This window comes from Vicia villosa, linkage group LG2 (genome assembly GCF_029867415.1).
Source record: "Vicia villosa cultivar HV-30 ecotype Madison, WI linkage group LG2, Vvil1.0, whole genome shotgun sequence".
NCBI classification, from domain to species: Eukaryota; Viridiplantae; Streptophyta; class Magnoliopsida; order Fabales; family Fabaceae; genus Vicia; species Vicia villosa.
Window position 1 is genome coordinate 197,081,721 of NC_081181.1, and position 144,179 is coordinate 197,225,899.

General features: G+C 33.6%; 8 protein-coding genes, 1 long non-coding RNA gene and 3 pseudogenes across 15 annotated transcripts; 2 read left to right on the forward strand and 10 right to left on the reverse strand.

Annotated features, from left to right (window-relative positions):
• The first annotated feature begins 1,830 nt into the window (after positions 1 to 1,830).
• Positions 1,831 to 5,371, forward strand: LOC131651028 (probable WRKY transcription factor 31; annotated as a pseudogene).
• A 17,352-nt stretch (positions 5,372 to 22,723) lies between these two features.
• LOC131647851 (mitogen-activated protein kinase kinase kinase 17-like) lies at positions 22,724 to 24,024 on the forward strand. Its single transcript, XM_058917669.1, has one exon. The coding sequence runs from the start codon at positions 22,795 to 22,797 to the stop codon at positions 23,962 to 23,964; it is 1,170 nt and encodes a 389-aa protein (XP_058773652.1). The 5' UTR covers positions 22,724 to 22,794; the 3' UTR covers positions 23,965 to 24,024.
• Positions 24,025 to 42,626: 18,602 nt separating this feature from the next.
• On the reverse strand, positions 42,627 to 43,675 carry LOC131647852 (uncharacterized). Of its 2 annotated transcripts, none has more exons than XM_058917671.1 (2): positions 43,265 to 43,675; positions 42,627 to 43,147 (listed from the first exon to the last, which is right to left on the reverse strand). In XM_058917671.1, exons 1-2 carry the CDS (start codon positions 43,548 to 43,550, stop codon positions 42,948 to 42,950), a joined length of 486 nt encoding a protein of 161 aa, XP_058773654.1. In that variant the 5' UTR covers positions 43,551 to 43,675; the 3' UTR covers positions 42,627 to 42,947. The 2 variants fall into 2 exon arrangements, with proteins under 2 accessions (XP_058773654.1, XP_058773653.1); XM_058917670.1 differs by having other exon boundaries at positions 42,627 to 43,177; positions 43,265 to 43,673.
• A 996-nt stretch (positions 43,676 to 44,671) lies between these two features.
• On the reverse strand, positions 44,672 to 49,248 carry LOC131647853 (ATP-dependent helicase rhp16-like). The gene is made up of 14 exons (XM_058917672.1): positions 49,081 to 49,248; positions 47,471 to 48,366; positions 47,249 to 47,371; positions 47,086 to 47,159; positions 46,903 to 46,963; positions 46,623 to 46,772; positions 46,455 to 46,540; positions 46,256 to 46,322; positions 45,795 to 46,049; positions 45,565 to 45,669; positions 45,337 to 45,489; positions 45,148 to 45,236; positions 44,996 to 45,076; positions 44,672 to 44,906 (listed from the first exon to the last, which is right to left on the reverse strand). Exons 2-14 carry the CDS (start codon positions 48,242 to 48,244, stop codon positions 44,834 to 44,836), a joined length of 2,091 nt encoding a protein of 696 aa, XP_058773655.1. The 5' UTR covers positions 48,245 to 48,366; positions 49,081 to 49,248; the 3' UTR covers positions 44,672 to 44,833.
• A 5,192-nt stretch (positions 49,249 to 54,440) lies between these two features.
• On the reverse strand, positions 54,441 to 58,945 carry LOC131653504 (ATP-dependent helicase rhp16-like). Its single transcript, XM_058923666.1, has 14 exons — positions 58,621 to 58,945; positions 57,555 to 58,417; positions 57,337 to 57,459; positions 57,175 to 57,248; positions 56,938 to 56,998; positions 56,657 to 56,806; positions 56,487 to 56,572; positions 56,277 to 56,358; positions 55,641 to 55,895; positions 55,417 to 55,521; positions 55,186 to 55,338; positions 54,997 to 55,085; positions 54,764 to 54,844; positions 54,441 to 54,673 (listed from the first exon to the last, which is right to left on the reverse strand). The coding sequence occupies exons 1-14, from the start codon at positions 58,664 to 58,666 to the stop codon at positions 54,601 to 54,603; spliced, it is 2,241 nt and encodes a 746-aa protein (XP_058779649.1). The 5' UTR covers positions 58,667 to 58,945; the 3' UTR covers positions 54,441 to 54,600.
• A 7,253-nt stretch (positions 58,946 to 66,198) lies between these two features.
• Positions 66,199 to 70,944, reverse strand: LOC131653505 (ATP-dependent helicase rhp16-like; annotated as a pseudogene).
• Positions 70,945 to 74,303: 3,359 nt separating this feature from the next.
• Positions 74,304 to 74,946, reverse strand: LOC131651029 (L-ascorbate oxidase homolog; annotated as a pseudogene).
• A 3,290-nt stretch (positions 74,947 to 78,236) lies between these two features.
• On the reverse strand, positions 78,237 to 83,054 carry LOC131653502 (ATP-dependent helicase rhp16-like). Of its 4 annotated transcripts, none has more exons than XM_058923662.1 (14): positions 82,506 to 83,053; positions 81,426 to 82,297; positions 81,199 to 81,321; positions 80,956 to 81,110; positions 80,799 to 80,859; positions 80,521 to 80,670; positions 80,354 to 80,439; positions 80,120 to 80,189; positions 79,419 to 79,661; positions 79,201 to 79,305; positions 78,972 to 79,124; positions 78,783 to 78,871; positions 78,536 to 78,616; positions 78,237 to 78,447 (listed from the first exon to the last, which is right to left on the reverse strand). In XM_058923662.1, exons 1-14 carry the CDS (start codon positions 82,549 to 82,551, stop codon positions 78,375 to 78,377), a joined length of 2,307 nt encoding a protein of 768 aa, XP_058779645.1. In that variant the 5' UTR covers positions 82,552 to 83,053; the 3' UTR covers positions 78,237 to 78,374. The 4 variants fall into 4 exon arrangements, with proteins under 4 accessions (XP_058779645.1, XP_058779648.1, XP_058779646.1 ...); XM_058923665.1 differs by having other exon boundaries at positions 81,037 to 81,110; positions 82,506 to 83,052; XM_058923663.1 differs by lacking the exon at positions 80,521 to 80,670 and having other exon boundaries at positions 82,506 to 83,054.
• An 11,976-nt stretch (positions 83,055 to 95,030) lies between these two features.
• Positions 95,031 to 100,865, reverse strand: LOC131651031 (ATP-dependent helicase rhp16-like). Its single transcript, XM_058920714.1, has 14 exons — positions 100,700 to 100,865; positions 98,277 to 99,136; positions 98,050 to 98,172; positions 97,884 to 97,957; positions 97,647 to 97,707; positions 97,365 to 97,514; positions 97,197 to 97,282; positions 96,963 to 97,032; positions 96,255 to 96,509; positions 96,037 to 96,141; positions 95,808 to 95,960; positions 95,632 to 95,720; positions 95,387 to 95,467; positions 95,031 to 95,298 (listed from the first exon to the last, which is right to left on the reverse strand). Exons 1-14 carry the CDS (start codon positions 100,863 to 100,865, stop codon positions 95,202 to 95,204), a joined length of 2,370 nt encoding a protein of 789 aa, XP_058776697.1. The 3' UTR covers positions 95,031 to 95,201.
• A 1,050-nt stretch (positions 100,866 to 101,915) lies between these two features.
• Positions 101,916 to 104,807, reverse strand: LOC131647854 (L-ascorbate oxidase homolog). The gene is made up of 7 exons (XM_058917673.1): positions 104,474 to 104,807; positions 104,264 to 104,373; positions 103,671 to 103,941; positions 103,463 to 103,565; positions 102,983 to 103,328; positions 102,538 to 102,903; positions 101,916 to 102,447 (listed from the first exon to the last, which is right to left on the reverse strand). The coding sequence occupies exons 1-7, from the start codon at positions 104,618 to 104,620 to the stop codon at positions 102,171 to 102,173; spliced, it is 1,620 nt and encodes a 539-aa protein (XP_058773656.1). The 5' UTR covers positions 104,621 to 104,807; the 3' UTR covers positions 101,916 to 102,170.
• Positions 104,808 to 115,367: 10,560 nt separating this feature from the next.
• LOC131653506 (uncharacterized) lies at positions 115,368 to 120,322 on the reverse strand. Of its 2 annotated transcripts, none has more exons than XR_009299095.1 (4): positions 120,174 to 120,322; positions 119,874 to 119,976; positions 116,001 to 116,204; positions 115,368 to 115,782 (listed from the first exon to the last, which is right to left on the reverse strand). It is a non-coding gene; the product is annotated as an uncharacterized LOC131653506 (long non-coding RNA). The 2 variants fall into 2 exon arrangements; XR_009299096.1 differs by having other exon boundaries at positions 116,001 to 116,207.
• Positions 120,323 to 137,014: 16,692 nt separating this feature from the next.
• LOC131653507 (arogenate dehydratase/prephenate dehydratase 1, chloroplastic-like) lies at positions 137,015 to 140,419 on the reverse strand. Of its 2 annotated transcripts, none has more exons than XM_058923668.1 (11): positions 139,945 to 140,419; positions 138,966 to 139,039; positions 138,791 to 138,883; positions 138,484 to 138,684; positions 138,323 to 138,403; positions 138,149 to 138,244; positions 137,939 to 138,016; positions 137,762 to 137,851; positions 137,621 to 137,688; positions 137,448 to 137,529; positions 137,015 to 137,313 (listed from the first exon to the last, which is right to left on the reverse strand). In XM_058923668.1, exons 1-11 carry the CDS (start codon positions 140,219 to 140,221, stop codon positions 137,257 to 137,259), a joined length of 1,197 nt encoding a protein of 398 aa, XP_058779651.1. In that variant the 5' UTR covers positions 140,222 to 140,419; the 3' UTR covers positions 137,015 to 137,256. The 2 variants fall into 2 exon arrangements, with proteins under 2 accessions (XP_058779651.1, XP_058779652.1); XM_058923669.1 differs by having other exon boundaries at positions 139,999 to 140,417.
• Between the last annotated feature and the right edge of the window lie 3,760 nt (positions 140,420 to 144,179).

Genomic DNA, 144,179 nt, shown 5'->3' on the forward strand with positions numbered 1-144,179 from the left:
AAAAAAATAATTTAAAAAAAATGCCTAATTAAAAGAAATGAAAAATAATAATTAAAAATCTAAAAAAAATAAGCCTTAATCTCTTTTATTGACTTTTGACTAAAAATACAATAAAAAGGACAATAGTGGGGTTCGAACCCCTGAGCTTGAATTTGGCACTCCTGGACATTGACCAACTAAGATAACTTACATATTCAAAATGAAATGCTCTTTAAAACAAGATAGTGTTAATAACCCAGACAAATACGGAGTATGCCAATACGCACTTTGGATGCGACTTCATGAGCTGTCTTGAGAATCTCCTGAACCTCTTTAGCTTCAGTACATATGTTAATTAGGCTGAACATGTTTTTGTCAACACCATTGAATATGACATTCAAGGCTTTTTCATTTGCAAGAGCTCCATCATCTTCATCTTTGGACCAATTATCTTCAGCCTTTAAACTTGTTGTACCATTTTGAGAAGTATTCTCATGATGATTCCAACCTTTAATCACAATCTTCCATTTTTTTCTATGGATTTAAGAAAGGAAACCATCTTAGCTTTTCAATAATCAAAATTGGTGCCATCCAAAACAGGTGGTCTATTGACAGATCCTCTATCCTTAGTGTTATCTATTAGAACATAAAATATCTTTCTTAGAGCTCACCCAAATAGAACATGATGCCTAATCTGATGCTAATTGAAATTTTATTCCTTAGGGGATAAATGTTAGACCATATGTCTGGGAAAACTTGTCCAACCCATATATGACAGTTTAGCTTATCCAAGATGATGAAGCGGAAAAATCATTAAACAACACAATAATTATTAACCTAGTTCACTGCAAACCGGACCTACATCTGGGAGAGCATCCAACCTAAGAAAGGAATCCACTTTTCTATAGAATTATTACAAAGTGTCTCAGATGAATAATCCATTTGTTCAATGTCTCTCTTTTTAATTCTACCCTAGTGTCTTTCTATTTAGGACTCCCCCTAAATATGATAACTCCCTTTTACTTTCTCCTCAATCACTATAACCATAACATAAAGATTTAATCCTAGCGCACACACTTAAACATGAGGTGTGAGTCTCCTTAAATAGCAATGTCATTCTAGGTTTTTTCTTCTTGGATATTAGATCTGATCTCGTCCAAAATAATAACAAATATTATTGGATTTGATCTGTTCCAAAAGAGTCTCCAACTAAAGATATGATTTGTTTTTAATTCAAATTCAAGTTTAAATATCCATTTAAATTGATTTGATCTTCAAATAGCTATTAAAAAAATCACACAAACATTGCTAAATAATCAGCGACAAATCCGCAACAAATCTAATTGAAACAATCGGAAAATAATGCACAGAGCACCTTCCACATTGGCTTGCTGATAAGGGCCAGATGTGACACATATGCTGGGACATCTGTTCTCACACGTGTCCTTCTTCACAAAAACATCTTGAATAGACCATGTTGTTTTACATAATATAGCCAATCCAAAAGGAACAACAATTGAGATTCAAGTGTGAGTGGTTAAGTCTCACATCGACTAGAAATAGAGGAATTGTTAAGTATATAAGAGAGGTGACGTATACCACAATTTTCTTTAAGTTTTAGGTGAATATTTGTTATCAAGGTTTCTTGAATCCTAAATACTTAATCCATTGACACTTTAATTTCGACGCTTCTCGGGCTCTCCAAATAGTGATATCAGAGTATGGCTAGCCTTAGTGGGAGATCGGAAGTGGGCCTCGTATGGATCAAAGTTTGTGATGTGAGTGGCTCAATTTTGTGGGGAAGATTGTTGAGATTCAAATATGAGTGGTTAAGTCTCACATCAAATAGAAATGGAGGAAATATCAGGTATATAAGAGAGCCGACTATCATACCCTTATTGTCTTAAGATTTTGGGGATATATGATGTCAAAGTCTTTTGAATCATGAACGTTTATCTCATTGCACTTCCGGTGTTCCACAAACTCCCCAACACCTACAAATTTTTTAAATATTCCAAATTGTTCCTAAGAATTTTCAAAAATTACAAATTAATCCTTTAGAATTTTCAAAAATTACTACTTGTCTCTATTTTTAAAATTTAAATTTAACTCAAATTATAAAAAATAGTCCCATAAATTTTACAAGAATATTTTTTTTATAATTTAAAAATAATTAAAAAATAAAGAGAATTAAACTGAAGAAGTATTTAAAATTTTCAATATTTCCAATTAAATCTTACAAAGACACACTTAGTTTTTTCCTTAGTCTTTAGTGTAGAAGAAGACTCTATTCGTGTAAAGTTTTAATCAATAAAATAAAAAATCAAATGTGGAATGTAACAATATTCAACTCAAAACCTAAAGAATACTTTAGTTGTCATTTGGAATTGTTTTCAATGACTCAGTTTTCCTCTTTTATTGCCGAGTTCAGTTGCACCATTGACTCTCTCTCTCTCTCTCTCTCTCTCTCTCTCTCTCTCTCTCTCTCTACAATTTGTTTCATTGAAATCTATATGGCTACAAGAGTTGGACTCTTCATTGATTTCAGATCCATTTTTCATCTTCTCTTATAAAATAAAATTCTCAACTCTTTTCCTCAACACATCAACAAAAACCCTACGTAGAAACTTTGTCTAAAAAAATGGATCCCAACAACAATAACAACAAAAACATCAACATGAACATGTCTCCTTCCAAAACAATCCCTTTTCAAGTCAACCTTACCTCTGATCATCAAAACAGACCCATCATTCGTGAACTGGATTTTTTCTCTCTAAATAACAACGACCATGCCTCTACTTCTACTCCTCCCAATCCTTATGTACATGATCATTATACCCCTTCTTCTCCCTTTGAGATGATCAATGTAAACGTGAGTCACCCCTATTCCATTATTATCTCTCACTATTATTGCATATAAACCATGGTTTTGATTCTTGTTTCCATAACCTACCTTGATATTGTTATAAAATGCAATCACAATATATTTCAATTTCTTTGCTATTGTGAATACACCTAAAAAAAACTATGGTATAAACTATTATGTGAGTTTATTACCCTTCAATATTCCATATATATTATATCACTATCAAGGGTTTTAAACAACAATTGCATCTCGATGCAATCACATAAAGGCTTTAGGGATCGTCGCAGGATTAATTAATCACTTATCGTATAAACGGTGAATAAGGGTATTGACACCTTTCGATAACTACTAAAGACATTAGAGGTAAAAAAATATTTCTTGAAAATTAGCAAAGAAATAAATTGTCATTATTAATTTCTTCATTACTAAATTTAGTAAGAGAGACTGATTTTGTATTTTTAGTCTCTAATTTTTTGTGACAATTTTTTTTTCTTTCTAATAGTGTGATATTAATAGTATGCATCTATATATTTATGATATTGGTCATGTGCTTAAGAAAATGTGATGTTTGAATAGACAAGTTTGAATCTTCTTACCACAAACACAAGCAGTGATCAATCAGTGGTGGAAGCTGACATACCAAGTAGTTCAGAAGACACAAGAACTAAGCATGAGGTAGACAAAAAAAATTATTATGTAACAACAAATTCATTGATTTGGTGAAATTTAATTAGTACTTTTTTAATCATTGAGTGGTTCATTTATACAATCTAATTATTTTTCAGCTGGCTGTTCTTCAAGCTGAGCTTGAGAGAAAGAAGGTGGAGAATCACCAGCTGAGGAACATGTTTGATGAGGCTAAGATGAATTACAACACGCTGAATATGCATTTCATGAGTTTGATGCAAAAGGAGAAGGTAGAGGATTGTAATGAAGAACAGCTAGAAGAAGAGAAACCAAATGGGAATGGTGGAGTTTTGGTTCCAAGACAATTTATTGATCTTGGATTGGCTGCTAATGAATCTCATGTTGTTGATGAACCAAGAAGTCAAGATCAGTCAAAATCAGTTGTGAATAATAATGAAGAAGGTTTTAAGGATGAAGAGCTTGTGCTTGATCATGAGAAGAATGAATCCGAACGGGGAAATGATCGAAATGATAGTCCTTCGAATCAAGTTTTAGCTGCTAATAGTAGTCCTCAAACTAGTGTTGAACAAGCTGAGGCAACCATGAGGAAGGCTAGGGTTTCTGTTCGGGCTCGATCGGAAGCTAATATGGTAATTCTATTTCACATTTTGGTTAGAAGAATGAAATGTCCTTTTTGGATATTATTTGATGCAAAAATTTATCATTCTTGTCTCAGATCAGTGATGGGTGTCAGTGGAGAAAATACGGACAGAAAATGGCGAAAGGAAACCCGTGTCCTCGAGCTTATTATCGATGCACCATGGCCATAGGTTGTCCAGTGAGAAAACAGGTTTGTTAATTTATGTCAAGTCCATTCTTAAACCAAAAAAAAACATAATGTCAAACTCGAACCCTAGGTCGCGAATCGCGATCATGAATCGTATCAGTCTATGACATGCGCCGTATTTATGACACAGGTACAAAGGTGTGCTGAGGACAGATCAATATTGGTAACAACATACGAAGGAAATCACAATCATGCATTGCCACCAGCAGCTATGGAAATGGTGCAACAAACATCATCAGCGGCAAAAATGTTACTAACGGGACCGATGACAAGTCCTGACGGACTAATGAATCCGAATTTTCTGACAAGAACAATGTTTCCTTCTTCTTCAAGCATCGCAACAATCTCGGCCTCAGCTCCATTTCCAACCATTACATTGGACTTAACTCAGTCGCCGAATAATCCATTACAGTTCCCTAACCCTAACCTCTCAAACCAGTTCCCATTTCCTTTCCCTCAGACACTGTTCAATCAGTCAAGATTTTCAGGACTTCAAATGTCTCAAGATATTGCAGAAACTTCTACGTCTCGACAGATATCGCAGAATCTTGTTGACAAAGTTACTGCTATTGCAAGAGATCCTAACTTCAGTTCAGCTTTGGCAGCTGCTCTAACTTCCATTATTGAGGCTGCATGGCCAAACAATGATAATGGCCCGGTTGATAATGGTGGAAATACGACAGCCAATAACAGTAATGCAAATGTTACATCAAGTAACACTTCCAATGAAAGCAATAAAACCAACAATCCCAGTTCTTCAGAAAACTAGCTAGCTGGCTCACATAGAGATAGTTCTATATTAGTCTTTCATTATTCTTTCCATTTATTTTTGATTCAGTTTGGTCTACTGGTCTAGTGACATGAATTTCATTCTTAAAAGCGAATAAGGAGAGGCTTGCGAATTCAACCGCGTCTCTACAATCAGATGTCTCTGCAACTATTGACTGAGCTGTCTGAACGGAATTGCTTTATTTATTTATTTTTTCTTTCATCAATTGGGTTCGAATAAATGAACTAGAAACATCAGACACATTGAAGACATGTCCTACACATTTGGGCAACAGCACAACACACATTATTGTTTTGAAGTTGTAAGTCTTATAGACGAATTTAAATCACCGGCAATTATGTGAGTGATTCAGAATTTAAAAAAAAAAGTTGAGCTGAATTTTTCTCATTTATTCAACTCAGGAAATTTTGCTATCCGATCAATATATAGTTGAATATTTTGGTAATTATTTATGTCTCATTATTATGCTCAGGTTATAATGTATGTCTAATGCAAGTAAATATTTTACTCCCTCTGTATCTACTCTCTACTCATATCATATCTCTTTTATTTCAAATATTTTATTAGTTTCTTTTTGTCTTTGGGCTTAGGCCCTCCTTTTTCAATTTTTTTTTTATTAAATCAAATCATTTATAATATTATAATTATCATGCAATATTTTGTTTTCAACACCGTATGCAATATCTGAATTGTTACAAAAAATAGATTTGAAGTTGGTTTGTAATAAGTCCATTTTAAACGGTTATGAAACAAAATTATGTGATATGGTTTTAGTATGTGAGCACTTTTGCAGCCGTCTTGTTGAAGTATCGTGTTTTATATATCGGCTGAAATTATAATCGATTTAAAATTTTGATAATGCTCGTAATGAATTTTTTTTTAAGGATAAATGTAAGATATTGAGATCAACCGTGTGACAACGGTACTATGGAGATTGTTTTATATTATAGAGAAATTAATAGTTCATTACATGTTATAGTTGATGTGAGACTTAAATACAAATATAAATACATATTCTATTAACAAATAAATATATATTCTATCACACCCCCGCAATCGAAGCTGGAGGTTGACGGACGCTTAGAGTGTTTCGAAAATCATCAAAGAGAACTTTAGTGAGTCCATATCGGCAATTTGGCGTCGGGAAGAAACATGAAGAACGCGCACTAGACCACGAGCAACCTTCTCCCAAACAAAGTGAATGTCCATCTCAATGTGTTTTGTGCGTTGACGCTGGATAGGATTACCGAATAGGTAGATAGAACTAACATTGTCACAGTACATAAGAGTAGCTTGGGAAATAAGAAAATGAAGCTCTAGAAGAAGGCTGCAGAGCCATCATGATTCTGAAACCGCATTAGCAACACCCTGGTACTCAGCCTCTACACTGGAACAGAAAAGTGTGGGTTCTCGCATGGAAAACCATGAAATTAAATTAACACAAAAAACACAATAACTCGAAGTAGATCGACAAGTGTCGGGACATCCACCCCAATCAGAATCTGTGTAGGAAACAAGTTTTTCGATGGAAGAAGGATAGAGATACAAACCAAATTGTAAGGTTCCCTGAACGTAACGCGAGATGTGTTTCAATGCAAGCATATGCTCAGTGTAGGGAGCCTGCATGTGAAGACACACATGTTAAACAACATATGAGATGTCAGGACTGGTAAATGTGAGATATTGCAAAGCACCAACAAGACTCTGATATAATGTAGGATCATCATATAGAGTTCCGACAGAGGTATTGAGCTTCTGCTTTGTGTCAACTGGAATAGAGGATGGTTTGCATGAGGCCATGCCTGCTCGAGCAATAATGTCGCTGGCGTAGGTACTCTAACTAAGAAATAATCCTTCTACATGTTTGGTCACTAAAATACCTAGAAAATAACCCAACAGTCCCAAATCCTTCATAGCAAACTCAGAGGAAAGGAGTGTCATTATAGATTTACGCATGTCATGAGAGGAGGTGATGAGAATGATGTCATCAACATAAAGTAAGATGTAAGCCATGTTAGAGCCACGACGGTAGATGAAGAGTGAGTGATCAGAGGTGTTGTGCTGAAATCTAATGGTGTTGACAAAGTCAGTTAAGTGCTGGTACTAGGTAAGAGGCGCTTGCTTAAGACCATAGAGTGGTTTTTGCAAGCGGCACACATAATCTAGGTGATAAGGATTGATCAGTGCATTTTCATGTATATTCTTCACTATTATGTCATGACAATTCTAGAGTGTTTTGTTATTTCTACTATTTTAGTGTGTTTTCTAAGCTTAGTCCATTTTACCTTTATTTTAATTTCGTATTTTATTTTCAGCTTTTTGTAGAAGCCATAACTTGGGCTACGGGATGTCGTTTGATGCATTCTAGTATGCGTTGGAAAGTTGAGAAGATAAGCTACAAGTTTTGTGTTGAATTCAAAACCTAATTCGGAGTGTAGAAGGGTATATTAGTTTGTTTTATCTCCAGACATAATAAAATACTAATTTTGGGCTGGTTTTATGTTTTTCAGGTCGAATGCTATTAGGGCCCAAATCCCCTTGTAATATTTAATCTAAAATCGAAACTTATGTTATCCATTCTGATTTTCACAACAAAAAAAACTTTGTACTAATTTTATGGCGAACTAACGTCATAGGGATTAATCTGTTGTAACCGGTCTCCATGCACTTTGAGGTTTTTCTTATAATTTCCAAAGCAATTTAAATTCCTTTTTCTTTTTGTAAATTCGATTGCTTAATTTGGTTGTCATTGTTTGATTAATTCAATTGCTGCTTGTAGATTAGAATTGATTTATTTCGATTGATGTATGTTCTGTCGCAACTTATGTTATTCATTCTGATTTTCACAACAAAAAAATAACTTTGTACTAATTTTATGGCGAACTAACGTCATAGGGATTGATCTGTTGTAACCGGTCTCCATCCACTTTGAGTTTTTTCTTATAATTTCCAAAACAATTTAAATTCCTTTTTAATTCTTTCTGTAAATTCGATTGCCTAATTTGGTTGTCATTGTTTAATTAATTCAATTGCTGCTTATAGATTAGAATTGATTTATTTCGATTGATGTATGTTCCGTAATAGCGTTTGCTTAATACGCGTATGCTTAATCTGTTTGCTTAATTTGGAATTTGTTTGCTTAATTCAGAAATTAGGAACACATATCATATATTAGTTCCAATGCACTTATTATTGTTGTTGTAGTTGAAAAGGGAATTAAAATCGTTAGGGCTTTGGAATTACATTAATCGATGATAAGTTGAAGAATGAACAGTAGATTAACTTGTCAGTATTTATCGTAATCAAATTCTATTAATAGTGATCTTAATCGAAACCTAAACCCCCTATTACTTCTTTCAGTTGGTAAAAATATCCAAGAGTCCTTACGATACGACTCCCGAGTGTCGCTTCTCTACACTACAATTTTTATTTACTCTTATTTGACCCGTGTGCGACAACTGGTCAAAATTGGCGCCGTTGCCGGGGACTCTTTATTGATTTTAGCCCATTATATAAACCTACTTTTGAGTCTTGTTAGCATTTTTTTGTTTGTTGATTTTTCAGTGTTGCAGTATAGTGGTAAGTATCCCAGCCTATTAGATGACTTCTTAAGCTATTGTTTCAAATTGATCCAAATATTTTCCATAAAATTTGAAAAAATTCAACAAGCAGTACTCTCTTTAGAGAAACTTCTAATGGATTTCATGCCTCAAAATCGCAAATTCCTCTTTTTTCTATTTTTTATGATTTATTTTTTGTTTTCATATTTAAAAAAATCAAAAAAAAATTGTAGGAGCTTTATTTTACTTTAATTGATTTTTAGTCATATTTTTTATATTTTATTTTAATCGTTTTCCTATTTTTCCACTTATTTTTCTCAAAAGGGTCATTGTTGGCATTATCGTAATTGTTGATTCATGATGCATTACTACTAGTTATTCTGATTCTGTATTTTTTCATAATTTGTTTATTCTGAGTTTGAGTTTAATTGTCATAACATGGCTTAACAAAGAACTTTAAGAGAACTTTCTTCACCGAATGTGAATTATAATGCATTATGTATTGAATATCCTGATGTTGTATATTTTGAGTTGAAAGCTGGTTTAATACACTTGCTGCCAAGGTTTAGTGGTCTTGCAGGTGAGGAGCCGCATATGCATCTAAAAGAATTCCAAGTTGTGTGTTCTACACCATTGAGGCCTCAAGGAATCACCGAAGATCATGTAAAGCTCAGAGCATTTCCATTATCAATACAAGGTGCTGCAAAAGATTGATGAAAGATGGAGTAAATAGGAACACCATATTAGCTACTAGACATTCAAGTGGCATATTTCTCTCTCAACACAAATATGCCGAAGAGATAATCTAGCGAGCTACCATGTCATCTTGCAAACCTATTTCTACCCTGGTGGACATTAAAGCAAAGCTTAATGGACTCTATGGTAATCCATATCACGATCCCTCTGAATATTGAAGCCTTGCAAGTGCATTGCAATATTTAACTTCCATAAGGACCGACATAGTTTATGTCATCCAATAAGTATGTCTCTTCATGCATGATCCACGAGCACAACACATGACTTCCTTCAAGCAAATTATTAGGTACATTAAAGGTACAATTAACCACAATCTGCACATCTCTCATTTCCTAGTTCATATACTCACCACATATATTGATGCTGATTGGGGAGTGGTCAGTGCATTTTGATGCACAATCTTCCATGTTTGTACTTAGGCATTTTCATAATTTGTTTTGCTTATTTTTCACTTTTATTGTGTTTTCATATTTTAGTTTATTTTTGCATTTATTTAACTTTTGTATTTTATATTCATCATTTGCAGCTTTCAATGAAAAATTCATAACTGGAGCTACGAGAATTAAATTGACGCGTTCTAATATTCGTTGTAAATATGAGAGAAATAGCTACAACTTTCATGTTGGAGTCAAAGGCTAATTTGGAGTGCATAATTCCCTGAAATTCGTTGAAGTTTCTGACTTTAGAAATATTTAGTTTCAGGTCGATTTTGGGTCGGGTTTTTCGACCCAGTTGGATTATGATCTGAATTCCTTGTTTCACTTATACTTAGGCAGCCTCGGTACTGTTCACTTACATAAACTCTGAAATTGTTATAATATTTACAATTTGATTTTGATTCCTTTCAATTATGTTATAAGATTTTTGTTTGCTTAATTTGATTATCATACAATATTGTTGATTTAATTGGATTGATATATGTTCCCAATTTTAATCGTTGTTGACTCTATTTAATTGTTAATTTGCGCTATCTATAACTGTATGCTTTATTCGGCAAAAGGAACATGTTTCTCATAGTGTCAATCACGCTTGTTGACTGATATTGTAGTCAAATAGGATAGAAAATCCGCTTAGGAGATTGTAATATTAGCAATCGATGATAAGTAAGAACCGAGTTAGAGGATTCGTTTGCTGTAATCACTTATTTTATAACAGCTTATTTTATAATCATTTTTTATAAATCAATTCTAAACCATAAAACCCCTAAATCAATTTTTATTGGTAAACTCATACAAGAATCCTTGAGAACAGTATTCGAGCCATTATCGCTATCTACGGTCTCTAAATTTACTCGTTTTTGATTCGCGCGCGATAGTGGATCAGGGAGCGCGACAGTGGATCAGGGAGGCTGTCCAGATGCTAGAAGATCCATGTACAGATATTGTATCCATCTTAGGGATAATTTGGTCTCTTGATCAACAAAACGACAACCAACCTTATCCCACTTTAGTGTTGAATTAGAGTATCTTGGTGTTGCTAATGTTGTAGCTAAATCATGTTGGTTTCGAAACTTATTGTTAGAACTATAGTGCTCACACACGAAAGCCACTTTAGTATACTGTGACAATGTTAGTGTTGTCTACTTTTCAGGTAATCATATCCAACATCAACGCATAAAACATATCGAAATGGATATCCACTTTGTGTGTGAAAAGGTTGCTAAAGGTCAAGTACGCTTTCTGCATGTTTTGTCTCATTTCCAAGTAGTTGATATTTTCACAAAGGGCCTTCTGTTGCAGTTATTTGGTGACTTCAGAAATAGCCTTAACATTCGTCAACCTCCAATTTCGACTATGAGGCATATTATAATATAAAACATTTACTGTATCAATTATTAGCATCTTCTATATTGATTATGCATTGATGTATATTGATTAGAAAATTATCTTCATGAGTCAACCATGACTTAACATCATTGTATTTATACTCATTAGTGTATAATGAAAGATCACGAATTAAAATTCTATTAATTGATACCGCAACTTGTATGACCTAAGTCGGAGGACAAGAATCATAGTCTTGGACTCTTAATTTTATTATTAAGAAAATCCATATTTTTTCCCGTTCGCACAAAAAACCCAATTATTACATAGTCTTATATAAACATCAATACGATATAAAATGGTCCTTGATTATTGGTCTATGAGGACGATAACTTTTTTTAACTACTACGATATTGTCATACACTAACAGCGTATCAGATGCAAACGAGGACGACTCACAAAACTAGTATAAATTTCGGCGTACAATCTCTCTTACTCTTTCTCTTTATTTTCTTTTTAGATCTTGTATGGTATTTTTATTGTTTTCTTAGTCTCTCTTACTCTTTCTCTTTATTTTCTTTTTAGATCTTGCATGATATTTTTATTGTTTTCTCAGTCTCTCTTACTCTTTCTCTTTATTTTCTTTTTAGATCTTGCATGATATTTTTATTGTTTTCTTAGTTTGTGTTTTGTTAAGTTTATCTCCTTTTCATATAGATTTATTGTTAAAGTGTAGGTTTGTTTAAATTTAGTCTTGTAAATTTTTCTTTTAGTTGATTATTCTGAATTTTTTTAACTCTAGAATGTTTAATTAGTTAATCCAATTAATTATATTCAAAGTTTCCTGTTTGAATATAAGAAGGTTAAATTGTACATTGTTATTAGTTAAATTCATCATTGATTTTTTTTTCTTTAGTTGTTCCTTTATTTTTTGTTGTTCTATTTTTTCTTTATTTGCTGCCTTCTAACACTTCTTGTACTTATAGATTTTTTTATGTACTTCTTGTAATTTCTTAAGATTTTTTAATGTACATTTATCCGGACGCATAATCTCTATTATTGTTTTTCAAAGTTTGGACCCGCTCCTAAAATCTAATTTTGAAAATATTTGTAAGAAGGGAAATGTATATTTAACCTCCCTTCTAGACCATTCTTCGCTTATATTCGACCAACAAATTCATCTCAAATTACACAGTATTAAAACCTTCTTTGTGAATAATAATTTTAACAAATGACCTCAACAACATGGCTAAATTTTTACTAGTACAAACACTTGGTATTTTCATCTAGTAGTGGCAGACAGACATGCTAGCCCCATTTAAGTCCACTCCACAAATACCCGCAAGAAAATAAGATGGGGCAGGACAAACATAATAGAGAGTGCTGGCATAAAACCTTGATTTTCTCCACCAAAAAATGATGCGTCAGGAAAAATGTCTGGAAACAACCCTATCAGATTGAGACTCGACCATGAAACCAAGCACGTGTCCGCTCGACGTGAGATACATATAAGAAATAATGTTGTTTAAATAGCTTAAAATGCACTCAGATGTGTTTTTAGATATGCATCTCCGAATACACCCGATAAAATTTTCGCAAATGCAATTCCGGACGAATTTTTGATAAAAATGGAGTGATTGATTGATTTTTGAAGGACGAGTTGATTTAATATGTATCCAGATATGCATATTCGAAAACACTTGAATACAATTTCATATTTTTAACGGTGTGAGTCACACCCTAAAAATGAGAAAAGAAATTCCCAAAATTTATATTAATGATTGTGCTCGCTTAAGTCCGGAAAAATTATTCAGACAAACATAATAGAACACTAGAATTTGTGTCTAAAAGCTTAACCCATTTTAAAAATAGACAAAACATATCTATTTTACCACCCTATTATCATCATCCATAAATTCAAACATATTTTTAAAAACTTTCAATATTTATACTTTAATTTTACTATTTATGTTACTTCATGAACCACCTTGTTGGCCAAGCTCCATAATTTTCTATTAAAAAATGATTGTAAGTAAAAGGGCGGCAATGGTGAGTATAATTTGTACTCTTTCTTAATGATTCCCCTTTACTTTGTGTGCGTGTGTAAGAATAAAGAAAGAGGAAAACATGATTACCACTTTGAAGGTCCCTAGCCATTGAGGAAGGGACAAAAGGCTATGAGCTTTTTTCCGATCTTGTTCAAAAATCAAAAGCCATAGCCGCACTTACATACCATAACGGAACGTCAAAGCAAACATGAAACGTCATTCTATTCTTCTACTACACATTTGCATTTGTCGGCTCATATACTCATTGTTATTGGACCATATCAAACTATCATAGTATTCTCTTTTTCTACCTTTTTCTTGTTTTCACTAACGAAGCAACAATATGGTTAATAGATGAATCAAACAATATCATTATCTATGTGTTTTCTTTTATGTTGCATTTTTTACTTACTTTGTTTGGATTGATATAATTGGATGAGCAAGTGATATCAGATGCAAAACGAACATGTTCAATGAGTCGGACCCGTTTTGTCACCTCTAATCTTATTCTTTCTTAAAAGTTTTAAACAACGGAATAAAATCTTCATTTCACTCTGCTCCTTCCGCTTTAGCTATATTAGAATATCATAAAATAAACGGATCAGAATAAAATAAAATATAGCGTAACAACGATTTTATACAACCACGTTCCATTTCACTCCATCCAATTTTAACTTATTCAAACAATACATTTATATTTCATTTCATATCACTTTGTTCCTTCGAATTTCATGAATTCAAAAATCTCAAAGTTATCTAATTCTTTTTCACTTTAAGTTGGGAAGTGATGTTTAATCCTAGGAAAATGTTTATTAATAAGAAAGTGGAAAAACAAGAAATGGAAGAATAGATCTCAACCATCCATTATCACCACAACCCCATGATCCCTATTAAAAAGGAAGTTAAATTTAAAATTAATTTAAAATTTACCACTAAAATAGTGACACATACTCATTCTTACATTTCTTCTTCAAATTGCTTCGTACTAAATAGCACTAGTCCTAATCCTATTAACTTGTTTGTTTTCTTCTATTATTAAAGCAACTTACACCATCCCTTCCTTAAAATTGAAAAGTACCATATGAAGAGTGTTTCATAGAACTTGCTAGTTGCACCATAAACAATAAACATGGTACTTTCATTGATGTAAAATTGGAACTTTCATTGATGTAACTGTAACTGTACCTTCACTCCTCACTTAGTCCACACATATAAAACGTGATTTTATATTTTATAGTCTCTTTACTCGCACGTGTTTCCACCTATGTGTATTATTTACCTTGCCCTCACTTTTCTTTTCTTCTTTTCTCTTAGCTACGCGAAAATCGTTTTCATAGATGGAAAATATAGAAGAAAATAGGACCACGTGACTTGCGTGTGATCTAAGCTTCATAAACTCACTATAACACCATTCTACCTTCCAACTCACGTCATTTTAAATTACTTAATCAAGTATATCTTTTAATTCTTAAATCAACAATAAACTAGTGATTTAACCGTCTAACATATTGAGAAGAAATTATCTCATGAACAAATATTAAATAATTCTCTTGTTAAACTAGTTTGATAGATAGTTGTGCATAAATATTGAAATTTTTTTTATCAACCCCCATGTCTTTTTGGTCACCTCTGGTGAAAAATCTAAACTACCCCTAACTTTGGAAATGCATTTCCGAAATGCAAGAAAAATGTGTTTTCGGAGATGCATCTCCGAAAGCGCTTTTTTTTTTTTTGAAAAAATTGCCTTATTTCGGAAGTTCATTTCCGAAAACAGCATTTCGAAAGTTCATTTCCGAAATACTGCGCGTTTTGCAGATTAAGCAAAACAACCCCCTACCCCTAATCATTTACCCTAACTCAAACTCTCTGCAAAAATTCTGCAAAAGCAAGTGTGAAGTAGCCAAACTCTTCTTCCAAACTCAACCAAACTCTTCATCAAACACTAATTGGTAAGTTTCTCATTGTTTTTTCAAGTTTTAGATCCATTTGAATAAACTCTATTAGGGTGTTTAGAAACTGAAAAAATCACATTAAGATAGGTTATTACTGATATTAGGATGTTTAGTAGGCATAAAAATAGTTTTGGTTTAGGTTTTTAAGGTCTGCCATTGGAGGTTGCAGAGAAGTTCTGCGCAAGGGTGTTTCGGAAGTTCATTTCCGAAAACACCTCCATCCCAGTTTTCGGAAATGAACTTCCGAACTGTATCAGAAGTGCATTTTTTTTTGTTTTTTCATTTGTCTCGCATATTAATCGATTTCGATTGTTTACAGGAACATGTCAGGCAACCAACCATCACGCATCAGACAGGGTAGGGAGACCCAGACTGCGTCGGCTAGACGCGAGCGGGCGGCGGCGCAGCTGGCATCGACACAGGGACGGGGGCAGGGTTGGGGACGACGTGTGCGAGTTCCCGTGGGCGACGGAGAGGGTACATCTGCTTCAGGATCTAGGAGTCGGCTGGCTCGGGTATCTTCTTCCCGCCAGCGAGAGGAGGAGGAGGAGGAAAATGAGGAGGAGGTGGCGGCAGTGCCCTACCACGAGCCAGAGGGGGTACCGAATGTTGACCCTCCGGCCGGGGAGGAGGATGAGCACGAGGACAGCTATCTGGGAGGGCCCATTGACACTTCCGTGCTAATTCACTACCACGATCACGTCGCTCGGCGTATTTAGGAGGGAGAGGTATTTTTTATAAATTAACCGTTTATTTGTCACCATTTTTTATAATTTAACCGTTTATTTGTCGCTTATTTAATATATGTCGCTTATTTGTTTTTTTTTGTAACAGGAGAGAGAGCCGTTGAAAATGGTGAACCACGCCCGGAAGATTTTCAGTCTGTTTAAACCAGCAGCTGAGTGGTTTAACGACCACGTGCGAGGTCCAGGGCTTAGCGGGCTCTGCATGACGGGGTACACCACCATCAGCACCGGCATGCAGGGGGCATTTGTGGAGCGCTGGCACAAGGAGACATCCTCTTTCCACTTGCCGGTTGGGGAGATGACGATCACCTTGCATGACGTGCAGTGTCTTCTCCACCTGCCGATTAGGGGGCCGCTGTTGCACCACTCCCGGATCCAGAGGGTCGAGGCCATTGAGTGGATGACGCTCTATTTGGGCATGGAGAACGAGGTTGCTCACTTTGAGTGCGTCACGACATCTGGGCCTCATATCCGGTTCACCACACTGAGCGCTTATTTTGAGCACCACCTGGACGCGGCGGCCGATGCCGAGCAGGAGGGTGACGAGCTATTCACACAGTATCACCGCGGCTGCGCTCTCCGGTGCTGGTACATTCATGTGGTAGGCGCTGCATGCTTTGTGGACAAGAGTGCAAGGTACGTCGATGTGACCTACCTCCGCTACTTCATGGACCTGGATACCGTTCACCAGTGGAACTAGGGGGCAGCTACTCTGGCATACCTCTACCAGAAGCTGAATGAGGCCTCCAACTGGAGGACGAGGCAGTTGGTCGGATCCTGCACATTACTTACGGTACGTTTTATTTTAATATATTATCGTATTTATTTATTTATTTATGTTTCGTATTTATTTTTAATACATTATCGTGTTTCTGTTTTAGAGCTGGATCATCTCCTACTTCTCCCGCATCCACGGCTTTCACATCGATCCTGCGTACGTGGACGCCATGCCTAGGGCCGCCAGATACGTTCTCCAGAGGGGGAACGATGCGATGGGACCATACCGTGGATACCTGGACCGCACGATGCACGACGACGTCACTTGGAGGTCGTTCAGCGACTACGCTCAGATTGACCCTTTGACGGCATTGCTCTATATTCAGGCTGGCTGGCATGCGGGACTACCATCATGGTCCGGTATCTCCCTGAGCGGTGCATGCGTCAGTTCAGATTCGTGCAGCGGATACCCAGGTCACCCTTTGAGGCTGCTCCCGACACAGTGACCCGAGTGCAGCTCACTGTCATATGGGAGGACTGGCAGCATCATGTGGTACCGCAGGAGTACCATCTCACTCGAGTCACACAGGACTGGCACAGTGAGGAGGGATACGTCACATCGTTCTATCGGGTGTCACATCCTCTGCTGAGAGCCGACGTTCCCGGCGCTCCTAGGCCAGCACACGAGGAGATCCTGGAGAACCAGCAGGCCGAGGATGACCACGCCATTGATCTCATGCCGATCTGCCAGCGTATAGAGATGCTTGGGCGGGACGCGTTGGATCGAGGTGTCGTTCAGCAGGGCGGTCCAGAGGCTGTGGCTGTGATGGAGATGATCGTCACTGATGCGGGCCGTGCGGCGGGGTATAGGCGGCAGAGGAGGGCCCAGGGTGAGAGGGTTAGGCACACCCAATAGTGGTCGGATTTATTTATTTTTTGATTTCGGATTGTATCTTTCGCACAGTATTATTATTATTTTCGGCTTGTATATATTATTTGGATTTGATTTATCATATTAGTATTTTCAGTTTATCTGTTGCCTATTTTATTTGGCGTTTGCGTTTAATTAAAATGCGAGACTGTTAAGATAAAACATAAAAAAAAACACAGTTTCTGCATAATTCGGAAGTTCATTTCCGAAGACACCCCCCATGAGGTGTTTTCGGAAGTTCATCTCCGAAGACACCCCCCATGAGGTGTTTTCAGAGATGCACTTCCGAATTGTGGAAATTTAAAAAAAAAATGCTTCGGAAGTTCATTTCCGAAGCAAGGGTATTTTGGGATTTCCGCTAGGAGTGACCCCCATAGGGAGGTGGCTAAAGAAATTATCTAAATATTAGATTAAAAATGTCTGAGTTTAAACTTGCGACATTAATATATATATATATATATATATATATATATATATATATATATATATATATAGTGAGAGATTTTTAAATGAGAGGATGAGAGGAATAAATATCAACCTTTAGATTCATCAAGAGAGAGAAATTAATAGCCACATTAATGTATTAACATTCTGTCTCTTGATGAATCTAAAGGTTGATATTTATTCCTCTCATCTCTCATTTAAAAATGCTCTCACTTGATATGCTCCATATATATATATATATATATATATATATATATATATATATATATATATATATATATATATATATATATATATATATAAGTGTAAGTGATTAAAGAAGAAAATTTAGATACAACTTTTTAGGTATAAAGTTTACTATTTTTTAATGAAAATATAAGCATGCAGTTTTCTTCTATTTCACTTCCTAAACAATATTTAAGTAGATTTGTCAAATTTTTGTTGAAAAATATTAAAAATCACATTTAAGGAATTTTATCTAAGTTTTCTCTATTATTAAATTTGACATCGAATAGAGAAATGTTCCACCCATTCATTTCTTTAAAATTTTGGGTGAATATGTTGTCGAGATATACTTGGTCATGAATGTTTAGTCCACTCGTATTTCTGGCGATCTCCGGACTCCCCAACAAGTAATATCAAAACCTGGTTAGTCTTAGTTAAGGAGCGAATTGACATCCGAGCGTGGATCAATGCTAATGCTGATGTGGGTGACTCACACTTGTGCTGGAGATTGTTGGAATTCAAATGTGAGTGATTAAGTCCCTTATCGATTAAAAATGAATTTTTTTTGGATATATAAGATAAATGACCTATACATTCATCCTCTTAAATCTTGGATGAATACAAACTATCAAGATCCTTTAGATCCTAAAAGTTTATCTAAGTAACACTTTCGAGATTCTCAAACTCTCCGATAAATAGTTCATTTAAGTCAACGAGTGACTTTATCTAATTTCACTTGAATTTTGTATCATCAAAATTTAACCATAAATTTTAAGATTGTTTAAGAATTGAATTTTGGACTTTAAAATGTGTGGGATTTTAATAATTATTATTAATTATTTGTCAATAAAAAAAATCTACTACACAATGAGAAGTTACTCTTCTCTTTAACTCAACCATTTACGAATGCTAATTTCTTTTGTATATAAAAATAATTTCATTATATATAGTCCCTTAGTTTACAAATAAGAATTTATAAACTACTCCATCCGTCCTAAATTATAAGAGAAAAAATAAAATCACGTTTATTAAGAAAAATAAAAACACAATCATTTGACTTATGATTTTTTTGAAATAAAGTGTTTTAGTAGATGTAAAAAAAAATTTAATTGGTTGTTGTTTATACAAATGATGAGAGAGAATGCAAGTTAAATGCAATTTGAAAGAAATGAAAGATGATTTTTTCTCTTATATTTTGGAACAACAAAAATGTATATTTTTTTTCTTATATTTTAGAACGGAGCGAGTATTTTGATTTGATTTTTTTTATTATTTGAATACTTTCTAGTAATTAAAGAGGTTGTACTGTTTAAAAAATTTATTGAGCTAAATAAAGAGGTTTTTACAAATACCAAACCAAATTTTTATGAAGAATTTATTGAGCTAAATAGTCAATTTAAAGAGGTTGTACTGTTTCAACTAACTGATGTAATTTGACAGAACTAAACTAGGTGGACAGTTATTGGGTAGTAGTAGTAATTGCATACAAATTATTATTATAATTAATTTAGCTTTATGCCTTTGCTGCTTAATTAAATAACACATAACTGCATCACCACTCCTCACTCCTAATCTCAATTCCAACCTTCTACTCCTACCTGCTTTTTGATTACTAGTTTCAACCTTTAAGCACTTTTTTAGATACTTCCATTCCACCCTTTAGCTTCTACATCACACCAATAAATTAAAAAAACTCATTTTAATTATGTGTGTTGATTAAATATTAATTACTTTTTTTTGTATGGTTATGCAAGGTGAGTTGAGTTGGGGTTAACCTTTATTTCACGCTTAAGGTTGGACACCTGTTTTTCCAAACCATGAAAGCTAACTCACGTAATCATATTGGTTTCGTGAAGTTGAAGCGTGTTAATCAATGTCAAAAGAAATGCCCACCAATTGCAAATTAGTTTAGATTTTGATTAAATTAACGGAGCAAAATCTTATACAATTGTTTGGTCTCGTGTGTCATAAAAATTTAAATGTTGACTAAAAATTTGTATAAATTAGTTTAAATGTTGACTAAAAATTTGATTAACAGAGCAAAATCTTATACAAACTAGTTTAAATGTTGACTAAAAATTTGTACTATTTACTTCCACTTAAGTAGGTGGGATACAGATGGTCACAATAAAACTACATAAGTGGAAACTATACTTTATAGTATAAATATGGGTTAATAGTAGTTTATCCTCTGTAATATGAGCGTGTTTTGGTTTACCTCCTACCGTTGCTAAAGGCAGGTTTTACCAACGGTTTTTTTGAAAAAACCGTTGCCAAAAGGTAGGGAGAGGAAAAAGCAAAATTAGCTAACATTACAGGGTGAATTACTATTAACCCTATAAATAATGAGGCACATCTGGACTTTGAGCTCTACTACGACACCATAAGTTAACATTTTTGTCAAAAATTGACAGTAGAAACCAAATAGTATAACAAAAGTGAAGTTAAGAGACTAACTTTTAGTTAAATAATCAAAGTAGAATATTAAATTAAGTTTAGAAATTAAAATGTGTATTAAGTCTAATCTGATATATTTAATCTTGATTTATAAATATTAAATTTAAATTTTTTAAATTTTATTTAATTAAATAAATTACACTTAAGTAGTTAAAAAACTATGAAATTCATATTTATTAGAAAACAAATATAGTCTACTTAAAAAATAAATAAAATAGACTATTTAAAATCTTTAATATGAAACATATTTTTAAATAAATTTTCAGATTATATTAGACATTTTAAAAAGTCAGATTAAGAAAATGTTTATGATACACTATAGACTAAATTCAATCTTTAAAGTTTTTATCGTAAGCCTATCTCAAATCTTCTAAAATTCAATTTAATCTTAACTTTTTTTATCTCCAAAAAATAATTTTGTTGTCCTGTGATCCTCTTGGACTCCCGAGAATAAAAATATGCATAGGGGATTTATATATATGTATCACTCGTGTGACACATTATATAAATAGTTATTATTAAAGGTTACTTAGACAATACTAATAACCACTCATTAAAGGACAATTCATGGTTTAACTAATCCACATTTTAATTAAGCTTCTAGAAGTAGACATGATATGACAGTTGGAACTTTTGGTGTTAAATTTTCTAGATACTTACCACAAAGCTTGATAAAGTTTTCAACAACTTATTGTATTGAAGTACGTTTCACTTTTCCATGAGCAAGATATCATGACCAATAAATGAAATCCAAATGCTAGTATTAATTTCACAAATTCATGAGAGTTGTAGCATTACATCAACTTGACCAATACAAATTCCTTATAGTACTCTCTCACCTATCAATGAGTTTTATTCCCCACAAAAAGGGTCTCAAATTAGGACCATAAAATTTAATTATTTACAATTAAACATTAATTTATTCACACTTAGGGTCAACTAATCCCTTATTAATTTTCCTTATATGATTAAAATAAATTATATATTTTTATTTATTTATGTCCATCTAGCAAAAGAGTTATTGCTATTTTGTAAAAGAAAAATTGTAATAAAACTTTTTATGAGGGAACCAAATTAAACACACAAATTATATGAAACAAACAAAGATGTAAATTTTCTCTAACAGAACACATGCACTTGTTGACTAGTACTATTCCTCACCTGCACATTTCAAGAATATTATTCCAATGTTTGGAGTTTATTATATGTCTCTATTACCTTATATAAATCATACATGAAACATGTTATAAAATAACAACAAAGATGCTAATCTCCAACCACATTGGTGGTTGAACCCACCCCACCCCAATTCACACTCCCTTGCCACTAAAACCCATCAAGTTCTATTTTTCAAAGTCTTGCTAAGAGTATGATACAAAACAAGGAATTAATCCAATCTTAATTACCCTTTGATCTATACCTAACCTAGACTCTTAAACATCTATTAACTTTCACTTTCACCAATATAAGTCAACATCAAAACATTTTCTTTATTCTATATTATTACGATAAAATATCCATTGAATTTTACTAAAGACTAATCTTCAAAAAAAATATTCGAGCGATCTACAAAATAGCAGAGGATCTAATAGACCTCTAATAGTAGATATTTGATAACACATAACAGAAATTTCATATCAGATTGTCTGACCGATCATTAACATAATTCTGATATTTATTGAAATTTTGAGATTAACCAAACTCGTTCAAACAAAACCGATTTATAAGAGAATGATTATTTTTCCTCATAAATACGCACGCAGACCCCGTATATTGTTTGAAGTGAGACTCTTATAAAAATTTTCTAAAAGAAACTTATATATTAAATTTTCCACTTGGCACAAAGTAATCAATAGCCAACTAAGCAGCAAAAGCACCACCCAAAATTGAACACGTCCTAAACTCCCCTTTGAAGTAACACTCACTCTCCTCAAAAAGAAAATAGCTTCAACTAATTAAGTAAACCAACCAATAAAATTAACTCTTTCAAAACTAAATTCAAAGTGTGCCCATTTTTTCTTCTATTATATAAAGGCCGCAATATCAAACCAAAACCTCAAAACAAAAAAACAGAACAGAAACCAAAATGGAGATGGAGTGGACAAGAGGCAACATCATCGGACAAGGCTCATCCGCCACTGTCTACCTTGCCATCTCTCCCCTCTCCTCCGATGTCTCCGCTGTTAAATCAGCGGAAACATCGACTTCAACATCGGTTTCAAACTCCAAACAACTCCAGAGAGAACAGAGAATTTTGTCTTCTCTGTCCTCTCCCTACATAGTTACATACAAAGGTTGCAATTTCACAAAGGAGAATCACAAGAGTTGGTTCAACCTCTTCATGGAGTATATGCCGTTTGGAAATCTCTCCGAGGAGACGCGACGAAACGGCGGCCGGCTTAACGAGCCGATGATGGCACACTACACAAGACAGATTGTGGAAGGACTAGAGTACTTGCATTCAAAAGGTGTTGTGCATTGTGATATCAAAGGTAGTAACATATTGGTTGGTGAAAAAGGAGTTAAAATCGGAGACTTTGGTTGCGCAAAGATGGTTGATGAAATTGGGCTGATCGCCGGAACTCCGATGTATATGTCGCCGGAAGCAGCGCGAGGTGAAGAACAAGGGTATCCTTGTGATGTTTGGTCGCTTGGTTGTACTGTTATTGAAATGGCAACTGGTTTTTCACCTTGGTCCAATGTGGATGACCCTGTTAATGTTCTGTTTCGTGTTGCGTATTCCGATGAAGTTCCGACGATTCCGTGTTTTCTTTCGGAACAAGCAAAGGATTTCTTGAGAAAGTGTTTTGTAAGGGATCCTAAGGAGAGATGGAGTTGTGGTCAGTTGTTGAAGCATCCGTTTCTTGAGAAAATTCAAGAGTTTGATTCGTGTTCGCCGACTAGTATTCTCGAACAAGGCTTTTGGAATTGCGAAGAGGATTCGGAAAGTTTGGTTTTTGATGATTTGGGTAAGATTGGTTTTGAGAATTGTGCTGTTGATAGGATCAAAAAGCTTGCTTTGTGTTCAAGGGATCCATGTTGGAAATTGGGTGATGAAAATTGGATTATAGCTAGAGGAAATGATGCAGATGAGTCTTCAATTAGTGATGTTAATGATAGGATTAGTAGTGATTATTTTTGTGAGGATTATACTAATTGTTTGATTAGTGATGTTAGTTTTGTAGTTAATAGTTTTGATTTTGAGAGAGGCATTGGGAAGTTACTGATGCCAAATTCATCATTAGATTGGTTATAATTCAGTTATTGAAGATTTTTTTTTTGTATGATTTGGAATTTTTATATGACAAACTTGCAATTAGAATTTATGTTGCAGTTAATGTTTTATCACTTTATGGTTTTTTTTGGTCACAAGCCTAACTAAATTTATGTTTGGTGGGTTTTGATATTGTATGTTGGGTTTAATTGCATTGACAGATTGCAAAAATTGAAAATTTTAAAGGCTGAAAAATGTAAAATTAAAAAATGCAACCAAAAGGGAGAGTGAAATTTAGAACATGCAAGGCTGGACTGGCCCTAGCTGCTACCTGAGTTTTTAACTGCTAACTTCTCTTCTGTTTTTTATCTGTCATTGGTTGGCTTTGGTGGACAAGAAGCTAAGACACACCAAGGTTAATATAATGTCTCTCATTTTCTTATGTGTCTTTTGGTGGGTCCGCAATATGAAACACGGACATAGACACAGACAGAACACAGACAGACACCGTATATGTGATTGTGTCATTTGATGTGGCAAGTAATATGAAACTAACATACACTAGATACAGGGGCGGTTCCATGGTTCAGCTAGTCCGGATATGCGTCCGGGCTCAACCCCTATTTTTTTTGTATTCCCCTCAATTTAATAGCCGATTTTTAGACAAAACCAGAGACAAAATTAATACAAACAGAATGTGAAAATTAAAACAGATGAATAATCAATGATGTAAAGTTTTTGTTCGGACTATCTAAAATTTCTGAATCCGCTACTAATTATATATGTGATTGTGTCTGACAAATGTCTAGTTAAACCCTGAACACGCCCTCAATATAAAATGTATGTGCTACATAATTACTGTCACTATTTTGTTTTTGTTATTGTTCATGGGTGCCTGATAGATGAAGTTGGACCATCTTGTAACAAACAAGTATTGATAAAACGTGTAGATGTTTAGCAAATAAGCAACAAATTTTGGGCTTTGTGGATTTCTGTCGAATTCCATATATATGCATTGAGATCAATACTAGTAGTAGTAACATCAATAATTAAGAAAAGACATGTGGGTTCAGACTACAAAGATCGGTACTAACGGATTAAAGTATATTCTATTGTCTAAATGGTAAGAGATTGGATTTCAGAAACGTATTGATTAGATTTTCTTGGATACTAACTAGAAAATAAATATAATAAAACTTTGATCATTTTAAAGACATTGTAAAAATTTACACTTCGATCCAATGAAATGGGTATTCCTAAAGTTTTTTTCGGATCTAACCCAAAAAAAGAGAGTGTATATATGAACTTTTTTGAGAAATACAATAAAAGGTACATGAAATTGGGCTATGCAACTCACAAGAAGAACGCATCAAGACTTAGCAACAAGTTCGGTGAAGAATGGCGTGCGAAGAATGGTGAGAGGACCAACTATAACCTCACTCAAATATGGAACGTGTAATTCATATTTACTGTCAGCTTGTTATCATCAGATCTAATTAGATAATGTTGTATGTGAAATGCAAGAATAAGGGAAACAGTTTCAACCACCTCAGTTATATAAAATTCTGCATGAGCCGAGATCCGAGTATTCTATTCATTCTCAAACTTAAACTAATTCTTACTCATTCATTGACCTGAGCATCAGAGTGCTAATTTTGAAGATCCAGCTTGCTCAGCTGCATCGGAAGCACAATCCACCACATCTAAACCATATGTTACTCTATCATCAACTATTTATGATTCTTGAACGGAACAGTGACGTTTTTTATGAGAACTCGAAGTTCGCACAATGCTCCTTAACCTCAACTAGGGGGAACTGTTTCGGACAGACCAAAATAATCATACATTTCTTGGGAATCGAGGTTAAGGATAATTTATATGCAACACCAACACAATTCAACCGAACGAGACTCCTTTTCTCAAGGACAACGTTGTGAGGGTTCTCACACCCAAAATGGAAAATAACTCGTAGCCGTAGTGGTGTGAACTTTAGGTCGACTAGAAAAAATATCCCTCAAAGGAGACGCAATGATGCCCTCCCTACTGGGAGCATAGACTCTTGGAAGGAACTCCGTGACTCTTTTACTGATCAATTTAGTGTTTGAAAGTGGAGGCCCACTACGATAGTCGTACTCAGTGCGATTCAACAAAAGAAGTAAGAGACCATGCATGAGTACATTAATCAATTTACAAAAGTAGAGGTGGAAGTAGGGGACAAACAAATAATTAATGTGTTGGATATTCAAAAGGGATAAAGATCAGACTACATGTTCTGCGAGAAGCTAGGGCTATAAAGAGACTGTAGCTTATATGATCTCTTAACTAGGGTCTAGCCCTACGTTAATGATAAAGATTAAAAGAAATATATACAACAATGGGGAAATCACCCAAATCCCAACAAGAAAAGCATCATAGAAAAGGGAGTAGACAAGCAAAACCCCAACCTTGTTGTCTCAAAAATGGAAAGCTAACCCAACTTCCCTGGTTGATTTCCTAGCCTTTTCACTCCAAAAATTGCTTTTGATGAAGTTAGAATTTAAAAGACCCCAAAACGCTAACCTAAAAATGTGTTCTAAAACTCTATATACAAGTTTCTGCCCAGATAAATTTGGCCGACGCTTACCAAATTCGCCCGGCAAATTTTCACTTTATTCCCAAAATGCAACACAAAAGCAGGAAAAATTGCCCCGAGTTCGCCCAGCGACAAAGGGGTGCTCAAATCGCTCCGAGCTCGTCTGGAGAATTTGACAGCAATGAGAAAAATAATTTCTTGCTTTCACCATAACTCGAGAACCGTAAATCTGATTTATGCATTCAAAAGCGTTGGAAAGCTTATTCAATTTTCAATCTAACAATGACTAAATACCGACTAAATTGTTGATTTTCCTCTTCTTTTATTTGAGTCTTATTCTTGATGAATTGCTCAAAATCACATCTTTGAAGTTGTGCCTTTGGCTCTTATTGCTCAATGCTTCAACCATGCATGAATACCTACAAAATAGATGAAAAACTATAAAACAATACAATATTTACACGAAGACACGATTATACGCAATATATACTTATTTACATACAAGTTGAGGTTTATTCGAAGGATTTCAACAAAATAAGTTGATAAGTGCACAAAACTACACACAAATTTAACTACAATTTGGCACTTATCATGTATCCAATATATAATAAACCCATTTATGAGATTCTTATATAGCTCAAACACCCCTACCCTCCGGATCTAGCCATTCCAAGGGTGTATGTGGTGGATCCTAGAGACATCCACCTCAATGCAAGCCAATCCTCAGGGGTAGGGACGAAGATTCTACCTTTGGTCGGAGAACGATCCTCTATGACGTGGAGCACAATACAAAAGTACTATCATATCATGTCGATTTCACCTATCTCAGACATCTCCCTGAGAAACACAAGCAAATCGCCAAACGTGATATTCACATCAATACAAGCAAATACAACAATAAAAAAATGATAGCTAACATTATTCAATTCGCTAAGTCACGAATCACGAAGCAGGAAATTTTTGGAGGCATATTTTCCATTTCATTACAATAAAATGAACTGTTCTCTTCATAAAGAAAGCACTTAAGGCTCTCACGCCCAAAATAGAAATCATGCTGTAGCCGATGAATGTTGGTAGTCCAGCTTAAACATTTAAACTTCGCGGGGTAAAAGGTCAAGCCCATAAGTTACAACAATTTGTAAACATGGAATTATGATAAAGCAAAGTCAGGCACAAAAGCTTTAAAAAGAGAATGAAACTTTAATTATCGAGGTAAATATTTCCATTATAAAATAAATATCATTACACCCAAGGCACAAAAATCCTGGGAAGAACCGCAAGAAATTAAAATAATACAAAGCAAAAGAAAATCAAGCCGAAGCATTTAAAGTCGAGGTACTTGAACCACCTGCGTGAGTCACCCTGGGAGTATACTTAAACGGATCCAATGCTTTGGAATAAATTACAGCATCATGGAAGAACCTCCTTGCTTGTTTTACAACTACTCATCGACTCCGAGCACGTCCTACATAGTTTGTTAAAGAGAGTCACTGAGTGCCCGCTTCAAACTTGCCACCTCATCCTAGAGAGCTTTCAAGGCCTCTACATGGGTCTCGGTTTCCTAAAGAAGAACTTTTCAATGCTCCTCCACCTGACGAGTCTTCTCCTTAACAGAAGTAGAAACAACCTTGTACCACTTCTTTACATCCTATGAAGAATCCTACAGATCAGTCACATGGGTGGCCAATAAAGGGTGAACCATTTATTTCTATCACCTCATGTAAAAGTTCGCGGTTTTAACTTCCTCATGTAACACAATAAGCTTCTTTTGGAAATTAATGTGCCTCAATTTCATAACTTCGACATCCCTTTCCAGGTATCCCTTTCTTGGGAGGGATTTCCCGAGGCCAAGAAATATCCCCGTTTAGCATAAACAATAAAGAAGATAGAAGTAGCTTTAAATATGTTGTGAGAAAGTTGAGAATCCATTCATCTTATCCTCCTGAAGGATATTTTAGAAGAAGGATGAATACGACATCAAATAATAATGGAAGCCTGTTCAAGAGTGCTGGGAAGCCGAGAATATAATACATCTAGTATCTTTATGAATGGAATTATCTCCTCTGAAGCAATGTCCTTAACAACCTGAGTCCATTTTGGAGAACCTTCAGTTAAGGGGGATTGTAGTTCCTCAACTTGGGCCCTCTTTATTGAAATTGGAGATGGGGTTGATTCTTCCACTGAAAAAGTGGTTGCAACATCCACAAGTTGATCCACCTCAAGAGCGGGAGTAGAAATCTCTACGGTCGGTTAGGAGAGGGGATCAAAATTGGATTAATGGTGGCCTGAGGAAGAGGTGTAGAAGTGATAGTCCCAATATTCACCACAACCCGAATACCTTAAGCATCAGCAAGGCTATAGAACATATTCAACTTTCTTACTTTGTCCATGCTATTTACAAAATCCAATTATGCATGTAAAAAAAAGCATGAAGACTCTGCTCTCACAAAAAATATTCCTCCTCTCCTCTTGGATAATTGTCCTCAAGATAACATTAGTATCAATTAGCCTTTTGTCACTTCGGTGGAGGACACCTCACTGGGTCCGAATCCATCCTCTTAGCCGAGACCTTGAAACCAAAATTGCATTTTCTCCTTCATTATCACCTTGGTACATTAGAAGCGAGCATTCTGGTTAAAATATATCTTGGAAAAATATGTTAGGTACAAAACCCAACAGAAGCGAGGAGATTTGGCTAGGAGATAAAAGAAAGAAAAGTGGGCCTAGAGGGTGAGAGGCTTCACCAATAAAAAACGTCCCAAAAAAATACCCTAGTCCAGAGTAAAGGGGCTGAACCAAGGGTGGACCGGATGAAAGTAAATAAGCTCATGGTAACAAAAATTATCCAGGGAAGTATGTCTCTGATGGAAAAGATGAAAGAGTAAGCTAAGAGAGGGCTTCCAGGATTTATGCTCGGCACATAGTTGAAATACCCTTATGTATGCCCATGACCCTAGATGAAGTTAGGAAGGAGCAACTTTTAAATGTTTCAGTACGACCACCTCAAATTAGGAAAAAGGGAAACAGATTCTTATTCTCGTAAACAGACAGTTAGAAAATGGGATCATACAATCATCAAATCGCATACCCTCTTTTCCCCTAACACTAAAAGGGTTAACCACTCCAAAGGGTCGCTGACTCTAATGCTAGTGGAATTTATGTCATCCTAGGTGATGAGAGCTAAGGAAGTGCCCGCTACTTTTGTATCTACCCAGTCATTCTCCGACACGCTTGGTCGGCTTCGAGATTCAAATGGGCCAGTATATTAGTGTTGTTAGGCTCACAACCATCGGTTTGCAAATGAAGCTAAATGTAATCTCTAGCGTGTTCCCTCATTTACAAATTGGATCATACCTCCTATTCTAGAAAGACGTGAAAGGGGATAGAGACCTCAGTGTGATTTATTCCTCCTTCAATATTTGATACAAGAGCATCTAATGAACCAATGACGAAGTTTCTTCCTCCAAAGAATACTTTGATACCATTTCTAAGTTAGAAACATAAAAAATGGGCATAATTTCTGGTTATATATGATTGATACTAAGAGAATGTAGATGAGGATCAGGGGATGTCCCCATTTCAACTTCAGAATTGCTCATTAAATCAACCGTAGTATTGCTTATCATAACTAGAAAATAAGAAATACCGAAGATAAAAGCTTTAGTTGGAAAGGTTCCTGGTTATGTGGAATTGATGAAGCAGGAGGAATGGAAAATAGGAGAAAGCTTTAAGGAAATAATTGAATCGCCTCTAGTAATACTCTTATGGAAGAAAGATCGAAGATGTTTTTCCGAAAAAATAACTGTAAGTCTGAATTCTAAAGGTTGCAAAAAAAACTTCCAAATACTCAACTCTCCCTATTTATAAGCAACGACAACTGAAAGGATGAAACCAACTATGGAAATAAATCACAAGATCAATGACTAGACTTCCACTCTTGGATATACTTCAACTCGAGTGTACTCATGTATTGTGTAAATTGTTTCATACCCTAGTTGGTCACGTCACTGCACATGTCAGAAAAGGATGATGAAGCGTTTCAATGATGAAACTTTCTTAGATGTGCATGTTCCCCATTACTTATTCAAAACATATCCCGAGCATTTTTGTTCTATTCTACATTGAACCGCAACATGGAAACTAGTCGATGATACTTAAGGCTTCCCCTGGTCCATTCAGTTCTTGACAAATCCTTGAGGGAAATTATTTTGGATTAACCAAAGGACAAATTGGACAAAGCCTAATCCATCTAAAATCCACTTCATTTGATCCAAGGTATAAAGTCAGTTTACACACCAAGAGCAAGGTACAATCTCTGATTTATTTTTTCACTATATTCATCTTGAATCTTGAACTGACTTGGGCATTGGAGTGCTAACTAAGAGGGTCCACTCCATGCCGCCGTAAAGGAGATTAGAACCATAGTTCAAGATCATCAATTTTCCAAATACATCCAACTTTGGTTCTCGATCAGAACAAGATCCATACGTATACTTTTGGAAAGCTTGAAAAACTATGAGAGTCTCTTCATTCACAAACACACCATCTCATTGATTCAACCTTGTGAAAAAACTTATAGAATGTTGATTTTACGAGAATTTTGTACCTGTGTTGTGTGAGATTATTTATATACCCTCATTATTTATGAGTCTCTTTATATCAAGGAAAATAATTTTTTTGCTGCATAACAAAGTTGACAGTTGTCCAAACTTTCTTGGTTAGAACAATCGTTCAAACGAGGATCCAGTATAGTCGAGTAAAGGTTGCTTCCGAACGAAAGCTTGAAGCAGGATTATTGTGTCTAGCAAGATCGTTGGATCAAGATCATTTAAGATATTAAATATTAGCAATTGATTAATATTCTTCATCAGAAGGGAATATCATTTTAGATTTGTGTTGACTGAAGCATTGGACTAGTAGTGTTCAGATTGGTGATAATTTACTGTGCCAAAGTACTTGAATCATTATCTTTAAAAATAGTAGAAGACATTAGAATTTTCAATGGTAAAACCATTTAAGGATGGAATAGACAAATTGGTGACGAATTGTCGAACCACTATACATCCAGTGTTCATTTCTCTTACCCTATCTCTTTTAATTTTATGCATTAGAATGTCATCTAGATTTTGATCTTGCTTATAATGTGTTATCATATAAGTTTAGTTCTGCGGTGTATCTAGTTCATTTTCTCTTTTATACACTGATTAATATTGTAATAACTCTAAACTCGGATTTTTCAATCATTTTTTATATCTCAATTTTCAACTATGCTCAAAATTGTATTATGGTCAATATTGAATTTCTTATTAAGATAAATTCGTTTATCTCGATTAGTTTCAATTTTGATTGAGTCATGCATGTTAGGAAGATGGTAAAACATATAATTCTTGAATCATCTACTATATTTTTACTTATGCATGCCCCATCCGCTTCTAATGATTGAACTCTGATTTTGCACAAGAATTTTTTTAAATGGTTTAAGAAGACTAGTTTATTCAACCCCCCTTCTAGACCGTTTAATCCCCATATTTTTGCCTAACACTAATATTATGATGCTGCAACCAAATGATGTATGTATTTTGTTATGTTAATTTTAAATCATTTAGTTAATTGATTTCCAACCCTTACAAAAAAATTCCCCTTACTATTTTTCAACTAGTTCTTCAATGTAGCATGAGAAGATTCAACTCCATTAGTTGTGTTATTTCTAAATTGTCAAATCGGATTAGTCTCATACACAAATATTTTCTCCTTCATCTGGTCTAATGTTGTACTTTTAACATATTTCAAGAAATTCAAATATTTCGTGCATACCCTTTTGAATTGCATGAATGATTCGACATATAACTCCTTTGTAGAAGAACTGATTATAAGATTTCAAGCGTCCATGATATTTTCCAATATCTAACTAGGTTTGACCTTTTTTTCATCTCCACACTTGATTTTTTAGTCCCTACCGCAAGCTTTATTCTACTTCTCATTTGGTTTTTGTTATATGTTACCTGCACAATAAAATATATGATGTAGGAAACACCTTTGCAACTGAATTCATTAATACGGTATCGCGACCAGAGACAATAACCTATGGCATATTTTCTTAGTCTTACAAAATACTTTGAAACACTTTCAAAGGCCGTGTAGCATTATCCTCTTTTTCACATTCCAAAAAAGTTGAGCCAACAGAACAAGTCATCCCTCTAGAAGTAACACCAACCATTTTCGAATGAGGAAACATGTACTTGTTGGTTTTATATGTTGAATCAGTTATCAACACAATGCAAAATATATTGAACAACTTTATGGAATTAGGATGTGTCCAAAACTAATCTCGAACAATTTTCCATCCTTACACGTACCTAGATACATAATGATTATCATCCAACATTTTCAAAAATGGTTGCATTTCAGATCTGGTACCACTTAGTCCTTGTTGTTTCAGTTGCTAACATTGTATACTTATTTAATATTTGAGACATTTTCTAGTCTTTTCCTTTTTAAAGTTGTGAGTATGTTTTTGGATTGAACCATGTATAATGTCATGTTCGAAACAGTTTTCTTCTCTTCAAAATTTAGACGACATACAATCGGATGACCAGCTGACTTGTGACACAAACCATGATATGTATACTATAAATCACATTAAATGTCCATATATTATTCGCCTTGTGGTACGTGCGCAACTTAAAAGGACATCCATATTTCTTTGCTCCGGTGTCATCACATTTCATTTTTTTTGGATAGGTTCTTTATACTAGTCACTTCTTCCTCACACCATAGTAACAAATGTTTGTCTTTTACCAGAACCAGAATCTAACCTCCCGATAACAATGACAAACCCTAATTTGGCCGCCTCCCTGCGAACCCATTGAAGCATATGTTCAAGCAAATTAAACTCATGTTTATTGATAAATTATATTCCAACATCAATGTGGACATAACCTAGTTGAGGATGTTTCGATTTATCATCCTTAGATGTAGTAGCTTTGTTAATACTATTAGGGTTCCCCATACCTACAACCAATAAAAATATAAGAAAATTTCCATCACCATTCAAAGAATCTGGATTTCAATTTTCGAACCAATCCTTCAAGAATTCATATATCATTTTCTGGACTTTGAGTTCATGTTATAGAAAAAAAATAGATTATCTAAATAATGATCAATGATAGACATGTATGTATACTACCTGCAAATTCATTCAATTTTGCATATTGACGTCAAAATACAATGGAATTATGTTTGCAAGTGAACATTTTGAATACAAATACAAGAAAGTTAGAAAAGTTTAAGGATATTTGAGTTATGATCATGAAGAGCACTCCACATACAAGGTTATGGAGAATTCATTTTTCCGCTTGAATGTGTCTGAAATTCAATTGCCTAAGGTTGTATGCAAATTTTGTAATTCGAACATATATTTTTTACTTGGATGGGAATATGTTTCTGATAAAAAGATTTGTTGTATTTTAATGCGTCCGAATTGCAATTTCTAGAAGATACAAAACAACATTTTCGATTTTTCATTGGATTTAAAATAAGTGGATGGAATTAATTTATAACATGTAATGCTGGACAGAACATAAGGACCTAGTTGCTACCTTAGTTTTTAATTCCCAACCTCTCTCTTCTGTTCTTTATTTGTTTTTGTTTTATTCCAATGGACAAGAAACAAAGGGACACCAAGGTTAATGCAATGTCTTTTAGTTTCATCTTTTTCTCTTTGTATGTCTGTCACTGTTTAGGTATGTTCGATAGATGAAATTTGACCTTTCACCAAACCAATAATAATAAATGGTTGCAATAGTTTTTGGTAGTAAATTGTGTTTGTTTTCATAAAATTTTGCCACAAACTTCACATTTTCGAATCTTAGTTTTCCACTACAAAGTGACCATTGTTTAACCAACTATTTGGAGGTAGTAGTTGGATTTCTGTCAAATTCTATAAATCAAGATAAATATAGGAATATGAATTGTGATCAATAATACTTAGTTAGGAGACTTTATTAGAAAAGTAATGAATTTTTTATAACGATATTTATAATTTGTTTGAGATACTATGAATTTAGTAGACTTTATTTCAATATTATAGATAAAAATCCATTTTTAAATTTATTAAATAATTATTATATTTGATTTATATATAAATCAAATACATTAATTATTTTATAAATTTAAGAATAAATTTTTATTTATAATAGTAGGTGGAGGGAGTATATGTCATTGAATACAAGATAGCAAATAATTGTTATACAATGATTTGATTCTTATATGTACAACAAAAAAAAAAGTAACATTTTTATGCGCTTTGGTTATTATTATAGACACTAATATTAAAGTGTTACAATTTTTTTTACATTTAATGATCAAAATTTTATCAGTAAATAATAAGATTAGTGTAATTAAAATGTAATTTTTTAAATAATTTAATTGTAATTTTTAATTTATTCAATTTTTAAATAATATAAATTTTAAAATAGAGATAGTATTTATTTTTCGGTTATAGTACTTGAAGGGTGGGAATTCTTTTTTGAGTTTCATTCAGAGTAAGACATACTTGTTTAGGGTCTTACAAGGTGCAATACAAACCTGAGTTAAAACACATTGGAGTCATAAATTTAGGGAGTGTTTATGAGGATTCTCTAACTTTATGGATAGAAAGGTATAGTAATTTTAGAAGAAAAAAAGACAAAAGAGAGATGGTATTTATTTTGGAGAAAAAATGACGTGAGAAAGTAAATTATGAGAGAGAAAGTTAGAAAAATGTAAAAAGTTGAAAGTTAGAGAATCTAATCCCGCAGTTTTCACAAATTATATGGAAATTCAAAAATGTTTTTTTTTTTTGTATCATTTGATAATTGAAATTCGGATGCATTAGTTATAGAGCAAATCTATTGGTCATAAAGGCACCCCCATATTGCTTATGTGTGTTAAACAAATATGTTAATTCAAATTTTAGAATTCGGACAAATCCTTAAAATCCAGACAAATCCTTGACAGTATTTTACGCATCAGTTGGACCTTTATTTGATAACAATGGAGGTGAATTTAGATTTTAAAATTCAGACAAACGCCTAGAACAAATATTCTTATTGTTTATATCATAACAATGGGGTGAATCTGAATTTTAGAATCCGGAAAAATTCCTGGACAATATTATGAATCCCTAGAAAGTAACTAGGAAGAAATTTTTATATCATTTGATAATCATGCAGTATTCACACAATAAACCTTACACATAACTCAGTTATAACTAAGATCAATTTTTCATAACTTATTTGTAAATCATACATCAGTCATTCGTAAAATACAACAAACAATACAAAATTTCAAAAAATTTGCGTAAAATAAAAATAAAAATACAACTACTACGTATATCTAATGACGTTGTTCCTCCTCTACCTCATATACTACAATGCATTATATACCTCTACTAAGATTGATTGCATAGTGACCTTCTTAGGAGTACCTTATAGGTAATATATCCACGACAAGATCCGCTCGTTACTTGTTCCTCTTCTAGTTACTTCTGATGAGCTGACCTAGGGGGATCTCCTTTTGGATCTAATGGTATGTAAGGATGAAACACTCTATAAAATCATTGGATGTAACCATATACCGTACTCTATTGACGAGGAGTTGACACACTACGTACATCCTTTGGAACCAAATGCTCATGGTAGGCCATAAATATCTCATCAATATCTCTACGGAGGATAGTGGGAGGAAAATCAACTATTGGGTCCCCGAGTATACCATGCAGATACCCGAACTCCTGCAATACTCACTCAGGTAGATGCTTGTACAAATCGAGAACCACAAGTCAGCCATCAAGAGTACCAAGATATCACCTCCAACGACCATGTCTAACACTACTCATTGTACGTCCTGAAACAAATATTATCTTCTAAGATGCGATCAAGTGCAGGTATGTACGACTCAGTCCTCGACTTACCTTCGAGTGGGATAATCGAGCACGCACATGGAAAATCTTTAGGGTAGTCTTTAACATACTCCTAGAAAATGATACTTAGAAAAATATGGAGGATCCAAACCTAAAAATGGTTAAGATGAAATACTAGTTAGTGTGTAGCACAAGTATTGTAAAATTAATATCAGTAATGATATAAGTAAATTACGTGAAATAGACAGTTGCTTTATGTCAATTGTCTTGTCTTCCATAAACTACTTTCAAGTAACTTGGAGAATAGATAAATCAAACAAGATGTCCTTAATTGTATTCATGAATCCTCTCCAAGTCCTTGAAGTATTTAATGTAGAAAATATTGACATAGATCACACTTTTGTCCACGAATATGCTTGTGCCAACCAAAATTAGGAAGTATGTCCTCAATGCACATACTCTATGATAGGGAATTTGTGCCTCATCACCCTCAGCATCCACATCCTTATTTAGGTGGTTAATATAATTTTATGATAGGAATGAAAAATTAGCATTACATCTTGTAGTGTCTTCTATCTCCATTTGGAATTTACCTTGATCAACCCCTAATTATGCCACCATTAGGTCGTGGGCCTCGTATCTACTAACTCTAGAGTCATTCAACAATTGTTGTGATCAGAAAATGTAGAACGTGTGATATATGATCAAGGGTAATAGTCATATCTCTGATGGAAAGATGAAATAACGACTTCTTTGTGTGCCATCTCTCAACAAATGCAGACAAAATACCAAGGTCATTATAATCATATTTATTCCTACTAAAGTCCTTCAGCCCGAATAGCTCCAAAACTTCCCTAAACTATGGTTGATTAGGATTCTGTATCTTTGATATCTTCCTACCATGGTTTATAATTTCAATGTGTCATGGTACTCCAAAAAAAGTACATCAATGTCAAAGAGTTCATCTAGTATAAAACAAATATTTAAAAGGGTGATTAAATATTCATGCTACCTCTCCTTCCCATATGTAAACTCCAACTTGTTGTGCATATGGAGGAAGTAATGAAATGTCTTCGCGACCTCCCAGGAAACTATCAGGTGCAACATCATCAGGTTCATCTGGAGGATGTGGATCATACACATGTACAACAACAAGAATGAGAGCGGCAGATGCTTCATCATACGCTAGAGATACATGACATTGGGAAGACGATCCCTCAGCAACACATGACAATTCTCAAACTACAGGTCGCGAGAGTCTAGATTTCTTCATGCGCATTGAAGCATCTTGGGCCACTAAACCATATTTGTATATATATTGTCTATCACTACATTTTTATATAATCAAACAATGAAAAGCATATTATAAGAAAAGAAACAAAAACAATGTATTAGCAAACAAAATTAAAAAACAAACAAAAAATATAGAAATCAAGAATTTGTTATTTGTTTAACGGGTATACTACATGCACCAGAGCAGAACCCGTTCATGCATATACCCAAACGCCCTCAAATGTGACAAATTCATACCAAATCTAATCAGGACCAAACAAGTATTGCATTTCTATTAGTTGTATCCTTATGTAACATAACTATAACTTATTAAGGAATTACATGCATAAAAAACGCTATGAGAAACTTACTAAATGGGATAGTGAATGTGCTTAGCTTGAATGGAGAGGAGTAGAAGTTGATGAAGATGCTAAGTTTGAGCGAACATGAGGAAATCTTGAGATAAAAACTGGAACAATATTGAAATAAGAGTAAACATTAGTAAGGGCATTTTTCTACATTAGTTTGCTTGATTTCAAATGCAAGGGGAAGAATAGAGAAAGAGAGGGCGCACTTATTTAATTGAATGTGTCCGGATTTTGAACTCTGTAAGCTGAATCCATATTTTGAAATTCGTACATATTTTTAACTTTGATTTCGTTGTAATTTTGATGTTGGGTTTGTTGTGGTGTGTTAGGGTGCGTCCAAATTTTAATATCCGTACATTTTTATACTTGTATTTAGTGTATGTTTTAGTGCATCTGGATTCAAAATTCTAAGTTTTAGAGATATTTTCGAAATTTCACTAGGTTGAGTGAGTAAGACATGTGGTGCAATGAACAATTTTATAAATTTAATCAAACATTGCTTGACTGGGTTTATCTTATGAGATTAATAATTATGTACAATGTAAAATATTTGTACACGCAACCAATCAAATAATGTCATATACATATTAGTTGATATATTTTAGAAATCAATCGTTGAAAATGACTTTTTCTTATGTTCCATTGGTGAATGTCTTCATAAACAAATAAGCGTATTGTTACATATTGAGAGGTTTTCTCCGCATGCTATTGAATTTTGAATCCTTGGTGATTCGGGATCAAATTATCACTTAAGATATGGATTGATTGTCAATTATTAGTAGACCACCTAGCTCTCAAGTTAATCACTTCCTTTGCGTGAAGTAGTCTTTTTTTAAGTGGCTTCTTTAAAAATAACTTGCTTAGTACCCTACCTTAGAACACACAAAACTTGATCTAGGGTAGTACCAAATGTTAAAGATTATAGCCAATAAGGAGTTTTGGTCTTTAACCAATCTCCCGCATTTTTTGTCAAACAAAGCTTTGTTAAAGTCATTAAAAGCTATGAAGGAAATTACCCCGGTCTATCTTTTTGTGTACATATTTTCATCCAACTCGTCAAGTGAACATTTCTTTTATGTTTATTTGTACTTTCATACGCCTTGGCCATATCTAGTTTCAAAGTCATCACACCCATTTGTCTTCTTCTTCATCCAATGGAATTAAGCATTCCATGAGAATTGAGGCATTATATTTTTATTAATATACCCTGGAAAAATATGTTCTTCTCTTCATCTACCAAATCGTCTAAAATGGGTTTGATTCAATATGTAATAGTTTTAGTCATTATCTTCATAGCAATATTGTAGAGGTTGATCGATCTGAATTATGTTGAGGAGATTGAGTTCTTGCACTTGAGAACCAAGACTATGAAAGTTTTATTAAGATCATCTAAAGACTTCCCTTTGTTCACTATATACATCACTAGAGTTTGACATCAACACCAATAACTTATAAAAAAAAAAAGACATCAACACCAATAATTAGCTAATAATTTTAAAAACAATAATGTTGGTAGCCCATCAAGAAACATGGCCTTCAAAGGATACATCTAGTTTATGGTCTCTCCAAGTGACATTAACTACATACAAAATTACTAATATAACCTTTACTTTAAATACAATTTATACTAGCTAATCAACTATTAACTACATATAAAACTACTAATATAACTTTTCTTCAAATTAATTTATACTAGCTAAAGTTTAATGTTATAATTAACAAATCATAAAAGATTGAGACTTTTTCCATTTGCCACTTTACACACTTTATAATTTTTAGACAATTGATTCAAAATTCAAAATTTACCTTTTTGCTTTGCCTTCATATACAAACAATTTGTATTCATATCCCATTCTTTTAACCACAATGATCTGTTTTTTGGAATCAAATGGTTTCCTCAATATTAAGAAGCTCAACATGCATACGATTCATGTCTATATACTCGTTTATAGTCTTCTCACTTCTCCCATGAGTCGGATTTGAGATGTTTTTCAATCTTCAACAACTCATTCCTCATTTCATTAAATCTAAATTTCTTGAATTCCCTATCTAAGGCTTGCATCCTTGTTAATTTCCTCTCACAATTATTTCTTGTTTTCCAAGCCTCTCTAATTATCCATTCACATGTTTTTTTAGTAGTCCACATTTTCTCTAATTGTTCATTCACACACCACTTGACAGAAAATTCAGTTTCTTTAACAGCCTCATCAAACTCCTTTTCACTTTGTGTCATCACCAAAAAATTGGAATTTTTTTCTCTTGGATTCTTATCAAAGTGTAAAACAGGAGCCATTACAATTTTATGTGTGCCCCATGTAAACATAATCACATTATCCCGTCCACGATAAGTGATATCATTATCAAATTTACAAGATCTTCCAATTAAAATATGACAAACATCTGAACATCACAAAGTACCTATTCTTTATAATGATTTTCGATGGAGATATAAACTTTACAGGCTAGTGTTACTCGAACTTGAGAGCCCTTGTTCACCCAACCGAGGGTGTATGGCTTCTCATGGGATTTTGTGGACAACTTCCAATAATCTACCAATTTCTGTGACATCAAATTCTCCATGCTGCCAGTATCCACAACCAAATTACACACTTTTTTCTTGATAGAATAATTTGTTTTCAGAAAAAAATCTTGCACTGCTCTTCATCTTGGATGCTATTAAAATTCTTTGTAACACAAAATTTACTCTTTCATCAGATTGTTCCTCTACAAACTCAGCCACTGCATATTCATCGTTCTCAATTGCATGTTACTCATTCAACTTCATTTTCCCTTTCTTCCGCAACAGTAGTGACTCTCTTTATTGGACAAACATTTGATCTGTGACCTCTTCCATTACAACGATAACACGTGTCTCTAGTGAGTTTAGCATATGGGTTATTATGTCGTTGGACTGGTGTTTTACCCTGGTGGACACCGCTAAGGCTGCTAGTCCCCTTATTCTCAATGTTGGAATCCCTAGTTGCTACACTCTTTTCCCTATCATCTATTGATTCAAAGTTAATATGGGGCAATTACCTAAAATGTGATAAATTTCGAGGGGATTTTCCCATCAATTTTGCCTTCCAAACTAGACTGGATGCTTCAGTCACATGGTCCATACAATCTGTAAACTCATCTTCTACTGCATGGATCCCTTTAAGCCATTGATGTATCGAGCTACTTTTTGGTTCTCTGATCCTCCCAATTCATTACGCTCATAGAAACACAAGAACTCAGTTGTGTATTCTATTATAGTTCTCTTTTCCTAAACACACTTAATATACATCTTATAAAGAATCTCCTCACAATCCTTCAGTAAAAACTGCTACAACATCATTTGTTTCATTTTTCGCAAGATTTGACCGGCCCTTTTCTTTGCCTCTGTCTAAGAACAACAAATTTATCCCTCCAAACATCAACAATACTTTTAAGCCTAATCCCCACCATCTTAACTTTTAGAACTCAGATCTTCAGTATGATTGTTTCCACCCCGTGAAACCCTAATTGGTTCATCTCTCCTGTCTCTTTGCTGATTCTCGTTGTTGTTGATGTTGTTCACCTGATTTATTAAAGTCACCATTTATTCAGTCAAAGCAGTTAGAGTTGTGGTTAAAGCCGCGGTAATTCACTCAAGATCTGCTCTGGTCACCAATTGATCTGCCATGGTTATCAAGCTACGAAAAGAATAGGAGAAAACATGCTTTGATACCAATTGACGCGGTCGAAAACACGAAAGAAGTAACAAACGCTAAGGAGGATGTGGGTTGATTATGTTGTAAAATCCATGTCATAGTGAAAATTTCAAGAGTCAATCCTTAAGATATGCCTCTAGTTTTTATCAAACTAGAATAAAATGTAGTGTGTTTTTCTCTGATTTCTTATCTATTTATTTATCTATTCTTACTTGCATTTCTCTTTATCCTCTATCCATTATATTAAAATCTACATTTGAAATATTTTATATTTTAAAATCTCTAAAAATCTTTTATACCCCAATTCTCTCTCTGCCTCTTGTTTTTGAAACTACTTGCATAACCATTTTTATCTTGATATACGTCCACATCTTCCCTAAAATAGTACAATTGAATGTTTCTTCCTCACACTAATGCATAGCAGCTGCTACTGCTAGTATTATACAGCATATACTAAAAAAAAAAAGGTATATATATATATATATATATATATATATATATATATATATATATATATATATATATATATATATATATATATATATATATATATATATATATATATATATATATATATATATATATATATATATATATATAGTAATGCTATTCATACACCCAATTATTACACTAATACTTACACTAAACAGTATTTTACAATAGTCATTAAATTTAGTTAATGCAGTAATGAAGTTGGTTAATGCAACATTCAGGTATTAAAAATAATTTTTAGCAGTTATCAAACTTGATTAATGCTGTGTAAAACCTTGGTTAATGCAGTAATAAAGTTGGTTAATGCGGTAATAAAATTGGTTAATGCAACATTCAGGTATTAAAAATATTTTTTAACAGTCATCAAACTTGGTTAATGCAGTGTAAAAATTTGGTTAATACAGTAATGAAGTTGGTTAATGCACGTCCAAGTATTAAAAATAAACGTCCGTACATGAATAGTATTCATTCGTACATGAATAGTATTCGTCCGTACATGTATAGTGACGTCCGAACATGAATAATATCGTCCGTACATACGGTATAGGTGTAGGTATATTCAATTTTAACCTATTACTAAACTATAAGCTATTCTTATCATGTAATCAACCCCAACCAAAACATAAACAGCAAATTCATAAACTCTGTCATCAACATAAGAAAATCTTTATTCTGTACTCTCCAAAACTTTCCTAAGATTCTGAGCATCCACTTTAGTTTCCAAGGACTCAACCCTGCTTTCTTCTTACTTCACATTCAGATTCCAGTTTCTCAATTTTGGACTTCAACACACCAATTTCTTCCTTCAACGCCTTGTTCTCCGATGCATTCACGCTTTTATTCCTCTCAAAACTTCGATTCTGATTCTTAACAGTTTCCATAGTTTTCCTAAGAACCCGAAGCTCTCTAATGTAATGATGCAATCTATCTATAACCAAAGAAAGGAACAAAACAAACCCTGTCCACACAATCACAATATATGTAACAAATGAACCAATATTGAATAAAACAAATAAAAGTGAAAGTGAAAAAGTTGATTAATTACCCAAAAGAGAAGCTTGTAATAGGTGGTTGGACAATAGTACTTGTTCGGTGGGATCAATAATAGTAACACTTTCCACATACCGACACCGAATCTCATAAATACTGTAGAGTGCAGAACCGAGCATCACCACCAACGTGGCCGTGACGGTTTTAACGACGACGGGTCCACGGCCGCGCTTGGCCGTGTTCAAAGCCATGATCACGAGCTTCCTTAGCGGTGTCTTGAACAAAAAACTCATAATCATTAACATTTCTGCAAATATAACTGCATATAATAGCTGCAACATTTTCGTTTATTTCTCTGTATTATTCTAACTAAGTTGATAATTGAATATAAAAAGGTAGGACTATAGAATTAATTAGGATGCTAATACGAATAAACAATAAGTGGAGTCTTACTTTTAATGCGAAATAAATAAGTGAAGTCCTATTTATTAATGTTATATTATTAGTATAAGGTTGAGATTGAGCGCGTGAGTTGAGTGTGCGTGTTGTGTTTAAAAATCATTAGTCGACAATCGACATAGATGTTGCTATTATGGTTGTTGGGTGTGTGGGGGAAGTGTATGAGAGTGGTGGTAGTAAGTCAATTTTTCCACCATGCCCCTAATCCAACTCGGATTCTTTCCCACATTCTCACCAAATTGTTCCTTTAATTTTAATGGGTCTCTCTTATTGCTAATTGTGACATTTAATAATACAATCAAATTAGAAACAAAAATAAATGGTGACTTGCCCATTATTCATCAATAATGTCATGAAAGATTAAGTTCATTGCTTGGTATATCATTCCTTTTTATTTGTATGGCATTACTACCCATTTCAAAGTTCATATTGATTCGGAACATCTAATATTCATTTTGAGTACTTTTTTTTTTCAATAATTATTTATTTATACCATAAACACTCATCCTTTAAACTTAAAATAGATGTTGAGTTTATTCACATGTCAGCTATGAGCTTATGATAATCATAGGAGTGACAACATTTAAATCTCTAAAACCTGTCCATGCAAACTCTCGTTGAATATTTTTCTCAACAACATGAACTATATTAGATACTAAATCGACATAGCTAGTTTTTCAAATTAGTTTAGATAAAGTTGTATCATGTTCAGATTGGTCCATTGAGGTGATACCAATACAGATTAGTATTATGCGAAAGACACAAAGGAGAAGAAAAAAAACAATGAAAAGTTTAAAGTCATGTTACCTTTACTTCTAAACTTGTATTATGTGAATAGAGTCGGTAGCTTATAAGATTGTTTAATAAAACAAAGATTTTGTAAATTGCAGAGTTTGTTTACTGATGATTTTGAATGGGAGATGAAAAAGATGTCTAGTTTCAAATTCTTGATCTTCATGCATATATACGTTGAATCGATTATTTAATCTTGACAAATCCTATCTTGATTTTACACCCAGTATTGAAACAAAAAACATCACATTTTAGTTAAATGTCAGCAACTAACATATGAACATAATACCATAAATTTAGTGTGTCAATAGACGCAATGCATTTTACTATTGCAGGAGTGTGTCGAGTTAAAAGATACATTTTTGTTCTGCAATCATTTAGCAAATATATATTGCAAGTCTCTCTCGGACAATTGCTCCATAGCTTCAGAAGAACCGCTTAAAATCCTAATAATGAAATGAAACAGAAACACCCAAGTCAATAAGATGAAATTTGGTTATCTTTCAACTCTTTATATTACACACATTTCACTTACCCTTTAGCAACTAGTTTCTTCTTCTCCAGTACCTTCAAAATCTTCTCCTCAACTGTGTTTGCAATGACTAACTTCACAACTCTGTACAAAAAAAGGTATTAGATCATGAAGAAAGACATGGCTTGAGAATGATGAAGAGCAAGAACCAAAACCTTGTAGGTTTATATTGCCCTATTCGGTGAATTCTGTCTTGAGCCTGAAGCTCTAAAGCTGGATTCCACCAAGGGTCCGTAATAAAAACCTGTCCACATCCAACAAACCAACACTAATCTTAGCTTAATTCCAAGAAAACTTAGCTATCTTGTTTTATTAGAATATAAAAGCAACATGAAAATGCTCACATGTGATGCTACTGTCAAATTGAGTGCAACACCACCAGCCCTCAAGGTCATGAGCAAAATTCTGCAGTCTGGTTCAACGTTAAATCTATTAACAACAGCATCCCGTGCGGCTCGTGACATGCTTCCATTCAACAGAACACACGATACTCCAGACTGCAGTTAATGCATTTGCCATCATACAACAGATGTATTATTTATCAATATTATAGAAGTTCAAAATTAATTTACCTTGTACAGAGAGTAGTATATAAGATCTAAGAATGATGTGAATTGGCTAAAAACAATCCCTTTTGCAGAACCATCTCTTTCCATCATGAATCTTATTTCTTCTCTCTACAACCATTAAATTCATCAAGGCATAATAAGAGAATGTTCAGAGACGGTAAAATGTAACAATGTAACAAGAAACCAAAAAACAAAACATTTGCAATGTGACTAATCAGCGCTATGCTACATACCAAAGCCTCCAATTTAGTGCTTGTCTGAAAGTTCTCGAGCTCAATTTTTTTTAATATTCTCGAGGATTTGAAGTATTTAACCATGGTTTTATCATCCTGATCCCTAACATCCTCGTTGGAAGTTAAACCAACAGGATCTTCTTCTGGCGTATGACAAATGTCACCTTCTTGTTTGTCAGCTGCATTACTTGCCAGATCTTCAGCACTTAACTCCTCTTTTTGAGAAAATTCCACAAGGTATCGATGATTTGTTACCTGTACATTTAAGGAATGTAAAAATGCAGATCTTAATATTTTATCAACAAATAAGTTAAACCTCTGAACATTCACTTGAAATGCAGATCTTAATTTCATAAAGTATGTCACTCTTAATCAACATTCCAAATATAAAAGGGGATAAAAGTTGTACTGCAGGTAGGAAAAAGCAGAAATTGGTTTACTGTAGAAGAACAATTATCCACCTGACGCAGCCGTGTGATGAGGTCAACGATTTCAACATAGTGATCCCTCATCTTTTCCCTAGCATATCTGTAAAGGAGACAGCATATCAATAAATAAAAAATCCCACCCGCTCATTTGTCCTTTTTCCAAATGAGAATTAGTTAAACCTCTGCAATTGCATGGTATTTTTGTTGTCTGCTAAGAAAAAGAATGACATGCCTATCAAATTTTGGTTGAAATTCCCTGTATAAGGTCTCATAATAGTCAAGCTCTTCTCTATCCAGGAAATCCATTCTCACTGAAACCTACAGAAAAACATAGAAGAAATTTGCATCTAGTCTTTCAATATTAACTACTGAACAATTATCCACATGGGAAACAACTTACAGTTGAAGGTGGAAGTGCAACATCAGAAGCCCTGCCTATTTTGGTGCGCCTAAGTACTAATTTTTTCAAAATTTTGTGATTGAGCAATATCATAGCATTTTTCCCATGAACATCATTGGATCGAGAATTTTCAATTGGTTTCGCAATGTACTAAGAAACATTGAAAAAATAATAAAGAACATGTCAGCTGAAACTACTTCTCCTGGTTATTTTGGTAACTTAAAATTGAAAATATGAGTTCTGTCTCCTTGAAAAAGGGCAGAGAAGCTGCAGAACTTACTTTATTCCACCAACTGAAATGATCCGCAGAACCATGGGAGCAGTCTGAACATAATTCATACCTGAAAACAAAGGCACCAGGAAAACAAACTCAAAATTAACAATTAAAGAGAAATAAGCATTTTCGAAATGTAGAATGACGTGTTAACTCTCAAACTACAATGAATGCTGCTAGACCCTTTACCTGTGATGAAGAACTCTACAATTACAGCGTTTGCAAAAGTAATAGGAATAAGGATTTATCTGTAGGAACCTTATCTGCACACATGAAATTTCTATTAAAATAACTTTAAAGCATAAGTCTGGTACATCACAGAACTACGGCGAAAAAAGCTTTGCAAATTTACCAGAGGATACAACTCTCCAGGACGGTTCTGAAATGGAGTGCCACTTAATGCCCATTTGTAGGTAGATTCCAAAGCAAAAACTGCTTGAGTGGTATTAGAACGCTTATCTTTTATAAAGTGTGCCTGATGTTTGATAAATATAAGATAAAATGGTCAGTAAAATTAAAGGAAAAAAACTAATCATTTTCAAAACACAGAAACTGACACCAAGTCAAAATTGACCTCATCCAGTATGATCCGCTGCCACTTTACAGCATGTAGGGCTGGCATAGCATCTGATTCATTTTTCTTACGTTTTTCCTGTTTAACAACACTAGGTCCTTCACAATTTCTCTCACGCCAACTCGAATTCGACATATTCCTGCACTCAGATTCAACAATAGAGTATGAAGTTATCACAAAATCATACTTGGAGAACTCTTTCCAAATCTTAACTCTGCCAACCCCATGATAAGCTAGAACCTTGGTGCTTCCTTTTAAAGTACATCGCTTAATCTCATCGACCCACTGAGTGATAGCTACCACAGGACAAATGACAAGAGTTCCTTTGATCAAAGGCAATGCTTCAGAAGAAGACGGTAAAGGTGATTGTGAAAATGCAAATCCATTTTGTTGGAGTTCTCGTTGGGCAAGAACAAGGGCAATAGCTTGAATGGTCTTTCCCATTCCCATTTCATCTGCAAGCACTCCACCTCCGAAAATTTGTTCCTGATCCAAAGCCCAAGCTAACCATTCTTTCTGGAATCTAAGCAAAGGTACAATAAAATCAGAAGACGCCTCAGCAGTTTTATTTAACATTTCACTGTCATAATCTTTTGCCCTAGGGTTAATGTGTTTTGCTTGTAACATTGTCATACGAACAAATATATCGAGCTGCTTTTCCCTCAGTTGCCATGTTAACACTGGCTTTTCCTTTTTCCTAGACTTCCTTCCATCTACCTTCATTTCAGCTCCTGTTAAATCAATGGGAATTGGCTGCTGCGGAACCTGAACCATTGGCGGTTCATTGTTATCTTTGTTCTCTATGACTTCATCAACAACAATACCGTTAGGTTCTCCTGCATTTTCTTCTTCCTCGTAATCACTTTCTTCTTCTATGTATCTACTCAAAGCTAGTCCTACATCAAAACCAGGGTTTAATTTTTTTTCAGACACACAATAGAATGAAATCATCAGATAAATCTATAATAATACATGATGCATTAATTCATAAACATTTCAATGTCATCCTATAATAATCAAAGTGTTCTACATTTAATAAAAGCAATGAGTTTTCAACATAACTCAATTATTTTGTGTATCTCGTAATATTTTAACTCTGTAACAGACAGAATGTGGTTCAATTATAAAAATCAAGAACAACAGAAGAAACCATTATACTAGCTACTAGTGTGATTATTGAGAAACACACTTCCCTATAATGGAAGAAAAGCAAACAAAGTTGAAAAGATTCAAGAAACGAACAAGAAAAGGGTATGATCAAAACATGCATGAAGCACCAATGGAAGAGGAAGAATAATACCAGAAGATCTTGCGTTGGAAATGCGTTGGCTACGACGAAGATTCATTGGAATTGGAATGAATAAACAGAAAATAATGGTGTCGCTCACTCTGACTCTAATTTCAACTATTCGGTTAGGTTGTTGGTATTTAACAGAAAAATTGAAATAGAGATATAATCCAGTGTGGTATAGAGTATTATAGCTTAGAATGTGACTCACTCTTACTAGCGTTGTTTACTAGCATTAATTAATCAGGTAATTAACCTAATAAGTTAATAGTAAATTAAGCACATTATGGAAAGAGTAACAAACCTAGAAGAAGCAACTTACAGTTACACGGTGAGCGCGCATTGATCGGAGGAGCGCCGAAAAGTGATCGGAAGCCATTGTTAGCGGCGGCTTTTGGTGGATGAAGAAACTGCACAATACACGTTGCATTCCACGGTGCAGATTCATGCAGAAGACACATTCCCGAAGAATAGAGTATATAACTAATTTAAATTATACTTTTGGTAATCCTGAAGAATTAATATCAATGATACTTGAATGCGTTATTATGCGTGTAAAAATAATATCATTCGTAATTCGTAGGCTCTAAACTTATCATATTTTGGAGAAACGTGTCATCAATCATAAATAAAGGGGATTTTTTATTCCACCTCATGTTTTTTTTTAGGTATCATGAAAAATTTCTTAAATACTTTTCAAAAATTTGGTAAACTATATATTTTTGATTTTGACTCAGAATTAATTTTGGTTTTGTGCTATATAGAAACCAGAAAAATATCATTGAATAACATCAAATATCACAAACTCAAAATACAATTCATAACATAAACATAGGAAATACATTAAGGATTTTGACATAAATCAAACATTACAAATCAACGTCCACGTGGACGTTGTAACATCAAGATAATATCATCGACCGATTTTGAAATAGTCGCATTTAGCTCGATCGAAAATTTCTCCTCAAAACTAGTAAAAGTATTCCACATAGCCCGTATATCAGCGTCGTTCTTTAGCTCACGGTTGATGAACACAAGCTTCCCAGTCAACAGATGGCGAGCCATACTCGATCTTCACAACTTTTTGATTGTCGTCATAAGGTACAACTTCCTGCAATATTTCACGCACATCTTCAATTGGGGTGTACTTGGTGAACTTAAACTACACAGCCTAAATGGACATTCACATTTTCTTGAACCAGTGTCGTTGCGTTTCAATTTTTGGATATGACGGATATATTTCCCACTTCTTTCACATGTCAAAGTCACAAGTGCATTTCTTCTATTTGTATCATTATCAGACCTTCCAATCACAATACCAAATCTTAGTTTTGTAGCCTCTATACGAATCCACTGCAACATGTCTTCACGTAATTCAAACTCTTCTCCATTTTCAAAATACTCACGAATATCTACCACCTTAGTTACGACAGGAGATACGAGAGATGAAACAACTTGAGACACAATAAATTTGAGAATGTTATCGGGATGCACCATATTTAATGTTATAAAAAATCATAAAACTTATTAACACTTACGAACATGGCAGAAGTTGTTGTCAAATAAATACAAACAGAAACCAAAATTGCATTTCCGGTTATGTTCAACTATCAACCAGAAGTATACATCTGGTTTTCGCGTAACCTTTTTTTGCAATGATAAACAAATTAGTGTAAGGAATGAGGATTGAAATGAATAAACTGTACCTTAAATTCCACTTCCTTGAGCTTTTTTTTGATATGATGAACCACAAAAATGAAAATTTAGAGTGAAAAATGAATTGAGAATGAAAGATTTTTTGAGAGGTTTTTTTGGAAAGAAGAAGAAATGGTTTGATCAAAGTTGACTATGTTAGTTATTATTTTAAGCATTATGAATTTTCCATAATACCGGAAGTATACTTCCGGTTATATATGAAATGACAAGGTGACAGCAAAAATTAATCTTCCCGCTCTAAAAACCATCAACATAATACCGGTACAGAGCTAGAACTATATCTATGGTTTTGTTTTTACATTTTGAAGGGTGAAACCACATTTGTCCTATTTTCGTAAAATATATGGTACGAACCGGAAATGCATTTCCGGTTTTTGAGGGGCAATTTTGAAATTGCAAAGGGTATTTCTTTTGGGCATGGGATAGAATAAGAAATTCCATAAATAAAATCACCTAAGTTATTTATCGAAAAATCATCAAATATTTCAATTTAATTATTCCCATCGTTATTTTCTCTAACTTTGATAGAAGCATCACCCTCGGCAATGCGAGTCCATTTTGGAGAACCCTCGTTTCGGGGGAATTGTTGACTCCTCCACAATTAAAGTGGCTGCAACGTCCACAAGTTGATCCACCTCGAAAGAAAAAGCTAAAATCTCTATAGTCGAGGTAGGAGAAGGAGACGATAAAGGGATAGTAATTGCCACAGGAGTGGGACAAGAGGTAGAAGTTTCAATATTCACCACGACCTAGATACCTTGAGCATCGGAAATGATGTGAAACAACTTCAACTTGCTTATCTTTTCTATGTTATCTGCAAAATACAATCACACATGTTATAAAAAAAGTACGGAGATTTCGTTCTCACCAAAAAAACAGGAAGACTCTACTCTCACTAAAAATCTTCCTCCTCTCTTCGTGGCTAACTTCACTCAAAATGGCATGAGTATTAATCTGCTTATACCTCATCTTAGTATGGGAACCTCACCAGGGCCAAAATCGTCCTTGTAGCAAAGCCCCTGACACCAAGATTGCATATCCTTCTTCATTGGCACCTCCTCCATAAAGGGAGAACCCAGCTTGGTACAATAGGAGTAGGCGTCCCAATTAAAGTGTGGGAAATACCCCATTTATATCCAAAAATTTGCAGGTTAAGCCATCAGGTGGGCCGCGTGAGTAGTTCATTTTGCAAGGGCTGCTTTTCACCTCAAAGGCACTGGGTTGGTCACAATATTCGCATTTTCTTGAAGCACACGAGAGCAAAGTTCTGAAGTACTCAAGAGAAGAAGGGTGTCATTAACGAAGCATTATTGGCACATCTTCTACAATTGGTATCAGAAGCTTCTCCTGCGCCGAGACACACACACGTCCTTCTTCTACCTCTTGGGAGACGGTAAGCTATGATGGTCTATCACTTGATCCACATCTCTAATGTAGACAATAATGATGCGGTTAGAAGGACCAATACCAAAAGACGAACATGGGGGACCTAACTTTTCCCTCCTAAAATTGTCTCATTATGTTCTCATCAACTATGTCATCTGTAAAAAAGGCAGAAAATTTTAATAACATGACCGCAAAAGACTAATCAAATAACGCAACATACCAAACATAACAAGAGATTCTTCTTTCTTAACGGCTATCCGGAAAAGTGTATCTATACATCAAGGTGGATTCGGCCTATCTAGAGATATTACATAGTTCTGAATCTTTTCAAAAAAAATTATGGACCACATCATGTTAGGTCGTTTGAGGCACACGCTTTCATGATGTCTTTTATAATTTCAATGATTTTCTTTTTATATGAGGTCTCATATATATCATGATTTCTTCAAATGTCTTATGATTTTTAAATGTCAAGGTGGATTCGGCCTATCTAGAGATATTATATAGTTCTGAATCTTTTCAAAAAAAATTATGGACCACATCATGTTAGGTCGTTTGAGGCACACGCTTTCATGATGTCTTTTATAATTTCAATGATTTTCTTTTTATATGAGGTCTCATATATATCATGATTTCTTCAAATGTCTTATGATTTTTAAATGTCATCAAAATTATTCTTTACTTTTGAGCTTTAATAAAGGCGTAAATCACCTTGAAAGATTTGAGATAAATCTTATAAGATGATTTACTTTTCTAAGATAAGATTGGAGTTTTTTATTATTATTATTATTTGAGAGGAAAATTTTGAAATGGCTTTTGTTTTGGTCGAATCCACTTCTACTCCTCTTTCTTGAATCATGAAACCTACGAACTTCCCTACATTTACACTAAAAGCACATTTAATAGGATTCATTTTCAAGTTAAATCTCCACATTATTTCAAAGAATTTTCTTAGATAAGTCACAAGGATTTTTATTTATTTGGATTTGACCAAAATATCGTCCACATATACTTACACAAAATCATCAATAAAGTCGTGAAAAATCAAGTTAATGCTCTTTCTTAGGTTGCTTCTTCATTTTTTTAATCTAAATGACATTATTACGTATTCAAAAGTTTGGAATGATCCTAAATATAAATAGTGTAATACTAACTTGTGTCCTTGGGGCACAAGTTAAGAACTAATTAAAGAAATAATATTTTGAAACTTGTACATTGATTTTAATGAAAATATAAAATTAATTTCTTCATTGCATTTTTCAAAACAAATTTTCTAAAAATAGATTTCTTAACTTGTGCTTCAAGGGCATAAGTTTGCATTCCCCATATAAATATCTTTTATAATACATCTTCTTTTACAATAAAAATTTGGTTATACTTTCAATACTCATCCATTTAAATTATAATTTAATTTCAAAATATTAAGTTTATAAACATCTCAGCTATAGCCTACGGGTATATGATATCTGTCTTGAGGAGCGGTTTCATTTAAACTACTAACTACTGTAGAAACATTTTTCTTAACAAGAATAGTTATATTTAAGGGTAGCAAAACGGTTATGTCCGTTTTGCCCGCACTTTAGTGTGAGGTTGATCAAGATTTTAGGCCTTCACGCTTTAATGTAACCGCCTCGTTCCGCTCCATTTTTGCGGGTATGAAAATTAACATAAAATTTTGCATTTTTAGGCTTAATAGGTATAGTGTTCACAGGCTTAGCCTTCCCCGTCCTCACTTTTTTGCAGAGCGAGTCAAGATTTTAGGCCCGTATACTTAATTATGTCCGCTCCGCCCCATTTTTTTCAGGTTTTTACGGGACAGGTCTAAACGGGGCGGACATGTCCATGTGTTACCCCTAGTTATATTATATATTCAATTTATGAATATATAATAAATTTCACTCCACCTTTATTTTGGAAAACACTTCAAATGAGAACCTTTTTGAACTTTGTATGATTGCATTCTTCCCCGACCTCAAAGGTATTTTTCTAAGATTCGTTTTAAACCTGATATTTCTTTCTAATCTCATGCAAATCAGAACTTTTTTATTTCTTGCTCAAATCTGCAACGAGTGGGGAACTTACGTCAGTTTGTATAGTTTTGTCAGCTTATTCTGCTAGATTTATTTCTTCAAAAGAATATTTGACTTTTAAATTTTCCAATTTAGTCAAACCAACTATTTTTGAAGTCTAAGGGGGCATCATAAAATCGGTGGCTACATTGGCAGCTACAGTATTAAAATTCAAATCAGATGGAGAAGCGTGGATCATCAACATAAAAATATATTATTGGCACAAAAAAAATGATTTATGTAGAAAAAACTATGTTCTAATTGGCAAATCTGAATAGGACTGTGTCATGTTAAAATTGGTCAATTCGAATAAAATTCCATTACATATTAGTGTTTCGTGAAAAGAACAATGATAAAAAGTTTAGAGTCATGTTACATTTACATGTAAGATAAAAAGATTATGTGAATAAAATGAATGGATGTTAGGATGGTATAGTCAAACAAAGATTTTGTAAAAATATGAGTTTGTTTAGAATGATTTTGAGTTAGAGACATGAACAAAATGGTGTGTTTTAAATTTAAAGTATTGATGTTCATACATTATTCAATCCGGAATGTGTAATCTAAAAAGGGTATGTATGGATAATTTTTTTTTTTTTGAAAGAGGCAAACATTATGCAATGCATTTGATGTTTATACATTAAACAAATACATTTTTGTTTTACACTCATTTAGCAAGATATAGAGATTTCAAAGTCCTCAGTTAACAATTGCTCCATAGCTTCAAAAGAATCGTTTAAAATCCTAACAGTGAAATGAGAGAGAAAACACCCAAGTCAATAAGATGAAATTTGATCAACTACTAACTCTATATATTCCACACATCACACTTACCCTTGAGCAACTAGTTTCTTATTCTCCAGTGCCTTAAAAATCTCCTCTTCAAGCGTGTTTGCAATGACAAACATAACAATTCTGTAAAAAAAATGTGTCAGTTCATGAAGAAAGACAGGTTTTACCTATGAAGCAAAGACACAGACGGACAATTCAGTTCTGAAGCGTCGTGCTACATAGGTTGCTACTTTCATTTCTATAACTTGAGAATGCTAAAGAGCAAGAACCAAAACCTTGTAGGTTTATATTGTCCAATTCGGTGAATTCTTCCTAGAGCCTGAAGCTCTAAAGCTGGATTCCAACAAGGGTCCATAATGAAAACCTGTCCACATCCAACAAACCAACACAAACTTTAGCTTAATTCCAAGGAAACTTAACTATCCTATATTATTTAAATATAAAAGCAACATGAAAATGCTCACATGCGATGCTACTGTCAAATTGAGTGCAAAACCGCCAGCCTTCAATGTCATGAGCAAAATTCTGCAGTCTGGTTCAACATTAAATCTATTAACAACAGCATCCCGTGTGGCCCGTGACATGCTTTCATTCAACAGAACGCAAGATACTCCAGACTGCATTTAATGCATTTGCCATCAATACTGATACATTTCACATGTATCAATCAATAGAATAGATGCTCAATAATTTACCTTGTACAAAGAGTAGTGTATAAGATCTAAGAATAATGTGAACTCGCAAAAAACAATCCCTTTTGCAGAACCATCTCTTTCAATCATGAATCTTATTTCTTCTCTCTACCAAGTACCACCATTCAATTCAATAAGGCATAAGGGAATGTCAGATACTGTAAAATGTAATAGGAAACTAGAAAAGAGAACATTTACAACGTGACTAATCATTCAGCACTACATACCAAAGCCTCTAATTTAGTGCTTGTGTGAAAGTTCTCAAGCTCAATTTTTTCAAAAATTCTCAAGGATCTGAAATATTTAATCATGGTTTTATCATCCTGATCCCTAACGTCCTCGTTGGATGTTAAATCCACATGTTCTTCTTTTGGCTCATGACAAATGCCACGTTCTTGTCTGTCAGCCGCATCACTTTCTAGATTTTCAGCACTTAACTCCTTACTTTGAGAAAATTCCACAAGGTAGCGATGATATGTTACCTGTACATTTAAAGAAATGTCAAAAGGGATCTTATTTTTTATCAACAAATAAGTTAATCCTCTGAAAATTCACTCAAAAGACATTGAATGAAACAGAAGAGAGCATACAGTTTTGAACAAAATTATTGCACAAGAAAACTACATAGTCAATAATTTATCACCATGAAGCGCCAAATAATTTTAAAATCATATGTTATTTGAGATTATTAGTATGATAAGTTAAATTATTATGCATGATCAATATTTCAAACAAGTCAATGACCAGAAATTCATAAAGCATATCACTCTTAATCAACATTCCAAACATAAAAGGGGGGAAGAGTTGTATTGTAGGTGGAACAAAACATAAACTGGTTTTGTTGTAGTAGAACAATTATCCACCTGACACAGCTGTATGAAGAGGGCATCGATTTCGCTACAGTGAAGCCTTGTAGTATTTTCTCTAACATATCTGTATGAGAGACTGCATATCAATAAATAAATCCAGGATTAGTTAAAAGGATACTTTTAAAAGGATGGATACCTCCTACGAGGATTAGTTAAACCTCTTCATGGTATTTTGGCTGTCTGCTAAAAAAAAGAATGACATGCCTCTCAAGTTTTGTTTGAAATTCCTTGTATAATGTTTCATAATAGTCGAGCTCTTCTCTATCCAAGAAATCCCTTCTCACTGAAACCTGCAGAAAAAAACATAGAAGAAATTTACATCTAGTCTTTCAGTATTAAAAATTGAACAATTATCCACATGGGAAACAACTTACAGTTGTAGATGGAAGTGTAAGATCAGCAGCCCTGCCTATTTTTGTACGTCTAAGTACCAAGTTTTTCAAAATTTTGTGTTTGAGCAATATCATCGCTTTTTCCCCACAAACATCATTGGATGGAGAAGATTCAATTGGTTTAGCAATGTACTAAGCAAGATTAAAAAATTAACAAAGAATATGTCAGCTAAAACAATCTCTCCGGCCTATTTTTGCAACTGAAAATTGCAAATATGAGTACTGTTTCCTTGGAGAAAAGGCTAAGAAACTGTAGAACTTACTTTATTCCACCAATTGAAATGATCCCCAAAGCCATGGGAGCAGTCTGAACATAACCCATACCTGTAAACAAAGACACCAGGAAAACAAACTCAAAATTAACAATTAAAGAGAAACAAGCATTTTCAAAATGTAGAACGACAATGAATGCTGCTAGACCCTATCTTTCCATATATGCTTCATGTATGACTAATGCTTGCTAATGCACACAACTCATTATTTAAAAATAATCACCATACCTGTGATGAAGAACTCTACAATCACAGTGTTTGCAAAAGTAATAGGAATAAGGATTTATCTGTAGGAACCTTATCTGCACGCATGAAATCTCAATTAAAAAATCTTTAAAACATAAGTCTGGTACATTACAGATCTACCGCGAAAAAGTTTTGCAAATTTACCAGAGGATACAACTCTCCAGGACGGTTCTGAAATGGAGTGCCACTTAATGCCCATTTGTATGTAGATTCTAAAGCAAACACTGCTTGAGTGGTTTTAGAACAATTATCTTTTATATAGTGTGCCTGATGTTTGATAAATATGCAGAAAACTGTCAGTAAAATAGAAGAAAGAAAACTCACTTTCAAACCACAGAAACTGATACTAAATCAAAATTGACCTCATCCAGTACGATCCGCAGCCACTTTACAGCGTGTAGAGCTGGCATAGCATTTGATTTATCTTTCTTAACTTCCTTGGAGTGTTTTTCGTGTCTAACAACACTAGGTCCTTCACAATCTCTGTCACGGCAATTTGACTTATTCCTGCACTCAGATTCAACAATAGAGTATGAAGTTATCACAAAATCACACTCGGAGAACTCTTTCCAATCCGTAATCCAGTCAGCCCCGTGATAAACTAGAACCTTGGTGCTTCCTTTTAAAGTACATCGATCAATCTCATCGACCCACTGATTAATAGCAACCACAGGACAAATCACAAGAGTTCCTTTGACCAAAGGCAACACTACATTTTGTTCGAGTTCGCGTTTGGCAAGGACAAGAGCAATTGCTTCAATGGTCTTTCCCATTCCCTTTTCGTCTGCAAGCACTCCACCTCCGAAATTGTTTTCCTGATCCAAAGCCCAGGCTAACCATTCCTTTTGGTATCTAAGCAAAGGTACGATGAAATCAGATGATGCCTCAGCAGTTTTATCCAACATTTCATCCTCATAATCTTTTTCCCTGTAGCTTATGTGTTTTGCTTGTAACATTGTCATACGAACAAATGTATCGAGCTGCTTTTCCCTCAGTTGCCATCTTAACACTGGCTTTTCCTTTTTCCTTGACTTCCTTCCATCTACCTTCGTTTTATTTCCTGTTAAATCAATGGGAAGTGGCTGCTGTAGAACCTGAACCATTGGCGGTTCGTTGTTATCTTTGTTCTCTATAACTTCATCAACAACAATACCACTTGATTCTCTTGCATTTTCTTCTTCCTCAAAATCACTCTCTTCTTCCTCGTAACTAGTCAAAATTAGTCCTACATCAAAAGCAACGAGTTTACAACATATTAACACTGTAACAGACAAAGTGTGGTTCAATTCAAGAAATCAAACCATTATACTGTTATTATTGAGAAACACAATTGCGTATAATGGAAAGAAAAGATTCAAGAAATGAACAAGAAAAGGGTATGATCAAAACATGCATGAAGTTCCATTGGAAGATTAAGAATAAGAATACCAGAAGATCTTGAATTGGAAATGCGTTGACTACGACGAAGCTCCATTGGAATTAGAATGAATAAACAGAAAATAATGCTCTCTCACTCACTCTGTTTCTAATTTCAACAATACGGTTATGTTGTTGGTAATTAACCGAAAAAATGAAATAGAGGTATAATCCAGTGTGGTATAGAGTATTATAGCTTACTATGTGACTTGCATTGTGAACCACAACTAATTAGGTAATTAAAATTAACGAAATGCGTAACTAATCAGGAGGTAATTAAAAATTAAAATTAACGAAATGCGTAACGATCGGAAGGAAGAGTTAGCGGCGGTGTTGGGGGATGAAGAAACTGCAGAATACAAGTTGCAATCTACAGCGCAGATTCATGTAGAAGACACTGCACAATACTACGAATTGCATTATCGAAACTGGTGATTTCACTCTGGGCATTTGCGTATCAGCGTATGGGAGGGATGGTACGCCACCATACGCGTATGAGCTCACATACGAGATCTGGATACGCATTTTTAAACTTATGACCGTTGGTACTTGCGTATGAAAGACATTATACGCGTATGGACCTGCCTGATACGAGATCTGGTTTTTAACCCACAAAAACGCCTCTGCCTATACGCGTATGATACGCGTATGGAGCGTATGATACGCGTATGCCCCGTGCATTTCGCGTATGATATGCGTATCAGTTTCATGGCCCCACTATTTATTATTTTCTGACATTTCTTGTTTATTATTCTGTTTTTGCATACGCACAGTTCTCGTATTGCTCCTGTTTTCTCTGCAAAATTGTAGATTTCTGTGTGTATGTGCCTAAGTTTTCAGGTTTCATTGTTCTTCCTTCTCCACCATGGCACCATCTGATCGAAACAGGTTCAGATCTACTGCACACAATGCAAAATTTGAGAGTTTAGCCACCAGAAACATTATTGAAGAAAGATCCTGGACGTTAACACCTGAGGAACTACCTGAAGTCCAAGTTGTTCTTCAGGAACAAAAGTTAACATATTTGAATGAGCGGATTAAACCTGTTAGCAGAGTTTTGGTCCAAGAATTTTATGCCAACGCCTTCAGGACGGGTTCAGTGGAAAATCCAGTTTTGGAGTCTAAAGTTCGGGGTAAAAGAATAAACTTCAGTGCTGACAAGATTAATCGGATCCTGAAATCAAAACCCCTCGATGAACATTGCCAATACCAGGAGATGAAAATGTCCATGAAAAGATTCTGGCCGTATGACGAGATGAAAAATGTGTTGCTTCAAGAAGGAAAAAATTGGCACCCTACTACTAGAACCTCGCCTTCAAAGATGATGGTTGTGGATTTGGCCCCAATTCCAAAGGCTTGGGCTTTCTTTGTCCATCACACTCTGAGCACAAATCAAAGCGACTCTGATTTAATTGCTGAAAGAGCACTGTTGCTGTATTTCTTTCTGACCCACCGTCTTGTGAACATTGGTCAGATCATCTCTTCAGACATGGATGACATAGCACAATCTTCTTCTAAGAAAGCATTGGGACATGCATCTGTGATTTATTTGCTATGTAGGAAAGCAGGGGTCCCTGATCTTGATGGACCAGTGGTGAGGCCGGCTAAACCTTTGGGGTTGAATTGGTTGGCCCTCATTGCACCTCACAACATTCAGACCGAGGAACCTAGGGCAGATGGTTCAGGACCGAGTGGCACAGTGGCACCTCAAATTTCCACCTCTGCACCAGAGTGTACCACCGCTGCATCTACAGCTTCTGGTTCATCGTCCTTTGCTGCAGAAATGATGGATGAGAACTCCCGTTTGTATAGATTTATGATGTCAGGGTGGTGTATGTGGCAAGACCAGTGCATTCAGAGGGGTATTCCAGCACGATACATGTGTCACCAGACTGATTTGTGGAATGATGCTCAGCGTTTCCGTGACTGTTACTCTGGTCCATCTGATGATCCCAAATTCGAACACGGGCACATTCAAGGATTTCCTCACCCGTTTCAGATGGGACGATCCTATGCTCAGCAACCCAAACCTCAGCAACAACCCACACCTCAGCAGCCACATGTGTCTCCATTGGATGTGTTTGTGCTGGGTGGTGACTTTGACATCGAGAACCACATCAGTTTCGATACGGACATGCAGGACAGGGATGGCAGGACTGATATGAAGTGATCCTTTTTATTTTTCTGTTTTTGTGTTAGTTTGTTTTTATTTTTGTTGTCTTGATGCACTTTTGTTAGTCTTTTGTTATGTTTTTTTTGTTTTTTTGTTGCGTTATTTTTCAGTTTCTCTGTAATCGCCCGTTTGGGCATAACTTATTAATGAATTTCATGCTTTTATCATCCAGTCTGAATTTCTTGTTCATAGAGATGGTGGTTCTAACTATATTGGGTGACATGGATTCTAGACTCCACATCTGTGTAAATCATCCAATCATGTTACCTCGTTCATAGATATCTGTGACTCAAGATCGGACGCACTTTAGTCAACGTCATCCAGAAAAACAAACGGCTTTGTGACAACTTCTGCGAAAACTCACCATGTGGAGAGATATCAGGAGACCTGTCAAAGTCAACCTATCATGGTGAGATCAGATACAGCCGATTGTTCATTCATTTCCATGAGAGATATTCAGGTATGATTCTACTATTCAGAGTTTGCATGCGTCCTTTTCTGTTGTATACTGCATAATAACACACTGAGGCAAGTTTTTCTTTCACCCTAGAGCCTTTTGTAGTCACCTGATCTTGATTATCCTTTGTTAACCAATTTCGAGCCTGTTTAAAAAAAATCTTTTGTTTCTAACACGCCCTGGTTTAATTACTCTTTCCTCTGTTTCAAGTATGCAAATTACAATTGTTGGTTTATCGACTTTGGTGTAAGTTTCGGGTTGCTGTTGGAATAGCAACGTGTAAGTTTGGGGTATCTATGCAATGATATTCAAAAGATGAATTCACATTATGAGTATCTAAAACTATATATATATATATATATATATATATATATATATATATATATATATATATAATAATGCTAAAAAAAAAAAAAGAGAAGCCTAATAGGCTTACAATGAAAAGGTACTCTCATAAATAAGTGCATTTGAACTACAGCAAAACAATATATAAAGATCCAGCAGTAACCGTGCTAAGTAACGTGATGCATACTTGTAACTTGTAATTATGTTTATCCTTTTGTTTTATCCCACCTATACCCTAACCTCATTACAACCTTAAAGACCTCAAAAAGTGTGTGAATTATGTTTGTTAACAGATATTAGGATTTGTTTGAACTACTGAGTGAGTATTACATATCATGAAATTGAGTGTAAACACTTTAACCCTTGATAGAATTGGTGAGAGTGTGAAAGAAGTTGACAGGTCGAATGATGCTCAAAATGGAAGTGAGTCTGAGCAATGATTGCAACAAGCTGAAAGAATTCAAGGGTGACGATTGAACGAGGTGCGAAAGATTTCACAAGTATTGTGGTAAGAAGTTGTTTCAAATAAGTTTGGGGTGATATGATTGGTTTTGACTCAAAGTTGCTTGAGGACGAGCAACAATTTAAGTTTGGGGTTGTGATCAGTCACCAGTTGTGTTAGTATTTCACCATTTAAAAAGCAGAAATTTAGGTAAAACTGTCTGATTTAGCACATGATTTTAAGTCATTTGAGTCATATTGTGTCAAAGTATATTTTGTTCAAAGCCATCTCTTTATGTTCCTTTTTATGCTCTTTTGGTATAGTTGTGTTGGTTTCAGGCTCGAGAGTGTGGATGTCAAAAACAGGATCACGGAACTAGGCCAGGCAAGTGAAGAAAGTGGAAAATCTGAGAAAAGAAGGACCATACGCGTATGGCACTACTGATACGCGTATGGATCAATAGAGTGGCACCCTCATACGCGTTCAGAGAATCTCAAGGCAAAAAAAGGTTATGCTCATACGCGTATTGGGTTGTCATACACGTATGTGCTTATCCTATACGCGTCCCATATGCCCTCTAGCAATTTTTAGTGCAAAAATCAATTCTTCCCATACGCGTAAGAGTCTGCGCCATACGCGTATGGAGGCCCAATTTGGCTGAAAAGCCCAAGCTGCACTATTTAACTGAAAAAACGTTATTTTTCACGGGCGCACGATTTTTGAAGACGAAAAACACATCTGAAAAGCTGGAGAACTCAGAATTTGGCAAGGGTTTCACATCATTCAAGAGTTTACACAATTGAAGATTGATTCCTCGACAGATTTTGTAATGACAACAATTCTTTTCATTGCTTTATTTTTAATTATGAGTAGCTAAACCCCCCATTGCTAAGGGGGTGACCCTGATTCTGAATGTAATGAATTCGAGTTTGTTAATGCAGTAATTTTGTTATTCATTGTTAAATTGATTCGTTCTTATGATCATTCTTAATGCTTAAACCGTCGGAAAAACGGATTATGAGTTTTTATAAATATTGAGCTGTGCAGCCTTTGCTTATTGACCTGAATAAGAACATCTGATAACAAATATTACCTAGGACTAGAAATATTTTATCTTAACCGGAAAATTCTCGATATTTGAATGCTTGATCATAACCTTAATTGACTATGGACATAGAAATTAGGGTGTGTGTTCAAAGGTTTTCTCACTAAGGATTTAGGATTAGATGCTCTAGAGAACCGGTAATCAATTGCTGTGAATTATATTATTGCACTGATAAGTCAAAATTATTGCATGAAGAATCATTCACCTACCCCTAACATACTACTCATATTTGTCACTCATTCAACTATTTTACTTGATCTTTCTACATTACAAATTTTAATCATAATTTTACCATCCAGACCAAATACCATTGATCTTTTGTTTAATTGGATTCATCTTGCAACTCTATGTCCTCAAGCAGTCCTTGAGATCGACATTCGGAGAAAACTCCTTTTATCACTATAATAGGCAAAAATAATACACTTGCTATTTTCCTATCAAGTGGTTATTCCAAAACAACAACATAAACATGTGGGATAGATTGCAAGGGCAGAAAAAATATTTTATTAAAGAAAGACAAAAGAACATTGAAGATTTTTCTGTCTTGCAATCCATCCATAATACTGATGCGTACGAGTTTGGATCGTAGCGACTACATATAAGTTAGAGTTATGGTAGAAATTTATTAACGAGTGATTTTATAGTAAAATCTGATTATATATTCTCTAGGTTATTTGAGAAACCGAAAGATTAGATGATTTGATTTACAAATAAAAAGATAAACTGCATTTGCTAAGTGATTTGTCAAATATAGGCGCCTTTTTTGTTCTAAATAATATTTAAAATTGTAGGAGTTAGAAATCGAAGCTCAAATATGGAGCAACATTTTATGTCGGTTTTGGTCAATTGGACTTTTAATGGTTGGGGTAAAAGCTTTATCATAAAATATATTGGTTGTAGTGTGCATTTTTTAAATCTAAATGACACTATTATCCTATTCAAAAGTTTGTAATGATCCTCAATATGTAAATATCGTTTAAGGTACACCTTCTTCAACAATTAAGATTTGATTATGTTTTAAATACCCATCCACTAAAATTAAAATTTAATTTTCAAATATTAAATTTATCATAATGTCATTTATGGGCTTACGATATTCGTATTGAGCAGTGGCGCTTTCGATCAATTTAGTCAGATGGAAAGGTTCGTCATTTTCGTTAGCATCATTGTTGTTGTTGCTGGCCTGGTGATCGGAGGTTGATTTGGATTTGCTTTGATCTTGTGCTAGGAAAAGATGGGGAAGCAAAAGTTTCCCACAAATGGCGTCACTAATCGTACCTGATCAAAGTGGATCGTTAGTGGCCTGCAACGAATGATATTCTGAGGACGGGGGATGTACCTGCAAGGTACTCCGATGCCAAAGTGAGAAGAGAGCAATCATAGTGCAAATACCAAGGTTTAGAGTGAGAATAATTGAATACCTACTCTCAAGTGAAAAAGGATATTTATAGCCCCCAACACGATTCCCTATTTTGGATTGGGTTATTGGAGGCTCGGAAATAGGGAGTTGCCTTGATCCTACGTGGTAGGGCTGAGTCAGCAAGTGACTTACATCCTGGGTGAATCGATCGTAAGGCTCGGAAGTGGAGGACACTGTTGGACGGTTGACCACGTTTTCTTCACGGGCATGTGGATTCGATGCTTCAACGGTTACAATGGAACGTGCGCCCAATTGAGCCAAGATCCTGAATTGGGCCTGGTCGACTACGGACCTGCTCGGCCCATATCAGAACAACACTAAAAGCACATTTAATAGGATTCATTTTCAAGTTAATTCTCCACATTATCTCAAAGGATTTTCTTACATATGTGAGAGATTTTTTTATATTTGGATTTAACCATAATATCATCTTACACAAAATCATCAATAAAGTCGTTAAAGATTAAGTCCAATGCTCTTTTTTATGTTGCTTATGTATTTTTTAATCTAAATAACATTTTAATCATATTCAAAAGTTTGTAATGATCATGGATATCTAAATATCGTTTATGTTACATCATCTTATGCAATAAAGATTTTGTTATACTTTGAATACTCATCCATTAAAATAAAATTTAATTTTCAAATGTTAAGTTTATTAACATATCAGCTATGGATACATGATATCCGCTTGAGGAGCAACGTTGTCAGAATCGAGTTTTTACCTTAACTCGTTTTACCTAGGTAAAATCGAAATGTAAAATCATGGAGTTTACCTCATATTAAAATTATATTAAATTTATATATATATATATATATATATATATATATATATATATATATATATATATATATATATATATATATATATATATATATATATATATATATATATATATATATATCGTAAATGCATTAATTATTTAAAATTTTAACTTAATTAAAACAAAAAAATACTATATCATCATAATAAAGTATAATATTCACAAACATGTATCAAATTACATAAATTGTCCACCAAATCATAAAATGTAACATCCAAAAGATTATAAAAAAACAATAGTTTCATAAGTTTTTCAAGTTCAAAAAAACAAATATTTTCACCTTCTTCTTCAACTTAATCAAAAGTTCAATCCATCTACAACACCATCTTCATTAATTAGAACATTCATATTCGACTCGATTAAATCCATCTCCAAACGTTAAAAATTCTTTAGTATTATAACCAAGATATGAATGTGAATAAAATTAAAAATCCATAGAGAAAATTTATGGGCCAAAATATAACATGTGATTTTATAACTTTGACAAAAAAAAAAAAGAAGTAAAATCACGTCAAAGAGTAAAATCCAACAATTTTACATGATTTTACACGATTTCACCGATTTTAGAAAGATTTAAATCACGTAAAATTGTTTCAGAATACGATTTTACATAAAAAGGTTTTTACCTGCGATTTAACACAAAATGCTGACCTAAAAACTTGAAATCTATAGAGTTTAAGTTTTAAATCGAGATTTTAACACCCAATAACATATATTAATTTTGATTGTTTTACCTAAAATCCGCGGCAATAGACTCAACAATTTGATTAACAATATTAGAACTCATATCAGAATTCAAATCAGATGGAGAAATGGGGATCATCCACGCATAAAAAGGGTAAATATGGCAAAAAGAATATTTTGAAAGAGACAAACATTATACAATATGCATTTGATGTTCATACATTATACATTTAACAATTACATTAAAAAATTGCATTTGTAAAAGAAAGTTTTAAGTCCCCAATTGACAATTGCTCCTCCATAGCTTCAGAAGAACTGTTTAAAATCCTAATAATGAAATGAGACAGAAAACACCCAAGTCAACAAGACGAAATTTGGTCAACTTTCAACTATATTTCACACATCACACTTACCCTTGAGCAACTAATTTCTTCCTCTCAATCAAGTTGAAAAACTTCTCCTCAAATGTGTTTGCAATGACAAACTTCACAACTCTGTAAAAAAAGTGTCGGTTCATCAAGAAAGACATAGTTTTTACCTATGAAGCAAAGACACAGACGGACACGAGACACGCCATTGTTCTGAAGCATCGGTGCTACATAAGTTGTTACTTTCATTTTTTTAACTTGAGAATGCTAAAGAGCAAGAACTAAAACCTTGTAGGTTTATATTGCCCAATTCGGTGAATTCTGCCTAGAGCCTGAAGCTTTAAAGCTGGACTAACACAACAGTCCATAATGAAAACCTGTCCACATCCAACAACCAACACAAATTTTAGCTTAACTCCAAGGAAACTTAACTGCCCTATTTTATTTTAATATAAAAGCAAAATAAAAATGCTCACATGTGACGCTACTGTCAAATTGAGTGGAATACCACCAGCCCCAATGGTCATGAGCAAAATTCTGCAGTCTGGTTCAGCATTAAATCTATTAACAGAACGCAAGATACTCCAGACTGCAGTTAATGCATTTGCCATCATACAGATGCATTTTACATATACCAATTAGAATAGAAGTTTAAAGTTAATTTACCTTGTACAAAGAATAGTATATAAGATCTAAGAATTGTGGGAATCGGCCAAAAACAATTCCTTTTGCAGAACCATCTCTTTCAATCATGAATCTTATTTCTTCTCTCTACACTTATTAAATTCATTAAGGCATAAGGGAATATCAGAGACACTAAAATGCAACAGGAAACCAGAAAAAGAGAACAATTACAACGTGACTAATCATTCAGCGCTACATACCAAAGCCTCTAATTTAGTGCTTGTCTGAAAATTCTCAAGCTCAATTTTTCTTAAAATTCTCAAGGATCTGAAATATTTATCATCCTGACCCCTAACATCCTTGTTGGAAGTTAAATCAACAGGATCTTCTTGTGACTCATGACAAATGCTACTTTCTTGTTTGTCAGCGGCATTACATGCTAGATTTTTTTCAGCACTTAACTCCTCACTTTGAGAAAAATCCACAAGGTATCGATGATCTGTCACCTGTACATTTAAGAAAAATGTAAAAATGCATCTAATTTGTTATCAACAAATAAGTTAATCCTTTGAGACTCACTTAGAAGACATTGAATGAAACAGACAACAAGAACAAATAATCATATTTTTTGGGAATATTTGTTCAAAAGTCCAGTGATAACTGATAAGAGGTTAAGAGTTTGAAATCCATCCCAATATAATACTGACAATACCAACACTTTTCATGTAAAAAATATACAATCAGATTTTCCCATAAAGAGTACTATCTTAAATAAATAATTATACTTTACTAGAGTGAACTGAAATTTATATGATAATCCAACAAGTCATTCAGTTTTAAACAAAATTATTGCACAACAATATTGCATAGTCATTAATTTATCACTACGAAGCGCCCAAAAAGTCAATTGTAGGTGGGAAAAAAACATAAACTGGTTTTGTTGTAGCAGAACAATTATCCACCTTACACAGCCGTTCGACGAGGGCAAGGATTTCGATACGGTGAAGCCTTATAGTATTTTCTCTAACATATCTGTAAAAGAGACAGCATATCAATAAACAAATCCAGGGTTTGTGTATCCATATTTCTTTTAAAAGGATGGATACCCCCTATGAGGATTAGTTAAACCTATAGCAATTACATCTTAAAATGCAACCCAACTCAATAGGAACTTTATATGAAGAAGAATGACATGCCTATTAACTTTTACTTCAACTTCCTTGTAAAATGTTTCATAATATTCTAACTCTTCTCTATTCAGGAAATCCCTTCTCACTGAAACCTGTAGAAAAACATAGAAGAAATTTACATCTAGTCTTTCAGTATTAAAAATTGAACAATTATCCACATGGGAAACAACTTACAGTTGTAGGTGGAAGTGCAAGATCAGCAGCCCTGCCTATTTTTGTGCGTCTAAGTACAAAGTTTTTCAAAATTTTGTGTTTGAGCAATATCATAGCTTTTTTTGCACAAACATCATTGGACGGAGAAGATTCAATTGGTTTAGCAATGTACTAAGCACGATTAAAAAAAGAATAAAGACTATGTCAGCTGAAACTATTCCTCCGGCCTATTTTTGTAAATGAAAATTGCAAATATGAGTTCTGTCTCCTTATAAATAAAGGCGAAGAAGCTGCAGAACTTACTTTGTTCCACCAATTGAAATGATCCCCAGAGCTATGGGAGCAGTCTGAACATAATCCAGACCTGTAAACAAAGACACCAAGAAAACAGACTCAAAATTAACAATTAAAAAGAAAAACATTTTCAAATTGTAGAACGACGATGAATGCTGCTAGACCCTATCTATGTATGACTAATGCTTGCTAATGCACACAGCTCATTATATAAAAAGAATCACCATACCTGAGATGAAGAACTCTACAATCACAGTGTTTGCAAAAGTAATAGGAATAAGGATATATCTGTAGGAACCTTATCTGCACGCATGAAATTTCAATAAAATATCTTGGTATTATAATTCTGGTACATTACAGAACTACAGCCTAAAAAGCTTTGCAAAATTACCAAAGGATACAACTCTCCCGGACGGTTCGACGATAGAGTGCCACTTAATGCCCATTTGTAGGTAGACTCTAAAGCAAAAACTGCTTGAGTGGTATTAGAACGTTTATCTTTTATATAGTGTGCCTGATGTTTAATAAATATAAGATAAAATGGTCAGTAAAATGGAAGAAAGAAAACTTATCATTTTCAAAAGACAGAAACTAAACTGGCACTAAATCAAAATTGACCTCATCCAGTATGATCCGCTGCCAGTTTACAGCATATAGGGATGGCATAGCATTTGTTTTATTTTCCTTAACTTGCTTGGATGGTTTTTCTTCTCTAACAACACTAGGTTCTTCATAATTTCTCTCATGCCAATTCGAATTTGACATATTCCTGCAGTCAGATTCAACTATAGAGTATGAAGTTATCACAAAATCATACTCGGGGAATTGTTTCCAGTTCTTAATTTTGTCAGCCCCGTGATAAACTATAACCTTGGTGCTTCCATTTAAAGTACATCGGACAATCTCATCGACCCACTGAGTGATGGCAACCACAGGACAAATGACAAGAGTTCCTTTGACCAAAGGCAACACTACAGAAGAAGATGCAAATCCATTTGGTTGGAGTTCGCGTTTGGCAAGGACAAGGGCAATTGCTTGAATGGTCTTTCCCATTCCCATTTCATCAGCAAGCACTCCACCTCTGGAAATTCGTTCCCGATCCAAAGCCCAAGCCAACCATTCCTTTTGGAATCTAAACAAAGGTATAATGAAATCAGAGGACGCCTCAGCAGTATTATTCATCATTTCAATCTCACGATTTCTCTCCCTATCTGTTTGAAATATTGCCATATTAACAAATAACTCTAGGTCGTGTTCCATCACTTGCCATGTTAACGCTAGTTTTTCCTTTTTCCTTGACTTCATTCCAACCTTCATTGTATTTCCTATTAAATCAATGGGAAGTGGCTGCTGCGGAACCTGAACCATTGGTGGTTCATTGCTATCTTTGTTCTCTAATACTTCATCATCAACAATACCACTTGATTCTCCAGCATTTTCTTGTTCAAAATCACTTTCTTCTTCCTCGAAATCACTTTCTTCCGCATAACTACTCAAAATTTGTCCTACATCATATAATAATAAGAGTGTTAGACATGGTATTTTAACAGTCATAATAATAATGATATTCAGAAAACTAAATACACACATACATTTAATAAAAGCAATGAGTTTTCAACAAAATTCAATTATTAACTGTTTCCTCTAATATTAAGTTTGTAACAGACAGAGGATGCTTCAACTCAAGAAATCAAGAACAACAGCAGAAACCACTATACTAGCTACTACTGTAACATTCTTTTTCTATCTAAATGAGAAACAGGTTTGCATAAAATGGAAAAGAAAAAGTGTAGAAGGTTGAAAAGATTCAAGAAAGGAACAGGAAAAGGGTATGATCAAAACATGGACGAAGCTCCATTGGAAGATGAAGAATACCAGAAGATCTTGCGTTGGAAATGCGTTGGCTACGACGGAGATTCATTGGAATGAATAACCAGAAATGGTTTCAACACTGAAAATATGCTCTCAATGAAATTGTTGGTGGTATTTAACTGACAAATTAGACTATTCGGTTATGTTGTTGGTATTTAACAGAAAAATTGAAATAGAGGTATAATCCAGTGTGGTATAGAGTATTATTGCTTAGAATGTGACTCTTACTAGCGTTGTTTACTCACATAGTGAACTACAAGTAATCAGGTAATTAAAATTAACGAAATGCGTAACTAATCAGGAGGTAATTAAAATTAACGAAATGCGTAATTAATCGGGTTATTAAAATTAAGGTTTATAGTAAAGCACATTACGGAAAGAGTAACAAAAAAATTGAAATAGAAAAGGGAACCTAGAAGCAACTTACAGTTACACGGTGAACGTGATCGGAGGAGCGGCGAAAAGTGATCGGAAAGCAGAGTTAGCGGCGGCGTTTGGGGATGAAGAAACTGCAGAATACAAGTTGCAATCCACGGCGCAGATTGATGCAGAAGACACTGCACAATACGAACTGCATTCTCGAAATGGTAAGCATGGTTCCACAGTTGCTGCATTCTCGAAATGGTAAGCATGGTTCCACAGTTGCTGCATTCTCGAAATGGTAAGCATGGTTCCACAGTTGCTGCATTCTCGTCGTTCAACAGAGTTCTGCCTGTAACCTTCTGCGCTCTCTTGATTCCGCCGCAACGCGTAGTCACGGGAATAAAGAAAGATCGAATGACTTTATTTTAATGACTTTCTTTTGCTTTCTAAATTTTACAGTAATCGTTACTACATCTTTCAATTACACTAAAGTTACTAAATAATAAAAGAGGGGTGCTATTCCTACACCAGAAATGAGACATTTTACACTTACACCGTATCAAAGTACACCATGTGCATGTGGTGGAGTGGGTCAAAAATTGAAAATATAATTATTAAATATTTAAGAAAATCAAAACCGTATAGAAATACGGTGTTAGTGTCAAACATAGTGTAAAATTATCATTTCTCATAATAAAATCACCTTATTCTTTCCCGGGCTTATTGACCATTTTAATCTCTACTAATAATATTTAAAAATAATTTTTAAGGATAAATAAAAATATTTGTGCTTTTCTAATTTTTAAGGTATTTTTTTATATCATTATCATGATATTAATATGAAAGGGTTGGCCCAGCGGAAGAGAACTAGGTCCCAAGGATTTGCTTCTCTTGGGATCTCTCAAACTCTCAAGGACTACGTGGGGTGAAAGCCCTCTATCTGAATTAGTCGATCTGACTTGTTGGATATATCATATATTAAAAAATATATATCATTATATTCTCTCGTTTTTTTTATTATAAATCACTTTGAAAAAAAAAATTATATATTAAAATAATTTATTTATTATTTTAATTAATAATTATGATATTATTTTATTATATCCTTAAATATTTATTTTTCTCTCTCATTTTAATATATAAAAATCATCATAACTTCTCATTTTTATATAACTTCTCTCATGTCAAGACAATTTTATAAAAATCATCATAACTTCTCATTTTTATATAACAATTATTATTTTTCTTAATATGTCTGAAAAGTTTAAGATGACTTATAATAAAAAAATTGAAGTTAGTGTCGTTTATCTTTATAAAGTTGATACAAAGTCATAAGAGCTTTTGCAAGTACAATTATATGCAAACGTCGTATGTTTGTAGGTGTAACGCCTCAGGCTGCTTTCGGGAAGTACAATTATATGCAAACGTCGTATGTTTGTAGGTGTAACGCCTCAGGCTGCTTTCGGGATGATCGACTGACCCCACAAATTAACACGGGTCTTTTCAGCATGCTTTGACCTCACTCGCATGCTTTCCGGGAAACTTCCCAGAAGGTCACCCATCCCAATACTACTCCAAGTCAAGCACGCTTAACTGTGGAGTTCTTATGGAATGAGCTACCGAAAAGAAGATGCATCTTGTTGGTATAGGTACTACCCATCAATCCTTATAAGCTTTCCTTCAACCATCCAGTCTCATACCTGCACGGTCTTAGGATCCCTCTCATTCCGATGTGGCGACCACCATAGCCCTCATTGGCCTCAGGTGTTACATGCGATGTAACCACCCCTCGCCTTCTTTGGCCTCGGGTGTTACATTAGGCATGGCAAATAAATTGGTTCTAGTCACGCCCCGACTGCTCTTGCCTCGAAATTAACGGGGGAAGCATGCGGGTGCGGGAAAAATCTGATTTTTATATACGGGGCAGATGATGCTAGTAACCATCCCGCACTCACCCGCGTCCCGCACTTGACAACTAAATTTAATTTATTTTTATTAATTTTATTATTCATTTATACTTTTTAATCTTACAATATCTTGTTTATTATAATTATTATTTATTTTAAAAAATATATAATTTAGATAAAAATTGTCAAGTACTATAATTATTCTTAAAATAATCAATTTTTTAGTACTATAATCAATTATTCATAAAATATAATCAATTCTTATTGGGGGCGGGAGCGAGTGAACAATTATTGCTTCCGACCGAGTTTAGGGGCGGGGGCGTGTATGGGTCCAGAAGGAGGGGGCGGGTCTGCGTGTGTTTAAACCTGCCTCCGCCCCCCTTGTTGTCATGCTAAGATGTTTGTGATGGCTTTGATAATCATAACATCTAAAGTCGGTATTCAGTGAAACCTTTGATAATTTATGTCAAACAACCTCTGATAATGGTGTGTATCAAAGAAGTTATGTCAAGCCTCATCGGCTAGAAGAATCAAGTCTCATATATAGTGTCAATCTAGAATGAATTAATTAAGGAGTCTTAAACTTTAGAGTTTTGAAAGAGAAAAAATGTGAAAATTTGTCTAATATATATCTGAGTAATCAGCTTTTTATAATAATATAAGAGTAATTCTTAAGATATTATTGCAACTCACACACATACATTTAATTACTTTTGAAGTATCTCTCATTGTATAAAATACCTAAAAAATAATTACAAAGTACTTCAAAATATTTCACGGGTGCTTAAAAATATTCCATGGATTATTATAAGCACAATACATATTTTATTTTAATCAACAATTATCTTAACTTAAAAAATAAAATCCTTATTTTTAAATATTAAATATTTATCTTTTCTTTCCTTTTTTCTCTTTGTAATTTAATACAATTAAATTTATATAATTATTAATAATTAATTTGATAATCAAGATTAATAGTTAATTTTAAATTTAAATACATATATCAATACATTTTATATTATATCAAATAAATTTTTCTGTACAACCACACGAATATCTAACTAATAATTGGTAAAATATTATATTAAAATTTGATTTTTGTGACCGTCCTCACTTATTATTGTTATATTTAAAAAGGGAGTGAGGGGATAACAAACAAAATTCCATGCAATTAAAAAGGAGTGAGGGATAAAAGAATACAACACATATAATTGCCACATGAATGTCATGTGGCAAATGTACCGGTGATTTAAATTTAGGTTCAAGAGAATGATCAGAGCATTATATGGACTATATTTTACCTTCTAAAGTAATATTGACTAGTACAAAGGAAAATTGGCTCGACTTAAGCCTTAAAAGGAAAAACAAATTATGTATTGAAGGGCATGTCTTCAACATGGATATCATGGATATCGACCACACTTGATAATCGTGTCTGGTGTATGTGTCAATGAATGAAACTTAACGACTTAGTTCAATGACCTAGAGCTCGACCACACCGCAAAGTATTTCTTGGTATTGAATAATCATCTCTCCACGAATTTGCCGGAGAATACACACAAAGATAAAATTGTTGTCCTAGGTACTGACGAGCCCAATTCTATTGTCTCACATTCCACATTCCCACATTATCCAAAGGCATGTACACTGCACTCAATGACTTGGGATATACCTGAACTGTGCAACGAGAAATCGTGTCGCCCAAATTATAATTTGATCGGCTTGAAGCTGACCATTGTCCTCCATCCATTCTGAAAATATCGATATCGAAAAAATGTTACATTATTAATGAATGAGTCTTAAGTTTTGTTAGGTGAGTGTGAATCTTACCCTACAACAAAAAAGTGATGACCATCAATGTGGCAAGACTGCACGGTATCTTCAAGATTTTCAAACACGATTTCCACGTAGCCTTGAAAATCAGCAGCCATGACAGAAGTCTGGAGGTAGACATCACCGCCTGTAGGACTGTCCGAAATACTTCCAAGGCTGAAAACTCCTTGGATATTGAAATAATCAGCTAGCTTAAGTGGTGTATTGGGGTTGATGAAGGAAACGTTGTTAACAACATATCGTTGTTTGCCATTGATAATAGGTACATATCGTCTCCAATTCATTGTATGAAAAGGTTGAGTTTTTACGATTTATGTTCCATCAACCATGTAAAAATGCAATCTTCGAAATCTTTTATTACAAGTTTCAGTTTAAGGTTCCAAAAAGCCATCTTCATTATTGTGGTAGTGGTATTTCATAATTATTTTGAATTAGTTTTTTTAATTGCTCATTTATTATTTTGCAATGGATGAAAAAAGGATTGCAATGTCCGGGGTAACAACGGTTTGTGCGTTCAAAACACAGTTGTTTAGGAAATTTCTCATGTTTCATTGAAATGACAGTAATATATTTTGTTGGTAAATATATTCTTGCTGCAATTAACCGTGGCTTTTTCTAACTTTATGTTTTTTGGATTTTTTTGTGGACTTCATAGTATAGTTTATGCTTGAGAAAATATCGTTTCGCTTCTCAACAATTTCATGGACTTCATCGTCTACACTTCCTTACAAAGATTTTGACCAAGTTAGTTTAGTTGATATAATTTGAAGTAGTAAAATTAGTAATTTTCATGCATTGTTTTGTATTACAAATGCCTCATATTTGTGTTTCTAGAATTTGGACAAACATGCTAGTGCTTCTGCTCAACAAAATAAAATATGGAATTTGAGCAGGTAACAAACAAAGACCGTGATAAATGACAGTAGCTCATACTTGATAATTCATAAAACAATAGTGCTCATTTGAATTACTATTTGTGTACATGCTAATTATGGGTGTTTTCCGAATGATGCAGGAAAATGCAAGAAAAATAACGCTTATAGAAATGATCCAATAGCAATACTTAGTTAGTTGACTCAAATAGTGTAATTTACTCTAAAGTTGAAAAAGTAAACTTACGAAGAGTAGGAACTTTAAATTTGAAGTTTTCATTCCTGAGTACTATAGGAAGAGTAAGTATATTGCAGCCTACAAATCAGTTATATATCCTGTGAATGGTTCAAACTTATGGGAAGGACACAATATCCAGATGTGCATCCTCCAAAGTACAGAAAGATGACTGGTAGACCAAAGAAGAAGAGGAATCTTGAACAAGGAGAGCTTGATGGGACTGACAAAAAAATTAGGAGGACAAGTCTGATTGTGAAGTGTAGTAGATGCAAGAAGTCAGGGCACAACAAGCTACATGTAAGGTGACAGGGCCTGCATGGCCAACTACTCAACAAACATCACAACAAACTTCTCAAGTTACTGCACAACCAAGTACTCAACAAACATCACAATAGACTACTCAAGTTACTTCACAGCCAGCTACTCAACAAACATCACAACAACCTACTCAAGCTACTTCACATGTTGCACAACAAAGTCAACCAGCTTCTCAGACATCCAGAACAAGACAAAGTCCTACAAATAAGGCAACAACAAGCAAGGAAAAAAATTTGGGTGTGAGAAGGCCACCCACTCCTTGGGTACCACCAGGACCAACCACAAGATTAGGTGCATCAAGAATTGGGCCAACAACTAGGAGGACAACCCCAACAAAGAGAACCACATCCAATAAGAATGTCTAGATTATATTTTGGATATTTAGCACTTTAGATTTTTTTTTTGGATATTTAGCACTTTTGGAACCACTTTTGGGTTTATGTAACTTGTCTGCTTTGAACATGTTGTTTATGAACATGTCTATTTGAACATGTCTTTTTGAACATGTATCTTTTGAACATGTAATCTTCAAGTCTTAAGTAATCTTGGAACCCAAACTGATTTAATGTCTAAACAATAACTTCAAATTGGTGTATTACATCTAAACAATAACTGTTATACATAACTTAAAACAGGCTGCATTATAACCCAACAAAATTGGTGTATTACATCTAAACAATAACTGTTATACATAACTTAAAATTGGATGCATTATAACCCAACAAAATCTATTGATTCCATTTGTTCAAAATTACAAGACTTAATTGTTACATAATTATACATAATAAATTGCTTTCAATTTGTTCATAAAACTGATACAGAACTGGTACAGATAACCAGCCAAATTGATACTCCTTCACTAACACATAACCTAAACCTTAAAAAAACAGGTAACAAACAAAATTATGATAATCATCAAGCTACAGCATTTTTCAAAATTCATCATCTTGTTCAATTGCCTCTGTATCTGATCAATCTCTTTCCTTATTTCTTCACTTGACAATCTCATTTTGACAATGTCCTCTTGTATGTGTTCAATATTCTTTCCAATCTTTTCCAACCTAACCATCATGATTTGCCCATTGTTATTTTCAGATTCTTCGAAGAACCACTCGAAAAACCCACACCCAGGATGCACAGGTCCCTACATGTCAGACACATTCATGTTCAATTTCATAAATCTAAAAAACCAACACTCTTTGAACAAATAACGTACCTTAAAATGAGGACACCCCAAAAATTGTCTTTCAAAACTCTTAGCCATCTCTGCCCTTCGTAGAATGGCCTTATCTCCACAATAGCAAACTGGTTTTCATGGCAGATTCGACACCGTACAAAGCTGGGAGTTAAATCTTTCATGGCTTCCTTGTAACATAGATGAAGAAGAAGTGGTTGGATTTCTGGAAAACCCTAGCAACCCCTAATTTCTTCTCACGATGGTTGTTACTCTAGAAACCATAGCCCCCAATTTGTTCAAACTTGGTTTACGTTACATTCTATAAAATACCTTTTAATTTCAATGAAATAGACGGAAAGGACTTACGTGAGACCATTTTAAAAGATAAAGGAGTTATTTGAACTTTTTAAAAATTGAGGGACCAAAATGGACTCCGAGTGAAAGTTAAGGAAAAAAAAGAGTATTTTGCCATTATATTATTTTACTCTGTTGATGTATTTAGTTATTCAAATAGGTTCAACTTCAAGCAATCTTTCAATATCTACATTTATCTTAGAAACCACTTCAAATGAGAATCTTTTTGAACTCTGTATGACTGCTTTCTTCCCGACTTCAAAGCTATTCTTCCAAAAATCAATTTAGATGTAACACATTTTTTGTAGTCTCGTGCAAATCAATATTCATATTGTTGAAGGATGTTTTTTTTTTATTTCTTGCTCAAATCTGAATAGAGTACGGAAGTTCCGTAAGTTGGTATAAGTTTGTCACCTTCTATTTATTTCTTCAAACAGATCTTTTACTTTAAATTTATCAATTTAATCAAATCAACCATTTTTAAAGCCTAGGGGTGCCATAAAAATGCAATCTAGGGTTTGAATGGATACTATTACATATTAGTGTTGTGTGAAAAGAACAGTGATAAGAAGACGGTGAGTTATAAACTCTTGATGTTCATATATTATTCAATCTGGAATGTGTAATCTAAAGAGGGTAAATATGGCAAAAATAATATTTTGAAAGAGACAAACATTAACAATAGACGCAATGCATTTGATTTGATGTTCATACATTGTACATTAAACAAATACATTTTTGTCCTAAACTCGTTTAGGAAATTGAGAGTTTTAACTTCCCAATTGACACTTGCGCCTCCATAGCTTCAGAAGAACTGTTTAAAATCCTAATAATGAAATGAGACAGAAAACACCCAAGTCAACAAGACGAAATTTGGTCAACTTTCAACTCTATATTTCACACATCACACTTACCCTTGAGCAACTAATTTATTCCTCTCAATCAAGTTGAAAATGTTCTCCTCAAATGTGTTTGCAATGACAAACTTCACAACTCTGTAAAAAAAAGTGTCGGTTCATCAAGCAAGACATAGTTTTAACCTATGAAGCAAAGACACACACGGACAAGGGACACGCCTTCGTTCTGAAGCATCGGTGCTACATAGGTTTTGTTACTTTCATTTTTTTAACTTGAAAAATGCTAAAGAGCAAGAACTAAAACCTTGTAGGTTTATATTGCCCAATTCGGTGAATTCTGCCTGGAGCCTGAGGCTCTAAAGCTGGATTCCAACAAGAGTCCATAATGAAAACCTGTCCACATCCAACAAACCAACACAAGTTTTAGCTTAATTCCAAGGAAACTTAACTGCCCTATTTTATTTTAATATAAAAGCAAAATAAATAAGCTCACATGTGACGCTACTGTCAAGTTGAGTGGAATACCACCAGCCCAAAAGGTCATGAGCAAAATTCTGCAGTCTGGTTCAACATTAAATCTATTAACAACATCATCCTGTGCAGCCTGTGACATGCCTTCTTTCAACATAACGCAAGATACTCCAGACTGCAGTTAATGCATTTGCCATCATTCTGATGCATTTTACATATATCAATAGAATAGAAGTTTAAAGTTACTTTACCTTGTACAAAGAATAGTATATAAGATCTAGAAATGGTGGGAATCGGCCAAAAACAATCCCTTTTGCAGAACCATCTCTTTCAATCATGAATCTTATTTCTTCTCTCTACAATCATTAAATTCATTAAGGCATAAGGGAATATCAGAGACACTAAAATGCAACAGGAAACCAGAAAAGAGATCAAATTACAACATGACTAATCATTTAGCGCTACATACCAAAGCCTCTAATTTAGTGCTTGTCTGAAAGTTCTCAAGATCAATTTTTCTTAAAATTCTCGAGGATCTGGAATATTTAATCATGGTTTTATCATCCTGATCCCTAACATCCTCGTTGGAAGTTAAATCAACAGGATCTTCTTCTGGCTCATGACAAGTGCTACTTTCTTGTTTGTCAGCCGCATTACATGATAGATTTTCAGCACCTAACTCCTCATCCACAAGGTATCGATGATCTGTCACCTGTACATTTAAGGAAATGTAAAAATGCATCTAATTTATTATCAACAACTAAGTTAATCCTCTGTGACCCACTTAGAAGACATTGAATGTAACAGACAAGAGCAGATAATCTTTTTTTTCTGGGAATATTTGTTCAGAAGTGCAGTGATAACTGATAAGAGGTTGAGAGTTTGATGTCCATCCCAATATAATACTAACAATACCAACATTTTTCGTTGAAAAAATACACAATCATACTTTCCCATAAAGAGTACTATCTTAAATAAATAATTATAATTTACTAGAGTAAACTAAAATTTATATGATAATCCAACAAGTCACTAAGTTTTAAACAAAATTATTGCACAACAATATTGCATTTACATGGTTGTTAATTTATCACTATGAAGCGTCCAAAAAGTCAATGGTAAGTGGAAAAAAACATAAACTGGTTTTGTTGTAGCAGAACAATTATCCACCTTACACAGCCGTGCGATAAGGACAAGGAGTTCAGTACGGCGAAGCCTTATAGCATTTTCTCCAACATATCTGTAAAAGAGATAGCATATCAATAAACAAATCCAGGATTTGTGTATCCATATTTCTTTTAAAAGGATGGATACCCCTTATGAGGATTAGTTAAACCTATACCAATTACGGCTTAAAATGCAACCCAACTCAATAGAAACTTTATATTAAGAAGAATGACATGCCTATTAACTTTTGCTTCAACTTCCTTGTATATTGTTTCATAATAGTCGAACTCTTCTCTATCCAGGAAATCCCTTCTCACTGAAACCTGTAGAAAAACATGAAGAAATTTACATCTAGTCTTTTAGTAATAAAAATTTAACAACTATTCACACGGGAAACAACATACAGTTGTAGGTGGAAGTTCAAGATCAGCAGCCATGCCTATTTTTGTGCGACTAAGTACCAAGTTTTTCAAAATTTGGTGTTTGAGCAATATCATAGCTTTTTTTGCACAAACATCATTGGATGGAGAAGATTCAATTGGTTTAGCAATGTACTAAGCAAGATTAAAAAAAAAAAATCAAAGAATATGTCAGCTGAAACTATTTCTACAGGTTATTTTTGTAACTGAAAATTGGAAATGAGTTCTGTGTCCTTATAAGGCGAAGAAGCTGCATGACTTACTTTGTTCCACCAATTGAAATGATCCCCAGAACTATGGGAGCAGTCTGAACACAATTCAGACCTGTAAACAAAGACACCAAGAAAACAGACTCAAAATTAACAATTAAAGAGAAACAAGCATTTTCAAATTGTAGAAGGACAATGAATGCTGCTAGACCCTATCTTTCCAGTTTCCACATATGCTTCATGTATGACTAATGAATGCACACAACTCATTGTAAGAAACGAATCACCAAACCTGTGATGAAGAACTTTACAATTACAGTGTTCGCAAAAGTAATAGGAATAAGGATATATCTGTAGGAACCTTATCTGCACGCATGAAATTTAAATAAAATATCTTGGTAACATAAGTTTGGTACATTACAGTACTACGGCCTAAAAAGCTTTGCAAAATTACCACAGGATACAACTCTCTCGGCCGGCTCGGAAATAAAGAGCCACTTAATGCCCATTTGTAGGTAGATTCTAAAGAAAAAACTGCTTGAGTGGTATTAGAACGCTTATACATTATATAGTGTGCCTGATGTTTAATAAATATAAGATAAAATGGTCAGTAAAATGGAAGAAAGAAAACTTATGATTTTCAAAAGACAGAAACTAAACTGGCACTAAATCAAAATTGACCTCATCCAGTATGATCCGCTGCCAGTTTACAGCATATAGGGATGGCATAGCATTTGTTTTATTTTCCTTAACTTGCTTGGATGGTTTTTCTTCACTAACAACACTAGGTCCTTCACAATTTCTCTCATGCCAATTCGAATTTGACATATTCCTGTAGTCAGATTCAACTATAGAGTATGAAGTTATCACAAAATCATACTCGGAAAATTGTTTCCAGTTCTTAGTTTGCACGGCTCCGTGATAAAGTAGAACATTGGTGCTTCCTTTCAAAGTACATCGGTCAATCTCATCGGCCCACTGAGTGATGGCAACCACAGGACAAATGACAAGAGTTCCTTTGACCAAAGGCAACACTACAGAAGAAGATGCAAATCCATTTGGTTGGAGTTCGCGTTTGGCAAGGACAAGGGCAATTGCTTGAATGGTCTTTCCCATTCCCATTTCATCTGCAAGCACTCCACCTCTGAAAATCCGTTCCCGATCCAAAGCCCAAGCCAACCATTGCTTTTGGAATTTAAACAAAGGTATAATGAAATCAGAGGATGCCTCAGCAGTTTTATTCATCATTTCAATCTCACGGTATCTTTCCCTATCTGTTGGAAACATTGCCATATTAACCAATAACTGTAGGTCGTGTTCCATCACTTGCCATGTTAACGCTAGTTTTTCCTTTTTCCTTGACTTCCTTCCATCTTCAATGGGAAGTGGCTGATGCAGAACCTGAACCATTGGTGGTTCATTGTTATCTTTGTTCTCTATTACTTGATCAACAACAATACCACTTGATTCTCCATCTCCAGCATTTTCTTGTTCAAAATCACTTTCTTCTTCCTCGAAATCACTTTCTTCCGCATAACTACTCACAATTAGTCCTACATCAAAACCAGACAGAATATGGTTCAATTCAAGAAATCAAGAACAACAGCAGAAACCTGTAACATTCTTTTTCCATCTAAATTAGAAACACAGTTGAGTAAAATGGAAAAGAAAAAGTGTAGAAGGTTGAAAAGATTCAAGAAAGGAACAGGAAAAGGGTATGATCAAAACATGGACGAAGCTCCATTGGAAGATGAAGAATACCAGAAGATCTTGCGTTGGAAATGCGTTGGCTACGACGAAGCTCCATTGGAATTGGAACGAATAAACAGAAAACAATGGACTCGCTCACTCTGTTTCTAAGTTCAACGATTCGGTTACGTTGTTGGTATTTAACAAAAAAATTGAAATAGAGGTATAATCCTGTGTGGTATAGAGTATTGTAGCTTAGAATGTGACTCCTTTTAGTGTTGTTACTTTACTCACATAGTGAACTACAAGTAATCAGGTAATTAAAATGAACGAAATGCGTAACTAATCAGGTAATTAAAATGTGATCGGAGGAGCGGCGAAAAGTGATCGGAAGGCAGAGTTAGCGGCGGCGTTTGGGGATGAAGACACTGCACAATACAAGTTGCATTCTCGAAATGGTAAGCATGGTTCCACAGTGCTGCATTCTCGCCGTTCAACCGTCTTCTGCCTGTAACCTTCTGCGCTCTAATGATTTTGCCGCAACACGTAGTAAGGGGAATGGGAAAAGATCGAATGACTTTGGTATTTGATAATTTTAAAAGATATAATTAAAATGAAGAAAAAAACAAAAAAGACTATTGTCTAACCAAAATCATTCATAATAAAAAAAGTTAAATGAGTATTTGGGTGCCACTTGTCATTCCCATATGTTTTCTTATAATTTCTCAGTCTCTACCCATGCTATTTATGGAAAGTTATTATTTGTTCAATTTATTATTTTATTAAATAGATAGATTTAATTATTATTTTATATTATTTTATTTTCTCATTACCATCTGTATTATTGGAAGCGAAAACATCTAACTTTTTTTTCTATGGTTCACACGCAAAACACCCTATCTCATAAATCTATCCAAATCTATTCTCATTCTTCTAATCAACAATATCAAGCGTTTCAATTAATATTTCCTGAGTTCCAATGCAACATTCAAGCTCAGCCGTATTTTCCATCGATTTTGCTTCAAATTCAAATGGTTCTCATGATTTGGTTCTTCTTCCCAGGTAAACAAACATTTGAGTTGGTGTTTTTGATTTTTTTTCGAATTTCAACCTAATTCGGTGTATAAATATGTAACCATTGATATGGATTTGTCACATATTTGTTTATGTTTTGGCATTTGCATTCCTCTGCATTGCTGCTTTCTCTTATACGTTTTTTTTTCCGATTTAAATGTGAAAAATAAGTTTTTTGCTATGGAGATGGTTCTCAATTCTGAATTTTGTTTTATGTTTATATATTGATTTCTATAGTGGAAAATATTCTTTCATATTGATGTTTTGTCTGTTATTTTATGTGGTGATGAAATCCAGGGTATGGCCACATCGATGGTTGTCGTGAGAAATTGAAGATGGAAGTAGATATGAACTTCACTATCACAACATTGGCCGATGACGAATTGACGACAATGAGGGTCTCATCGAGCTTATTTATTAATTATCAGTGTCACTTTTAACTACATAACCTGGAGTAGAAAAGATGGTGTTCAGGTCTGGGCCGAGCAGGCCCAGTCCTCTGATATTGGCCGAGCAGGCCCACTTCCTATAAGGAGATCCTAGCAGGCCCAACAGCTTCCCAGGCCCACTAGCATCTCTGTACCGTTACCAAAGTCACACCCACGTACGTTACGTGGTCAAAAGTCAACCCGGGTTATGCGGACACGTGGTCCTGACCTTGCATCATGTTCCTTCGGATCGCGGGTCACTTGCTGAATCAGCCCTAGCTCCTAGGAATCCGACAGTTCCCTAGCACGTAGGCATCCTATGGATCCGACCCAATTGGGAAATCTTGACCCAGCGCTGGGGGCTATAAATACCCTCTCACACGATAGGGTCAGGTATTCATTATTTAACCTTTATAGAGGCCGACCAACATTACTTAAGGCTTCCTCCGACTCCTTTAGATACCAAAAAAGTATTGGGGGAAACTGTTTTAGACTGCCCAAATGTTTAGGCCTGATCAACTCTACTTGAACCAAAGTATAAAATCAGTTCATACGATATGAGGAAAGGTACAATCTATGATCATCAATTTCATTATACTCATCTTGAATCATGATCCAAGTTGAAAATTGGAGTGCTAACCAAGCAGGTCCATCCCGTGCCACCGGGAAGGAGATCAGAGTAACCGTTCAAGATCATCAATTATTCAATTGTATCCATTTTTGGTTCCCGGACGGAATAGTGCCCATCAGAAGAAGAAAAATAAATAAAAAAGAATTTAAAAATAAATGAGCACAACAAATATGAAAAAGAGTCTCAAATAGTTTGGAACAATCCCTTATAGTGTTGACTATGAAAAAGGAAATGAAAATTTTAAAGAATGGATGAATGAATCAATTAATGCCTAATTCCAAGAATTAGCCCAATTTTTCCAAATTTAAACTATCTTAACTCAAGAAACGATACAACCTTTAAGACTTCAAAAGTGTGTATAATAACATTTATTTATTTGATAGATTGTTTATAAATTTTGAAAGCTTAGAAAAATATGATTTTTACACGTTGATTGAGTGAATATTTATTCATTTGAGTAAGTTGATGAGAAAAGAGAGAGGGTAGAATAGATCTAAGCAAGATTTAAGTATGCTTATTTATTCATCCCAAGGTTCTAAAATGGAAGTAGAACTTGTGAAGGAACATGGAAGTACTTTTGTAAGTAGCGTCAAACTTAGACATTATCATCAAAGCATGTAAAATTCTCTCATTTTTTTCAAATCTCAATTTTCAAGGTTTTTCCTTGAGGACATGGAAATGTTTAAGTTTGGGGTTGTGACGACAATATGTCATATCATTTTTTGGTAGTATTTTCCTTCATTTTTACATATTTTTTATTTTAATTCATTAATGTTTAATAGGTTTTAATAAATATTACAAAGAAGCTCAGAAAATATGAATGAGAAATTTTGAAATAATATTTTCCATTAATTATCAAAAGGTACAGGATGACATTATATAGGTAAAACCGCAGAGTAAATGGGCTTAATAATAATAAAATAAAGTTGGGCTAGGTAAATGAGCTTAACATTAATAAGGTGGAAACTAGGCCTAAGGTGAGAGAGATATTATATCAATTCAAGTCAAAATCATCCTAACTAGACAAATTTCATGATATTTTATTATAGAAGTTACAATGACAAAACAATGAGAGCACTAGCACACGAGAAATAAATGAAAAAGAGGAGTGGCGTTTTTTAATAACAAACAAGCATAAATGAGCTCTAGAAGTCAAGTGGTGCAACAAAGTGAGTTACTTGTCGATGGATTAGTTGAGTACGACATATTTTAAAATAGTCATAATATAATAACACTTATTATAGGTTTAAGTCGGGATTAACTCCAAGTAAAGAGCAAATGATTTGAAGGTGGGACTTAATAACTTTTATTATAACATTTTTTAACACTAGTTTATCTATCTAGTTTATAATCAATATGACAACCATATCAATCGTCCTCTATTTACTCCCTAATTATATTAATGTTTTTCACATCTCTAATAATAAGTATATTTTCCTTCATATTAATAACAATCCCTGTTGATATGATATAAATCTATTGGCACCGTGTGATATGTGTTGGCACAAAATTATACTATAATTGAACAATGACATTCCCACCATCTATTATATATTTGCAAATATTTATGCCCCATCTATAAACGCAAGCATGATTTAAAATGTGATTGTGCATAATAATATTTTCAAAACTTTGAGAACTAACAACAACAATTTCAGCCTCACATTCAACTCTTAGTAATGTCGATGTTCAAAGTGATCAGAGTCTCAATGTTCTCAATTTCCTGAAGTTGTACGTCATCATAAATTCTCTTGAGTTCAAAATTAATTGTGGTAAGGGACATCATGTTCCCTTCGTCACAAAAAATTCAAAGTTAAAGGATTATTATGATAAAATCCAACTTAGCCCGCAAATTGTATTCTCTAGCCAAAGCCTCACGAACTTATTTCTAGGACTAGTCAAAACCATAAGACAATTGCTCATCTCATGCTGATAGTGCCCCATCTGAATCCAGAAAATTGTGGGTTAAGCCACCAGGCAGGCCACGTTAGCAATTCATTATGCAAGGGCTGCTTATCACCTCAGAGGCACCAAGTTGGTCGTAATATTGGCATTTTCTTGAAGCCCAAAGAACAAAGTTCTTAAGGACTTGAGGGAAAAGGGTGCAATTGATAGAAGCATTATTGACATATATTCTATAATTTGTATCACAAGTTTCTCCCATGCTGAGACACACACATCTTTCTTCCGCCTCTTAGGAGATGGTAAGCTACGGTGGTCCATCACTTCATCCCCATCTCTTATGTATACAACAATGATGGGATTAAAAGACCAACAATAGAAGGACGAGTATGGGATGGCCTAACTTTTCCATCCTAAATATTTCTCATTAAGTTCTCATCAACCATGACATCTTTAAAAACGACAAAAAAATTTAATAACATCGGCGCAAGACTAATCAAACTACAAGATATACCAAACATATCAAAATATTCTTCTTTCTTAACGACTACTCGAGAAAGTGTATCTATACATAGAGATGAATTATGCCTATACAGAGACATCACATAGTTAGACATCACATAGTTCTGAATCTTTCCAAAAAATTATGGACCACATCATCTTATAAAACATTTCAAATGATTGCTTTCTTCCCGACTTGAAAGGTATTCTTCCAAAATTTATTTTAGATCTGACATTTTTTTTAGTCTCATGCAAATCAATATTTATATTGAAAGATTTTTTTTTTATTTCTTGCTCAAATCTGAATTGAGTATGGAACTTAGGTAAGATGGTATAGGTTTGTCACCTTCTTCTAGATTCATTTCTTTAAACAGATCTTTAACTTTAAAGTCTAAGAGCTCGTTTGGTGCACAAGATAAAAGACATGATAGAATATCTGTATCATATTCATATATCATATCTCAATTCAGTGTTTGCTGACACAACACGATAGGATACGTTAATCCTGAAACTTATCATATCCCGCCTCACTAGTTCAAATTGTTACCTGAATATGAGCTGGGTTAAAATCTGGCAGGATAGAATAAGAAAATGATTTACTAATTTACTCCTATAAAATATAATTTAAAATAAAAAATTAAATATGATAAAATATAAATAAAAATTCATTTGATATTAAATTACAAATATTAAAAATTAATTTAATAAAATAAAAAAATAGATTATTTTAAAATAAAATAATTATTAAAATTTTAAAAATATTTTTTTATCAAATTAAATATATATTCTTGGAAGGGTAATTTTGTCATATATATATATATATATATATATATATATATATATAATTTAAAATTATTTACTTAATAGTATCAATGAATTTTTTTTATTATTGAAAAATATTACTTTTTTATCAATTTCTTAATTTTAAAATATTTTACAAAATAATTTAGAAAAAATATAGTTATTTTACAAGTATGTGTGTGTATGTGTGTGTGTGTGTGTGTGTATATATATATATATATATATATATATATATATATATATATATATATATATATATATATATATATATATATATATATATATATATATATATATATAAATCCTGTGTCAACCAAACACATGATATGATAAGTTTTATCATGTCTGTATCATACCATATCCTTATCTTGCTTGATATCCTATCATGTCTCTATCATATCATGTGCATCAAACGGGCCCTAAGGGTGCAATGAAGAGTTTGAATTGATTCGTTTAGAGAGAGAAGCTCTTCCCTCTCTCTAAACTTAGGGTTTCTCTCTTTTGATGAGTGGTACCTCCCCTTTTGTTGGGGTTCTCCTCCCTCGTCGGAGCTACTCACCACCATTAATTATGGTAATCATCTCCTCTTCAATGAAGATTCCTCCCACACTGTAAGTTTCCCCTCATCTCTTTTCATTTTTTTAAAATTCTCATCCATGTTAGATCCATACATGTTTCTTCCTCCAACCTCCATCAAGCTCTTACTCCTCTCTGCTGTCAATCATCAATCGCTTGCACCCCAAAAATCACCTCCACCAACCGACAGCCTAGAGTGGTATCGACATGGAAAACGACCCCCACCGGAGCCGCCACCACCAAAAGATAAGGAAACCCAAAGTTTATGTGTGTGTTATGAAGACAGCTAGGCCCAACAGAATTAAGAAGCAATCAGTTTTACTAAAAGACTTTATATTAAATTAAGGAGGTGCAACCAGTAGTATTTTATTTCATTGTTATTTTAGTTATTGCACTTTTATGGCCCATGGCCCTTTAGAACTAGAAAACCCTACTATATAATTGTATGGAGCCTCCATTATGAAACAAGAAGAAAAGTTGTTTTATTTTATTGTCTTTTTTATGTACTCTTAGATCTAGGGTTTCCTAACATTAATCTATCAGTGTGTGTGTTCATGTAATTGCTTATTTTGTTGTGGGTTCTATTTTTTCTTGTTTGGTTTGTTTTGTTGGGTGTGTTGTTATTAGGCTTAGGTTGTTTTAAGTTTGTGCTCAAGGTATTTGATGAAATGTTTCAAAGAAGTTTGGATGAAGGAAATTTGTTTTTGAGTAAGAATCTTACTACGGATGTGGCATATCAAACTCCTCTTTTTCAGTCAACAATTATTTCATCCACAAGTTGTAAGATTAATCAATATTGTGAGCGTGATAAAGTTAGTGTCAAAGCTAAATATATGATCCGTAACGGGATAGATTTAAAGATCGGGGTTCCAAAACCCACTTGTCTTTTGCCGAAGAACTTTGTTTGGTTGAGTGGATTAAAGTTTTGGATTGGTACCTTCCATTTGGTTTCTAACCTCTCAACAAAGTCTTTTGATGTTCATAATTTATTAGTCTTAATTATTAGTGTTGTTGTTAATGTGTGGATGGGAAATGCCCTAACACTTTTTTTTCTTTATATTTGTACTTCTCTTTTTTATCTAATTAATGAGATTGTTTTTGTTTTCTATAAAAAAGAAGTTTGAATGGATACTATTTTTTTTGGATCACTTGTCGTGTTGTTTTCATTTGATTCCTGTATTCTTTTTGTACAAAGCTCATTTTGAATTCTAATAGACAACAATTGTTTTCTTATATTTGAACTTACCTAAATTCCACGGTAATAATATACTCAACGATTGGTTCAACAATATTGGAACTCATATTAGAATTCAAATTTATGTAGAACTGAGGCTCACCGATTGGTTCAACAATTTTGTGTTCAAATCTATGTAGCACCAATATATATGAGATATGATCAAATGACACCAATATATATATATATATATATATATATATATATATATTGTGAGATATTGGATCGAACTCTAGTATGGTCGAAGGGTAGCTTCTTGGTTCGACAGGGTTAAGCATGAAGTCGAAGGTTGCTCACATGTTGGTGTCGAAGAGTGCATGTTGTAGTCGAAGATGGGTCGAACATGCAGATGTCGAAGATGCTAGGACTGTTAGCATGTTAAATTAGGCTTTAGTGTTTAAACCCTAATTTGTTAAGTTAGCTTGTTTATTAAGTTGGCTTGTGTAATGGGCCTTGTTGAAAAAGCCCATTAGTTAGTATGTTAGGTTTTATTATAAATAGCATACTAGTCTCTCATCATTGCTAAGCTGCAAATCCTAATTTAGGGTGAGAGATGTTATTTGTTATTCTTGTAAACTTGTAATCTTGTTTTAAGAGAAAGTGAAAGAATAGCAGTTATAACCAATTCTTGTGTTCTTCTTATCTCTCATAATTCCCTATTATACTTTGTTATTGGTATCGTTTTTCACAACAAATTGGTGCGGTGAACGTGGAGAAGATGCCTTCAACAAAGTATGAGATCGAAAAGTTCACCGGAGTGAATGATTCCGGTCTGTGGCGCTTGAAGATGAAAGCCCTACTAGGTCAGCAGGGTTGTTTGGAAGTGTTGAAGGGAGAGGCAGCCATGAATGCAGAATTGACGGCGGCGGAGAAGACGAATATGATCGAGAAAGCACACAGCGCAATTTTGTTGAGCCTTGGTGATAAGGTTCTTCGGCAGGTATCAAAGGAGACGAAGTCATCAGGGTTATGGGTGAAACTTGAAAATTTGTATATGACCAAATCGCTGGTAAATCGACTCTACCTGAAGCAAGCTTAGTATTCATTCAAGATGGTTGAAGACAAAGTGTTGGCTGAGCAGTTGGATATGTTTAACAAGTTGATTCTTGATCTTGAAAATATCGATGTAAAGATTGATGATGAAGATCAAGCGCTGTTACTATTGTGCGCTTTGCCTCGAGCACATGCTCACTTCAAAGAAACTCTCTTGTATGGAAGGGAGTCCCTGACGTTTGAAGAAGTTCAATCAGCCTTGTATTCTAAAGACTTGAATGAACGAAATGAGCATAAACCTTCGACTGTTGGTGAAGGTTTGGCCGTTAAAGGAAAATTCTTGCGAAAGAATAGTAAGTTCGACAAGAAGGGCAAAAGCCATTCGAAGTCTTACAGTGGCGAAGCATCTGGCATTCGATGCTATCATTGTAAGAAGGAGGGTCACACAAGAAAGGTGTGCCCTGAACGTCTGAAAGATCATGGAGATAAGGATAATGGCAATGCATCCATTGTTCAAGATGATTTTGAATCATCTGATGTTCTTGTGGTTTCAAGCAGTGACTCGAGAAGAGAGTGGATTATGGACTCAGGTTGCACTTGGCACATGACTCCAAACAAAGACTTGTTCGAGGAATTATGTGATCAACATGGTGAATCAGTATTGCTGGGAAACAACGAGGCTTGCAAGATTGCAGGTATTGGATCTGTTAGATTCAAGCTCCATGATGAGTCAATAAGGTTGTTGACTGAAGTCAAGTATGTTCCTGACTTGAAGAGAAATCTGCTTTCTCTTGGTGAATTCGAGAAGAAAGGATATGTTTTCTAAGGAGAGAAAAGTATCCTAAGAGTCATGAAGGGTTCGAAGGAAGTCTTGAGAGGCGTGAAGAAACAAGGCTTGTATACCCTTGAGGCTGAAGCTGTAAGTGGTTCGACAAACGTTGCATCCACGAAACCTTTGTCGAAGACAGAAATATGGCACATGAGATTGGGCCATGTCAGTGAAAGGGGTCTGGTCGAATTAGGGAAACAAAATCTGCTTGGTGGAGACAAAGTCGAAAAGCTGAAGTTTTGTGAACCCTGTGTACTTGGAAAATCTTGCAGAGTGAAGTTCAACAAAGGCAAACAAAGAACACATGGATCCCTTGATTACATCCATGCTGATCTTTGGGGGCCTGCAAGGTGTCCATCACATTCAGGAGCCAGGTATTTTCTATCCATAGTAGATGATTATTCCAGAAAATTATGGGTATTCATCCAGAAGACTAAGGATGAAATTTTTGAGAATTTCAAAAGTTGGAAGACTCTGGTTGAAAATCAGACTGGCAGGAAGGTCAAGCAGTTGTGAACCGACAATGGCCTTGAATTTTGCAATGAGGCATTCGACAGTTTTTGTGCTGCCTCTGGTATTGCAAGGCACAGAACTACTGCAGGTACTCCACAACAAAATGGTTTGGCTGAAAGGTTTAATCGAACTATTTTGGAGAGAGTCAGATGCATGTTGACTAGTGTGGGGTTAAAGAAGGTGTTCTGGGCTGAGGCTGTTTCGACAGCAACATATCTGATAAACAGATGTCCTTCGACAGCGTTAGATATGAAGACACCTGAAGAAGTTTGGTCGGGACATCCACCAGATCTCGACAAACTGAGAGTATTTGACTGCGCAGCCTATGCTCACATTAGGCAAGACAAGGTCGAACCTAGAGCTCTGAAATGCATGTTCATGGGATACCCTGAAGGAGTCAAAGCTTATAGGCTATGGTGCCTAGAGCCAGGTCACAGGAGGTGTATCACCAGTCGAGATGTAGTTTTCAATGAAGCTGAAATGGCATTTAAGAAAATTGATGATGTTGGTCGAAGTACAGAAACATCTGACGAAGAGCTGGAACAGGTAGAGATTCCTGTTGAGGTGGAGCATGTTGATGCTGAATTGCATATCCCTGATGAAGTCGAAGAAGAAGCAGAAGATGCTAAGGATGAGGAAACTATCGATGACTACCTATTGTCGAGAGATAGGTCGAGAAGAGTCATCAAGGCACCTCAGAGACTTGGGTATGCAGATCTTATAGCTTATACCTTAATCTCTGCAAGTGAGGTTCTAGACGAAGAACCTAGAGACTATAAGGAAGTTATGAGGAGTCGAAATAAGACTGAATGGCTGAAGGCCATGGATGATGAGATGAAATCTCTTCATGATAATCATACTTGAGAACTGATCAAGAAACCTGCTGGGGCAAGGTTAGTCAGCTATAAATGGATTTTCAAAGTTAAGGAAGGAATTGAAGGAGTGACGTCGAAAAGATACAAGGCAAGGTTAGTTGCAAGGGGTTTCACTCAAAAAGAAGGTGTCGACTTCAATGATGTGTTTTCTCCTGTTGTGAAGCATAGGTCCATTCGAATGTTGCTTGCCATGGTGGCACAGTTCGATCTTGAACTGGAACAGATGGATGTGAAGACTGCGTTCTTGTATGGTGATCTAGATGAAACGATCCCGATGAGGCAACCTAAAGGGTATGTCGAAAAAGGAAAGGAAGATTATGTGTGCAAGTTAAAGAGATCTTTGTATGGGCTGAAACAATCTCCTCGACAGTGGAATAGGAGATTCGACAAGTTCATGGCACGCATAAGTTTCATTAGAAGTCAGTTCGACCACTGCGTTTACTTCAGATTTCGACCTGGTAATTCATTTGTTATTTTGTTGCTTTATGTGGATGATATTCTCATAGCAAGCAACAATGTTGAAGATGTGACGAGGGTGAAGGCTGAACTCAATAAGGAGTTCGATATGAAGGATCTGGGAGCTGCTTCCAGGATTCTTGGAATTGACATTCGAAGAGATAGAAAGAAGTCGAAGTTATGCTTATCTCAAGAGGCATATCTACGGAAGATTCTCAAAAAGTTTGGTATGTCGAATTCGAAGCCAGTTGTGACTCCAACAAACTCTCAATTCAAGCTAAGTATTGATCAGTGTCCCAGTATTGATTTCGAAAGAGCCTATATGAATAACATCCCATATGCTAATATAGTTGGTTCTATGATGTATGCTATGGTCTATACTAGACCCGACATAGCATATGCAGTAAGTCTTGTAAGCAGGTACATGGTGAATCCTGGAAAGGCTCACTGGCAAGCATTGAAGTGGATTTTAAGGTACATAAATGGGTCTCTAAACAGAGTCCTAATTTATGGTGGAGCCTTAGGTGAAGATAGTAAAGCAGTAATCGAAGGATATGTCGACTCTGAGTATGCAGGTTGTATGGATTCCAGAAAATCTATTTCTGGATATGTTTTCACTATGTTTGGCACAACAATTAGTTGGAAAGCAACACTTCAGAAGGTTGTTGCTCTATCAACCACCGAAGCGGAGTATATTGCCTTAACTGGAGCTGTGAAAGAAGCATTGTGGCTTGAAGGTTTTGCGAAGGAGCTGAAACTTCAAGGTCGAGGTATCACTGTTAAATGTGATAGTCAAAGTGCAATACACCTGTCGAAGAATTCAGCCTATCATGAGCGAACTAAGCACATTGATGTGAGGCTGCATTTCGTCAGAGGAGTAATCGAGCGTGAAGAAGTCCAAGTGCTGACGGTTTCGACTGAGGATAATGCTGCTGATATGATCACCAAGACATTGCCGAGTTGCAAGTTTTTTCACTGTATGCAGTTGATAAAGCTGCATGAAGTAAGCTAGTTTGTTTCTTGACGTTGTAGAGTTAGGTCCAAGGTGGAGATTTGTGAGATATTGGATCGAACTCTAGTATGGTCGAAGGGTAGCTTCTTGGTTCGACAGGGTTAAGCATGAAGTCGAAGGTTGCTCGCATGTTGGTGTCGAAGAGTGCATGTTGTAGTCGAAGATGGGTCGAACATGCAGATGTCGAAGATGCTAGGAATGTTAGCATGTTAAATTAGGCTTTAGTGTTTAAACCCTAATTTATTAAGTTAGCTTGTGTAATGGGCCTTGCTGAAAAAGCCCATTAGTTAGTATGTTAGGTTTTATTATAAATAGCATACTAGTCTCTCATCATTGCTAAGCTGCAAATCCTAATTTAGGGTAAGAGAGGTTATTTGTTATTCTTATAAACTTGTAATCTTGTTTTAAGAGAAAGTGAAAGAATAGCAGTTATAACCAATTCTTGTGTTCTTCTTATCTCTCATAATTCCCTATTATACTTTGTTATTGGTATCGTTTTTCACAACATATATATATATATATATATATATATATATATATATATATATATATATATATATATATATATATATATATATATATATATTATTCTTTTTATTGCTGAGTCACTATTTTAAGCATTGCTTTGCTGTCATGCCACATCACTAGAAGATAATGTGTTTTTTCAAGATTTAACGACAATGATTAAGTTGGTTAACGGAATTGTTTGTAAAGGACTAATCTGTAACGTTTATTAAATAAGGGACTAAAGTGAACCTTCAAATTAAGTTAAAGGACTTAGACACTAATTAAGCCAAAAAAATATTATTGGAATGAAAAGAAAATGAATAGGACTGTGTCATGCATAAGTTTGTCAATTCGGACAATACCATTACATATTAATGTTCTGTGAAAAGAACAATGATAAGAAGATGGAGAGTTTAAAACTCTTGATGTTCATACTTTATTCAACCTGGATTATGTAATCCGCAATCCATTTGATGTTCAACTTCCCAATTGACAATTGCTCCTCCATAGCTTCAGAAGAACCGTTTAAAATCCTAATAATGAAATGAGACAGAAAACACCCAAGTCAACAAGTAGAAACTTGATCAACTTTCAACTCTATACTTCACACATCACACTTACCCTTGAGCAATTAATTTCCTCCTCTCCAATATGTTCAAAATCTCCTCCTCAACTGTGTTTGCAATGACAAACTTCACAACTCTGTAAAAAAAAAGTGTCGGTTCATCAAGAAAGACATAGTTTTTACCTATGAAGCAAAGACACAGATGGACACGGGACACGCCATTGTTCTAAAGCATCGGTGCTACATAGGTTGTTACTTTCATTTGTTTAACTTGAGAATGCTAAAGAGCAAGAACTAAAACCTTGTAGGTTTATATTGCCCAATTCGTTGAATTCTGCCTAGAGCCTGAAGCTCAAAAGCTGGACTACAACAAGAGTTCATAATGAAAACCTGTCCACATCCAACAAACCAACACAAATTTTAGTTTACTTCCAAGGAAACTTTACTGCCCTATTTTATTTTAATAAAAATGCTCACATGTGACGCTACTGTCAAACTGAGTGGAATACCACTAGCCATAAAGGTCATGAGCAAAATTCTGCAGTCTGGTTCAACATTAAATCTTTTAACAACATCATCCTGTGCGGCCTGTGACATGCTTCCATTCAACATAACGCAAGATACTCCAGACTGCAGTTAATGCATTTGCCATCATACTGATGCATTTTACATATATCAATAGAATAGAAGTTCAAAGTTAATTTACCTTGTACAAAGAATAGTATATAAGATCTAAGAATGGTGAGAATTTGCCAAAAACAATCCCTTTTGCAGAGCCATCTCTTTCAATCATGAATCTTATTTCTTCTCTCTACAATCATTAAATTCATAAAGGCATAAGGGAATATCCGAAACACTAAAATGCAACAGGAAACCAGAAAAGAGATCAAATTACAACGTGACTAATCATTAGGCGCTACATACCAAAGCCTCTATTTTAGTGCTTGTCTGAAAATTCTCGAGGCCAATTTTTCTTAAAATTCTCAAGGATCTGAAATATTTAATCATGGTTTTATCATCCTGACCCCTAATATCCTCGTTGGAAGTTAAATCAACAGGATCTTCTTGTGGCTCATGACAAATGCTACTTTCTTGTTTGTCAGCGGCATTACATGCTAGATTTTCAGCACTTAACTCCTCACTTTGAGAAAAATCCACAAGGTATCGATGATCTGTCACCTGTACATTTAAGGAAATGTAAAAATGCATCTAATTTGTTATCAACAAATAAGTTAATCCTCTGAGACTGACTTAGAAGAGATTGAATGAAACAGACAAAAGCAGATAATCATATTTTTTGGGAATATTTGTTCAGAAGTGCAGTGGTAACTGACAAGAGGTTGAGAGTTTGATGTCCATCCCAATATAATACTGACAAATACCAACATTTTTCGTTGAAAAAATATACAATCATATTTTCCCATAAAGAGTACCATCTTAAATAAAGAATTATACTATACTAGAATGAACTGAAATGTATATGATAATCCAACAAGTCATTCAGTTTAAAACAAAATTATTGCACAACAATATTGCATAGTCGTTAATTTATCACTATGAAGCGCCCAAAAAGTAAATTGTAGGTGGAAAAAAAACATAAACTGGTTTTGTTGTAGCAGAACAATTATCCACCTTATACAGCTGTACGATGAGGGCAAGGATTTCCCTACGGCGAAGCCTTATAGCATTTTCTCCAACATATCTGTAAAAGAGATAGCATATCAATAAACAAATCCAGGATTTGTGTATCCATATTTCTTTTTAAAGGATGGATACCCCCTATGAGGATTAGTTAAACCTATAGCAATTACATCTTAAAATGCAACCCAACTCAATAGGAACTTTATATGAAGAAGAATGACATGCCTATTAAGTTTTGCTTCGACTTCCTTGTAAAATGTTTCATAATAGTTCAACTCTTCTCTATCCAGGAAATCCCTTCTCACTGAAACCTGTAGAAAAACATGGAAGAGATTTACATCTAGTCTTTCAGTATTAAAAATTGAACAATTATCTACATGGGAAACAACTTACAGTTGTAGGTGGAAGTTCAAGATCAGCAGCCCTGCCTATTTTTGTGCGTCTAAGTACCAAGTCTTTCAAAATTTTGTGTTTGAGCAATATCATAGCGTTTTTTGCACAAACATCATTGGACGGAGAAGATTCAATTGGTTTAGCAATGTACTAAGCAAGATTAAAAAAAGAATAAAGACTATGTCAGCTGAAACTATTCCTCCGGTCTATTTTTGTAACTGAAAATTGCAAATATGAGTTCTCTCTCCTTATAAATAAAGGCGAAGAAGCTGCAGAACTTACTTTGTTCCACCAATTGAAATGATCCCCAGAGCTATGGGAGCAGTCTGAACATAATCCAGACCTGTAAACAAAGACACCAAGAAAACAGACTCAAAATTAACAATTAAAAAGAAACAAACATTTTCAAATTGTAGAACGACGATGAATGCTACTAGACCCTATCTTTCCATATATGCTTCATGTATGACTAATGCTTGATAATGCACACAACTCATTGCATTAAATGAATCACCATACCTGTGATGAAGAACTTTACAATTACAGTGTTCGCAAAAGTAATAGGAATAAGGATCTATCTGTAGGAACCTTATCTGCACGTATGTATGTAATTTCAATAAAATTTCTTGGTAACATAAGTCTGGTACATTACAGAACTACGGCCTAAAAAGCTTTGCAAAATTACCACATGATACAACTCTCCCTGACGGCTCGGAAATAGAGTGCCACTTAATGCCCATTTGTAGGTAGATTCTAAAGCAAAAACTGCTTGAGTGGTATTAGAACGTTTATCTTTCATATAGTGGGCCTGATGTTTAATAAATATAAGATAAAATGGTCAGTAAAATGGAAGAAAGAAAACTTATCATTTTCAAAAGACAGAAACTAAACTGGCACTAAATCAAAATTGACCTCATCCAGTATGATCCGCTGCCACTTTACAGCATAAAGGGATGGCATAGCATTTGTTTTATTTTCCTTAACTTGCTTGGATGGTTTTTCTTGTCTAACAACACTAGGTCCTTCACAATTTCTCTCATGCCAATTAGATTCAACTATAGAGTATGAAGTTATCACAAAATCATACTCGGAAAATGGTTTCCAGTTCTTAGTTTTGTCAGCCCCGTGATAAACTAGAACATTGGTGCTTTCTTTCAAAGTACACCACTCAATCTCATCGGCCCACTGAGTGACGGCAACCACAGGACAAATGACAAGAGTTCCTCTGACCAAAGGCAACACTACAGAAGAAGATGGTAAACATTGGGGTTCGCGTTTGGCAAGGACAAGGGCAATTGCTTGAATGGTCTTTCCCATTCCCGTTTCGTCTGCAAGCACTCCGCCTCTGAAATTGTTTTCCTGATCCAAAGCCCATGCTAACCATTCCTTTTGGAATTTAAACAAAGGTATAATGAAATCAGAGGACGCCTCTGCAGTTTTATTCAACATTTCAATCTCACGTCTTTCCCTATCTGTTGGAAACACCCAATTAACAAATAACTGTAGCTCGTGTTCCATCACTTGCCATGTTAACGCTACGTTTTTCTTTTTCCTTGACTTCCTTCCATCTACCTTCATTGTATTTCCTATTAAATCAATGGGAAGTGGCTGATGCAGAACCTGAACCATTGGTGGTTCATTGTTATCTTTGTTCTCTATTACTTCATCAACAACAATACCACTTGATTCTCCATCTCCAGCATTTTCTTGTTCAAAATCACTTTCTTCTTCCTCGAAATCACTTTCTTCCGCATAACTACTCACAATTAGTCCTACATCAAAACCAGATAGAATATGGTTCGATTCAAGAAATCAAGAACAACAGCAGAAACCACTATACTAGCTACTACTGTAACATTCTTTTTCCATCTAAATTAGAAACACAGTTGCTTAAGATGGAAAGAAAAGTGTAGAAGGTTGAAAAGATTCAAGAAACGAACAAGAAGAGGGTATGATAAAAACATGCACTTCCCATTGATTAAGCAGAAACAATTGAAAGAAGAGGGAATTGGAAGATGAAGAAGAATACCAGAAGCTCTTGCGTTGGAAATGCGTTGGCTACGACGAAGCTCCATTGGAATTGGAACGAATAAACAGAAAACAGTGGACTCGCTCACTCTGTTTCTAAGTTCAACAATTCGGTTATGTTGTTGGTATTTAACAGAAAAATTGAAATAGAGGTATAATCCAGTGTGGTATAGAGTATTATAGCTTACAATGTGACTCACTCTTTTACTCACATTGTGAAATTCAACTAATCAGGTAATTTTTATTAACGAAATGCGTAATTAATGAGGTAATTAAAATGAACGAAATGAGTAATTAATGAGGTAATTAAAAGTAAAGCACATTATGGAAAGAGTAACAGAAAATTGAAATAGAAAAGGGAAGGTAGAAGCAACTTACAGTTACACGGTGAGCACACATTGATCGGAGGAGCGCCGAAAAGTGATCGGAAGCCATTGTTAGCAGCGGCGTTTGGGGATGAAGAAACAATAGGTTCGTGCAGAAGACGCTGCACAATACAAGTTGCATTCTCGAAATTGTAAGCATGGCTCAAACAAACTAAGACAAACAATAGGTTTATGCACAGTTGCTGCATTCACTGGCTAAGTACTTGGTTAAACATTTTTATCTTTATTCTTAAGAGTCACTTTTGAATTCTTAAATCAAACTCTTCCTTAGTATTCGGTAATTTCATTGACTTTGTTTCTATTATTTTTTTTTTAAATTAAATAGCATCTCTTATCTAAATAATTTATTTTGATTATATATCATTTTATTTTAAAAATTTAATTGAAATACATTAATGATGTAAACAAATTTTACACTGTCAATTAAAATTATTGATTAGTTTGAATATTTGAATTTTGTTTTAATTTATTTTAAAATAAATATATTTAAATGGTTACGATACATTCATGACCTGTTTGATGCGCAAGATAGAATAGGGATATGATAGGATAGAGAGATGCATAGAGACAAGATAAGATAGTGACGGGATATACATTTATCCTGTCATGTGTTTGGACGCCAGGATAATATCTATCTTCATATAATTATATAAAAAACATTAAAAAAACAATGCTAAAATTAAAATTCAATTAAAATTTTCTTAGCACTAAAATAAGTATATAATTATAAATAAAAACATCATCAAAATTAAAATTGTATCAAATTTAAATTGTCATATGCAAAAGTAGCAACAAAACAATGAGAAAGCAACAAGATAAAGTCAAACAAGACCATTATAAAGTATTGAAATCACTACATCAATGACTTAACAAATGCGAGACAGTCATCAACATCAACACAATCCAAAAATATGTGTAAACGATGTGGCACAGATAATATTTTGTCAGCGGCAACAAAACGCTCTTGTTCTGTTAGCTCCATTTTCTTCAACTCATTCATGATGTTTCTTGAATCATCAAACACATCTTTACCAACTCCTAGATGATTTGCAGCTTCGACCAATCTTTCCGAGGTTTTTTCAATCATTGACCCGACATTCTTTCCTAACTCAGATATACTTTGAGCAATTAGACTTGCTCCTTTGTTTCTTTTGTTGAAAAAGACAATTTTTTTATAGACCTCTATAGGGTGGTCACCCACGCTGAAAACTTCAAAATATCTTTTTATTTCGGAAGTGCATCTCCGAATTTACCTTTTTCACATTTTTACTGATTTCGGAGATGCATCTCCAAAATAACCAATTTTTTAGTGTTTTCGAAAATACATCTCTAAAAGCACCTATAAACCTACAAACAACGTCATCATCTTCCTACAACATTCTTACCTTCAAATCACAACCGTCAAAACCACACCACTACCTTATTCACTCCTCAACACTAGAGTTACCACCGAACCACAATAACTCGACCTCCTCCTTCCTCAAACCCATATCCTCACAACAACGTCGAAACCGCATCATCACCTAATCAACGCCTTCACAGACGCGACATTGATGTTCCTCCTCAACAACATCGCATTATCATCACCATCGAAAATCTGCAGATCCGCGCCTTCAATTTTTTATTTTAAAAAAAAATTGTCTTCGGAAGTTCATATTCGAATGCATATTTTTTCTAAAAAATGATTTTTTCGAAAGTGCATCTCCGAAATCACTTTTTTTCAGAAAGATGTGCATTGGAAGATACACTTCCAAAACATGAAAGCATTTTAGAAATTTCGTCGCGGATTCCTAAAAAAGTAGAAATTTTTATAAAGAAATTGTCTAAAAAAACAGAGTCGTTAATGGGATAAAAGATATTATTAAGGCGAACCCTAGCCTTGTTAAGAAAAATCAAAGAATACATTGATATAAACCGGCACCTGCTGATCCGGTCCAGCATATATTTAGGGCTTTAAGCCCTTTTTATATAAAAAAAACCAATCATTAATAATAATATTGTATTGAAAAGTAAAATTGATAAGGAAATAATACAAACAAAATTTCCATATGAAATAATACAAATAAAATTTTCATGCAATTAAAAAGGAATGGAGGGATTAAGAAAGATAACAACAAATATAGTTGCCATATGAATGTCATGTGGGAAATGTACCAGTGATTTAAATTTCGATTTAAGAGAATGAACAGAGCAACCTATGGACTATATTTTATATTCTAAAGTAATATCGACTAGTACAAAGGAAAATTGGCTCGAGTTAAGCCTTGCAAGGAAAATAAATTATGTAGCCATGATATGTTTTAACATCAAATGCGACCACGCTTCATAATCGTGTCCGGTGTCTGTGTCTATGTTCTCTCCATAGAGAATGAATGAAATTTAACGACTTAGTTCAATGACCTATGGCTCGACCACACCGCAAAGCATTGCTTGGTATCGGATACTCATCTCTCCATGAATTTGCCGGAGAATACACACGAAGATAAAACTGTTGTCCTAAGTACTGACGAGCCCAATTCTCTGATCTCACATTCCACATTCCCACATTGTCCAAAGGCATGTACACTGCACTCCATGACTTGGGATATACCTGAACTGTGCAACGAGAAATCGTGTCGCCCAAATTGTAATTCGATCGGCTTGAAGCTGACCATTCTCCTCCATCCATTCTGAAAAATATCGATATCGATAAAATGCTACATTATTATGATTATTATTGAATGAGTCTTAAGTTTTGTTAGGTGAATGATGAATCTTACCCTACAACAAAAAAGTGATGACCATCAATGTGCCAAGACTGCACAGTATCTTCAGGATTTTCAAACACGATTTCCACGTAGCCTCTAAAATCAGCAGCCATGACAGAAGTCTGGAGGTAGCCACCACCGCCCGTAGGACTGTCCGAAATACTTCCAAGGCTGAAAACTCCTTGGATATTGAAATAATCAGCTAGCTTAAGTGGTGTATCGGGGTTGATGAAGGAAACACTATTAACAGCGTAACGTTGCTTGCCGTTGATAATTGGTGCAGAGTTTTGAAGTCTAATGGTTCGTGTCGTGTTTATTAAACCATAATGGTAAGATCCTTGCGGATTAGGCCTTGGTCCACTAGCAGTAAGATTCCTCCTGAATGATGAAACATTCTTTTTTAGTATATTATTTGATGATTAGGTACACAAATTTGCAACACAATTTATAACATTACCTGAGGGAGCGAGCTTGATCGAGAGACCAATCGATTTGAACAGTGAGGCCTCCTGGTGGAGGACCAGAAACAGTTTTCGCCGAGTTACTGTAATGAAGTATCGAGGTAGCTGTCAAAACTTGAGAGGTAAATCGCGAAGAGACAACGATATAATAGTCTTGTGGCGGTTGATCGGTAGTAACCAATACCGAGTAACTCTGTCCCAAATGAATGTCAAGAGAATCATAAGTGTTTTGTAGTGTGTGGATTCCTTCCACTTCAACTAGTTTCATCTTATGGCCTTGAATTCTGAAATTGATGGAAGTTGTGAGTCCAACATTTGATATGCGGAATCTGTAAGTCTTGCCTGCCAAACAAACCAGAAACTTTTATGACTCATGTTCGCCGATAAGTGGACATCAACTCGAGCGAACGAGTGGACCGCTTGCGTTAGAATGAATCATCGAGAAAACAAAAATGCCTCAATTTGTTGTAATGTACCTTGATCAACACTGAATGTAAAAGCATTAGAACCATGACCATTGATGACAAGTCCATCCGGAAAAGGAAGGTCACTTCCATTGTCTAGAATGGCCTTAAGATCCTGAAAGAAGAAACCGATTTGAGATAAGACGGCTCACATCACTCGATTATTATATTAACTTCAAACGACCTCGAGCATTAGTTTAGGAAGAGTAAAGCTACTTACAGTGTGATTTCTGCTGTACCAATCTCCGGTCAATACTGTGAAATCATTAGCCGGAGGAGGAAACGGTACCGGAATCATAGGACGGCTGTTAATTTTGATGCCACCATAACCACCTGCAGCCTTGTGAAATTCAAGGGAGGGAAAGTAAAAGAAGCTACCAATCTGGTCTTTTACTTGAAGAACATAAGTGAAGTTCTTCCCTGGTGGAATAGGACAGTTTGTTCCATATACTCCATCTTGCCATGAATTCCTTCTCTGCTCTACTCCATTCCTAATCAAGAACCATCACATCCTCTAAATATTAGCCTAACACTCAAATAATAGCTACATTGTACTATTCAAAATTAACTTCATAAACATCTTTCAAAATAGCTGGAGCACCGAGACCTCTGAAAAAGGTACGTTCTGTGCCAGTATCAGTATCCAAAACCGACACTGACACTTGAGATTGCATTCATATTTTCAAATTAATACCAGTGTCGAGGTGTCAGCGTCGGTATTTGTGCTTCCTAGATCAGAATAACTAACTATAAAACTAGCTAATACTTGAAACACAAAACTAAACAAGAAATTTAGCAGAAAAAGAAACCAACCAAGAAAACAGAAAAGGTTGATCCAAGCTATTGAAAACACTGATAATCAAGTTATCATTAGTGACAGCTTCAATCTGCGGTCCTGGAAACTGTCCATTGATCAATATACCCTGCCATTTCATAAACCAAACATTCAATATACATTTTCATTATTAAAAAAACTAAGAACAAAAACAAAATAGAACATAGAAGAATAATATAAAATATAACCTGTTGTTTAACTCCAAGAGGATAGATATCTCCATAGGTAACATTCCAAGTGTAGAATCTATAAGGATCTTCTCCATTTGAATTTGTCACAACAAGAAACACTACTAACAATAATGAGAGAGAACTTAATCTCATTGAGTACTTCATTTTTTCTACAACACTTTGTTTTTTTTTTCTTCCTTTGGCTTTAGAGCTTTATAAATGAGATGTTATGTTTATGTACTAATGTTTTGTCGGTGTAATAAAGAGAGATAAAGAGAGGTCAGAGGATTCTTCAACATGAGTAATGGTAATGGACCAGTTTTCAATGTATGAGCTGTATATTTTTCAGTATCTTTATTCTTTTGAAAGAGTTTGACAGTACACTGGATTATAGATTTGAATTTGAATAAATGTATAATAGAAAAATTGAATGCACTTATGTGTCACAAAGCAAGAATGCATAATTGTTTGAAAGTCATTTGCTTTGTCATGAAGTAAGCATGGATGTGGAGTGTAATGACTAAATAAATAAATAATAAATAATAGTAATATACAAAGTTTAACATTAGATTTGGTAGAAGCATCCAATGATTAATTTAATCTCAACTTTTCTTTAATCATTGAATTTGAATTTTGTGTACAATTATTTAGTCCTTGGTGAGACGGGTGTATGTGAAACAATATCTCTAAAATCAAATTGCATGTTAACTCTATAATTAGTAACTAAAATCACGGACAACTTTGAAAATAAGTGTGTTTGAGTATTCCATATTTGCATCACACTCCTACCTCAGAAAAATTAAAAATATAGTACTATAAGATAAGTTGGAGTGTTGGACAATGTCTTATCAAAAGTAATTGTTTTTTTATTCTTTAAGTCGATGCTGACATGTATATATAACATTTAGCGTGTGTTTGGTTCGAGGTAAATGGAGGGGAGGGGAGGGGAGAGAATATTTATAATAAATTGTGTTTGGTTCAATTTTTAAGAGAGGAGAGAAGGAGAGCAAAATTCCTCCGAAACACATTTTTTGCGTCCCTCCAAATCGGGGGATTCGGAAGAGAAGTGAGGGAATGTGATTGTTGATATTTAATAAATTAATATATTTATTAAAATACCCTCAATTTTATTTTATTATTTCAAAATTATTATTTTCTTTCGTTTACTTCTTCTTTTTTTTTTGTGATTTTTCTCTATTTGCTTATATCAATTTCTTAGTAAAGTGAGGAAGTGAGGTTGTCAGGCTATTTGTCAATTTGAATATATGTGTTATTTGATTATTCGCGTGTTAGTAATTTGTTTGTTATTTGACTATTTGTGTGCTTGTGATTTTAAATTGTATTTTGTTTGCTTCGATTATGTAGTATTGTACCTTTAGTCCCATTGATTATTTAATAAATTAGAATGTTGGTTCATGATATTGTGTATCTTTTTTTAGCTAACAAGTTGGTTTTGTCTTTTCTTCAAGTGTTGCTTGAATCACAAGTTAGAACACTTGAATCGAGGTGTTAAATTGTTTGATTTGAATCATGTGCATTTGTAACTCGAATCATGCAATTTGTGAAAATTGGATTTTGGTTATGTTTGATTTAATCTGAATCACAAGATTAACTTGACTTGAACCATATCTTTCCAAGAAAGCTAGAATTAGACTCTGGCCAAAATTTATTTGAATCATAAGTTTAAATTAACTAGAATCACAATACATTATGACTCGAATCATGGTTTACACTTGACTCAAGTCATGAGTTTGAATAATGATTCGAATCATAACTTCAAACATCCAAATTTGCACCTTAGTGTCATACCCCAAAATTTGCCCTCCTCATTTCATCTTCAATGACTCAAGGTTCAAGGGTTTTCTCAAGTCACTCTCTCCTATTCAAAACTAGGGTTTGCATTTTATCAAAGAAGTTTGAATCTCTAAGGCCTCAAATGGACCTCAAGGTATCTCATATGTCTCAGAGCCTCTCCATGTTAAAAGTCGAGCTTCAATTCCACGGATTGCTCATTCAAATGCTCAGATGATCCACAATCGACTAGTTTGACCTAAAAGTCAACCATAGTCAAAATACAGTCAAACTTCAAGACTTTTGGTCAACATCAAGTATTTGGGTTATATCCATCATTTGATCAAAGGTTGACCAGGATCCATTAATAAAAACTCAGAAATAAACAAAGTCAAAAGGTTCAAATTAGGGTTTTTTATAGAAAAAGTCAACTCAACTTTGACTGGTCATAACTTTCACATGGAGTATCAAAAATTTCCCAACCAAAGGCTATTCTGAAGGAAATTGGATTATCTATAACTTTGTCTCTCACAAGCCAAGGCCAGAAATGCTTCATTTGGGAGATATGGTGCAAAAGATTATAGGTCCTCCAAAAAGTCAACAAAAAACACCTTTTGGGTCAAAGCTCATAACTTGAGCATGGAAGTTTCAATTTAGATGAAACCAAAAGGGTCATTTAGAGGACTTTTTAAGCTTTCCAAAAAGTCCAAGAACACCTCCATATGTTAAAAATTGAAGGAGTTATGGCGTGCTAAAGTTGGTCATTTTCTAGAAGATGCACAAAATGCAAAGTGTTGAATTTTGATGTTTTGAGCTTTTGGGCCTAAGATTTGGATCCCCAACGTGTTCAGGGGCTAAATGGAGACTCTTGGTCCAATTATTTTATTTTTATAACATTTATTATTATTTATGTGAATTTTTATTCATTTAAATAATTAATAAATCAAATAAAATATGGAACAATTGAATTAAGTCATGAGATTTATTTTTATGGCCATATCAAGTAATCCAAACATCAAATATCTGATCAGAATCGTACAAGGTATGATTGATAGAAGATTGGATTCAAAAAAGTCAATTTTAGAAAAATTGAAAACCAAGATTCTATCAAATCTCAATCTTCTCAATTAGCAAGATTTAAGTCATATTTGTTGACCTAAGGCATTCCCTATAGGTATTTGGGTTTATTCAGATGCGTGGGGGGGGTGGGGTGGGGGAGGATTGGCCACAAAAAAGCCATATATAAGCTTGCAAAAAACTAAAAGAGAGGGGGGATGCGACTTGGCCCTTACAGTCCGATTCAAGGGATTTTCAGGTTCAATCAAGCTTCATATCAATCCCAAGAAGCTTTCCCAATACTCACGCGAGCTTGAAGCAAGCTAATTCGCACTCACTACCCTCACGGTTTACACTATATTCTTTAGTTTCGATTTCAATATGCGTGAATCCACCATGTTTAGGTTTCTTGAGCTCCAAATTGGGATTTTCGGTTTAAGGAGAAATTAAGCCAAATCAATGAGCCCAATGGATTCATAAGGTTTTCTATAATTAATCTGGGTTATTTTTGTGTATTTATTGACGCTAATTTGCAGTTTGGATCATGGCCATGCTATAGCTACGCAAGCAAAATCGTGGGTATAAGTTCTGTGTTTTTTCAGAAAAAAAATGAACAAGATGAAGGAGCTTCTGGGCGCGCAAAATTTTGGGTTTAAAAGTTTAAATATTTTTTTGTATTTTATTAATCTTAGTGCGTACATTAACAGCGAGGACACATGGTTGAGTTGGTGGTGGAAGCTTTGGGTGAGTATAGGGTTGTGGATTCGATCCCCACTCCCAGCGTTATATTTTTGGTGAATTACATGTTTCTTGATCCGGTGCGTAGCTTCAGCAGGAGACCACAGTATACCCTCTCCATCCAGCCATCAAGATCATCAATGTCTTGGATCTGACGTACCAGGGTGAAGGAGCATACTATGGACTTTCATTCTCACCACACATAATCAAAAACCAGGTTTTTTATATATATTTATTTATTTTATTATTTAAGTATTTAGATTAATTAATAATTAATTATATTTGATTTATTAATTTATTTTAATTAGGGTTAGATATAAAATTAGGATTAGGTTAATGACTAGGGTTAGGATTCTACCCGACTATTTGATTATTTCGATTATTCGACTTAATTAATTTAATTAATTTTTAATTGTTAAAAAAATCACAAAAACCCTAGAAAGGTTATCAATGCATTAAGATTTGCCCAATCCCACTTCCCATTTGGAAAAAACATTAATTCTTATTCATTTGATCCTTAGTTAATTTTCTCTTCGATCCGATCATACATAATGATCGTATTGGCGAGAAATAAAGCAATAAAATACAATAATGAAATTCGTTATCGTGTAATAATCAAATCTATTGGTTATGAGAGATAATGATAAAACTATTTAAATCATTTAAAACACATTCATTTGCTATTCGTGACGATCGAACCTATCGGTCAGAATGGTTAGCAATACTTTATCTAATCCGTTAACCATAATGATCAAATCTATTGATCATCGCAACTAAAGGTAACATATTAAATCAGGGTTGTACGCCCAAATCTTAAAACACTCCTTCAAACTACGGATTTTCATCTCTTCAATACTGCGATTTTCAAAACTACGATAAGGTAATTTAAAATACCTTGCGAACTTCGCATTTCAAAACTACGATAGGTAACTCATAATACCTTCAAACCACTTCACATCAAATTCTAAGGCGTACAACCCTGTGCCCCGAACTACGTAGACTCTGATCCTCCATAAGGAGGTACGTAGGCACTTAATAATTTTAGCCATAAACCTCCGCCTCTCAATTCAAAACCTTAGGAAAGGGTTAAGGGTGTCTAACACCTTTCCTTGACCTGATTATAATAACTTACCCAGATTTCTTAACTGCGTAGGGTTTCCTATTCGCCCTGGTAGAATAGGTGGCGACTCTAAAACCTTTAATTTTTAGGGCAGGTTGCTACACTTAGATTTAAATAATTGTTTCTTTGATCCAAAAAAATAATGAATCTCTCATCATAAACTTTTTCATAATGGAAGAAAGATGAAACCTGAGACAAAAAATGTCAATTTGTCTTTTTTTTCTCTAGTGTGTCTATTTCTAACACCCTTGTATCTTTCTCTTGTTTGAAGATCAACCTCCTAGGTGTAATTCATGTCAAATTACATCTCATTTTTATTACACTTTGTTTAGTGTAATTTGTTATTGATAGAAACTGGAGAAAATGAGTTGATCATTCTTGTAATAATTTAATTTTGATCAAGCTCATGATAACCATCAAGAATTAATACTCATTTTATCCATAAACTTGAGAAAACCTTTGTGTGTGTTTTTCATACACTGACATCTCATTCCTTGTTAACATCCTATGAATTAGAGTGTGTGTGTTGACACTATCCATCCTCTTCAACCTTAGTCCTTATCCAATATTATGGACCTTCATCTCTAAACATTGAGTGTTTGAGAGAGCCTATTAGTACGTTAGAATATCTAATGTTTTTGTGTAAAGTTTGTTGTTTGTAACAGGTGCAAGAAGCATTTCTTGAATGTGGTTTAGAAGTTATGTTACATATCAAGAGAAGAGTTTTACTATACTCCATGGAAGACTTTGATGAAGTCAAGTAAAGATTATTCGTAAGACAAAGTTGGGAGTTGTCTAATTAAACTTTTAGCTAATGGAAACCTATCAAATAAGAAATCGGTGGGATCACGGTGGATTGCCACATACGAAGACTTAAAGTATGTAATTATGGATAACAAGGTTATTGGATCAAGATCATTGAGGATCTTATTTTTGTTAGCAGCTTGAGTATCTAAATCAACAGAGGGAATAATCGTGTGATATTTCATTGTAATCAAAATGCTTGTATCAAACTTATGAAATAGTGGAAGATTGTGATTATTTCCTGATAGGTTTAACACGATTTAAGACTGGAATAGGTAAAGCAAAGATGTACATCAAACCACTATATATCTGTGTGTACATTTTCTTTCTCCCCTTATCTCCTACAATTTTCTAAATTCATTATTATACCTATTGTATTATTACATTGTTTGTACGTCATTTAGGTTAGATCTTGCTTATAGCGATTTAATGTGTAAGCTTAGGTCTGCGATGCATCAAACCTATTGGATCATCATAAACCCAATTATGTTTTGAAAGAATTTGTGTGTAAAGTTTTTAAATCACTTTGTTTAAAGTGGTTTGGTTATCTTGTAATTGATTTGCATTAAAAAGAATCATGCATTTAGTGATATCTTGTAGTATTCTTATTCGATTAATTCATTGAGAAGCTTTCAAGCATATTTTAAAATATATGATTTCGTTTTATTTGACCTAAAATGTTTTTGAAATTGTCTTTTGTGGATAGGTCTATTCAACCCCATTTTTAGACCTTCTGTGTCCATATTCTCTTCTAACAATTGATATTAGAGTGGTGCTTTTGATCAAAGTCTTGTGACTCCAAAAGTTAAGGATATAGTTCCTTTTCGATCCTAAATGAGTTTTTCTATTCATTTGGAAGCTTATGCAATTCAATGAATCCCAATAATATTACATTGATTTCCTAATGCCTGATCATTCCTTACATGTATTACATAGATTAACTCAAACTAAAGTCTTAGTGGTATTTTCTTCAATCATTAATTATATTTAGGATATTCTCTAAATTTTAATTCATCCATGATTGAATTGACAAGATTTTGAGATATGTGCAGTGTAACCGAAAACCTAACACCAAGGCCGTCACAAGTTTTTGGAGGCCCTGTGTAGATTAGTCGCAATTTAACCATAAAAAAAATATTAGAGGCCCTATGTACTCATGATTTAACCTACCTGATATTTTATGAGGCCCTATTTAGCTATAGTTTAACTATAGAAAATTTGAGGCCCTGTGCGGTAGCCCGCTTTGCACGCCCTCAAAGACGCACACTAAAGACTTGTTTGATTCACTTTTGGTTTTTAGTTTTAAAAAATTGTTTTACAAACAAGTTTTAAGAAAGTATTTTTGAGAAAAAATTAAATCAAAATTTGCTTGGTAATAAAGTTTTTAAAAACTGTTTTTAAAAGAGCTTGAATCTTGAGATTCTCCCCTTTCTCCTCTCTTCACTCTCCTCTTCTATTCCCTATTTTGTGAAAAAGAGCTTCTAATCTCTAAACCTCTAAAACCCTTGTTTTGTGAAACTCTTACTATCTTTCTAATTGCTAATGGGCCTAAAATACACCCTACACTTGCTAATGCTAACTTAAGCCCAATAATTCACCTAACTCATTAACTTATGCTATTTACTATAAAACTCAATAAATAACACAAATATCACATAAGCACTTAGTTAACACATAATAGTTAAATAAAACACATAACATAATATGGCATAATTAAATAAAATACGCAAACTAAAAACGGGCGTTACAAATTCCTAAAAGGGAAAGAGCAAATTCTCAAGCTAGCAAGGACTCATTTGTTGCAAGGGTATCCAGAAAATCAAATGCAAGTTTGAGCTCTCAAGCCTTCATTCAGGACTAATCTCTTATTTTTTAAGAAGGCCTGTCGCTTGATTCATGATGACAAGCTTTAGAGGTATCTTAATGAATTTTTAACAAGCATATTGAGTCTGAGTATTATGTGAGTAAGCTTGCTGAAACTGAGATAAGTAGGGGTGTTCAAAACCAAACCGACCCAATTGAAAACCATAAAACTGAACCAAACCAAAACACAAAAAAATCGTATTTGGTTCGGATGTGTTTGAGCCATTTTTTAACAAACCGCGTGGTTTGGTTTGGTTTGCGGTTTGTATTTTACAAAGCAAATCAAATCGAACCAAACCGCATTATGTTACAATTCCCCAAACTTCAATTAACTTATATCCAACCCAAACTCAAACCCTATCATGCCTTAGCTTTACGATTATGAATGATTTTCTCTTCCTCACACTTAAGGTTTCAGTTTAAGTCTTCTCAAATCTCTCCTAACGGTATTGCACCTTCTTCTCATCTTCTTTTCCAAACACATATCACATATTCTTTTGTAGTCTTTCATCTCTTAAGTTTTTTATTCTTTTTCATCTTATTATTTTTATTCTATTGTTCTCTCTTCCAATTACATTTTTAATGTTTCTCTTCTTATCTAATCACATCCCTTCTGCTCTTTCTTTTTCATCTTCTCTAATATTTCATCTCCTCTTTTTTTTCTTTTCTATTTCATTATAATTTTTTTGAAATTATTTTATGCTACTATTTTATATTTTTTATTCCACTTTTATCTAATATTATTTTTTATATTAAATGAAAAATTGTTTTCTAAATATGATGAATTTGTTGTTACTTAATAACACATAAATGACTAGAGGAACACATAAATGACCGAGAGATAGGTGTCAAATTTCTCGCACCATTAGAGGAACACGACCTGTTGAAATTTGTTAGTCTGAACAGGAAATTTAACCTGAACAGTGTCAATGCGTTTTATTGCAACCTTAAAGTAACTAGTGATGGTTTGGAATGTTTGTTTCGTAATCAACTGATCAAGTTTATGTTGAAATATTTTGAGACTCATTTTGGATTACTATCAAAAGGCAATGAAGTATGCATTTCAAGTGCTCCTGGTTTAGTTAAATTTGATTTATTTTAAGAGTATCTCGAAGTCTAATTTTAGTGATCGATTAGACATGGCTAATTTTCACGTAAGCCAAGTAAAATTTAAAATGAGAATTTTACATTGGATTGTTGTGAAAATGTTGTATAGGAAGCCTCAGAACTGGGAAAGAGCTGATGATCATGATCTTTATCTCACATGCGTTCTTCTAAATAATGTTCATTTTAATTAGGTTAAGTTTGTTCTTCATAGAATATAACAATATAGGACTTCTATGAAGAGATCATTATTCTTTTCCTCTTTCATTCAATTCATATTGGAATTGAATGGTATCACTTCCATTGATGAAGAATTGGTCAAAGCACCAAAGTTTGTTGATTCAACTATGATCAATTTGTGGCGTTATTACAAGGCTAAAAATCATGAGTACTACTACTTGGGAACTGATGGCGGATGGGTTTATGAGGACAAGATTGTAGAGTTGAGGAAGAAGAAGAAGAAGAAGAAGAAGAAGGAGAAGAGAGGTGTTTCTGCTGGAGAAGCTAGTTCATCTTCTGTTGGTTTGCTATCTGCTAACACGAAAAATATGTTTTGATGACTGGTTTAGTAAGATCTTGGTTGATAATCAAGTCTATGAAGACCAAATTATGGGTCGTATTGAAGCTGTTGCTAAGGAAGCAGAATAAGGCAGAGAGAAGATCAAGGAAGAAGTGAATGCAAGTGAAGCAAGAGGTATGGTCGAAGTCATTACTTTGAAAGGCGTCATAGAACATATTAGAAGTTTCACATTTATTTCCAACATTGATCTTGTATCTAATGTTGCCGCTCATATCCCACCTATAATTGATTTATCTTGACTATTTACCCTTTCATGCATATCATAACATAACATGTTGCATCAAGTTAATTATTGTTATTTTGGATATTGCATGATGATATTTTGTGTAGCTGACCTTATATATTTTGGTTATGTACTTTGTGGCAAGTTTTAGCCATGTTTTTTAGTATCTATATGATTTCTCTATGCTATCTCATTTTATCTTGATCATTTTCTAAAATTGTGTTGTTTGCGGTAATTGGTATCATATGCAGTTTCTGTGGTGTTTATTTACTTTGCTAGTGTCTAGTATAACATTTAAATTGTTGGCTTTTTCTTTATCATGGATCAAAAATTAAACGTTTTTGTGTTAACATAATTAAATTTTTTTTCAAATTATAGGTATTTAACTATGTGACAAAATTAACACAAAAAGATATAAATGACACGCGTTCATGTTGGACGGATTACTTCCTAGATTCTTATGATTTAAACTAATTTCTCTTAGATTGTTGTCTAGTAACCTAGATTAGTATGATGTATATGTAGGGGTGAAAAAACGGACCGACCTGTCGAACATGTCTGTTTTGCCCGAATTTTGTTGTTCGGAGGTCCAAGATTTTAGGACCACACCTTTAATGTGTACGTCTCGTCCCAGCCTATTTTTTGCGAGCTTTTGTGGGTGCGAGCATTAACATAATTTTCATTTTTTACATTTTTAAGCTTAAAATTTGCAGTGCTCGCGGGTCTGTCCTGCCATACCATCATTTCTTTGCGAGACGGACCAAAGTTTTAGGCTAGTACCCTCGACTTTGTTTGTCCTGACACTTTTTTTCCAGAATTTTACGGGACGAGTCTAAACGAGACGGACATGTCCATTTTCCATTCCTAAATATACGTGTGTGTGTGTGTGTGTGTGTGTGTGTGTGTGTGTGTGTGTGTATATATATATATATATATATATATATATATATATATATATATATATATATATATATATAACGTTTTGATTTATTGATTTTTTAGCTTCACATTTACGATAGACACTTATGCTTTTCCAATTTTCTTGTTGAATTGACGGTCGACACTTATGCTTTTCCAAATAATAGATTATAATTAGATTGAGATTTGAGAATTAGAATGTACATAAATTGATAAACTAGGGTAATATCACGTGACTTTTGAGTCTTATTAAGAAGTTGGAAATCTTACTTTTCTCAATGATTCATATTCCCTATATTATTATTTTAACTTTAGTGCCCCAATTAGACTCTTTATTGCTAAATTTTAGATATATTAATTGATTTTATTTTAGAGGAATTAATTAATTATATTTTACTCTATATTTTATTTATAGAAAATTACATTCATTTATTAATTTTGACTCTTTAGTTTCCTTATAATTTTGTTAGTCACTATTTTCTTAAAAAAAGAATTCTAACAAGTATTTTCCTTAAATTATAGTGCCTTTTGCACCCGTTCCGGAGTTCAGAGCCATCCCTATCCTTAATGTGCAAATTTAAACGTTTTAAGTAAAAAAAATATATAAAGTAGCTGCATCATGTTATAAGTGATCAAACAAGAAATTCGCATAATAATTCAGATAACTCATAATCTTATTATTACTACTAAATAAGAAATTCAAAGTTGAGCAAACTTTCTCAAAACACTAAGATATATAACCTCCCACGGCAATAATTAAACACCAATATAAAATTTATTACATCTTCTTGTTCAAAGGATCCTTCTAGAAGATAAACTCATAAGTGCTATTACAATAATGAAGTACAAAAATAAACTAAAGCCGTCATGATCAAGTTGAGTACACTGATCAGCAAATATTGATTAAAACAAAAGTCAAGCAAATATTGAAGTTGTCAAGGGGAACTCTCTTCAGCAACAGCACAAGAACATAGGAACTCACCAAAAAACATAGTTGTTAGGTTCATATCCTTGTCATGTACAAGAGGGTCTTTTGGTTTCATAATTATAACTTATTTTCATTCATGAGCTTCTTTAAAAGCCATCAATGAAATTTCATACATGCATGTTCCATAGTTATCCATCACATCCTATGCAAATAGCAAAAATTTAAAACAAGTTAGAAAAAAATGCATTTCTAGAAACAATGAATTTAATATTTTACATTACTAAATTTCTAAAAAAATATATATTTTTTAGGTCAAATAGTCTAGTGGTCAACGCCCCAGTATCTAATATTTCTACGCAGCTATCAATTGAACTGATTTAACGGAATACAATATTATACATGTATTCAAAAATTGTTTACCTTGTAGAAGCAATACCAAGATGAATGAAGCAGCAACATATAATAATTTTTTGCATGAAGTTACTCCATATTGATGAATAACATTTAATTGAGACATTTTTGTGTGGAAAAAATCTACACAATGCTTCATTGAACTGCTGGTGTGAGTTTGGGCCCAAGGCCCATCATGGTGCTATCTCCAGTGCCCAAGCCCAGTGAGTATTCCTACTTCAAATTATTGAAAAACTGATTAGTATATGAGATATGGATTTCTCAAATATTTTAATGAGGTTGTAATAATAAAATTATTATAATGGATCTTACTTTTTCTGTTCTAAGAATAAAACAAAACTTGTGTTTATTTTATATTTATTTACATAGTAGTTGAAAATATTTTAATTCATAGTATGCTTGAAAATAGTAAAGTAGTATATTTTAGAATTCCCATGGGTCAAGAGCATGTTAGCTTTTAGATTATAGTAATATGATATGAAGATGAACCAATAATCAAAGGTAACACGTCAAGATCAATAAAAATGATCTCCATTAGAAGACAAATTCTACATGTTTTAATAGGGGATCCACGGGGAGTATTATTTGAAACATGACCGTACCATATAAATTTTTACACTGTAATTTAATAAAAATATATTATTTTGTCATACTATAAAAGTAATTGAAATTTTTTTATCTGTTTTGATGGAATCCGTGAATATTATTAATTAATAATATAAAATTAATTTATATCGTTAATAATATGTATTATTTATTTTCTTTTAAAATTTATGCGACATAAAATTTAAAATTTATGACACTCATTTTTTTCACGGTTAAATTATAACTAATTTATTCAGACAGTTTTAATTTAAAAGAAAAATATTCCATTGCATCTATTTTTTTATACTCTTGTATACTATTTGGTTAATCACTATTAATAAAATTAATTATCTTTATTTATCTGAACTAATTATACTTTTTTTAGTTATTAATCGAGCATTGTGTGAATGTAAACATATAACAATAATATAATAAAAATAATAAATTAAATACATTAATTTTTTTAGACCCGTAATTAATATTCATAATTATATAAAAAATATTTTAAAAACATCCATACCAAAACTATGCACATTAAATACAGCATAAGTTATTCTAAATATATGTGAAAATTTAAAAATGAGCTCATAATAAGAGTCAAAATAATATATTTACAATATATTAAAAGTATCATATAAGGGTAAAATGAATATAAGTTTATAAACCGATACAATATTTATCTTATAAGTTGATTTTAATAAGAAAAAGTTAAGTCCATTATAAAAATATAATTTCGTATTGGAGTCTAACCATTCATGTCACTTGCCATTTATACACACCAAACTTAATAGTGCTGAGTGTAAAAGAGTATATTGAAAAATTAAATTTCAGGTAGATTAAAGATTAGGGATGGCAAGCAGAGCCGCACCTGCGGGCCCACTCGCATCTGAATCCGAGTCAACGGGTGAAAATCTGAGTTGATAGGGTTTGGGTTCGGGTGCCACCCAATATTTTGGGTCCAGGTTTGGATAGTGTGAAACCCGCACCCGAAATCACATCCGCTTATATATATATATATATATATATATATATTATTGTGGAAAAAATATATTTTATATATTTTGTTGCGGGTTTGGGTTTGGGTGAAAAAACTCGAACCCAACGGGTGTGGGCGTGGGTGTTAGTTTGTCATCCGAATAGCATATGGGTTCGGGTTCGGGTGCCGATTTCGGATACGGGTTTGGGTAGTGTGAAATCCGCATCCGACCCGACCCGTTACCATCCCTATTAAAGATAGACCTAAATAGAAGTTTATAAAGAGAGACATTTCTTATAGTACAAGTCGATTTTGTAATTATGAGTTAATTTTAATTGTCCAATCTTAGACGGGAGAGGTGTTCGTCAAGAGATTCACATTAGATAAGAGATATCGTAAATATATGTTTAGAAGTGAGAAAATCCTCATATAAGTTTGTTTTATAGTGATGAATTAGGCTAAATATAAAAACAAACATTATATTTTATCAACAACAACTACAATTAACTTTTATCCCAGATCCACTATATGGATTAAATTATGTTATAATGTTCTATTAAAAATCATGCTTCTATCTAATTTGTTAATTTTGAGGTCTTTTCTAATAGTTTCTTTAATAGTTTTTTTTTAAAGTTGTTCTCTATCTCTAATTCTTTGACTACCTTTCATTTCATCTAATCTCTTTACTACATAATCCATAAGTTTTCTCTCTTAATGCTTAAACTACTTAAAACTATTTGATACCATCGTTTATACTATAGTGGCTACCCTAACATCTTTCTAATGTTTTCATTATTTATCTTATATCGTCTAGTTTTACCACACATCAAACACAATTTACACCTTACTACTAATTCATCTTGAACGTGTTCCGTAAGTACAACCAATGTTAAAGTAAAAATGTAAAAAGCTTGGGGTTGAACATTGATGCAATCTTATTATTATGAAAATTTCGTTTGTATCTCCACCTTGTGTGTTCACACTTGTCGATATACCCTCATACGTATCCTGGATAACTAGGATATATGAAATTCCAACCCTTTCTTTTTCAAATATTTCTACCAAATCTCTCTAGACACTATATGATACATCTACATCTTCTTTAAGTTAATGAAAATTAAGTGAAAGTCTTATTAGTTCATTTGAAGTCAATCAATCACCTATCGTAGTAAATAAATTCTTTTCATAGTTGACCTGTCATACTTAAAACTAATTTAATTATTAATAAAAATTGCGTTGATATTTAGATTATCATTTCAATCAAGATTAAACATGTTAATACAAAATTGCGAGATCATCACTAAGAATTGTGAATAAGTCACGTCGATCGACCAAAAACTTTTGGTCAAACCTAGAGCATACCCACATTTTCTTATATGACTAAAGTCAAGGCATGTAATAGAAAAACCATTTAGGTTAATTTAAAATAAATATTTAAAAAAATATAATACTTTATTAAATTGTATAGATATTTTATGCAATTAAGCACAATTTTTAGATGAATATGTCTACATTAAATTACTTAATATGTGTTTTTAGAACGAAATTATCATTTTTCCTATTTTTAAAATAAGTAATCTAGTTTAAACGCAAGTCTCCGAAAAACATAATTTATTCTTGTTTATTTTCACCTCTAACTAATGTGTCAATCACAAGAGTTGGACAATTGAGACTATTAATTGTTTGATTTTCATTCTCCTATAACTTACCAAATAAGGAAACATTGGGTGTGATTCACTCAATATTTTAATTCCAGCCTCTCATATTAGAACATGTATATCCTTCTCCTTTCTCATTGGTTAGTTTTATGAATAAATCTAACTTCAACACTGAAGAATAACTTCAAAACATTAGTCAATCACATTTCCGTACACATAATCCACAACCCACCAATACTAGGATTAATTTCTTTTTGTACAAGATCATGCCGTATTTTTAGTTTTTAATTTCAATATTTAATCTTAGAGTCGACTGATTAAAAGATCAATTTTACTGTCTATTGACAGATTCAATTCAGTTGAAATTTAGATCGCGACTACATCAGTTACGCATGTATCTCAATCGTTTGATCAAAATCTACTTTAAAAACGATTGAGAGATGCATTTGACTCAGACCCTTCAAATTATCTCCAGACTTTTAGTTTATTTGCAGCTTTATTTCACCATATCAAACATATAAATTAATCAAAAGAAAACAACCAAAAAAAAAAACTGTCTTTTTAATCTTATTTTATAAACAAATGATAGAAACTTCAATCCAATATTTGGTATATGAAGAAGAATATTCATAGAATATCATAAAAAGTATACCATAAATGTACCTGAAATCAACCGATATTAAGTCTCTTATAGTTTGTGATGAGTTGAGATCAATATCTTGAAAAGAAACTCCACTTTGCTACTTCAAATTCAAGCTAATATTTCCTTCAAACATGTCAAATTTCAGCATTAATTTCTACAGTTAAAGACTCTCTTTGAACAAAATCTAAACCACACCCATTTAAACCAACAAACCAAAGTTTGTTAATTTAGTGTTCCAAAGAGTTGAGATCATGAAAGCAAGAACATAGAAAAGGAATCATAGAACAAATAGAGCAATGAAAAAGAAGAGAGAAACATACCAAGTGAATTATTAGGAGAATGAAGTAGGTGGAGAATAAGAGCAACAGAGCAAGTAAGGTTATGAGTGTAGAAACAAAGAGGTGGCCACTTGTTCTATTGGATCTCTTTGCCTCTTTCCACACAAGAAACTTTAGGGTTTAAATAATAAATATAAAGTCCTAAAATACAAAACCAAATAATATATTTATTAAAATATAATATAAGATTAATTGTTATGTGTGCATTTTTTTACAGAGTCAGTTATCACAGTCATTCAAATATACTCCCTCCGTTTTAAAATGAGCATCGTTTAAAGTTTTTGCACACAAATTGAAAAATATAATAAATATAATAATAGTGTTATAAAATACTACCTCTTCCTTTTTATAAGAGACAATTCACTTTTTAGGTTCATTGAATAATCAATAAATTTAGTCTATAAACAGACCAAATACATTGGTTATTCAATGAACCTAAAAAATGACTTGTCTCTTATAAAAATGAACGGAGGTAGTATTACATTTTTATTATAGTAACCTTATAAATTTGTTGGAAGTAGTGTACAGAGTAATAATTAAAGGACACAATTGAAAAAATTGCTATCATTACTACATTAAAAAGTGAGAATGACATTTATTATAAAATAAATTTTATTTACTAAAACGACACTCATTTAAAAACGGAGGAAGTATTACTTATTAAAATCAAAGTTAAACTTATTAATATTTAACAATCACGATTAATTGACTCTGTAAAAAAAATTATATTATCATTGTATACTAATTAAATTCATATAATATTATTTTTAAAATATTAAAATTATTGTTTGTTAAGTAATAAAAATATATTATTTCATATTTGATTAAAATGTTTTGAAAAAGTTGTTGCTGCTTTATTTTTAGGTTGTCATTATTAAAAATATTTGGAATAAATAAATATTTTTTAAAAATTTTATTAAATAATTAAAATATTTAATTTATATTTATATCAGATGTATAAATTATTCAATAAATTAAAAAATGAAATATTTGATCATAACATGGTGTAGGAATTATAGATACAATAACTGATTAAATATGACATTTTTAACACTTCGAAATAAAATTAGAAATGCTAATGCTAATTTTTAACCCTTTGCAATAAAATTAGAAATGTTAATGCTAATTTTATTTGGAATTATAGATAAATAATTAGTATTTTACTTTTCAACATTTCTGAATTTTAATTATTCCAATTCTTTTTATAAATGCCAATGCTAGATGTATGAACCTTAAATTATTTGGTTTAGAGTTTTTAATTTTTTTTTAATTCTTTAACTTTTTATAAGCGTTATTATAGTTGGCATGGATGAAAAAAATATGTTGAGAAATATTAATCTCTTTAATATTTTTCAATTATTTCAAGAAATTATTTCTCAATAATTTCATGTAAAAGTATCCAAATTTTAAAATATGTGAAGTGAATAGTTACAAAATACTAAAAAAAATACTTAAAATTTAAATATAAACAAAAAAATGCATGTATTACGAATCCATCATTCTGATCTCATCAATGCATATAAATAAATAAATAAATAAATAAATAAATAAATAAATAAATAAATAATTAAATACTTTTTGAGTTAATGATGCAACAAATTTTGAAAAATTGAAAATGCAAAGTGCATATATCATCAAATAGGTTAGATCTGAGGTTGTATTTAGTCCACATTCGAATTAGATTCATTCACTTTATTTATTACACGCAACTCTAGATTGAGTATGTAATTTTCTAGTAAGAATCTAAACTAATTAAAACTTTAAGCTCTTTAGTAAAAATTTACAGAATATTCTCATAAAATTTAATGTTCTAAAATACTATTCTCACCTCCAAAGAATATGCTTAAAATTTACACACTATGTCCACGCAACAATCTAAAAAAACACCTATTAAATTAAAGGGAGTGTGCTATAAAATAATAAGAAAAAAGAACTTAGTGCAGTTTCTTGCAATATTTTTTAAATAAATGGTCCTTTTAAACAAATAATTAATTAATTAATTAATGAATTATGAATTATGAATAGAATTGGAAAAAAAGAGAGGTTCAATGAACCTGGACAAAGACAAGAAAGTAAGTACTTGGAACATTTTGGTTGAAGGACGAGCTGTAAAAAGTTTGGTCAGCATCTTTTTTGTAACGTTTTTGGGAAAAAAACAAAAGCAAAAAAGAAGAGAGCATCACTATCATCAACGATTCATCTTTAGTAATGTTGTTTCCCTTTTTCTTTGTATTATAATATTTCGTATTCAAACAGCCACGCCACACTTTTGTGTTTTCTTGTTCTTTCAATGAAACCAATAGTTTATGTGACATGTGAGTAGGTTTAGTTTCTTTGGGGGAACTCAATCAAGACGGAAATGTGTCTACAAACATATAGTGATTTTTTTTTTTTTTTTTAATTTTTAAATCTCATGAACCTCTTGAAAAGCTTTCAAATTTAGTATGCATTATTCAATAAGGAAAAGAATACCATGACTATATTCAAACCAGTGGAAGTTGATATTCAAAACTAATGAATTTGAATTAAGATAAGAAATAAGAGAAAACAACAAGAATAAATATATTAAAAATATCATTTTATATCAATTCTGAATGTTAACTTCATAGTTTATTGACTCAGTTGTTAAAGAGTTGACTCACATATTGAGAGATCTTTGATTCAACTTTTTAAGCGGTTTTTGAATTTTGAGGTTTGTCTCGACTCTGGTGAGATCCTAGGATCTAACTCATCTATTATTTCTGTAACAAAAAAGCCTTGGGACTCCCTAGATAAAAGATGTCCAATTTTTATCTTGTCACAGAACTTCCAAGACACAGAAAATATACAGTGTCCACCTTGCCAGAAAGTCCTCATGGTAGAGGTGTTTAGCTTCCTTCTCGACGGGAGAAAGACACATGTTACCCACTTTTTTCAGTGGATCTAGATCGTGTCTTTGCTGCATCATACAAATAGTATACTTGCAGAAGAAATCCTAGAGCCACCTTATATGATGCCAGAGAAATATCTTTTTATATATTATAAGAGTCAGTTAGCTCGACCAGTAAAGAAAATCGATCCGTAAATTGGTAATGACGATCCAATCTGATAGATTTTGTTTTTGTCATATTGCTTTCAAACAAAACGTACAAGTCTGATATTAATAAAGATATTATTCTCATAGTTACAAAGCGGGAGCGATAAGAACAATATGTTTGATTAATAGAAGGCATCAAGTATGCATAAGCAGAAAAGAAAGAGATGCCAATATGAGAATGAAACATCAAGGATACAATAAGGACAAATAGCACATTGAACGGTTGCCTAACTCATTGATCACACTGGTAAGAAGAAATGCAAATACTAGAGTTTTAATAGAATGACCAAAACTGAAAGAATACATGATACAATAAAAATTAAATAATAAATATCAAAAAAAGACTAAAATACCCTTATTAAGATACAATAAAACAATTTAATAATATTAATAATATTATCTGACATCCCCTAAAACTCACAAGTATTAACATATAGCATTGAAATTTTCTCAATTAAGAAACAAAAATATTTAATAAAGGGAGTCTTCGTAAATAAATCAACAATTTGCAAGAAAGGAGATTTTAATAGATTCCAAAAAGCGTTCATAGGGTGGTGGAAAAACTAGGTATGTCATATAGAATTTAAGAAGCTTTTAATGTCGAAGGGTATTTCTCTATAAGAGTAACTCCGCTTGGAGTGAATCTATGAATGTTAGAAGATAGGGAAGAAGGAGAACTAAAGGTCTTAGTAGAGAAAAGGAGGGATTGGTTTGGCTAGTGGTGTAACGATATTAGAGAAAGTAATCCAAAGGACAAGGATAATGAAATAGTTACATGGTTAAGGTGCTATCACATCCCTTGTCACACTTGGTCTCCGATTTTTTTCGAGGTTCTAGCTGCTCCAATCGGAGTTTACATCTGCTCGGACGAAGACACCTTGAATCAAACCAAAATGGATGTTGCAAGAATTATGGTTAGAACTAAGCAATCAAATGTTCTAAACATAATTGTCAACGTCCAAATTAGCAACATCAGCTCCAGCAAAGTCATTGAAGATTCTTATGGTCCTATGAGAATAATGCTGCCAAAGAATCAAACAGAGGTGGAAGAGTCGGAAGATTCATAGGTCAACTCTGTGAGAAGCTAGGGGAGGAAGATGTTGAATTTGAGAAGGAAGAAGATGAACTTAAGGAGTGAGACGTTGAAGTGACATCTCATATAAAGGACATGTATGGAGAGGTCAAGTCAACATCAAAAATATGAGACATATGGAAGCAACAAAAGTACAACGTGAGAAGAGAAAAAATCAGTGTAGTGTTCGAAGAAAAAGGAGGAAAGAGGAAAGTCAACAAACCAAACTGGTTTAATTAAGGAAAAGGCAGGTAAATTTAAATACATGAATAAGGCTTGTTAGGGCTCTTGGCCCAAAGAAATTTAGTGGGCCTGAATGGAGGTGTGAAACGTAGATCACGGGGGTAAAAAATAAAGGAATAAAAAGGAAGGATCCGCTTTCAGGTTTATTGTTCCTAGAATTTCTAAACTTGTTTGTCGGCTTTGTGGTTCTCTTTATGGGCTGAAATAGTCCCCATGTTTTGGTTTGGTCGCTTCAGCTTTGCCTTAATACAATTTGTTATTACTAAATGTGAAGTATGTCATTCTGTTTTCTTCTTTCATTCCTCCACTGGCCAACGCATCTTTCTTGGGGTTTATGCTGATAACATTGGAAATGATACTGAGGGTACCCATCGACTCAAAACTTATTTTTTCAAAAAAATTCAAGACAAAAAATTTGGATCTACTCAGGTACTTCTTAGGTATTGAAGTTGCCCAGTCCTCATCCTGAGTTGCAATCAACCAACACAAGTATATCTTAGACATTTTCAATGAAATTGGTATGCTTGATTGTCCTCCTGTTGATAATCCTATGGATCTCAACATCAAGCTTCTTTTGGGTCAGAGGGAGCCATTAAAAGACCCGGGAATATTAACGGCTTGTAGGAAGACTCAACTATCTTACAGTCACTATACCGAATATTACGTTTACAATGAGAATTGTGAGCCAGTTCCTGAACGCTCATTGTGATTGTCATTTGGATGCAGTCATTCGAATTATTAGATATATAAAGAATGCATCAGGAATAAGACTATTATATGAAGATAATGATGATGCTAAAATCATTTGTTAGTCAGATGCATACTTGGTCAAATCACCATCAGATAAGAGATCCACATCTAGATATTTTTTTATGATTGGAGGTAATATTATCTTATGGAGAAGCAAGAAACAAAATACAAATGCACTATCTAGTGCTGAAGCTGAATATCGTGCTATGGCAGTTGCTTAATCAAACAGTACTTCACATTACATCTAATCCGGTTTCCATGAACGACCCAAGCACATAAAAATAGACTGTCATTATGTAAGGGATAAGATACTATCATGAGAAATCACCATAGATTTATAAAATTTGAAGATCAATTAGCTGATATGTTTACAAAGTCTCTTAGGAGTTCTTGAGTGGATTACATTTGCAACAAGCTCATCTCATATGACATATATGATCTAGCTTGAAAGGGAGTATTAAGAATATTTGTATATAAAATAGTCTCACATCGACTATAGCATGTAATTGGTTGTAATCTCTCTATATATAATACAGTCTCCATAGTGCTTTTTAGACACAGTTTATTCAAACGTCTCTCACTCTCTTATACTTCAATATAAATTCAAATGGGGGATTGTTGGAACATGTCAATATTCCAATCGTGAGATGAATTAAAAAAAGTTCCTTAAGTCCTACGTTGTTAAAAAAATAAGTGTGTATGTGTGTTAGATGAAAATATTCTTTAGTCCCAGTTTTTTTAGATTAGATATCTTAGATATTTCCTTCATTATATAAGGAAGTCCTTTGTTTAATTCCAAAACACACCAAAAATTTCTATTGAGTTTTTCCTTGCTCACTCTCATAACTCTATGTCTTTTGAATTGTAGCGACAACTTCTTCCATTTTCTTTCTACTAATTGATTTTTCCGAGTATTTTCTTGAATTATTTTTATAGAATTAATTTAATTTCTCCTCGTTTGAGTTGAGAAACTATCAAGTACTATTCTTGGATTCTCTTTTGAAAATTATTTGAATTTTTTTGTTTGAAAAATTATTTTGAGTGGTCAAATCACCATTATTGAATTCTCTTTAGAGAATTGTTTGAATTTCTCTTCGTTTGAAAAATTATTACAAAGGTCTTTATACCAAATAGATACTATGTGTGATATTTTTACCATATTCAAATGATCTTTGTACCATCCAATGATGTATTTATAGACTGATTATCTACCGTGTAAGTACTAATCTTACAATATATAACTGTGTTGTTTTTATCCTAGAGGTGTAGTGGTATAGTGATTGATTTGTACAACTTTGAGCAGTGTCAAAAAACGTCTTAAAGAGAGTCATTTAGTTTGCGACTCGATCTATAATTTTTTTTAGTGACAATTTTTCAAAATAGTAAAACAACATTAAAAGACTTTAACATTGCTAGGATTGTTTTTAAACCCATAGCTTCTAGTTAAGTTAAAAGATCCCTTATCATCCCATCCAAACCACGGCACTTTCAAAATAAAACAACATGGTTCTACACTGTACGAATACAAGTTATACGATAGATCATTGGTCTAAATGATCATTCAAATATGATATAAATACCTCGTAATAATTTCTCAAACAAAGAGAAATTTAAATCATTCTCCAAAGAAAATTCAATAATAGTCATTTGACCACTCAAAATAATTTCTCAAACAATAAAAAATTTAAATAATTCTCAAAAAAGAATTCAAAATAATACTTGATAATTTCTCTACTTAAACAAAAAGAAATTAAATTAATTCTTTAATTTTTTTTATAAAGTTCCATAAGCAGAAAGAAAATGTCAGAAGTTTGCACTTATTCAAAAATATTTTATAACATATATAAATAATTAAGAGTTTAAAGGTAGTGCACTGACAGTGTAAACAAACTTTACACATACAACCAATCAAAATCCTTACATTTACCATGTCATATTAATTTTTTTAAATTAAAATTGTGTTTTAATTGAATAAATGGTTGTGATTGGTTGACAGTATAAAAAAATTTTAAAATATCCTTTTTTGTCAATAATTAAAGCAACACGCACGATCTATGTGTAGTTTTTTATTTTTTTATTTTTCACTAATATAGCATGTTGTAATTTAAATATTTTATTCATTTACCGTATGCGAACATACAATGAAATCACTAATAATTTCTGTACTTCAACTTTTATGTCGTAATCTCTTGATTCAGTCATTCTGAAAATCAAGATTACGATTTACAATAATATTAATTTCGATGTGAAATGACAAGAATATAACAACAACAACTTGACAAGTTGAAGATACAACACTAATCAAAGACATGGCATTGGATACGATTACAAACCAAACATGTTCCTTTTGATTATGGTGACAATACACAGTTACTACTACTTGCAGCTTCTTCTTTTTTTGTTCATTTTTCTTCTGTTATTAAATGTTGACTTGTAATGAAATCATAATTATTTGTTAAAAATGCATTTATTTATTTATTTATTTATTTATTTAGAATAAAAATGAACAGACAGATTCCAAGTTGACAAGTGGTGAATGGTAGGACAAGAATCAAGACACGACATGAGTTGCTATGGTAGCTAGCAAATCAGAGTCTAATTGATTAAGACATGTTAATTGTGAAAGAATGCACTAACATACCTTTTCTTAGGTTTGAGTTTGACAATGTAATAAAAAGAAAGATTTGACACACTAAAGTGAATCTAAACTTTATTAATAAGACTAACTAAAGTGAATAGTATTTATAATGGCAGAGTCGACCGAGGTTGAGGTCATTCATATCCTTGTATTAGTCATTATGTGGTTTTAGTCTTAAATTTAATACCCTATCCGTCTCAAAATAAAAGTCGTTTAAACTTGTAACACACATATTAAGAAAACTAATGATTGAGTCAATAAAAGTAATACTCTATTCGTCCCACAATGAGTGACCCAGCCCACTATTTCACACAGATTAAAAAAAGTAGTTAAAAGTAAGAGAGAGAATCGTATTTTTACTATACTACCCTTATTATATATTGAGAATTAGGGGTGGACAAACGGTAGCCACCCGCCGGAAACCGACCGTTCCGATCCAATCTTTGAGACACGGTTCGGGTTGAGGCGGTTGACGGATTGTGTCGGAAAGTAGAAAAGGGTTCTTGCGGGCATGTGCGGTCGGATTCGGAGGTTGGTTTTGGGCCCGTTGGAAACCGAATCCGACCGAATCTAAGCATCTAGGCCCAATCTAATCCTAACCCTGCCTATTCATTTCCTTGTTATGACTATAATCCAGCCCAATTTAGATTGAGAGTAGTATATATTTTAGTGTCTCTAATGTTTTAACCCTAACCTTTGTATCAAACTTGTAGCGCCTCCTTCTCAGAGCGTTGTGTCGTTTCCTTCTCAGAGCGTTGTGTCGTTTCCTTCTCAGAGCTTTGTGAATCTGTGATCTCTCCATCTTCTAGTGTGCTTCCATCCATTGACAAGATTAAGAGTTACGGTTTGTTTTAAGGTTTGTGCCGTTTCCTTCTACAATTTTATGATTTAGAGTTAGGGTTTATTTTAAGGTTTGTGTATCTGTTAAAATGATTAAGATTTAAGATTTGCTTAAAGTTTGTGTTAAACTTCAAATTATTTAGGGTTTGAGTATGTTTAACTAAGAGGTTTGTGTTAAATTAGAGTTTTAGTGTTTGTTTAATCTGAAGGTTTCTGTTTATTTAGGATGCATAAAACACGGTGATCTTTCAAGCTGCATCAAAGACTTGGGAGTTGTTATTCAAGTTTTAACCCAGGTGGTGAGTTTAAATTTTTATAGTGTTGTGGAGAAGTTATTTAGCAGAAACGTCTAATTTTATAATTTATTAATGCAGCTTATGCAAGACATTTCACTTTGGGGTGCTTGGAAGTTGTTTCTGTTTACATAAAGCTTCTAGTAAGTGCCTTCTTAACAAAAAATAGCACCCAACCTATGTGATTTGTTCTAGTAAAAAAATTGTATAATTTCAGGTTTCTCTTAGTGTGTCGTTTTAATGATTAAATATGTTTGCCTTGTATTAGATCATAAATTTCTAAAGTTAACTGTTTATTTCATGCAAGTATTTTTAACAAATTTTTCCAATTGATGGATCTGAAAGCATTGGGCAAGAGCTGCAAACTGAATGCAGCAAGAAGGTATATATCTTTTAAACCTTTTAAAGTATTAATTATATATGTTGTTTCAAGAACACATTAGCTTTTGCTTTTGTAATTTTTATATCTGTAAATCTGGCCATGAATGAGAGATGGTGAGTTTAGATAATTTTAATCTTTCGAACTCTGATTGTGTGAATTTTAACAGGAGCTTGTGATAATGCTGACCTTGAAGTAAATAGCTTAATTTGTCTACAACCACCATTGTAAGATTGTTACATTTGTATTTTTGTACTAATTTAATTTTATAACTTTTGGTATTTTATATCTCCACCATGTTGGGGATTGTAATTGGATTGTAAGTGTTTTTTGTTTTTTGATCTCCTTTGTTTTTGGTTATTGAATAGGAAGGAAGTTCAATTGGAAATCAGACCATTTTTAGTGTTTTCATATTGCTGTTACTAGACTTGCATAGAGACCATTATTACTTGGAATCATATTTTTCAGAATATATTGATAATTTAAACTATGGAATTTTAGTGGCAGGTGATTTAAGTCAAGTGCCTCAAGGATGATTTACACTAGGGGTGGACAGAATATATTGATAATTTATTCATTTATTACCAGTGTTATTTATATAACTAAATCATTTGTTTTTGAAGGTTTAAAGGAGCAGAGGACTATATTTAGACAAAGATAAATCACTCTGTATTATAGTTACTAGTATATAGAAGTATTATTATTAATATCATTTTATCCTTCCAGGACATGTGGTTACGTGTGGTTCCGGGACTTTTTGGATTTAGTTAACAATAAGAAAACTTACTGTGTGTAATTTGAATTAATGATATTTCAATTAAAACGGGGATCAAAAGGAATTAACCATATTTATTTCAGTTTCAATGATAAAATGTGTTAAATGAGTTAAATAACTTATTTTTAGAAGGATTAAATGGGTTAAATTACTAATTTTTTAAATAAAAATATCCTATTTATTTTTGATAATTTTATTAAAATGAACAGAAATTTATTTTATTTTTATATGAATTTTAAACTTATCAAATCAAGTCCAATCTGAAAAAAATTAAGCCCAATCAAGGAAAATAAATGTAAAAAAAAGGTTAATTTTGTGTTTGGGATTAAATTTCAAACCAGCCTAATTAATAACTAAATCCGAAATTAACCGGTTAATTTAACCGAACCGGTTCAACCCGAACCCGAGAAAACCGAGTCCTAAACGGTTCGGAATTTGGGCCTATGATTCCACCCGAGGGTTGGGCCGGATTGGGGTTTTGGGCCCGAATCTGAACCGGCCCGAACCGATGTCCACCCCTATTGAGAATAATGAAACTTTTATTAATTTGAGTATAAAATTGGAAAAAGTGTATTGGAAATTGAAATGGATCATTCATTTTAGAACATTATTTTATTTCAAATTGATCACTCATTGTGGGACGGAGGGAGTATTTTTACAAAATTATCGTTAATTATTATTGGTTATTTTATATTGTCAAGACTTGAAAAAAGTGTAGATAAGGGGTAAAGTTGGTAAAAATTAATTAAAATTGCATTGGAAAAGTAAAGAGACAATTATTTTGAGACATCTTTTTAAGACTAAAAAAACACTTATTTTGAAACAGAGAAAGTACATAATGACGGAATCTATTGCATAGGAATTTGGTTGAGTCGATCTCTTATCATTATTTATGATTTAGTCTTATATGTATATGTATATGTATAGTATCTTATACTGATTGGATTGGAAGATTGCTCTTCTCAGAGATCATAAACTCTTTTTGAAGTTTTTCTTCATTTAGGTGGGCAAGGATAAATTTAGAGATGGTTTTGATATGATTCGATAAGGTGTAGTTTAATTTATTTGAAGAGTTTGTAATTATGTTATCTTTAAATATGTTTTAAAGTTTGTGAAAGAGATGATGGAGAAGAATATTATTTGGCTTGAAAATAGTTTATAGATAGATCAGGAGTGAACTCTTGTATTTTCTTTGACTAACTTGAATATCATATCCTCTTCTAAACCAATAACAAATCAAGTATTTGCCTTGGTTCTGTGGTATGTATTGGTTTGTGATTTTGTCACTCTCTTGATGAAATATAATATATTAATGGTGGTTCTAATGATATGAACTCTAACCTGAATCATTTGGAATTGAATTTTTATTTGCTTGGACTTTATCTATAGTGTTTCTTTGACCTGTTATGTTTGATTTGTTATTGGGAATTTCTTTTTAGACCTCCTAACCTTCTTAAGGGTTTCTGGCAAAATTCTCTTTTTAACCCCTGAATTCGAAGATGCATCTCCGAATGGACAACAATTCAATTTTTTAGGGGTGTTTTCGTAGATGCATCACCGAAACACATTTTTTTCAAAATGAGGGGTTTTTCGGAGATGCTTCTCTGAATTAGGGTTTATACATTAAACCCGCAACAGAAACCCCTCATTCTGTCTATTTTAAAACTCAAACACCTCAAATTCTCATCACCCAAAACTCTCTACTTTAGATAACTCTGAACTCATTTCTACACATTCCAACAAATTGTAACTCATTTCAACTCCTAATATCAACACATTTCAACTACTCTCAAAGCTCCAAATTTGAGTAAGTTTTTCAAAATTTTGATTTCTACTTTGCATGTGTATATCATTTTCTTAGGATCATTTAAAGTTAGTAGGTTGAGTTATATATTGTAAAATGTGGCTGTTTGATGTAAAAAAATGTGTAAAAAATTGCATTTTTTGGTGATTGAGGTTGAAGCTTCAAAAATGGTTGTCGCAGGTGGTTTTGGAAGTGCATCAACAAAAACACCTCTGAGGGGTTTCGGAGATGCATCTCCGAAATGATGCCTGAGTTGTTGTTTTTTTAAATTTTTTTCTTTGTTGTCCTTATTCCTTCCCTTTTAGTTTGATTGAATTTTTCTCAGGAACATGGATGACAATCCGAATACAATTAGACTCGGCAAGCCAATCCAAACTGCTTTCGCTCGTCGTGAGAGAGCTGAGCAGACTGCGGGGCTCGAGAACACAGTCGAGTACCGCAAAAGGAAGTGGAAGGACCAACCACTCCTGCTCTCAGGAGTCTTCTATCTCGTGCGTTCTCATCTAGGGGTAATGAGAAGGCACAGGAGGAGGTTCACATTCCTGCACCTGAGGAGGTTCGTGTTCCGGCACCCGTGCATGTTGCTGCGGCTTACCCAGGAGGGCCCTCTAACACCTCCTTCTGGATATATTACTCCGATCGTGTCCCCCAACATGTGTTAAAATGGACATGTATATTTTTATTACAATTTTTAATCACACCTCCCTCTTGATATTAATTTTTATTTTAAAGAAACAGGCGGTACTTGGTTGTCACGTTCCTTTTTGTGGACAAAAGTGCTAACTACGTGGATGTAACATACCTCCGGTACTTCATAGATTTAAATACAGTGAGGGAGTGGAACTAGGGGACCAGCTGTTTGGTATACCTATATCAAAAGCTGAATGAAACCTCTAACTGGAGGAGGAGGCAGCTTACAAGCTCTTGCACACTGCTGACAGTACCTTTCATTCCCACTATTAAATTTATTTTACTATTAATATTTTTTCTTACACGACTCTTATTCATTTTTCTGGGATGAATCATTTCTCACTTCCACCGCATTCATGGTTTTGATCTTGATCTTGACTATATGGAGGTGATGCCGAGGGATGCCATGTATCTCCCCCACAGAGGAAATCGGGCTATGGTGCCGTTTCGGGTGTATCTTGATAGGATTGCTCATGATGACATCCTATGAACACCGTTCGAGGATCATAGAGAAATTATCCCATTCGACTCCATGTCTTTGTATTTCGGGTGGGTGGCATATGGAACCGACACTATGTTCAGGTATCTACCAAAGCAATGCATGTGACAGTTTGACTATGTTTAGATTATACCCAGATCTCCAACTCAGGCTGCTCGTGACATGATTGCTCGTTGGGATCTCGATAACATCTTTAAGGATTGGGAGCATCATGTGGTGCAAGAAGAGTATCCGTTGATGCATGCATCCAACAATTAGCATTGTCTAGAGGGATACGTGACATAGTTCTACACAATGTCACACCCTATTATGACACCAGATGCTCATAGACGTCCTCCACTAGGCCAGCTCGTGAGGAGATTTTGGAGAACCAACAGGCCCAAGATGACCATGCTACTGATGTCTTGTCGATCTGTCAGCGAATACAATTGATTGGGCAAAAGGCTTTGGAGTTAGGGATTATTGAGAGGGGCGATTCTGAGGAGGTTGCCATCATGTAGAGGGTGGTTAGCGAGACAGCGAGTGCAGTGAGATATGGGAGGCAGAGGAAGGGTCATGGGGTGAGGATTAGGCATACGTTTTTTTTTTAGAACAATTTATGAATAATTTATTTATTATTTTTTACTATTTCCAAAATAATATTTTGTGCTTATTATCGTTTTTTATTTCTTATCATTTTCCATTTTTATTTTTTTATTTCTCATCGTTTTTATTATCATTCTTATCATAGTTTCTTATTAAAACTTTGATGATTTAAAAAAAATCACTGTCAGGAATTCTTTCGGAGAAGCATCTCCGAATCACCTTTTTCAACCATTAAGTGTGCTTTCGGATATGCATATCCAAAAACACAATTTTGTGGTGCGTTTAAAGATACATCTCCGAATGACATTTTGGAGTTTTTCAGAAGTTTTTTTACTATGGTTGTTGATTTTTTTTATTGTATTTTTATTTACATACTCGATAGTTCATTAAACTCTTAATGGACGTCATTTATTTGTATTTTGTTAACTATCTTTATTATATATTGTTTCACCGTTAATTTTTTTTAATGTAGTTCTGAAAAACATATTAGGCTTAAATGCAGTTTTAGCCCCTCAAATTTCTCAATTGCTTGATTTTGGTCTTCCATGTTTCAATTGTTTGATTTTGGTCCTTCAAGTTTTGTAATCGCTTGATTTTGGCCCCCAAATTCCAATTGCTTGATTTTGCCCCCTCAAGTTTGTCCTCTTTTGCATTTGATAGTCCCCTAATGACATGTAGACTAAATTTTTCTTTTTTGTTGTTTTTTTATCTTTTCTTTTCTTTCTTTTTTAAATTTTCTTCTCTACAATTTTATTTTTCTTTTCTTTTTAATAGTTAAACTTTAAATGTAATATTTAAAAATTTTAAATATTTTATTCAACTTAAAATATACAGACAAACTTGCAATATCTCTTATAAAAATTAAAATTCTATATGACTAATAGGATTGCTAAATTTTGGGACTTTATGTTTAACTATTACGGAGTTATTGGTCAAATAGTTTGTTATTTTAATTATGTAGTGGTCTATTTTATTTTGTTAAAATAATTTGTCATTACGCATAAGTTGAATGAAATATTTAAGATTTTTTAAATATTACATTCAAAGTTAACTATTAAAAAGAGAAGAAAAATAAAATTGTAGAGAAGAAAATTTTTTAAAAAAAAAAGATAAAAAGAAAAAAAATAAAATTTAGTCTACATGTCATTACGGGACTATCAAATGCAACAGGGGATAAATTTGAGGGGCCAAAATCAAGCAATTAGAACTTGGAGGGCAAAAATCAAACAATTACAAAACTTGGAGGACCAAAATCAAGCAATTAAAATATGGGGACCAAAATCAAACAATTGAGAAATTTGGGAAGCCAAAATTGCATTTAAGTCAACATATTATTGTTGAGGCGTAAGTTTGAAGCGAGGACACTTTAATAAATTTATCTTTTATATAAAATCAATTAATAAACTTAATTGAAAAATTCACACACATCTACATCATATTAAAATAATATAAATAATTGTCAAAATAAGTATTAGTATAAAAAATAACAAATAAATTTTATAGAGTTGTTATTTTATATCAATCTAAAATTTTACAGGAGTAAGTTAACTACTTACTCTCTTTTGATTAAGACTCAAAAAATAATCATTTGATTAAAATTAGTAGGTATTGCAATAAGTTTTTCTTTTTAATTAAAATTTTAATTTATTTTCCTCCTCTTTCAATTAACAATTAACTCTAATTCTCTTTTATTTTTTGAAATTCTTTTTTATGCAAAATATATATATGAAATTTATAGTCAACAGAAAAGTTAGATACATCGAGTTTATAAACTAAATAATAAAAATGTGTTAAATTAAATTTCAAAATATATTATCTTACAAAAACATTGGAATAAACTATTATTCATAGTTTCCATTTTAAACTAAATACTTTATATAAAAAATGATTTCTTGTGATTTATGCTACTATAGTGCTGATTTTCTTTTTATATACAAAAGTGTAGATGGTTAAAAGTAAACAATATTTCAACAAATTTTTCATACAATATTAAGAAAATTATAAAATAAATAAATAATATTAAGTCAAACTATAAGAAAATGTTAACAGTAAAAAAGAAAAACACTAAAAATATGAATTAACACAAATGATTAATATATACACCTATGTAGAGTTTTCTTAAATATTTTTTAATGCATATACGATATTGACGGCTTGGGCCTTAAATTGGCCCATGCAATTATTTTTGAGAATTTTTTATTGCATCGTTATATCTTCTTTCATGTCTCTAGTAAAATATAAAAGATGTCCTATATTTTTTAAGATACATCTTTGAATATATTAAATTTTATTTTTATCATAATTTAATTTAAAAATACATCTCCAAAAATATCATCGTTTGTAAAAAAATAAAGCCAAGGTATATTGTTGTTTTTTTCAATTCATCTATATTCATGATATATGAGACACTCAAATACAACACTTAGGAAATATTTGGATTAATTTAGAATTTTGAATAATAACCAGATTATAACCGAATCCAAAAATAACTTAACCGATTAAGAACCATTTAATTATATCCAAATTATATAGATGAATAATCAACCATTAATAACTAAACCGATTAATAACCCTTTAATTATATCCAAATATTTAAAACGGATTTGAATTTGATTATGAATTTGGACCTCACCGAATATTTTGCACACCCCTCATTTCTATTATAATGATGATACTATTAAAAGATGATATTGATACAAACGCTCCATCATTAATATTTTACTTTTAGTATTACTGAATGTTTCAATAGAACAACAACATGTGTGCAAGTTGTTCTACTACTAGAAATTCAAAGAAAAATTGTTAGCTCATTTTTATGAAGATGTTGGTGCTTGATATTTTATTTCAATTAAGTTGTGTGTTTATTAAATTTGATAGCTACTGCAGCTCTTTTTCTGTCTGGGAAGTCAGAAGAATCTCCATGCCCTTTGAATAGTGTATTGAGTGATTTCCTGTTGTGAGTATACTTCAAACCACCCTAAATTCTTTCCTCTGTTGTATTATGTTGTCCATGGAAGACATGCAAAAATGTCACTGTATAATTGCATCTATTAATCTGAATTTTTCACGAGTACAGTAGTATTTTCAGAGATAGATCTCCGAATTAATCTTAAAAAATTCAGAGATGTATTTTTAAATTAAATTTTAGCAAAAAATGAGATTTGGTGCGTTCGAAGATATATCTCAGAAAAAATTTAAGAATATTTTAAGATATAGCAAAAAAGTTTTTCTATACAGAATTTATCACAGCAGCTTTCACACACTCACACAGTCAAGTTCTATTAGCCCTTAGATTTTGATCTAAAGATCCAAAACAACAGATTTTTATAACTCCAAAAATAACAAGCTTACATCAAAACCGTCTTGATACCATTGAATGATTGCGGCCTTTTTTTCGAGTTCAGCATATCTTGGTCATAGTCTATATGGTTGTATCTATAGGATAGCATCCAAGCACTCTAAGAAATGTGGCAAATTCCTGCAAAGACATACAATGGTTTTAGCATATAGTCATTACAAGAATCCAACTTTGAAAGATATAAAGCTTATGAAAAAGGTTTGAAGTTTATAAAGGATTTCAATATAAAAAAAAAAGAAAATGTCAAAACACACCTGCAGATGTTCTAATGCGGTTTGCGCTCGAGGCTCAGTCATCGACGCTTCAAAATCAATATAGAAAAGGTAATCAAAGTACCTAACTCAATGTCAAATAAAAAAAAACTTGTTATTTCAATGCTTGCATCCGCATCTGAGAAACACAATGTGATGTCAAAGACATAACTCACTTGGCAGTGCCGGTGTTGGAGTCATCGACGACTCTTAGTGGACGATTTCTTTGAGGCCGACTTTCAATCTGATTCCACAGCACATTGTTAATCGTCTTTTAATCATCATCTATTGAGTTAGACTAACAAACTGAGATATACCTTGGATAAGTTTATGTCCCTCAATGCAAATATGGCCAAAACCTTAAACAGAACCCCGGGACCTTGATCCAGGGTAAACACAATACTTGTCTGAAAGATAATGAACGAGAACGATATTGGTTCCAGAGAATCTACAAGTGTGAATATATATAGTCAAGGGTTAAAATAAGTTGTCACCTTAAAAGGCTTATGGGCTGTTGGAATTATTGGATCCCTTGCAAGAACAAGATATCGACTGATGATTTCTGAATCGTCCTGGAAAAGACATCGAAAAAAAATTATCGAGAATAGAACATGCACGTCCTATTACTTACCTCTCCTATGCATTCTTGTTAACGGTCAGTTGAAGATTCTGAGAAAATGAAAATGATCGGTAAGGGGTTTTACTTGGATACTTTCTGCAAGTACATTAAGCCCGTAGATTTCGGCTGCTCGAACGCTTGCAATGGCACCCGTATCATACAGAACATTTGAAGCTACAATCTAGTCGCAACCAAAACAAAAATTAATCTCTACTAAAACGTTCAGAGAATCTTAAAAGTTGCACTAAGGATGGATTACCTGAGCAGCACCAGCCGTATCATCAACGTTTTCTCGGCTAACACCTAAATTATTTAGGAAAGTATCACTTAATTCAAATGCCTGCAGGAAAATGGCTCTCAAATTTCGGCAGATCCAATGTGACTTAAAAAACCCGAAATGAGAAATATGAAGACTGTGACCTGAGAATGACTTAAAACGTGCTTAAGGTGCTCTTTTCTGACACCAGGCAGAGCTAGAAGGCAGAGGTTAGTAGCCAACTGCAGTTCACCAATAATATGAAGCCTATGACGAAGAAGTAAATCATAGTTCCGATGAATGCTTCCACCAGACGTATTTTCAATCGGAATCACAACTTTGTGAGCCAGCCACAACTCAACAGCCTGTCAGAATATTTCCATTTTTTTTAATTCGAAAACGAAAAATCAATTCCAATAAACATAAAAAATATGAAGTCTAGCTTAAAGAAAATTGCATATCACTTCAAACCTTAAACGCTTCTTCAAAATCACTGCATGAGATTGTTTCACAATTGGGGTAAGCTTTGAGTGCAGCATCTTCGCCGTATGATCCTGGTATCCCCTAAATCAGTAATCCAAGCATATAATAATGAACCGAGGGCATCAAATCAAACAGTGCCAAACATCACACACAGGTATCATACCTTATATGATATTCGAACTTTAGCTAGATTATCAGGTTCAGAAGCAGACACAATGTCAGTTATGGATAATGGCCCTACAATTAGTAACAAAAGGAGTAGTTGCAAAATCAAATATCTGACAGTAAAACTCAACGCAAAAGACAAAATGACTACAACCAATCTAGTCTGATCATAATACCATAGCTCTCTAATTGATTTTGTTAGAACATCAACTAGTAAGTAACAAAAGAAAAAGTAGAAACGCAAATCGCAAACAATAGACACGATGTTTGTTTACACAGTTTGGCCAAGTGTAACAAGCCATAAATATAACAAAGTGATGCAACTCATTAACTATCAACAAAATACAATTAGCCCCAATTTTGATTACCATTAACCACAAAGAATTCAACAATTAGCATATGTACTCAACCATGGTCTTGCAAATTGTCACAAAAAGTGTGCAACTTCAACTTAACCATTTAAAAACAAACCAAAAAGGCAAAAACTAAGAAATAGTACAATTTATCCATTCAAGAATACAAATCAAATCAAGCAACCACAACTGGAATAAATTATAGTATCCACTATATAGTCAAATAGATATTCGAATTTCAATGTAATGATTACAAACTTTTAAAAAGGTTCCTTAAGTACTCATAAACTAAACTAATGGAGTCTATGGTTGGTTCCACTTCTATAAGACCCAAAATCAATTCTAGAGATGCAGAATTGATTCTGAGAGATTTTGAGGTGTTTGATTTTTAAAAGTCGAATTGATTCTGTCTCCAGAATTGATTCTAATTGAAGCTAGAATTTATAGCTTTTGCCTCAAAAATTGATTCTGAGTGATTTTTCCAGGAAAATTTATTATTCAATTCACTTTTACAAAAATATATCCAAACATAAATAATTCTGCTAAACTCAATTATGATAAAATTAATTTTCCCAAACTCAATTTTGCAAGAATCAATTCTATCTACCGCCAATTCAAACTTACTCGTAAACTCGTAATAACCTTGAAGAAAGTGAATGGTAGACAAAAAAAACCTACTTGGAAGGGAGTACAAAGCCTTATGCAATCCATGGGAGACATCACCCCCGCCACCACTACGACCCATTTGACTTTGATTATGATCAACCACATGCATCATTATCTTGACACTTCTAACAGAAACCCCACCATGGAAAACCCATTTACTTGCTCTTTTCAGCTGATTTTGGGTATAAAGCTGGGAACTTGAAATTCCGGGTAGAACAAAAGATGACATAGCCATGGAGATTAATTAAGGTCAATGATTGTTGTAACCTGTTGCAATGTTTTCGGGATTGCACAAATACATTAGAAAAGTTTCAAGTGTGAGAAATGGAAAAGGGTAAAAGTAAAACACAAAAATGGAAACTTTGGTTGTTTTGGGGAAGAAAGAGTTTCAGAATGCGTGTGCTCTTTGAAATTCACAAACCCATGGATTTGTGTTCTTTAAAATACTACTATTAATTAATAAATGACATGGTCAAAATAATTTCACGTGGCATTGAAAAAAATTGAAAAACAAAATATATAGTATTACAAAATAAAATGAATGAGTCATATGTCACGAATGTATGTAATAATCTTTACTAAGATAAAAAGTTAATATTTCATATTTATTAAAAAAATTTATGCTTTTTTTTAAATATGTTTTATGGGAAACATATTAAAACAGTTTTCAATTATGGTTGTTTATGGAAAAAATAAAAGAGAAACCAAAAATGTCATTCGTATTTAATTTTATTTTAGAAAAGATATATTTTTAAGAAAAAGTTACTTAAAGGAAATAAAGTTAATATTTTTTATACTTATAAACCAATGTTAAGTAGGAGTGTTCATGGGTGCGGATCGACCCACGAACCCACTAATTCAAACCGAATCAATTCATAAATTATTCAAATCCGTTTATTTACGAGTATATTCCACCCAATTCATATAATTTTGATTCAGATATCGGGTTTGAATTTTGCAACATGCGAATTGATTGACCCAACTCATTAATGTTACATTAATTTTTTATTTTTTATTGTTATTTTAAATAGAAATATAAAATTATTATATCAGTACTAACCATAATTTTTTTAAAAAAATTTTATTCTTCACTAATAATATTTACTAGATCAACGAGTTTACGTAATTCAAAGATTAAATGTGGTTTCTTATTTTCTTTTATATCATTTTCAACTTAGGTATTTTATAAAAATAATGTGTCTTGTAGAATTTTATACTATTATCTAGTGTTATGTCATGTTGATAAATATTATTAGATATTATATGATGTGCTTTAATAATTTTGTGTCTTAGAAATGAGTATAAATATATTGAATTGTGTTATAATATTTTTAAATTAAAAAAAATTATTATTTTTTAATTTGATTTCAACTCATAAATAAACAGTCAGTTCGGGTTAATTTTGATAATGAAATTGTGGGTTGGATGGAGAATCTAACCCATTAAAATTTGAACGGTTAATAACGAATTAGGTCAAATCCGGTCCAATCCAACTCATAAACACCCATATTGCAAAGGGAGTAGTATACTCATATCGAGGAAAAAAAATGTTATTATTAGTATTAATCATGATATAACTTTAAATGAAAATGAACATATGAGATTTAAAATGCAAATACAATTGATTTTTTTTTAATAAATTAGGTTATTTTGATTATGTTGTGTAGCAAATTCAAAGTCATACTTAACAAATTGAAAATTCAATAGTAACATATAGTAAGTTAAAAACTCTTTTATTAATTGCTTTAAGAATATAAATTAAGATATGGTATCTCATTTAGTTGTGTGATTGTTTTTGTTTCAATATAACTAATTTTAAGGGCTCTTCTAAAATACTTAGAGTTAATTTAAAATTTAAGATTAGTCTATACTATTAAAATATTTAAAGATTTAAAAAAATAAATTTTTATAATTTTGATGTAATTTAATGACATAGTAAATCATTATAGATTAATCTTAAACGTTATATATAATTTATATGATATTATGTGTAAATTCAATGGCTAATTTTATAAAGTATTTATTTGAAATGAAGTTACGAGCGAAAGTAATTCGTAACATAACTTTTCGGGTGTAATTTGATCGCTTATATATATATATATATATATATATATATATATATATATATATATATATATATATATATATATATATATATATATATATATATATATATATAGGAGGGTTATATTTACTCCAGGAGTAAGTTATTATAACTTACTCCAAATCTAAACCATTGATTCTTCTCAATCTAATGATTAAAAATAATAAGTAATAGTTTTCTCTCTCCACATTTACTTACTTATTATTTTTAACCACTAGATTGAAAATAATCAATGGTCTAGATTTGGAGTAAGTTATAATAACTTACTCCTGGAGTAAATATAACCCTCCTCATATATATATATATATATATATATATATATATATATATATATATATATATATATATATATATATATATATATATATATATATATATATGATTCAATTCAAATCTTGACATAACCAATTCTTTAGAATTTTTTTTACCCACCTCCCAATGGGGGTCACCCCCAGCGAAAAACCCAATTTACCTCTGCTTCAGAAATGCATTTCCGAAGTATTTTTTTTTTAAAAAAATTTCATACTTCGGAAGTGCATCTCCGAAAACACCAAATGGGGGGTGTTTTAGGAGATGCACTTTCGAAAAAACCTTTTTTCAGATTTTGGGGGGTTTCGGAAATGAAATTCCGAATTATGCAGAAACTGTGTGTTTTTTTTTTTTGGAAACTGTCTCGTATTTTTAATTAAAGGAAACCGGGAAATAAAATAAGCGACATATAAACAGAAAATGCTAATATGATAAAAATGGTAATATATACAAACCGATCCGAATCCAAATAATAATAGTGTAAAAAAGATACAATCCGAAATAAAAAAAATAAACCCGACCACTACTAGGTATGCCTAACCCTCTCTCCTTGGGACCTCCTCTGCCGCCTGTATGCCGCTGCACGGCCCGCATTAGTGACGATCATCTCCATCACGGCGACTGCCTCTGGACCGCCCTGATGAACGACACCTCGATCCAACGCGTCCCGCCCAAGCATCTCTATCCGCTGGAAGATCGGCAGGAGATCAATGGCGTGGTCATCCTCGGCCTGTTGGTTCTCCAGGATCTCCCCGTGTGCTGGCCTAGGAGCGCCGGGAGCGTCGGGTGTCAGCAGAGGATGTGACACCCGGTAGAACCATGTGACGTATCCCTCCACACTGTGCTAGTCCTAGGTGACACGAATGCGACGATACTCCTCCGGTACCACATAATGCTCCCAATCCTCAAATATGGCAGTGAGCTGCACTCGGGTCACTGTGTCGGGAGCAGCCTCAAAAGGTGACCTGGGTATCATCTGCACAAATCCGAACTGACGCATGCACCGCTCAGGGAGATACCGGACCATGATGGTAGTCCCGCATGCCAACCAGCCATAATATAGAGATATGTCGTCAGAGGGGACAATCTGAGTGTAGTCGTTGAACGGCCTCCAGGTGACGTCATCGTGCATCGTGCGGTCCAAGTACCCACGGTATGGTCCCTCCGCATTGTTCCCCTTCTGGAGAACGTATCTGGCGGCCCTAGGCATGGCGTCAACGTACGCAGGATCGATGTGGAAGCCGTGGATCCGGGAGAAGTAGGAGATGATCCAGCTCTGAAACACAAACACCATAATGTAACGTACCGTAAGTAAATACGAAACATAAATAAATACGAAACATAAGTAAATACGAAACATAAATAAATACGAAACAATTAAAATGAAACGTACCGTAAGTAGTGTGCAGGAACTAGTCAACTGCCTCGTCCTCCAATTGAAGGCCTCATTCAGCTTCTGGTATAGATATGCCAGAGTAGCTGCCCCCCAATTCCACTAGTGAACGATAGTCAGGTCCATGAAGTAGCGGAGGTAGGTCACGTCGACGTACCTTGCACTCTTGTCCACAAAGACTGCAGCGCCTACCACATGCATGTACCAGCACCGGAGAGCGCAACCACGGTGATACTGTGTAAATAGATCGTCACCCGCCTCCTCGGCATCGGCCGCCGCGTCCAGGTGGTGCTCGAAATAGCGGCTCAGTGTGGTGAACCGGATATGAGGCCCAGATGTCGTGATGCCCTCGTAGTCAGCAGCTTCGGGCTCCATGCCCAAATAGAG

What these genes read in the sequence shown, in the direction of transcription:
- LOC131647851 (XM_058917669.1), top strand. Translation starts at nt 22,795, where the DNA reads ATGGAGATGGAGTGGACAAGAGGCAACATCATCGGACAAGGCTCATCC.
- LOC131647852 (XM_058917670.1), bottom strand. Translation starts at nt 43,550, where the DNA reads ATGTTGCAGCTATTATATGCAGTTATATTTGCAGAAATGTTAATGATT. An exon ending in ATTACAAGCTTCTCTTTTGG is followed by an intron (nt 43,178 to 43,264) that starts GTAATTAATCAA and finishes TTGTGTGGACAG; the next exon opens with GGTTTGTTTTGTTCCTTTCT.
- LOC131647853 (XM_058917672.1), bottom strand. Translation starts at nt 48,244, where the DNA reads ATGGTTCAGGTTCCGCAGCAGCCAATTCCCATTGATTTAACAGGAGCT. An exon ending in TTTCAACCAAAATTTGATAG is followed by an intron (nt 46,323 to 46,454) that starts GCATGTCATTCT and finishes TCTCCTTTACAG; the next exon opens with ATATGCTAGGGAAAAGATGA. An exon ending in TATACTACTCTCTGTACAAG is followed by an intron (nt 45,490 to 45,564) that starts GTAAATTAATTT and finishes CATTAACTGCAG; the next exon opens with TCTGGAGTATCGTGTGTTCT.
- LOC131653504 (XM_058923666.1), bottom strand. Translation starts at nt 58,666, where the DNA reads ATGGAGCTTCGTCGTAGTCAACGCATTTCCAATTCAAGATCTTCTG. An exon ending in GGACAATATAAACCTACAAG is followed by an intron (nt 54,845 to 54,996) that starts GTTTTGGTTCTT and finishes TTTTTTTTACAG; the next exon opens with AATTGTTATGTTTGTCATTG. An exon ending in AAGAAACTAGTTGCTCAAGG is followed by an intron (nt 54,674 to 54,763) that starts GTAAGTGTGATG and finishes TTTCACTGTTAG; the next exon opens with GATTTTAAACGATTCTTTTG.
- LOC131653502 (XM_058923662.1), bottom strand. Translation starts at nt 82,551, where the DNA reads ATGGAGCTTCGTCGTAGCCAACGCATTTCCAACGCAAGATCTTCTG. An exon ending in TATACTATTCTTTGTACAAG is followed by an intron (nt 79,125 to 79,200) that starts GTAAAGTAACTT and finishes CATTAACTGCAG; the next exon opens with TCTGGAGTATCTTGCGTTAT. An exon ending in ACTTGACAGTAGCGTCACAT is followed by an intron (nt 78,872 to 78,971) that starts GTGAGCTTATTT and finishes GGATGTGGACAG; the next exon opens with GTTTTCATTATGGACTCTTG.
- LOC131651031 (XM_058920714.1), bottom strand. Translation starts at nt 100,865, where the DNA reads ATGATTGAAAAAACCTCGGAAAGATTGGTCGAAGCTGCAAATCATCTA. An exon ending in GTCGAAGCAAAACTTAATAG is followed by an intron (nt 97,033 to 97,196) that starts GCATGTCATTCT and finishes TCTCTTTTACAG; the next exon opens with ATATGTTGGAGAAAATGCTA. An exon ending in GCACTAAAATAGAGGCTTTG is followed by an intron (nt 96,142 to 96,254) that starts GTATGTAGCGCC and finishes TAATGATTGTAG; the next exon opens with AGAGAAGAAATAAGATTCAT.
- LOC131647854 (XM_058917673.1), bottom strand. Translation starts at nt 104,620, where the DNA reads ATGAAGTACTCAATGAGATTAAGTTCTCTCTCATTATTGTTAGTAGTG. An exon ending in CAACCTTTTCTGTTTTCTTG is followed by an intron (nt 103,942 to 104,263) that starts GTTGGTTTCTTT and finishes GTTCTTGATTAG; the next exon opens with GAATGGAGTAGAGCAGAGAA. An exon ending in GATCAAGCTCGCTCCCTCAG is followed by an intron (nt 102,904 to 102,982) that starts GTAATGTTATAA and finishes TTCATCATTCAG; the next exon opens with GAGGAATCTTACTGCTAGTG.
- LOC131653507 (XM_058923668.1), bottom strand. Translation starts at nt 140,221, where the DNA reads ATGGCTATGTCATCTTTTGTTCTACCCGGAATTTCAAGTTCCCAGCTT. An exon ending in AAGTTCGAATATCATATAAG is followed by an intron (nt 138,884 to 138,965) that starts GTATGATACCTG and finishes TTACTGATTTAG; the next exon opens with GGGATACCAGGATCATACGG. An exon ending in CCGCATTAGAACATCTGCAG is followed by an intron (nt 137,314 to 137,447) that starts GTGTGTTTTGAC and finishes ATGTCTTTGCAG; the next exon opens with GAATTTGCCACATTTCTTAG.